This window comes from Centropristis striata, chromosome 5, assembly GCF_030273125.1.
Source record: "Centropristis striata isolate RG_2023a ecotype Rhode Island chromosome 5, C.striata_1.0, whole genome shotgun sequence".
Lineage (NCBI taxonomy): Eukaryota > Metazoa > Chordata > Actinopteri > Perciformes > Serranidae > Centropristis > Centropristis striata.
In genome coordinates this window covers 17,591,002-17,711,492 of record NC_081521.1, presented here as the reverse complement: position 1 = coordinate 17,711,492, position 120,491 = coordinate 17,591,002, and the positions used below count along the sequence as shown (strand labels likewise).

The 120,491-nt window shown below is 37.8% G+C and overlaps 7 protein-coding genes, 1 long non-coding RNA gene and 1 pseudogene across 8 annotated transcripts; 7 read left to right on the top strand and 2 right to left on the bottom strand.

Annotated features, from left to right (window-relative positions):
* Positions 1–1,970: 1,970 nt before the first annotated feature.
* Positions 1,971–14,979, top strand: atp6ap1a (ATPase H+ transporting accessory protein 1a). Its single transcript, XM_059333761.1, has 11 exons — positions 1,971–2,132; positions 3,983–4,109; positions 4,688–4,762; positions 5,957–6,150; positions 6,887–6,927; positions 8,183–8,268; positions 8,346–8,480; positions 10,437–10,594; positions 11,692–11,742; positions 11,860–12,097; positions 13,045–14,979. The coding sequence occupies exons 1-11, from the start codon at positions 1,999–2,001 to the stop codon at positions 13,255–13,257; spliced, it is 1,452 nt and encodes a 483-aa protein (XP_059189744.1). The 5' UTR covers positions 1,971–1,998; the 3' UTR covers positions 13,258–14,979.
* A 2,635-nt stretch (positions 14,980–17,614) lies between these two features.
* On the bottom strand, positions 17,615–28,984 carry LOC131971246 (L-rhamnose-binding lectin CSL1-like). The gene is made up of 14 exons (XM_059332575.1): positions 28,903–28,984; positions 27,264–27,399; positions 26,945–27,054; positions 26,224–26,268; positions 25,983–26,115; positions 25,231–25,372; positions 21,137–21,206; positions 20,628–20,654; positions 20,467–20,529; positions 20,005–20,140; positions 19,686–19,795; positions 18,629–18,673; positions 18,388–18,520; positions 17,615–17,768 (listed from the first exon to the last, which is right to left on the bottom strand). Exons 1-14 carry the CDS (start codon positions 28,982–28,984, stop codon positions 17,615–17,617), a joined length of 1,386 nt encoding a protein of 461 aa, XP_059188558.1.
* An 832-nt stretch (positions 28,985–29,816) lies between these two features.
* On the top strand, positions 29,817–33,881 carry LOC131971242 (uncharacterized; annotated as a pseudogene).
* A 2,980-nt stretch (positions 33,882–36,861) lies between these two features.
* On the bottom strand, positions 36,862–39,136 carry LOC131971241 (galactose-specific lectin nattectin-like). Its single transcript, XM_059332568.1, has 6 exons — positions 39,080–39,136; positions 38,832–38,844; positions 38,147–38,247; positions 37,920–38,054; positions 37,574–37,685; positions 36,862–36,977 (listed from the first exon to the last, which is right to left on the bottom strand). The coding sequence occupies exons 1-6, from the start codon at positions 39,134–39,136 to the stop codon at positions 36,901–36,903; spliced, it is 495 nt and encodes a 164-aa protein (XP_059188551.1). The 3' UTR covers positions 36,862–36,900.
* A 7,273-nt stretch (positions 39,137–46,409) lies between these two features.
* LOC131972102 (galactose-specific lectin nattectin-like) lies at positions 46,410–53,521 on the top strand. Its single transcript, XM_059333864.1, has 5 exons — positions 46,410–46,426; positions 46,566–46,645; positions 52,244–52,378; positions 52,770–52,878; positions 53,085–53,521. Exons 2-5 carry the CDS (start codon positions 46,631–46,633, stop codon positions 53,147–53,149), a joined length of 324 nt encoding a protein of 107 aa, XP_059189847.1. The 5' UTR covers positions 46,410–46,426; positions 46,566–46,630; the 3' UTR covers positions 53,150–53,521.
* A 4,476-nt stretch (positions 53,522–57,997) lies between these two features.
* Positions 57,998–60,131, top strand: LOC131972100 (galactose-specific lectin nattectin-like). Its single transcript, XM_059333862.1, has 7 exons — positions 57,998–58,031; positions 58,363–58,428; positions 58,561–58,579; positions 58,916–59,022; positions 59,354–59,488; positions 59,628–59,739; positions 59,921–60,131. The coding sequence occupies exons 2-7, from the start codon at positions 58,363–58,365 to the stop codon at positions 59,989–59,991; spliced, it is 510 nt and encodes a 169-aa protein (XP_059189845.1). The 5' UTR covers positions 57,998–58,031; the 3' UTR covers positions 59,992–60,131.
* A 4,048-nt stretch (positions 60,132–64,179) lies between these two features.
* LOC131971240 (type-2 ice-structuring protein-like) lies at positions 64,180–65,699 on the top strand. The gene is made up of 6 exons (XM_059332567.1): positions 64,180–64,250; positions 64,356–64,406; positions 64,820–64,885; positions 65,212–65,242; positions 65,363–65,442; positions 65,556–65,699. Exons 3-6 carry the CDS (start codon positions 64,820–64,822, stop codon positions 65,697–65,699), a joined length of 321 nt encoding a protein of 106 aa, XP_059188550.1. The 5' UTR covers positions 64,180–64,250; positions 64,356–64,406.
* A 22,562-nt stretch (positions 65,700–88,261) lies between these two features.
* Positions 88,262–88,993, top strand: LOC131972103 (uncharacterized). The gene is made up of 3 exons (XR_009394434.1): positions 88,262–88,340; positions 88,435–88,485; positions 88,935–88,993. It is a non-coding gene; the product is annotated as an uncharacterized LOC131972103 (long non-coding RNA).
* Positions 88,994–97,166: 8,173 nt separating this feature from the next.
* LOC131972101 (galactose-specific lectin nattectin-like) lies at positions 97,167–103,233 on the top strand. The gene is made up of 6 exons (XM_059333863.1): positions 97,167–97,228; positions 98,498–98,528; positions 98,676–98,761; positions 100,571–100,705; positions 101,549–101,657; positions 102,904–103,233. Exons 2-6 carry the CDS (start codon positions 98,498–98,500, stop codon positions 102,972–102,974), a joined length of 432 nt encoding a protein of 143 aa, XP_059189846.1. The 5' UTR covers positions 97,167–97,228; the 3' UTR covers positions 102,975–103,233.
* The last annotated feature ends 17,258 nt before the right edge of the window (positions 103,234–120,491 follow it).

Sequence of the window (120,491 nt, the reverse complement as noted above, 5' to 3'; positions counted from 1 at the left end):
TATTCTTCTTCCCAAATGATCGCATATTTCACTGCCTGAACATACCCCAAAACTCATGAAACTTTAAATATAAGTCACACCTGGTGAAAAATTTTATAATCTATTGTCATCCTGAATTTCCACCACTAGGTGGCGCTATAATAAAGGAAAACGCATTTAGGCTAATAACTCCCACATACTTTATCGCACATTCAAAAATCTTATATCCACGCGTTCACTGAGTTGTGCTGAATCTCGTGATATAAGCCACTCCCATTTTCGCCTACCGTTTTTTTTCGCAAATTCGCGAAATGTCGCAAACCTACTTTTTTGAACTCCTCCTAGGCAATTTCATCGTTTTGCACCAAACTTTGCACACAGCATCTATGGACCCTCATGACAAAAAGTTATTAAAAGAATTTTGATTACCCAAAGAATACTCAAGTTATTAAATAACAACTTCCTGCAGGTGGCGCTATTTTCAACACAAAACACGAAATGTTGCATATCTCCTCATTGGTGTGTCTGAATGACATGAAACTCAGGTTACTACTTCCCCATGAGCCCCTGAGGCTCTGTGCAAAATTTTGGCTGATGACCACTAGGTGGCGCTCTATAAATTTAAGTATTTTATATCTACACATCGGTTAGTCAGATTTACACCAAACTTGGTATACTTATTGTCAATGCCCTCCTGAGGATAACCCTTCAAGGTTTTATTGATCGGCCCCTAGGTGGCGCTCTGGCGGCAGTTTATTTTAATAAGTGCCACTGTGCCCAGACCATAAGACTTAAGGCAATGAAATTCATAGGGGTGGTATAGACTGGCCCCTGTAATGCACAAACCCCGACGGCAGCATGCCCCGACACGCGTGTACTGCGAGGGCCCGTTCAGTACTGCGCGCAGTCCTAGTTATTATTATTATTATTATTATTATTATGCAATACATACACATGTAGTGATGTAGATGAATAATTTGTAATCTAATTCTCTAAAGAGAATCAGCACTGTTCTGCATGGTTTACAGCTGTTATCAGGCATGCAGAGTAAATGATTGTTAGGGAAGTTTGATTGTGATTTTTACCATCTTATGTTTTTGTTTTGTGACGTCCATGCAGCTTTAAATGAGTCATACAACATCACCGTGTGCCCTGCAGCTGTTCCTCAGTCCTACGCTCAGATGAAGTTTGAAAATAATTTCTGAGAACTGTAGATAGATTTCAGATGTTAGATGAAGTTAGACTTTCTAAGGTGTTCTTTAGATCCTTTCAACCTCTGAATGTTTCCCCATTACAGATGTATGTATCTTATTTTATCACAGAGAGGAAAGGCCGTGGCTCAGTGATCTGAGGTTATTTTATAAATGTATTGCCTTACTGTGATTGCCTCTTTCCTACTGTATGTGAATGCCAATAAATAAACAACTTTTCTAAGTTTTAATTGTGTATTGTGAAATTGAATGTGATAATTTGTTGATCATTTTTGACATAAATTCAATTGAAAATAATAAGTCATTAGTTTTAGATTGTTTTTTTGGTCTTCACACAGGATTGGAATGGGACAGGAAGATGTTTTGTTTTCTGAATTTCTATGGGGGTCAATTCTTTTAATTTTCTCTTTTATGTTTGTACTATAAAAAAGACATGTTTGGTCTTTACACAGGATTGGGCCAGGACAGGAGTTTTTATTTTCTGGGGGAATGGGATGGGACAGGGAAAAAAGAGAACCCTATACTAAAAGGTTAATTTCTTAATATAAAGACAGAAATGGCCCTTCAGAAATGTGAAGAAAAAGCTATTTTTAGTCTCAACACAGGCCAGGAATTTTTTCTGTTTCTGTGTTTCGCGCCTGGGACTGCACAGGAGCGTTTTATTGGTGGTGATGTGTTGGTACCATAGACGGTATACGGGGACAGCAATCTCACCGTGATGCTGCGGAGGAGCGTCATCTTCATCCCCGCCGTCACATCACGTGATGACATCAGCTGACGTCACCACCTGCTGTCAAAGATTCCAAAGATGGCGACGACAGGGATGCTTCACCTCCGGCGCATCTCCGCGGTGTCTCTGGCCGTGTGTCTCGGCTTTTTGAACGCGTTAAACATGGCGAGCTGCGATGAGCAGGTGCCGCTCATAATGTGGACCAGCGAGGGGTGAGTGATGCCGGACGAGTTCATGGTTTTATCGCCTCACAGACGCGGTTGAGCGGCTCTGAGTCGTTAGCTAGTCGTTAATAACCGTTAGCTGAGGGTCGGGACCAAGCTGAGCTGGCCTCGGTCAGTCTCCGGGATCATGTCTTTAAAACATATAAACTGGTTTCAGCGTTTATAAATAATTAAAATAAACAAGTGTAACATGAGAATCTGCTGTCCTCCTCCAGAATGTCAAGTGCCGTATCACCTGTCATTTGCCGTTTGCCAACGATCATTATATATTTAATAATAATACAGAAAATGTGTGTGTGTGTAATAGTAAACATTTTTTGAGACGCTAAATTTTAGGTTTTCATTCAATGTAAGCCATAATCATTGTAATCAGAAGAAATGTAATCAATTAAGACATGAAATGTGTCATTCTGTGTAATGGATCTATATAATGTGTTATTTCCACTTTTTTTAATTGAATACTGACAAACTATTATATAATATTCTAATTTATTGAGATGCACCTGTATAGAAAATGTTTTCAAATTCTTGTTTATTTTTAATACCTGGTACAACTAAAGGTACATTTGTTTGGACAAAAATAATGATAACAACAAAAATAGCTGTTAAGAATTTAATTTAAGAGCCTAGACATCTATGCTTTTATTGATAATGATTTTGATTATTATCAAGAAAACAATTTTTGTTATCATTATATTTATCCAAACAAATGTACCTTTAGTTGTACCAGGCATTAAAAGAAAATTGAAGAAAAAGGCTGGTCCAATAATTATATATATATATATATATATATATATGTATATATATATATATTCGTGTGTGTGTATGTTTAATTATTATTATTATTGTTATTATTATTGTTATTATTTAAATTTTACTATTTATGCCAGGAACATTCCAGACCAAAAATGCCATGACTGAAGGCTACAAAAACATAGAAAAATAATAGTAAAATAAAATAAAAATGACTCCATATGAATCCAGAAAAAAATATCATATTGAGTTTATTTTTTTATTTTTTTCCCCGGGATTTTTATTGGACTCAATTTTGCTGTTTATGCTGGGACTGGGATGGGACAGGGAAAAAAGTCAGTGATAGCAGGCAATAATAACAATAATACTATTTTGTTAATAATAACAAAAACAACAAAAAAAATTTAATGTAATTCTAAAAATATATATGTGTATATTCTAAACTGGGATCTAGGAGCTGAAGCTCATTCCAAAAGTAAAGGGATCCCTGGCCATTTTTTGTGTTTTAGATATTTTATTTTAATTTTATACCCTTAAGTAAAGGGATTTTTGTTATTAACATGGGATTGGAAGAAGACAGGATTTTTTTTTAAATATAATAATATATATATATATATATATATTTGCAGAGTCATATAGGTGCAAAATCAATATAGAAAAGATCTATTTTATCTCAGCCCAACAATTTGTTATTTAATTTTATACCCTTTAGTAAAGGTATTTTTGGTCTTAATACGGGATTGGAATTGGACAGGAATTTCTTTTGTATATATATATTATAAAAATAATAATTTATATTTTCAGAGTCATATCTACTCTAACATCTGTTTAGAATGTGATGCATTGGTTTATATTAAACTGACACAAAAAATATCCAATAAATCTCCCCTCTGTATAGCTGTTACATTAAATTGCCTATTTAACCATTTAAGCAGCAAATATTTATAATACTGCTGCTGCTACTTTTACTTTTAAAGATATTGAAGGTATGTCCTGCACATGTATTTTGTTTTATTTTGACATGATTGTATGGGTGTTTCGACTGCGATATATGATCTAAACTTGCTGCTGTGACTCTCCTCCAGGACCTCTCTGCCCAGTCAGTCCCCTCCCACGGCGGGTCACATCGTCGGGCAGCAGCAGCTGGCCTCGTACCTGGAGAAAGCACTGAATGTGGGTCCAAGAAATGTAGTGCTGTTCCTTCAGGACAAGGTACAAACACACACACACGCACAAATATCTAAAAGGCTTTATTTGAATCTGTTTCTTACGAGAATACATGATAGTCAGTTAACTTGGCTGCCAAATATCATTATACCTATATATATATATATATATATATATATATATATATATATATATATATTATTATTATTTTTTTTTTTATTTATTTATTTATTTATTTATTTTTTTTTCATTATTTGGTCTCTAAAATATAAGAAAAAGTTTTAAAAAGTTTCCCACATATCCTAGAAAATGAGAATATTAAAGAGACTAGTTTTCCAGTCCTGGAAACACCTGGAAATGTTCAAATGTTTCCAAAACTTGAATTTATTTATGACTGGCGCCAAATGTCAACAAGGCCGCCGCATATTGATTTTATATTATTATTTTTTACAATTTAAAGTGATCTTATTTTACTGTAGGGTACATAAAAAGTATGACACTTGAATATTACAATCTTTTTTTCCCCTCAATATATTGCTGCTATTAAAAAATACTACATTTTGGTTGTAATTGTTGTTTCCTTTTGACTTATTTGAAATTATCTCTCCTTGTGTCCACCTCAGATGAGCATCGAGGACTTCACCATGTATGGAGGAGCTTTTGGAAACAAGCAGGACAGTGTTTTCCCCAACCTGGAGGTAAGATGATGAGTTTGACTGTGTAAATCAGTTGAATGTTTTCAGTCCTGAATTATTATGTTTTTATTCTCAATCTCTATTCATCCTGTTGATGAGACATTTAATGTTACTGTCCCAAGGTAACATTAAAGGAAACTATCGCTTCACCCGCTGAACCCCAACAGGCTGTTTCAGTGCATTTTGTGTCATTGTATTTCACTGCAATATATAAAATCTCTATAAATCTATAAATTCTGCAGCTCTATGGAATCAGCACAATCATGGTTAGAAGTGGGAAAAACTCAAACATGTCTTTGTGCAGAATAACACAGTGAGAATAACAGAAATCAGAAAAAATAAAATTTCTCTGATAATTTTTTTTTTTAAATGGAATTTATATATAAACACTTTTCCAAGTGTCAGAAATATTGGGGAAAATCAGTTTTCTCCACATATTGTACATATTGAAGTATTGTCATGTTTCCAGCCTCCCCTGTCCTCTCCTCTCTGCTCTGTGTAAACAGCCTCTCCTGTCCTCTCCTCTCTGCTCTGTGTAAACAGATTTTCAGTGAATATTTGTCACGTGACCGTTGGTCTCAGCAAAATCAATCATGTCTTCAGTGTCTCTGAGGAGCAGAATTTAATGTTTTTAACAGGATCCGGTTATGTAGAATTAAGTGATTTTGGCAAAAATATCACAATTTTTAAGCTTTGTTTCGGTCATTTTTTCTAAAGGAAAATTTCGTTACCGATGATCTCTTCAACAACTGTCGGAGAGTTCTAACTCAGACCATAATATCCCTTTTTACAGTTTCTTTCTACGATAAACTGTATTTATGTCAATTACGTTACGAAAACAAATGTTCACTAAACTTTATAAAAGCCTTCAGGATAACAGTTTATTGTTGGCTGTTTTAAATGACACATGTAGAACAAAATGATTCTGACAGAAATATCAACATTTCAAGCTGTTTTAGTTACTTTTTTCTGATGTGTTCAAGGAATCTCAAATTCTGATCATAATGCCTGATTAAAAACAGGTTTTTTTTTCTCTGATAAATGGTGAATTTTTGGCAATTTTTTTAAAGAAAACACTTTTCAGAGGGTTAAACAAAGAACAGACTAACAGGTCTTTTTGGTTCACTTATAAAAACTCTGTTGCAGGTTATTAAATGTTTTTTGCACTGACAGATGTTTGTCTCTGGTGTTCCTTAGGGCGCTCTGATGTCCTCGTCCTCCCCTCTGGTGCTGCCTGCTGTGTCCTGGCCGGCCTCCAATGCAGTGATTGGTCAGCTACAGGATCAATTAGAAACGTCCCCTCTGTACATGGACCCCGAGACGCTCAGTCAGCTGAGACTCAACGCCTCCTCGCCGGCCCTGCTGGTGTTCAGGCTGCCGTACGGCGTCGGGTAGGTTCACCAGACACCGGGCTGCAAACTTTAGACGCTGGAAAACATATTCTGGTGTAGGAACCATCATGGGGACTGTTCGTAGTCTCACAAGCTTTTAATCAGCTATTTAATTAAGGTTTTCAGATGAAAAGTATGATTATTTATATATGAATTTCTTATATGATCCAAAAATTTTATGATTTAAATTTTATCCATCAAAATATGTACACAATCTTCTTTCCGCAAATTATTTTTATTTTTATTTATTATATTCAAATCCTGGGCCACATCTGAATTATAGTAATTTTTTGTTCATGTATGTAAGTTAATTATTGAAAATATTGAAAACTTTTGCTTTAAAAAAACAGTCACACAATAACAAACTAATTAACCAATCAAGGCTGCTGTTATCCAAAAATTCCCGTGTTCTGCAAGCAAAAATCTCGGTTTTTATTTTTAACATATTGCACAATAATATCTTCATAAACATTAACAGATTTGATGACAACACAATTACTTTTATTGTGGAAATATGAGACTAAAAACATTCATAAAGAGAGGTGTTGTGTCGCTGTTTTCTGCTGCATTTAAAGCCCTGAAGCTTTGAATCTTTCAGCTCAAATGTATAAAGAAAAGAGGAATAAATCCAGTGTTTACAGTCTGGTGTTACAGTTTCAGGGTTGCCAGTCATTTCCCTCTCTTCTTTCTTCTTTTCGTCTTTATCTCATCGTTGCCTCATCTCTTTCTCCTGCAGGGCGGATCTGATGTCTGCAAAAGAGATTCTCAGTGGAAACGGTGAGTCTGTCTCACCACTCTGACCCCAGCATAATATTCACACCATTTTCACACTCATCAAACCATTCGGTGAGCTCTGTCTATTCATCTTTTTCTCTAATTTGTATCTTCTGTTAACAGTCCAATTGAAATATGTAAGATAAAAATCATCAGTCACAGCCGAATCGTCTTTTTCGTGTATGTATATCGTGCTATATTTTTATTTATCTGATTCATTTTGGTGCAATACTGTTTGGAAAAACTTGTCTAATACTGACTTAGACACACAAAACTAATCTAATTTTCACGCCTGTATAAAGTGTTTTATTTTATTTATGTCATGCCGTCTTATCTTACAACCCAGATTCCAAAGAAATCGGGGCGCTGTAAAAAACATCTATGAAAATATATTGTGTATAATGTGAATAAATACAAAACAAAAGTTTATCAGTTTGAACAGGTCACGTCTAGTTTCTGCAATTCTGCTTGTTCAGCATATGGATAAAACACAACCACAGCTGCATCAGTTCTAAAACACAAAAGGGTTTTGGATTACATTTTAGAGATTTAAGCCCTGAGAGGTTAAATATATTGTTTTGTACAGTTTTAGTTCAATAAATGTCACAAAGGGTTTAATAAATTATCACATTATTTTTTATTTGCTAAGCCGACCTGATGGCTCATCTAATCTTACCATTCTTTACCTTCATCTGAAACCTAAACGTTTCCATTTGTGCATGAAAAAGTACGATGCATCAACTTAAATATATTTACAGTCATGGAAAAAAATATTAGACCATTTTTTTCTTCAATTTCTCGTTCATTTTAATGCCCAGTACAACTAAAGGTACATTTGTTCCATCAAATATGATGGTAACAACAAAAATACGTCAAAAGAGTTTGATTTAAGAGCTGATATCTAGACATTTTCAATGGTTTTCTTGATAATTACCAAAATCATTATCCAGAAAACCATGGAAAATAGCTCTTAAATTAAACTCTCATCAGCTATTTTTGTTGTTTTCATTATATTTGTCCAAACAAATGTACCTTTAGTTGTACCAGGCATTAAATGAACAAGAAAATGAAGAAAACAATGGTCTAATATTTTTTTTCCATGACTGTACATACAAGTAAAATAGTCATAATGTCAGACTGTATAAAACAAATAACTCATAATAGACCTAACAGACTGTCACATTGTTTTTAATATTAAAAGCGTTCAGTGTTTCCTGTGATATTTTGCCTCACCAATAGACGACATGTTGTTTTTCAGACGAGGTGATCGGTCAGGTGTTGAGCACCATGAAGACGCAGTCTGTCCCGTACACGGCCATCTACACGGCCCTGCAGCCCTCCAGGGTGAGTCCCTGTCACTGTCCACCACGTGTCCATCGCCTGTTGTTCTGGACTCACCGTCTGTCCTCGTCTCCCCACAGGAGGCGGCATCTCTGTCCATGGAGGCGGGGCTGGGGGGAGGACGCTCCCTCCTGCAGGCCAGAGGATACAAAGAGAGGGAGAGGCAGCGCAAGGTCAAGGAGAAGCCCAAGGTCTACAGTCCAGTGGAGTTCAAGGTGGAGTCACTCAGCTTTTATTCTCACTGGTGCTGTGTTCCAATACCCATACTTCCATGAGTACACTATCCGCACTTTCTAAGTACGCAGATTTCAGCAGGTGAGTGTTGTTCCAAATCTAATACTCCGTGGTGCACTTACCGGAAATTGCGCTCGCGACAGCCGCCGCGGCTCGTCACCCGCGAAAAACTTCCCGATTTGAACGGCGAAAAAATGACCCTTTGTGTTGTTTAATCTTTACTTCTACAATTCGGCAATATGGCTGCATCGTTACCTACTCCTCCTGAGGCAATGCTCCGCTGTTATTTCGGCCGCCATTACAAACATTTTTTTCGAGCTGAGCGGCTCTGCCTGGCTCCGCCTCTTCCACTACGTAGACAAGATGGCGGCCGTTGAGTGCGTATAGTGTACATCATTCCACACTCAGCGTTTTGACCGTTATGAGGGCAACATCCGGGTCCTTTAGGTACACTTCTTTTCGCCACGATCGGAATCGGAACACCCTGTGTACTCAAACTAAGTATAGTAAGTACGGGAAGTATGGGTATTGGAATACAGCATGGATGTTTCTGTTCAGACATGAAATATGTCTGGAGATATCATGTTTACTCTCTTAGTCGCGTTTCTATCAAGTAATTTCTCTCAGCATTTTGAAGATTCTCATGAGAAAAGCTTGATGTAAATGCGCACAAAGATTTTTAAGGACACATTTGTGTCCTTAAAAACATCCAAAAAAATGGACACATTTCGCCAGTAGCGCTGCTTCTGCCCTCTCCTGTCGCTCAGCCTGCTCTCTGTGGGAGTTAGTTGTTGTTTTTTTTCTTTTTTCCAAAATATTTTTATTGAAAAATACAATAAGAAATTTCCAATTACAGGAATACAATTATCATTTTCTTATTTTTATACACATATGTACATGTAAACAGTCACATATACACATACACAAACGAAAATGAACAAAAACACTATATAAAATTGTAGAAGAAAAAGAATTAAATTAAATTACAGAGTGCAGATTTCCAGTGTAACAATTCTCTGTGGGAGTTAGTTGACGCATTATAACGCTGACTTTTTGTGCTTTTTAAGTAATACTGTAAATCTTTGACAGGCAGTAGGAATTTGCAAAAAAATCTCCATAATAGCTGTTTATATATTATTTATAATATGTAATAACACAATATTTATCAATTTCTGTTAACAGAGCCCGAGAGTCTTTTTTTTTTTTTATTCTTGAGATTTAAAAATCCATTGCTGTGGAAAAGGTTGTACTCCTCAGTCCGTTTATCATGATTGTTTCTGGGAAAATATATCGTCCTAAAAAGTTATTGTGACAGGCCTACTCGCTTGAGGTGTTTTTGTCTTTTTCCAAAAATCGTTAATGCTCTAAACAGGAGATGGAAACTTTTTCTGAATACGTTCTGATGAAGCAAACATTTAATTTCATGACGGATCAGCTGTTTCCTCTGACATGAAAGAACTTAGAAGTTGAATCTAATTCTCTGATCAGCAACCTCTTTCTCTTGTTGTTTTTTTATCTTCTTCTTCTCCTGTTTACTGACCGATTAGCCTACAGCAACACATTACATTTACATTTAGTCATTTAGCAGCAGATGTTGTTATCCAAAGCGACTTACAGAAAAGGGAAACAATCAAGGTATGGTGCGATAATATTATATGATATTTCTACAAACAAGTATTTCAGCTTTCAGATGTTTCAGATGTTTATTGTTGACCTGCTATCTCTCCCTAAAACGGTCCATCTCTCCACGGTCACTCAACTGAAAATAGAATTGGAGGGTGTTAGAGATGTTGGAAAGAAGTGAGAAAGTATTCTGAGAAACACATCGTTGTTTTTTTTGCTTTCCTGGGATTTGTGAACAATAACAATTACATGCAATAATGTCAGCTTCATCCTCTTAATTCTTATTTTATTGACCCCTCTTTCTCTCTCTGCAGAAGGACGATAAAACCTGCATCCTCCTGTGGGCTAAAGGCCTGACGGTGAGCATCCTGCGCGGCGGGCGATGGGAGGAGCATGACCTGACTCCATCCACCTTCGGGGAGGGGGTCACTCCGGCCGTCAGCGGGTCCAGCTGTGACAGAACCAAAGCCAGGTATTCCTCTTTTTTGTGTGCAGTGTCTGATTAAAAAAAACTCATTTTTTCTTTCCTTACATGCAAGAATGTCGCCTTCCTAAGACAGCTATACAAATATGATACATTAATATTATTAACCTTTCGTTGAGCTAAATATTTAATCAATATTAGTCCTGATAATAAGTACCAAATATTCATTTATAACCCCTTAATCCTTTGACACCCAACAAGCCGTTTCAGGTATTTTTTTTCCTGTTTTTACATTCTCCTCACTGTGTCCTTGTATTTCACTGCAATATATACAATCTCTATAAATCTATAAGTCCTGCAGCTCTATGGAATCAGCACAATCATGGCTAGAAGTGGGAACAACTCAAACATGTCTTTGTGCAGAATAACACAGTTAGAATGATAGAAATCAGAAAAAGTGGTATTCCTCTGATGAATATTTTTTTTTTTTAATTGGAATAAAATGTAACTTATATATACAACACTTTTTCCAAGTGCTCACAACTGTCCTGGATTTAGTAAAACCAGTTTTCTCTACATATGTTCTCCACATGTCTCCAGCCTCTCCTGTCCTCTCCTCTCTGCTCTGTGTAAACAGCCTCTCCTGTCCTCTCCTCTCTGCTCTGTGTAAACAGATTTTCAGTGAATATTTTTCACGTGACCGTTGGTCTCAGCAGAATCAATCATGTCTTCACAGTGTCTCTGAGGAGCAGAATTTAATGTTTTTAACAGGATAAAATGCTTTATTTTTGGACACGTTTTGAATGAGACTTGTAGAAAAAGTAATTTTGACAGAAATTTCACAATTTTAAGCTTCATTTTCGTTACTTTTTCTAATAGAAATGTTACCACAACCAACGATCTATTCAAGGACTGTTGGGAAGTTCAAACGTTGATGATAACTTTTGTTTTTTATGTTAAACTGAGTATTTTTAGCAACAAGAAAATATACTTTTCAACCCACTGGCCTGTTGAGGGTTAAATGCCAGTTTGTTTACATAATGCCACTATTGTTTGTCTTTTATGGAAAAAACAACAAAAAACTCCACAAGAATGCACACACTTTGTCTCTCTTTACACAGTGTTTTATTTGTGGTTCTCTGCAGGTTGGTTCTTGACTATAATAACGTGCTCGGACACGTCAGCTTCAAACTGATGTGAGTCTGCACATCACACACACAACACAGACACTATATCTGTCATTTCTGTTGAAGCCTGAAACACACTGGATCAGTGTAACCTTCAGTAATGGAGTCAACTCTCTGTGTTTCCAGCTTTGCTATGAGCCAGCGTCACTACAAGGTGTCTGCCCGCCGCTGGTTCACTCTGGACGCCGTGGAGCTGGAGTACGACGGGACCAAAGCCACGTTTAACGGTAGCAGACACATCTACGCCCCCGCTGAGTACTCCTACCGCTGTGAGTCCGTCACCAACTTCCGCTGGCCCCTGCTCGTCCCACGCTCGACTAAAGACCCGGCCAATCAGTGGAGGGTCTCTTTTCAAGACTTTCAGGTAACAAACTCTTTTAGTGCTTAATTACTGTATTCTCTGCTGCAATATGGACTTAGTTCATAATATCTGGACATAGTGGAGTAGGATAACTGTGTCTGACCTTGATAACTCCCGTTGTGGTTCCTGCAGGTTTGTTTATTTAATAATGTCAGCAACATTTGATCCAATATGATGTTTGACTAACAGGTGTTAGTCCTATTATAAGCCCTGGGTGCAGCACCTCAGCATGTTTTCACAGAGAACAGAAATAAAACACCATTTCAGCTCTCTGCTTTTATTTATTATGGTAAATGGACCTGCACTTATATAGCGCTTTTCTAGTCGCTTTGCGACCACTCAAAGCGCTTTACACTACAGACTGTGCTCATTCACCCTTTCACACACACATTCATACTGGTGGCAGAGGCCTAAACGGTCCCATCTGCCACCATTGGGAATTCATGCTTCATGGGAGCAATTTTGGGGTTCAGTATCTTGCTCAAGGATACTTCGGCATGTAGGCTGCGACGGTCAGGGATCGATCCACCAACCCTTCGGTTGGGGGCCAACCGACTCTACCGACTGAGTCACAGCCGCCCCGGCTAGATATTTAAATATTTTTTGCACATTCCTGTGTGAATATTCTTCAGAATTAAAAGTTCATGGCTCTTTGAAAGGGTGTGCTAGCATTGTGATCCTATTATATTATCATTATATCAGCAGCATAAATAATATGTGTGATGATGTGACAATGATTGTAACCATAAACTCATTATGAGAATGTTTACTGAGGTCAGAAATTAAGTGAGAAGTAGGCTCATTTTCTCATGTGACTTCTTTTTGCAACCAGTGGAGTCGGCCCCCCGCTGGCTGTTAGAAAGAATGCAGGCATTGGCTTCAGTTTTCATACTGAGGTTGCTGCCCGGTCCAAACCCTCACCTGATTTTTTTTAACCTGTCTCTGCACAGATCCAGGGCTTTAACGTGAGCGGCGGTGATGATTTCTCGTATGCCAGTGACTGCGCAGGCTTCTTCTCTCCTGGTATCTGGATGGGTCTGATGACCAGCCTTCTCATGGTCCTGGTGCTCACATACGGTCTGCACATGATCATGCAGCTCCGCACCATGGACCGCTTCGATGACCCCAAGGGCCCGGCTATCTCAGTGCCCCAAACAGAGTAACTCACCTGACTTCTTTACGTTCCATCTTTCCTCCTTTCTGCCCCTCAGACACTTATCTCCCTGCAATGCTTCCACTCCCACCCTGTACATTCCCCTCCCTGATCATCTGTAGTTGGGCATTATACAGGACTAGTTAGTGGTGTTGTCAGAATAAGGGTTTAGTCATCACTGCGTATGTGTCGGTTTATACTTAAAATATGCATCCTGAGACTGACAATCTCATTTGTCAGGTAGTCCCAGCTTGTGCTTCCCATGTATTAGTGTCACATTTTAGTCAAAGTGGGAAGAATGGTGGTTTAGCAACATTTGAAGCTGTTTTAAAGGTATTTCCAGAATGCTCAAAGTCTCATCCAACTTAAAATATTCGCCTGCTGCACAGAAAGAAATGGTAGTCAAAAGTATCTCTAAGATACTTTTTGCTACACAGATTTGGTGCACCACATTAAGACAGCATCACCTTGAGGAACAGCAGAGAAAAATCCATGCTGTGATTTGGTTTCATAAACTTTTGTCAGTTTAGTATTTTGTGTATGGCAGAACTTGTGTTGTGTTGCCTGCTGAGAAAGCCCCTTGTTTTTATTCTAGTGTCTCAGCCAGCCATCCTCTGAATGCTGTAGGTCTCTAGTTTGTGGTTGCAAAGTTTCATGAGGCTGTGATTATCCTAGAGGTCACAGCAGCTCATTTTATACACTGAGCTCAAGTTTCACTCACTAACATCATCACACATGAAGAACATTGGGCTCATTGAATCCCCAAGAGTCTCAGCTTCCCAGTCAGACCCCATTTATGCAGCTCACACACTGTTTAGGGACCCCAGGATGTACAAATATGCAAAACATAACATTTATTTTTCCATTCAACTGCATGTTATCAGCATAAAGTGGGCATGTCTGTAAAAGCAAAACTTGTGGGTACCCATAGAACCCATTTTCATTTAGATATCTTGAGGTCAAAGGTTAAGAATTTGTCATTTTCCCCCTTGCTAAAATTTAGTGTTAAAACAGTTTGTTACAGCTTTTTTTTATCATGATGGCTAGAAGTGTCTCTGAATTCTGGAAATACCTTTAGGTTATTGTTACACCACTTTGTGTGTTTTTCAAACATAATGCTAATACATGAGAGACAAGCTGGAGCTTTTTTCAGGTGGATAAATGACCCCCATGAAAGGGATACAATTGTACATATCGGGCAAAAAGTAACTTATGAAAAATGAATTATGAAATGCTATTTATTGGTGAAACTAATTTGTGTATGTGCGTGTTGACAATATGTTTGTGTCTGAGTAGACAAATGAAGAACTTGCATTTTATGTGTGAATGATCGATTATCTTCTGCCTACAGTTAACTCTAGTATTCTCGATCAAAGGGACGATTCAGATAATCTTGTTTAGTTTGAACGGACCACAAATGTACAGCATTACAGTCAGACATTTCCAGTTGTTTGTGAATAATTTTCATGGTTTTCCTCCCAGAACATGAGCTAAAGTAACCGTTTATTTTTGAACAATGATGTTTTTCTGTCATGATTAACATAAACATGATACTTATTTTTCAAGACAAGCTTTCTGCAACTGATGTGCACTGAAATATGTTCAATGTGAATTTATTATTTTGCTGTTAATTTATTTTGAGTTTTGTAGTTAATATCAATGATGTAAGGTTCTGAATGTGGTCTGTGTTGTGCTGCTGCTGTGACCCCAATAAAACATCTGTGGAAATTAAGGTGGTCTTTTACTTTTCTTTAAAAAAAAAAAAGTCATACTATAGCATGTCGATTTTTAAAATTTTAAAATGCTTAAATGTAATTAATTTATAGTCTGTTGATGCAATTATATTATATTATATATATATAGATATATAGATATATATAAGCAAAGTGTACGTTTTTATATTGCCTATAAATGTAAAAGATGTCCTTATTATGGTCTGTTGATAAATGTAAATGTTATAGGATGTTATCTATCCAAAGATGACAAACACCAGTTTCTTTTTTAAACATATTTATTGGTATTCAGGTTGGACATACAGTAGTGTTCAAAATAATAACAGTCCAATGTGACTAACCAGATTAATCCAGGTTTTTAGTATATTTTTTATTGCTACATGGCAAACAAGGTACCAGTAGGTGCAGTAAATTCTCAGAAAACCAACAAGGCCCAGCATTAAGGCTGGGCAATTAGTTGAAAGGGGTGTGTTAAAAAAAATAGCAGTGTGGCATTCAATCAGTGAGGTCATCAATTTTGTGAAAAAACAGGTGTGAATCAGGTGGCCTCTATTTAAGGATGAAGCCAGTACTTGTTGAACATGCATTTCTCTTTGAAAGCCTGAGGAAAATGGGTCGTTCAAGACGTTGTTCAGAAGAACAGCGTACTTTGATTAAAACAGTTGATTGGAGAGGGAAAAACTTATAAAGAGGTGCAAACAATTATAGGCTGTTCAGCTAAAATGATCTCCAATGCTTTAATTGACATCAAAAATGCTGTTTCTGAAGCAAAACCAAGAAATGTAAATGAATTGTGGAATGTTGTTAGAGAATCTTGGAGTGGAATAACAGCTGAAAGGTGCCACAAGTTGATTGACTCCATGCCACACAGATGTGAAGCACAGCAAAAAACTGTGGTCATACAACTAAATATTAGTTTAGTGATTCACAGGATTGCTAAATCCTAGAAACAAAAAAGTTTGCACAAAATAGTTTTGAGTTTGTAAAGTCAACGGCAGACACTGCTATTTTTTTGAGCACACCCCTTTCAACTAATTGCCAAATTGCACAGCCTTAAGAGCTGCATATCACGAATGCTTTCTGAGAATCTACTGCACCTACTGGTACCTTGTTTGCCATGTAGCACTAAAAAAATATACAAAAAAACAGATTAATCTAGTTAGTCACATTAGACTGCTATTATATTGAACACTACTGTATAACAGTTCAGAGATACATGATCACAAAACATGAACATAAAATAGTCACAGTAACACATGACGACCCTCCACTATCTTATTAAAAGAAAAAATGGTAAATGGACCTGCACTTATATAGCGCTTTTCTAGTCGCTTTGCGACCACTCAAATAACTTTACACTACAGACTGCACTCATTCACCTGTTCACACACATTCATACTGGTGGCAGAGGCTACCCTAAACGTTGCCACCTGCCACCATTGGGAATTCATTCACACACCGATGAACGCAGCATCGGGAGCAATTTGGGGTTCAGTATCTTGCTCAAGGATAATTCGACATGTAGGCTGCCATGGACAGGGATCGAACCACCGACCACACATTGTCACAATGTTAAAATGTCCTTATTATGGTCTGTTGATACATATTAATGCACAATTTTTGCAAAAATTACAAAACACCATATTATGGGATGCCACATTTTGAAGAAATAAAAAAGTCATACATACTCGTCAAAAAAATACTAAAAATGTCCTTATTGTCTGTTGATATAGATTATAGCACAATATATCCAAAAATGACAGAAAAACAGCATATTACAGGATGTCAAACATTTGAAGAAATAAAAAGTCGTACTTTAGTAAGTCAAAATTTTTCAAGAAAAAGTCATAACATTTTTAAATGCCCTGAAATACTCATAATGGTGTCATTCTACTCTGTTGATAGATGTAGTAGTATGTTTTTTTTTCAGAAATGACATAAAAAAATGAAAAAAAAAGAAAGAAAGAAAGAAAGAAAGAAAGAAAGAAAGAAAGAAACATTTAAAAATCTAAAAATTTAAAAATGTTTTGATCAATTTCATTGGTTAAACTTCACAATTCCATTTAAAACTTGCAAAACCTTTCCACAACTTTTCAAGTACCCAAAAATAAAACCTCCACTATTGAATGGCTGCAGTTCAGTTTAACAATGTGGTCAAATAAGTCAGAAGGCCTGTGAAGGAGTGTTTTAAAAAAAAAATGTATGTACGTTTGTGATATTCAATATAAACTGTGACACGTAACGTATAACGTGGAATCTTATTTACGGGAGAATAGTGTGACAATTCATTTCCGTACACAACACAAAACTTTCAGGGTTTTTATTAATTCAATGACACTTCCAGGCCCTTGAAATGAAGAAATTCCAGGATTTTTCCAGGATTTCCAAGAACGTGGGTTTTTCTTGCGATTTAAACATGTTTACACAGGATCTTCAAAAGAAAAGATAATATGTGTGTTAGACAGAAATTAAAGTTTGAGTTAAACAAGTTAATACCCTATTAAAATGACTTACTAATTATTTAATAATCTTAATTCATGAATGAAAACAGTTTAGTTTTCAAATAGAATTTTAGCTTCATAGAATAGCTGGATGCTTTTGAATTTACATCTAAATTGTAGGATTATTTCTGTTTTATTGCAGTACAGTTTTAATGTCTTCAGTAGAGTGAAACAGATACTCACACAGGCAGGTGTAAGCCAACTCCAGGTACTTGTAAGTGCCGACGCAGGGGTCTCCAAACACTGAGTTCCTCGCTCTGACAACACAGCTGTTTTTTCCATTACAGCTGTGGAATCAAATTAATAACAGTTAATACAGGTTTAGATGAGCACCAAGGTTTATGTCTGGGCATTGGTATATGTACACTTAGTAAAATATCAGAATCTACTGGAGTATTTTTGTTGCATCCAACTTTAAACTTAATTATGATCTTTGCACACACAACAGCAAAGTTTATAAAATGTGATGTTTTAGTTTAAATTAAACAGTTTCTATAAGTACAGCTGAAATGATTAGTTGATTTATCAATTGGTCAATTGAAAACATAACATTAAATATTACATTTTAGTTGTTTCATGCAAAAGTATTTCATGGTTCCAGATTCTCAAATGTGAAGATTTGCTGCTCTTAATTTAATTATTTTTTATTTATTTATTTATTATTAAATATTTTTTATTGTTAAAACAAATTATAAATTATAAGTTTAATTTTTGTTAAGTCTTTTCCTGATTATGCTTAGTTTTAATAAAGTAACAATGTCAATGCAGGACTTTCACACAAATTAAATTGTGGTATAAGTTATTTTATGTGGCTCTGAATACTTCTTCTGTTATTAAACTGCAGCTAAGTTTATTACTGATTACAATTTTGACCAATTGATATCAACAGAGAGTGGGCGTCTGTACCTTTCAGCCACTTTGCTGGTGGGACCTGAGCAGTCGACATTTTGGAGCTGAGAGGCCGGACGCTGGTCAGAGCAGGTGGTGCGGTCACTGCGTCCATAATGAGCTCCATACAGAAATATAACCTGCCCCACGTCTGAGGAAAAACAGGAGAGAGAGTTAACTGATTTCAAGAGGCAGGAGACAAAATGGATTAAGATAAAAAATATAATATTCTAAAAAATAATCATAATGGTAATCTTACCACAATTGAGGTATGCCTGACTGTTCTCACATGTAACAAGGTGAACTGCAAAAGCAACAAAAAATTAGATTAGACATCAAAGTGTTTGCTCACACAGTGGTGAACTGCTGAAGGTGACCTCAGTGCTAACACACCATTCAGCTGGTTAATACAAACTGCCAATCCCAAAAACAACATACAAGTGTCATATAAAGCTTCCATACCTATTTTGGTCATTTAATACAGATTATAGTAAAAAATGTCCAAAATTTTATGGATATCCAAACTTTGATGAAAAAAAACTACAGAATTTTGTAAACAAAAAAAAGTGTCAATTTTTAAAATGCCTAACGATGCAAAAAAATGCCATATTGTGGTTTGTTGATGTTACAGCAAAAATGACAGAAAAACATCATATTATAGGGCGTCCAAAATTTGAAGTAAAAAAAGTGTTGATTTTTTAAATGCCTAAAATTTCCCTATTATGGTCTGTTGATACATATTATAGCATAGTATGTCAATAAATGTCAGAAAAACACCAAATTATAGGATCTCAAAAACTTGAAGAAAAACAAAAAAGTCAAGCCATAGTATATTGATTTGTGTGAACAACAAAAAAACAACAACATTTTAAAATGCATAAAAATGCAAAAAAAATTGTCCTGTTATGGTCTGTTGATACATATTAAAGCATAATATCTCAATAAAGGACAGAAAAACACCATATTATAGGATGTCCAAAACATGTAAAGTGATGTAATTTTCTGTTTAATCCCCCCTGGCTGGCAGGATTATACATCATTTAATTCAATAAAGCTATCTGGGTGAGCAGGTTGGCTTGGTCACTCGTAAAAAAAATGTTTGTACCATTGACTCTTGTCTTATAACAGCCATTTATTTTGTTTTTACAAAACAATTAATATTCCAGAAGAGGAGGTTAGTTTAAAGTTTAAATCATCGATCGCCACACTTCTAATAAAATAAAGTGGTTGTGGTGGTTTAAATTCTGTTGTGAGGGAGCGGTTAGAGTAATTTGCAGCTTTGTTTCACATTAACGTCATGCAGACGTTTGACTCACTTGCTGGGAAGCAAGTGTAGTTGGTGTCCACATATTTAAAGGTGCCATAGCAGGGATCAGAAGTACGGACGACCTTTGTGGCCAGTTCACACACTTTCTTTCCATCACACCTACAGGAAACAGAAAGATTTATAAAGTAAGATCTTTTTTGTGTGTTATCTGATGAGACATTTCATCAGCTTCCTGCTGGACATGTTAAGATGTTTGCATGTGCAGTGGCACACCTGTAGGGAACTTCTCTTACAAAACTACCGTAGATTAAATACAAGTTTTATTTTGAACCATCATTACTGACTTCAGAGATAGTATGTACGTGTACCTTTTCTTGAGGACGCCTGTGGTGCCCTGCTGAGAGCACTTGGTGTTGGAAAGTTGTTGTGCAGGTCTTCCTTCACTGCAGGTTTTAGTGTCTGTACGTCCATACAGAGCTGCCTGCACGCTGATCACTCCACTGTCTGTTACACAGAGCAGCTTTATTTATTACAGCAGAAATATGTCACACACATTTGGTGCCAAATTCTACAAATTGACAATTGATCAAAAATAGCCATAAAATCACTCCAAAATCCCACATGAAGGAAACAAGACCACAAGAACAGCAGGAAAAAATCCATACTGTGATTTGGTTTCAAAAACTTTTGACATTTTGGAGTTTTTAATATTTTCGGTGATGGGTGGAGAGCACTTCTGTTCTTTAAACTGCTGAGAAACCCCCTTAATGTCACTTTAGTGTGGAAAGCCATTTACTTTAAATCTTTGAAGCTAAAACTTGAGTTCTTACCACAGTTTAGACGTTGGACACTGATGCCATCGTCACAAGTGACAACTCTCTCTGTGGAAACATCTAAAAAAACACACATGAAGGTATGAGTTGAAAGCATATACAGTATGTGTATCAAAAAAGTGTAAACATTGAGATCCTACATTGAGTCGATTATTTACCTGCTATCAAACAGATCGCTGCCAGCACTGAAAAAGACATGTCACAGTGTTAAGGCAAATATGCATGTGAAACTGATTGTCATCGGGTCAGGGTCAGAGTAAGAGTCAGGGTAAGGGTAAGGGTAAAAGTAAAGTTAAGGGTAAGGGTCGGGGGGTAAAGTTTAGGGTAAAAGGAAGGGTCAGGGTAAGAGTCAGGATAATACATTTTTTTGTTGTTCCAGTCCAAACGGTTAATGTTTAAACTTTACACTGTGTTCCAAATTCTTAATAATCTGTGTTGTACCTACACAATTTATGATATCCCCATCAGACTCAGCTGTACTTATTGTTTGCTGCTAAACTAACATGGTGAACATGGTAAACATTACACCTGCTAAACATCAGCAAGTTTACTTTGCCATTGATATAAAAGTAGTTGTCTTCTTCAAAACAAAAGTAGAAAACTTTTAAAGAATGACTAAATATAAACAGTAATTATCTCTCCAGGTATCAGTGGACAGTGTACTCACGCAGTGTGCAGCTGAGTGTGAGGCGGAGCATGGCGTCAGCAGCAGCAGGCAGTGGACGGACGGACTGAGGCTGGGCTGGATTCCTGGCTATTTATACTGTCGGATCAAGAATTGTGTTTGTTTTAAATGAGGTACAATAGTTTGATTGTGACACAGCTGGCTCCTGTTCCTTCCAATAAATGCTGTAAACTGTAATTCAGTGACCTACTGGGTGCAGCAGACTGTGATAAAGATAATGAATGAAAGGAGTTTACAGAGTGCATTACTCATGCTGGACCTCTCCCACTGTAAACAATAAAGAGTTATGGCTTCTTTTAACATCCAGTTTCCTTAAAGGAAAAACTGGATAATGAGTTAATCCCTATTTGTTAGGACATCTAATATTTTTACCTTTTTGAACTAGAAATCCATTACTCAACTCCAGATTGTACCTGGGACATGCCTACATAACTCCTGTTTCAGACTCCTCCAGTATGTTTTATTAGGATTTCCAGTATGTATATTTTAGGATTTTAGTGATTTACCATTAAGGCTTTTCATGGCCTCTCTACCTGCTAACGCCCCAAAGGCTCTGGAACAATCTGGTGAGTCAGTGACTCATGTTTAAACATACTCTTATCTGAGAGCATATCCTGATTTAACCTGAGTTTTAACTTTTTTTTTTTGTGATTAACATTTTTTATTTTCCATTTTCATTGTACAACAATAAAATAAAAATAAAAAATATATATCTACACCCCATTGTTATTTTCCATTTTCATTGTACAACAATCAAATAAAAATAAAATATATATATATACACCCCATTGTACAACAATAAAATAAAAATAAAAAATATATATCTACACCCCATTGTTATTTTCCATTTTCATTGTACAACAATCAAATAAAAAAAAAAATATATATATACACCCCATTGTACAACAATAAAATAAAAATAAAAAATATATATCTACACCCCATTGTTATTTTCCATTTTCATTGTACAACAATCAAATAAAAAAAAAATATACATTGTACAACAATAAAATAAAACAAAACACACAACAACAACAACAACCAAACACCATCACCATCACTGCTAATCCTTTTCTGGTTACAATCATCTCTCACAATCATCTCAGTTACTTAATTAGAAAAAAAAATAATAATAATAATTCGAAAAAACAAAACAACAACTAACGTCTCTCCACTATATAACCCCCTTCAGGGCCCTTTTAGATAGCGTACATATTTACCCCATTTTGCTTCATATAGATCCAGTCTACCCAGTTGTTTACATGACACAGCCCATTCTCTCAGAGAGGGCACACCCTCCGTCTTCCATCCCCTGACAAGTATTTGTCTGCCTATCATAATACTAGTTTGGACAAGGCTTTTAATATGTTTATCCTGTCCTGTCAAAACTGAATGATCACTGAAAACAAATAATCTTGGACTAAATGGAATTTGCCTCTCTGTAATCTCATATAGATTATCAGAAATACTGGTCCTAAAATGGGCCCACTACCAAGAGTCTGAATCAACATAGAATAATAGACAGCTGCCTCATGTCCTTTTCCATAACTCTTTAAAATGTTTTCTAAGAAGTCTGCATTGTGGGGAGTCAATGCATTGGGCCCAAAAAACCCCCATAACATGTGGCGGAGTTGCAGGTACCTAAAAAAGTGGGAAGTAGGGATACTGAACCGCTGCACCAGCTCCCCAAAAGATCTTAAAGAGCCATTACAGTACAGATCTCCAAGTGTGACCACACCCCTCTCCTGCCATATCTTCCAATAAATCGGGAATTTACCAATACGTAATTTAGGATTTAACCAGATACTTGAAGAAGAATTTAGAAAGGGGTCAAATTTAAACATTCGAGCAACCTTAGTCCAGATTAATTTAAGATGAGAGATTACCGGGTGTGTTTTTGCTTTTTTACATAATTTAGTAGACAAAACTTGCATAGGTGACAAAGGGGCCACTACAGCATGTTCTATACAATACCACGGGGGGGCCCTCTCCGGAGGAAGGGACCAATGGGGGCGAACCCTGCCTGGTTCCTCTCCCCAACATAAAATAATCTGATATAAGACCATTGGTCTGCACTGCTGCTTCTGGGTGTTTATATAATACATGAATCCATTTTATAAAAGTACTACCAAATCCAAACTCTTTTAAGATTTTAAATAAATATCCCCATTCAACCATATCAAAAGCCTTTTTGGCATCTAGAGAAATTGCAGCGACTGGGGACTGGGCATCAGCCACTGACCACATGACATCAATAAGGCGTCTAATATTGTCTGATGAGCTACGACCACGAATAAATCCCACTGGTCAGTGTGGATCAGTGATGTATCCACAGTAATGCTTTCTGAGAATCTACTGCACCTACTGGTACCTTGTTTGCCATGTAGCAATAAAAAAAATATACAAAAAAACAGATTAATCTGGTTAGTCACATTAGACTGCTATTATATTGAACACTACTGTATAACAGTTCAGAGATACATGATCACAAAACATGAACATAAAATAGTCACAGTAACACATGACGACCCTCCACTATCTTATTAAAAGAAAAAATGGTAAATGGACCTGCACTTATATAGCGCTTTTCCAGTCGCTTTGCGACCACTCAAATAACTTTACACTACAGACTGCACTCATTCACCTGTTCACACACATTCATACTGGTGGCAGAGGCTATCCTAAACGTTGCCACCTGCCACCATTGGGAATTCATTCACTCACCGATGAACGCAGCATCGGGAGCAATCTGGGGTTCAGTATCTTGCTCAAGGATAATTCGACATGTAGGCTGCCATGGACAGGGATCGAACCACCGACCACACATTGTCACAATGTTAAAATGTCCTTATTATGGTCTGTTGATACATATTAATGCACAATTTTTGCAAAAATGACAAAACACCATATTATGGGATGTCACATTTTGAAGAAATAAAAAAGTCATACATACTCGTCAAAAAAAATACTAAAAATGTCCTTATTGTCTGTTGATATAGATTATAGCACAATATATACAAAAATGACAGAAAAACAGCATATTACAGGATGTCAAACATTTGAAGAAATAAAAAGTCGTACTTTAGTAAGTCAAAATTTTTCAAGAAAAAGTCATAACATTTTTAAATGCCCTGAAATACTCATAATGGTGTCATTCTACTCTGTTGATAGATGTAGTAGTATGTTTTTTTCAGAAATGACATACAATACATACAATATTATGTCAATTTTTGGTAAAAAAAAAAAAAAAAAAAAAAGAAAGAAAGAAAGAAACATTTAAAAATCCCTAAAATGTGTCTGTTAATACACATTATAGCATAAAATGTCCAAAAATGACAGAAAAGTGCTTTTGCAACGTACAGTGGTGCCCCCTGCTGGATTCTTGACAGATTGCAGGCTGAAGGCACTTTACAGGGAAGTTGCAGCCTGATCTATCCGGGTTTCCTTTATAATCCATGTTTTGATCAATTTCATTGGTTAAATTTCACAATTCCATTTAAAACTTGCAAAACCTTTCCACAACTTTTCAAGTACCCAAAAATAAAACCTCCACTATTGAATGGCTGCAGTTCAGTTTAACAATGTGGTCAAATAAGTCAGAAGGCTTGTGAAGGAGTGTTTTTAAAAAAAATGTATGTACGTTTGTGATATTCAATATAAAATGTGACACGTAACGTATAACGTGGAATTTTATTCACGGGAGAATAGTGTGACAATTCATTTCCGTACACAACACAAAACTTTCAGGGTTTTTATTAATTCAATGACACTTCCAGGCCCTTGAAATGAAGAAATTCCAGGATTTTTACAGGATTTCCAAGAACGTGGGTTTTTCCTGCGATTTAAACATGTTCTAAACAGGATCTTCAAAAGAAAAGATAATATGTGAGTTAGACAGAAATTAAAGTTTGAGTTAAACAAGTTAATACCCTATTAAAATGACTTATTAATTATTTAATCGTAATTCATGAATGAAAACAGTTTAGTTTTCAAATAGAATTTTAGCTTCATAGAATTGTTGGATGCTTTTGAATTTACATCTAAATTGTAGGATTATTTCTGTTTTATTGCAGTACAGTTTTAATGTCTTCAGTAGAGTGAAACAGATACTCACACAGGCAGGTGTAAGCCAACTCCAGGTACTTGTAAGTGCCGACGCAGGGGTCTCCAAACACTGAGTTCCTCGCTCTGACAACACAGCTGTTTTTTCCATTACAGCTGTGGAATCAAATTAATAACAGTTAATACAGGTTTAGATGAGCACCAAGGTTTATGTCTGGGCATTGGTATATGTACACTTAGTAAAATATCAGAATCTACTGGAGTATTTTTGTTGCGTCCAACTTTAAACTTAATTATGATCTTTGCACACACAACAGCAAAGTTTATAAAATATGATGTTTTAGTTTAACTTAAACAGATTCTATAAGTACAGCTGAAATGATAAGTTGATTTATCAATTAGTCAATTGAAAACATAACATTAAATATTACATTTTAGTTGTTTCATGCAAAAGTATTTCATGGCTCCAGATTCTCAAATGTGAAGATTTGCTGCTCTTAATTTAATTATTATTTATTTATTATTAAATATTTTTTATTGTTAAAACAAATTATAAATTATTAGTTTAATTTTTATTAATCTTTTCCTGATTATGCTTAGTTTTAATAAAGCAACAATGTCAATGCAGGACTTTCACACGAATTAAATTGTGGTATAAGTTATTTTATGTGGCTCTGAATACTTCTTCTGTTATTAAACTGCAGCAAAGTTTATTACTGATTACAATTTTGACCAATTGATATCAACAGAGAGTGGGCGTCTGTACCTTTCAGCCACTTTGCTGGTGGGACCTGAGCAGTCGACATTTTGGAGCTGAGAGGCCGGACGCTGGTCAGAGCAGGTGGTGCGGTCACTGCGTCCATAATGAGCTCCATACAGAAATATAACCTGCCCCACGTCTGAGGAAAAATAGGAGAGAGAGTTAACTGATTTCAAGAGGCAGGAGACAAAATGGATTAAGATAAAAAATATAATATTCTAAAAAATAATCATAATGGTAATCTTACCACAATTGAGGTATGCCTGACTGTTCTCACATGTAACAAGGTGAACTGCAAAAGCAACAAAAAATTAGATTAGACATCAAAGTGTTTGCTCACACAGTGGTGAACTGCTGAAGGTGACCTCAGTGCTAACACACCATTCAGCTGGTTTATACAAACTGCCAATCCCAAAAACAACATATAAGTGTCATATAAAGTTTCCGTACCTATTTTGGTCATTTAATACAGATTATAGTAAAAAATGTCCAAAATTGTATGGATATCCAAATTTTGATGAAAAAAACAACAGAATTTTGTAAACAAAAAAAGTGTCCATTTTTAAAATGCCTAAAAATGCAAAAAAATGCCCTATTGTGGTTTGTTGATGTTACAGCAAAAAATGTACAAAAATGACAGAAAAACATCATATTATAGGGCATCCAAAATTAGTAAAAAAAAGTGTTGATTTTTTAAATGCCTAAAATTCTGTTGATACATATTATAGCATAATATGTCAATAAATGTCAGAAAAACACCAAATTATAGGATCTCAAAAACTTGAAGAAAAACAAAAAAGTCAAGCTATAGTATATTGATTTGTGTGAACAACAAAATAACATAAAACATAAAACAACATAAAAATGCAAAAAAAATTTGCCCTGTTATGGTCTGTTGATACATTTAGAGCTTTTAGAGTAATTTGCAGCTTTGTTTCACATTAACGTCATGCAGACGTGTGACTCACTTGCTGGGAAGCAGGCGTAGTTGGTGTCCACATATTTAAAGGTGCCATAGCAGGGATCAGAAGTACGGACGACCTTTGTGGCCAGTTCACACACTTTCTTTCCATCACACCTACAGGAAACAGAAAGATTTATAAAGTAAGATCTTTTTTGTGTGTTATCTGATGAGACATTTCATCAGCTTCCTGCTGGACATGTTAAGATGTTTGCATGTGCAGTGGCACACCTGTAGGGAACTTCTCTTACAAAACTACCGTAGATTAAATACAAGTTTTATTTTGAACCATCATTACTGACTTCAGAGATAGTATGTACGTGTACCTTTTCTTGAGGACGCCTGTGGTGCCCTGCTGAGAGCACTTGGTGTTGGAAAGTTGTTTTGCAGGTCTTCCTTCACTGCAGGTTTTAGTGTCTGTACGTCCATACAGAGCTGCCTGCACACTTATCACTCCACTGTCTGTTACACAGAGCAGCTTTATTTATTAAAGCAGAAATATGTCACACACATTTGGTGCCAAATTCTAAAAATTCACAAAAGTGAAAAAGTAGCTAATTTCAAAAAGCTTATTTTGTTACGAGGCTAATGCTGGGCTTACACCAAACGATTTTCCCAGTCCCAGACTAAAAACTGTCAAATTTTTTTCATTTTTTTTTCATGTCAGAAAAACAGAAATCCTTTTTCAGCTTTGTGAGGGGGCATTTTGTGGCGTCTTCTCCTCTTTTTTTTTTCCAACACAAACCACTGCACACACAAACATTGCATGGTATGTAAAAAAAAAAAATGCTAAAGGAAATCTAGTTGTAGTCTTGTAAAAAGTGACCCTGCAAGATTCACAGTCTTTGTAGAATCTCAGGCTGGGACTAAAAACTCTAAACACTTGTCTTTAGATGTGAGCTGATAGTCTTGCAGGAGTCTTTCCAAATATTTTCAAAGTCTTCTGGTGTATAGGTAGCATAAGTTTAAACCCATTTAACAATTCTAATCTGTTAACAAGGTGTCCTGTATTGCATTTAACTTGTTCAGCCCATATTTCCTGAACAAATGAAAGTCACAACTTTGATATATGTTATAAAGATGCAAACAAAAAGGCAAATGGTTATTTGTTTTTATTTATTATTGATTTAGTCTTATTTTGTTACTTAAAAACAAATCAGATTTTTTTTTTCCATTGTTAAACAGCACTATTAATGTCACATTTTTGATATATGTTGTGGAGATGCAAAGAAAAAGGCAAATTTGTGTTTCTGTAAGCAGAAAATGTGTCTATTTTTTTATTTTATTTTAAAATAAGAAATATCATAAACATAAATACCATAACCCCCCCAATGTATTGTATATGTCACATCACAGATCTTTGACATTTAGGGGTAGATTTTTTTTTAAAAAAACAACATAAATGTGTTCTATGTGGTCCACTTGGTCTGTGATATATCCCCATTAATTTTCCTTTAAGGATAACTGGGCCTGGGTTCTTAGGGGGTAAACTTTACACTGTGTTCCAAATTCTTAATAATCTGTGTTGTACCTACACAATTTATGATATCCACATCAGCCTCAGCTGTACTTAGTGTTTGCTGCTAAACTAACATGGTGAACATGGTAAACATTACACCTGGTTTGGATTGGACGGGTTAAAGGTGGAGGCAGGCGGTGGCTACGGGTCAGTTCTCTTGGGGCATGGCAGGGCCTCGGATGGAGGCAGGTGAGAAGGACTCTTTCAAACAAAACAAAAATAAAAATATAATAATAATAATAATAATAAAAACAAATAAACCCACTCCTCAGCGGGCAGACCTCCTCCCATTGGTCTGGAAGTTGCCCACACTAGGAAGTGCCACAGCAAGATTGGCAACGGGCCAGCAGCTGCCTCCAGGTTCGGCTGCGGCCCAAGGCACAATTAAAAAAAAAAAAAAAAAAAGGAGCTCTTGTTCTGTCTTCCCTCCCACTGGGGCGCCCGACTATGCCCCCTGGCCTGCCCCCCTGATGCTCTGGTCTGGCCTCGCCCCCTCGCTGTGACGTATGTTGTTGTCGTGGTCGTCATTGTCATGATGTGTTGGTTTATGTTGAGTTGATTATGTGTATGATCTTGCACTGTATTATTGTGTAAGATGTTGTGCTGCATGACATCAAGCTATATTGTGTGGTGATGTCTCCCGTCCCCCTGTGTTATTATAATATATATTGTTTATTTCTTTTATTTTCTCTTTTTCTTTCCTCTTCCCTCTCTTCTTGCGTGAGTGCTTCTTGCTTTGTTTGCCTATTTATTTTCATTGTATTATATATATATGTGAGCCATGTTATATATATTTATATAAAATATAAAGAGAAAAAGAGAAAATTTTGTACATTTAGAAGTAAAATGCATCAATCTTCTGCACTTTGAGAGCTAAATGAGAGCAAACACCTCATATAACATTTTTCACAGTCGGGAGATATTGTATTATATAATCTTTATTATCCTACTGTGTCATTTTTAATTGCTGTAAATGTCTATGTTGTATTTAAGGCATCTTATTTTGACAGTCTTTTTGTAAACTCTGTGGTCGATTCTGTTAAACACTGTGCTCTTATTTTGAAAGCTGTACGTGATTAGCATCAGGAAGTAATTGGTCACAGATTAGCTTTTTGCTATTAAAGCAACTTTAATTGTTAGCTAATTTTAGCTAATGATACCAAACGGCATAATGCAGCAGTGTGTTTGGACCTGACGGCCTGGACAGGTTGATAGTATATAGTTGGGCTCGTGCACACGCATACGGAGAGATCATGTAGGGACAGGACTGATACAGACAGGTAGGTAGGGACGTTTCTCTGTTTTGAAGTGGAAAAGTGGGGAGGGCAGATTGGTAAATTCAGTTGGTGTCATTGTGTGAATGCGCAAGTATGTCTTGGAGGAGGGCGGAGAGATGGCGTCGGAGTTTAGACTGACTGACCGGTGACAAACACTCTGCTGAGGCAACAACTACACAACACAAAATAACTTTATATTATGAATTATGTAAAGATACTTTCAGTAGCTGGAAATGTGACGTTAGCGCAGCACATGAGACTCTGGTGGGACAGATTAGAGACTGGCAGGCCGCCAGACTGTAGGAAATTCATGGGAAACCCTGGATTGTATGAAAGAGAGGAAAAAAAACTGAACCAGCAAACATGAATGGAAACACTGCTGTTAAAATACTATATTTTTTAAAAAAAATCAGCCTTGCAAATGTTTTATGAGGAAGGAAAAGCACTTGACCTCATGTGGTGAGTTATCAGTGACTGTAACTACAACTTTTCTCTCACACACACAAACTGAACACAATTCATCGTGCCACTATGCAGGTAATATCTTAAGTATATGGACAGGAGTGTCCCCTCTGAAATATATCTGGATGTTAACCAGGAGAGTAGATGCATTAGTTGGACAAACACAGTAACAAAGCAATGACTCTGTGTCTCAGGGTTCAGTTTGACATGTGAAACTGTTTTTGGGCAACACTAGACTAGAGGTCTTCATTCTGACTTGATCTAAAGTAGTCCTAGTCTTTGCCTCTCATGTATCAGCACATGGATTTAGTAAGAATATGTAAAAATGCAGTTTGGAGAAATTATAGAACTTAGTGGATAAAACAAGATGCAAGTAATCCTTCCAAAAGCTGCACACACTATAATTCAGAAAGTGTTTTTAATGTCTTCCAGAGAAAGAGTTGCTGTCAAAAATATGTACATTGACGTCCCCCAGCAAAAACACAGATAATGTAATAATATATCAAACAAATATTCCCATTCATATTATATTATCAATGTATTCTATTCGATTATCTATTTATTTATTAGATATTTCTCATTTCATGTTTGTTAAGAATAAACAAAGACATTGAATTTTCCCATCTAAAAATACTCTTTACATGCTATAATACAATTTGTTCTGTAGATGGTTAATTAGAGGTCTTCTTTCTAGCTTGGGGTCAAATTGTCCCAGTTTGTTTCTCATTGATCAGCAGGGCTGGGCTATTTATTTTCCCAAGAGACACTGGAAGATTGCAGAGAGCAACAGAGTGCCGAATATAGCAGTAAAAATATATTTAGTAAGTAACCAAATGTCAAATTGATCAAAATGTTCATCCTTTAGATTATTTAACATACTTAACATTTAACATTATCCCATATAGTATATAACTCTCTTCAGATCTTGTGGATGAAGTGTTTTCTACTATTTCTTCTATTTCTATCCATTTCTATTGAAGCATATATATCACACACAGACTCATGTCGCCTTGCATCGCTGCAGGCAAATGTTCAGGACTTCACTTCTGTCTATATTCTGTGAGTAGCGCTTGGAAAAGTAAACTGCTCCCTTGAACAAACCTCTCAGGGGTGTTTGATTAAGATGACTCTGGTTAATTTCCTGAACATGATGGGTAAAAACACGGAGAGATGATCATCATGATTAAATAGGCCTGCAGCAGTCTTTCACTCATCAGCATAACATCAATTTCCAGCACAAATGCTTAGCAATGATGTGCTGTGGATGGGGGCAGCAGTAAAAAAAACATTTTTTTTATCCTTAACCACTTATCATAATTAGGGTCGTAGGGAGGAAGCCAGAGGAACTCATGCTGACACAAGGAGAACATGCAAACTCCACACAGAAGAGCCCCAAGCTGATTTCTAACCCTTGACACCCTTACTGTGAGGTTAAAGTGCTAACCACTACACCACTGTGTGGCCCAAAAACACCTGCTAAAGCCCCAAGGCTCTGGAACAATCTGCTGAGTCAGTGACTCATGCTTAAACATACTTTTATCTGTGAGCATTTCCTGATTTAACCTGAGTTAATATTTTAACTGTCTTTATTTCCTTTAAATTTAGTTCCCCCCCCCCCACTGTACTGTTTTTTTATCGGTTTTCTTTTAATGTAATGATTTTATTACAGCAAGTTCAGTTTGAGAGTCTCCTCTGGCGAGATGACATCTGACTGGCACCAGCTGGAAGTTGGCATAATCACTGGGTGCACAATCTCAGTGACCCTATTTGCGCTGGCAATGAACATGCTGGTCAAGGCAGCTGAACCAGAATGTAGAGGTCCCCTCAGCAAGTCTGGAGTAAGGCAACCTCCCATCAGAGCCTTCATGGATGACCTAACGGTGACAACAACAGCTGTACCAGGAGCCAGGTGGATCCTCCAGGGGTTGGAGCGCATCATGGCGTGGGCTCGCATGAGCTTCAAACCGGCAAAGTCCCGGTCTTTGGTTCTGAAGAAGGGGAAAGTGACAGATAGATTCCGCTTCAGCCTGGGACTACATCAGATCCCATCAGTCACTGAGAGGCCAGTGAAGAGCCTCGGAAAGGTCTTCACCTGCAGTCTGAAGGATGCAGATTCCATCAAGGCAACCAGTGCTGACCTGGAGGGCTGGTTAAGGACAGTGGACAAGTCTGGGCTCCCTGGAAGATTCAAGGCCTGGGTCTACCAGCATGGGATCCTCCCAAGAATCCTCTGGCCTCTCCTCATCTACGAGGTCCCAATGACAGTGGTGGAAGGTTTTGAACAGAAGGTGAGCAGTTATCTGCGAAGATGGCTGGGATTGCCACGCAGCCTAAGCAGCATTGGGCTATATGGGAACACCAACAAGCTCAGGCTCCCCTTCAGTTCAGTCAGAGAAGAGTTCATTGTGGCACGGGCACGGGAACATCTGCAGTACTCTGGATCCAGAGATGCCAAAGTGTCCGGGGCAGGGATTATTGTGAGGACAGGGAGAAAGTGGAGGGCAGTCGATGCGGTCCAGCAAGCAGAGTCGCGACTGAAGCACAAGGCCATCCTGGGAACAGTGGCACAAGGCACTGGGGAGCCAACCAGCAACCAGATTCGACCGAGCCAGCGGAAGAGAGAGGCAGAGGTTGGTGCAGGAGGAGGTGCGAGCTTCAGTCGAGGAGGAGCGAACCAGCAGAGCAGTGGCCATGCGGCAGCAGGGCGCCTGGATGAAGTGGGAGCAGGCGATGGAGCGGAGTGTCACCTGGAAGGACATCTGGCAGTGGAATCCCCAGAGGATCAAATTCTTGGTCCAGGGGGTTTACGATGTCCTCCCAAGCCCATCCAACCTGTGCATATGGGGCAAAATAGAAACACCTGCATGCCCCCTGTGTTCCAAAACAGGGACACTGGAACACATCCTGAGCAGCTGCTCCAAGGCGCTGGGGGAGGGCCGGTATCGTTGGAGGCACGACCAGGTCCTCAAAACCATCGCTGAAGCAATCAGCAAGGGGATCAAGGGAAGCCGATACACCCAAGCCACAGCCAAGGCCATCCGCTTTGTCAGCGAAGGACAAAGGCCCGAAAAAACACCACAGAACGGCTCTACGGGTTTGCTCTCCACGGCCCGAGACTGGGTGATGACAGTAGACCTGCAGAAGCAGCTGAAAATTCCATCACACATCACCCAGTCCAGATTGAGACCAGACATCATCTTGACCTCAGAGGCCACCAAGCAACTCTTATTGCTGGAGCTGACGGTTCCCTGGGAGGAGAGGATGGAGGAGGCCCAGGAAAGAAAGAGGGAGAAGTACCAGGAGCTGGTGGAGGATTGCCGGAGGAACGGGTGGAAGACCAGGTGTATGCCAGTGGAGGTGGGCTGCCGGGGGTTTGCCAGCCACTCCCTGAGCAAAGCCTACGGCACACTAGGCATAACGGGTGTCAACCGTAGAAGGGCCATAGGCAACAATGTGGAGGCAGCAGAAAAAGCCTCCAGATGGCTCTGGTTAAAAAGGGGAGAGCAGTGGTTGTAGTGGGTGTAGCATGCCACTTGGACACAGGCCGAGATTTGATCACCTCGGTCGGGTCGCCTTGAGGAGGGTGTCTGTTGCAAGACCCGAAACACCCAGTGAGTCTAGGATCCAACACTGATGATGTGTCCAAGGCTGTGCATCAGTAGATGTATTGTTAACTTTTTGTTTATTTGCTGTGTGTGAAGCACTTTGTAACTTTGCTTTTGATTCAGAACACCCCATGCTTAGGAGCACTGGGCAGCACATTTCTGCATCCAGGGTGCCTTGCTCAAGGGCACTTCAGTCCTTGACATGTCAGTCCTAGGATCCGAACCAGCAGGGGATTCAAGCCCGACTCTATAACCTTTTGGCCACGGCCTCCAAGGGAAGAAAAGACTATTCTTTACCCTCACAACTATCTTATGGGTTCACACACACACACACACACACACACACACACACACACACACACACACACTTTTTTTTCTCCTTTGCAGGCCTACACTGTAAATGATCTTAGTTTAGACTTTGTAAACTTCCATACTCTTTGCTTTATTTTGTTTGTTTAGAATAAATACCTTTTTGGAATATACAAATTCCTTCAACCACTACCAAATATGAATATGGTAATTTGATTATAAATATTAAGTTAATTATTAATCAGTGTTCCAAATTGATAGTTTAGTAACTTTATGTGACCGATTCAGGTGAATTGTCTCTTTTCTCTGTTTTACAGAGTGGTGCCCCATCTCGAGGTGACATAGAGTAAATCAAGTCATATAAATTATTATAATTAATAATTATTATAATTATTAATAATTCTGATAGCCAAACTTACCACACTTTTGAACCGTGAGACCCATACAGGTGTTGCTCAGGTTCATCCTCACATATTTGATATCCTTATGGGAGGGATAGCATTTATGATAAAGCCTTTATTACATTTTTGATGCTCCGGCGTGAGGCATCCTAAAGCTGTAAGAGATAAATCCCTACTTTAATATTTCCCCGTGCAATTTATCATTCATCTATAAAAGAGGCATTCTAAAATCCCTACATATAAGATTGAATGAATACTTAGGATATGTCGGTATAGTGTTGCTCAGTTTGCAGTTAGATCAAACTGAACAAATCGGTCTTCTTTGTTGCCATTTTATAAAATAGATTTTTCAGTAATGTGAGCAGCTCAGTGAGGCTGTGCACAGTGATGCTTTGTGTTTCTGCCTTTAGCTACAGTAAAGACAGGAAAGAACACTGAACCAGCAAAAATGAATGGAAACAGTGCTGTTAAAATACTATATTTAAAAAAAGTCAGCCTTGCAAATGTTTTATGAGGAAGGAAAAGCACTTGACCTCATGTGGTGAGTTATCAGTGACTGTAACTACAACTTTTGATTGTGCAAGAAAAGCCTCACAGAGCTTCCTTAATATTTATCTTGACTTCCTTGAACACTTACAAGGAACAAGGATGTGACCCCGATTAACTGTGACTGTACAGGTTGATGCAGCTGAGCTGGTTCATATCAACCCATACATATCGTCTCTCACTCTCTCTCTCACACACACACACACACACACACACACACACACACACACACACGCCTATCTTTCTGACTTGATCTAAAGTAGTCCTAGTCTTTGCCTCTCATGTATCAGCACATGGATTTAGTAAGAATATGTAAAAATGCAGTTTGGAGAAATTATAGAACTTAGTGGATAAAACAAGATGCAAGTAATCCTACCAAAAGCTGCACACACTATAATTCAGAAGGTCACAGTGTTAAATGTTTTTAATGCCTTCCAGAGAAAGAATTACTGTCAGAAATATCTACATTGACGACAAACACAGATAGAATATGAATGAGAATATTTGTTGGATATATTATTACACTATTAAATATCAAATCATGATCTACTATAGAAAGGTAATGAAAGAAAATTAATCAAGGCTAAGGTATCATATTGACTTGTTGTAATTTACAGGATTATAAATTATCAGACAAAAATCCAGGTAACGTTTATTATTTTTGAGATATTTTCCATTTCATGTTTGTTTAAAATAAACAAACACATTGAATTTTCCCATCTAAAAATACTAAATGCTATTTGTTCTGTAGATGGTGACACATTAATTACAGGTCTTCTTTCTAGCTTGGGGTCAAATTGTCCCAGTTTGTGTTTCTCATTGATCAGCACTGGAGCAGGGCTGGGCTATTCATTTTCCCAAAAGATACTGGAAGGTTGCAGAGAGCAATATTCATTTCATCACTTTTTAAAATGCAGTAAACTATGTGGTTTTGAGCTGGTAAGAATACATGTTATGATAAGACTATGTTAATGTGAAGTAAGTCAAATATAGCAGTAAAAATATAGTTAAAATGCCCTTCAGGCTGTATCCTCTGTCTTTTACGCCTTTTCCATCCCAGCTTCCAGCCAAAGCCACGAGATGAGGTAATAACAAAAGTATTAACAATTTAAGTGAGACAACATAACACAACACAAGTGCTCAGTATCTAATCGCCAGAAATAGAGAAATCTCCAAAATGTCTAGAACAAGTTGCCCCAAAACTATTTGAAACCAAATAATACAGCAGATTTTACTATGCTGTTCTTCAGGGTCTTTATGAAACCTTTGACCATTTTTATTGTCAAATTTTGCACCAAACCAGTGCAACAAATGGTATCAACCCCAAAGACTTTTTCCTTTCACAGGCCACAGTGATCTCAGTTTTAAAGCTACCTGTAAGATAGTATCATATGAAATGAGTGCAGTCAATTGGTCCCAACCATGCCACGTTCTGTTGTTAGAAAGGGGGAGGAGTTTTTGAAATGTAAAATGTGAAGGCAAATCACAGCATGGCTTCTTGTGTTCTTTGTGTCTTTATGTGCTATTTTACCCTTTTACACTTCAATCATTAAATTTATATTACAGACTGTTACAGATGAATGACAACAACAACTTGACACACAGTGCTGAGCTGCTAATCTGTCAGCTTTCAGATGATGGACACCACTTCTCTGTTGCATCTACTGTCCACTTGCGACGTTGAGCTTTGATAAAGAGGCGAGACTGATTGCTGAACATGCTTTATCTGTTTATTGAATTAACTGTATGCATCACTGATGTCAATACATCTTCAAGCACTGATGTCATCGAGGCTTGACATCCTGGTAGAAGTGACATCATGTCTTAGGATGTGACATCATGTCTTAGGATGTGACATCCTGCTCAGGCATGCCACAAACAAAACCTCTCTTCAAATTGCAAGGTACATCGTTGGTTGCACCTAGATTTTAAAAGGAAAGGAACAAGCAAACAATTAGCACAGCAGAGGATAAGAATGGTATTTATCGGTTGATGTCACACTGATTTTCTTGATTGATTTATTGGTGGATAAAATGTCAGAATTTATCAGTTTCATAAAGTCCAATTTGACAAATTAAACTACAAGCAACAAACTCTGAAACTCTATAGAGGCCTCTGCTGCTCTCAATCAATGTATAACTTAAAAATAGAAAATAAAAAATGAATTTTCCCTTTGTGGGACCAATAACAGAATCTTAAAGGAACGTAGCGATTTATCGGTCTGGCATTAATAACAAAACATCATATAGTCATTGCAAGGTCATATTTCAGATTATATCAGGCGATCCTTTGTTCATCCAAATGTCAAATTGATCAAAATGTTCATCCTTAAGGTTATTTAACATATTTAACACTTAACATTATCCCACATAGTATATAACTTATATCAGGCGATCATTTGTAAACATAACTTATCCTAAATTAAAATGAATAAAAAATAAATATTGAGAATTTATTTCTATATCGCTTCTAAAGAAGAATTGCATGCAGAAGGGAAACAGATAATAAAATAAATACCGTTGTAGTTCAACTCCATGCAGTGTTCCTTGGCGCCGGCATTGTCAGGTTGGTTAGCGCCCCAGCCTGTGAAGGCAAACACGGAGCCATCACTCCAAAGCCACACTCCCTCCTGGAAGAGAGTTTTAGGGGTGAATTAAATTCAATCCAATTATAGAACTCATATTTTACTCCCAGTGGCATCTCCTTCTCCATCTTACTCCTTCATTTCAATTTCACATCTTTACTGTATTGTATTAAAGAACAGCAAAACTCTTTTATGAAACAATAATCCACAAACGGTGATTGAACAGTATGCTCATTTGGTCAGACACTCATTAATGCCACTGCCATACTAAAAACTCACGTTTGTTGTGTCATGTGCTCCAACCCAAACTCGCTCATCCTTGTTAGTAGCTGTTTTCACTATCTGTCTGATGAAATTGTAGATGGCTTCATTACGGAAAGATGCCAGATTCGCACCTTGGTCGAGGCAGGTAGTCTAACAAGAGGGACAAAGTGAAAAGAACACAGAAGTGAGAGTTGGTTTGACGTGTGCCTCATGAATATTGGTTGGAAGTTACAGTAGAGTACCTCTGCTTCAGTCCAGGTCTTTGGGGAGTTGGTGAACAGGTAACATTTGTCTTCAAACTTCGTCCAACCAGAAGGGCATCCCTTACAGGGCTCACAGTCATCTACAACAGATTGTAGATGGTTACAAAAAAATAATACAATAATGTATTAATCTGGCTGGCGGAGCAGTGTGTTACCCCCCACTGCTCCTAAGCATGGTGTGTTCACTGGTGTGTAAAAAGGATGGGATAAATGCAGAGGCTGAATTTTCCCCATTGTGGGACTAATAAGGAATCTTAAATCTTAAACCACAGGCAACCAGCTGAAAGTCACCAGTTAACACAGACTCAGCCCCACTCAAAATCGTTATAATCATCTAGACTGTTGTACGCTTTCATTTGGCTTGCAGAGACACATAAGTAACTTTAGGAGGTCTGAAAGACCCTGAATGAACAGGAGTGATGAAAGCAAATAAAACCTGTTTCAGTGTATTATTGTTTTAGTTTTATAAACATATCATTTAACTGAATATGAAAGTCTGTGGATTTTATAAATTAACAGCCACAAAGCTGTGTTTGTCTGCTCCATATAGCAGCGATCTTAGAAAAACCCAATCTATTTAAAAATAAAAATAAAAACCTTGAACCCACAAAGTGCCAGCGACTAAATAATGAGCATCCACCTCCCGACTCTGAGAAGAACTGACCTTGACACTGTGCCTGTGAACATAAAGAAAACATTATTAGCACCGACATGATTTTCTATCTTTGGTGTGTATTATTAACCACCTTACTCACTACTGTATATTGCTCTGATAGTTATTGTGGAGGCAAAATATGAAAATGATGAAAATGTAAAGAACATGATGCTGGTCTCCAAGACTAGGGCTTAAAGTTTCAGAGTTATAACAACAAATCATTTCTAAAATAAATGTTTAGTGTGAATGTTACTTACATTTGCTGCGATCCACAGTCCACAGAGGACCACAATGAAATAAAGGCTTGATGCCATCTGAGTAAACACACAGTGCATGAATAAATGCAAAATGTGAATTTAAATTAGAGTTGAAATTACAATTTCAATAATTATTATTACAGCAATGTCGTTTTGGAAGATAAGATAAACATTTTAAAGGGTTGCATGTCTTACAGAAACAAAGCATTGTTAAGCACTTGTCATGAAAATTAGATTTTCAGTTTAAGTGAATACAAAAATATCTTTTCTGAAGCTATGAAGAAAAACAGCTGATGCTCTGATGAATGAGAGCCTTACCTTGTTCTGATGATCAGGTGAGGTTGCACTTGCAGCAGAAGCAGGTAGCAGGGTGACTGTGAGAGGGAAACCCACAGTTTATATACCCTCTCTGGGTGTTTTGACGCAGACACCTGCAACGTGTCTTTCTTTGATCACAGTATACTGTTTAATTATGATTATTAATAATGACTGATCTATTTGCTCAGACCTGAGGAAAAAAGAATGCAAAATATGAACTCCCTGCCCTTTTAACCGTCAGCTACAGAATGTGCTATAGAAATCTGAAGAAGAGTTGTATTTCAGTTAAAGCTATTAAATGTGTTGCATTGTGCTTTTGTCCAAGCTGTTGTGGAGAAATTATTTTATAACTAAAAACCTCTTTTGCCCAAACTATGTCTGTTATTTTGATGTTTGTTATTCAACATTTTTTCACATTTTTGAGTAAATCAACCTGCTCTGTAGGATAAATTGCCATTTTGTGCCAACATTTCCCAGGGTATGAGACCCATTGATCAGAATCTAAAAGCTCAAATGAAAAGAGCACCAAAACCTTAAGGTTCCCATATTTCTCCAGGTGGAGTTCTACAAAAAGGAATGAATGCATCCTTTATACAATGCTGCACATTTGGTTTACTGGTTTACTGAGAGACCATCACTTCCCAACTCTCTTGTATAGTTATTTAACATATTTAACACTTAACATTATTATACAGTATATAACTCGGGTCTTGCAGACGAGGTGTTTTCTACTATTTAAATCCATTTCTATTGAAGCATATATATCACACACAGACTCATGCCGCCCTGTATCGCTGCAGGCAAATCTTCAAAAAAAAATAAAGTTCATATTTGCAGGTTTGACTGCTGCTAAGAAAACCATAATATACTCATGGCTAAATCGCTTTAGAGACATTGCTCTTTTAGAAAGGTCACTGGCTGTCATACACTAAGTGCGAGCATCTTCAGTGCAGGCCTGGGACACTCTTATTGGTTGTCTTTCTGACATAACATTACTTGCTCACATATAAGGTGTTACTGTGAATTGTACTGTCTTTATGTATCTGTATTGTCTACATTCCCCCTTTTTTCTTTTCTTTTTTTTCTCTCTTATTAAAATCTTTAATGGCAAGGCAATGGCGTTATGTTCATAATGTAATGTAATATTTAAAGTGTTCAATAAAAAGTTTGTCACAAAAAAAAAAGTTCAGCACTTCACTGCTGTCTGGATTCTGTGAGTAGCGGTGGGAAAAGTAAACTGCTCCCTTGAACAAACCTCTCAGGGGTGTTTGATTAAGATGACTCTGGTTAATTTCCTGAACATGATGGGTAAAAACACGGAGAGATGATCATCATGATTAAATAGGCCTGCAGCAGTCTTTCACTCATCAGCATAACATCAATTTCCTGCACGAACACTTGGCAATGATCTGCTGTGGACGGTGGCAGCAGCAAAAAAACATTATTTATCCTTAACCACTTATCAGGGAGGCACAGGGCTGACACATAGAGACAATCATTCATGCTCTCATTCACACCTACGGCAATTTAGAGCCCCTAATTAACATAACTGACACGGGGAGAACATGCAAACTCCACACAGAAGAGCCCCAAGCTGATTTCCAACCAGTGACACCCTTACTGTGAGGTTAAAGTGCTAACCACTACACCACTGTGTGGCCCAAAAACACCAATTTTATTTTGCAGAACATTGGATTTGCTGGCTTAATGATGCCTCACATAGTTAGCTTGTTTAGTGTTATTGCATGACTTTGGTGAATCCAAACTAAGCTTTGAAAACACCAAAGTCAGACAACAACACAAGCTAACTGAAATGTTCAAACTATAGCATACACTTAAACTGACATTGATGGTACTTTAAGAATATTTTCACCACTTCACTACTGCCGTCGCCGGACTGCCCATTACGATGAGGATAACAACACTCCTTTGACAAAACAGTAATTTAACGGTGGTCTACTGCTGCCACCATCGGTGAGTCAAACGATATTACTGTTTGATAAGTTTGGTGGCTTTGAGGAGGGCATATATGACAGCTTCACTTCCCCGAAATGCTGTACATTTTCATTCACGTAAATTCAAATCCACAAATGAACCAGATTACACATGTGGCAAGATCTCAACATGAGTTTGTATTGTTACAACAAAGTCTAATAATGCTGAAAAAGACAAACAGTCATCATGCTGTTTTGGCTACACGGTGGTGCTATAAATCTCTATGTGTCCTGTGATAGTCTGGAGACCTGTCCAGGGTGTACCCCACCTACCACCTCTTGGCCAGTGTTAGCTGGGATCTACTCTAGCCCCCTGTGCCCCAGGTTCAAATAAGCGGTTATGGATAATAAATGAAATGACAAATTAATGAATGAACATGCTATTTTGCTGAGAGCTTAATGAGCATTGTGCCAACCGTACCTAAAGACTTCAGCATCACTAGTCCAAAGATTACAGCTCCAATAGAGCTAATGCAATAGGACTGAACTTCCTATTCTTTAGCATTAAGTTAAATTATCTTTAACTTTTCTTAATGGTCAACTAAATAAATGGGATTCCTAGAGTAAAAGTGGAAGTCGAAGTTAGAGTTCTGCCGACTCAGACAACGGAAAAAAGCGAACGTCAATCTACTCGAAATGAGCCTAACAGTGCAGGATGACAGCGGTGAGAGGTCCTGGCAACAGGTCCTGACAGCTGAGTACATTCTTTTGAACATGCAGTTCACTCATATGGAAGAACTGTTAAGGAGTTTAATTAGTCCAACTTTTCGGATCTGGACAATTCACCCAAAGTTGCCTAAAAAGCAATTGTTCATAATCTGTACTGTCCACGTTTGTTTTAAAGCTAACACACACACACACACACACACACACACACACACGCACACACACACACACACAAACTAGAGAGCACTGTACTTTTACACTGCTAAAAATGCATGGCCTAGATTCACACACATGCTTGGAAGGAATTAACAATGACTAATTAACAATTCCCGTATGTTACGCCTAAACCCGGAACAAGCATCTTGTCTAACAGGTTTTTCTGTTTTTAAAGTTAAAGTAATTGATCGTGCCAATGCTCGATTGCTGACTGGGCAAAGTAATCGAGTGCCCCAGGGTCACAGGAATCTCCTGGTCAGTGTGACTTCTTGTTTTATTGTGGTACCTTTTTGTTGCTGTTTTTGATTAACTGCTTTATTAATTCGGCTCTACATAGCTCCTAATTTTGGACTTACATGGTGCATATACCCAAACAAATATGTGCACGCCCAACCACACTACACCCACACTCCCCGGCCATAGTAATTATGAATGATGCTGAGCCAGAGTATAAAGCACAATAGCTGCACTTAGGGTGGGATGGAGAGGTGGTGGGTGGGTCACACAGACCCTGGACTTTCACCCAGGAGAACAGTGTCCTTGTCCCATGTGAAAACAAAAGTAAATGAAGTGATTGAAACATCTATTAACTAATAACGCCTAACCAGGAACTTTTTACCTTCACCTCAGAGAAGTTTTAGTTTTATTGCCTTAATTCAACAAAACAGCAGCCTTTTATTACAACAGTGAACCTGAAGTCTATGTACAATGATGTGTGTGCTATTTTAAGAAGCGCTCCGCTCTGTACCAGCTCATGTGGGTTGTTTTGGTGCTGACAGACGACCTCTTCTGTCGTTTGAGTTGGAGATCTTGTTGACTGTTTTATTAAACATGTCCTTCATATTCTTTCTTATTGTTGATTTGTGACTCCAAAAGACATCAATTTCACTGCAAAAAAAGGGTGTCTAAAAACAAGATAAAAACACTAAATCTGAGGGAAATTATCTTGCTGCATGGACAGATAATTTCACTTGATAAGTGAAATGTTGTATGCTTAAAATAAGAAATTAACTCTTGAAACAAGATAAATTAAAGCTATGAAAGCGATGAACTGGCCCAAGCAGAGTGCACTGCAAATTATTTGTTTCTTACCAAGATAAAAGAAACTTTAGATTTAGAAGTGATAGATAATTTATCTTGTTTTAAGAGTTAATTTCTTATTTTAAGCGTTCAACATGATTATTTATCGATTTAACAATCTTATTTTAAGAAATCTTGTCAAGTGAAATTATCTGTCCATGCAGCAAGATAATTTCCCTCAGATTTAGTGTTTTTATCTTGTTTTTAGACACACCTTTTTTGCAGAGTTGTGAGATTTAGTGCTTTCCTAAACACTGACACACACACAGATGCACATAAGATCACATTGACTTGAAGCCTCACTGCTGATAATTTGGCCTTGTGGCAACCTTTTCTCTTTTTGTACACCCCATGTGACTAATACGAGCTCTTGAATGCAGCATTAGTTACTTAGTTTTGAATTTTGGTCTAAAGGTTTCTGATGTCAGTAGTTATGTTTGATGCTAAGATTTCTGTTTGCTCTTTGAAAATGCACCTTGGATATTTCTTGATGCCACAGATAGGTAGGGTGCTCATCAAGGAAGTGACAAATAATTTAAAAGAACATTTCCCAGTATGTAAATGTTGTTGATCTAACTTGCCAAGGGAGTGACAAAAAACTAAGCCTTTAATTGGAGTTTGGATTTAAAGACCATTCCTTTGTATGCCAAACCCCATCGCTGCATTCCTTTTGCATTTGCATCTTGTCTTCTAGCTTTTTGCATTTTTAAACAGTTTTTTGTTGTTGTTTAAACTGTAATTTTTTTTAAAGTTTCATTTTGTTTCCAACTGTCACAGTTGTTCCTGATACAGATCTGTACAGGTTGGTGTACTTGGAGATAAGATGATAGATACTGATACTGCTGATACTGATGGATGGAACAAACTAAAACACATGTCCCCATCATTCAGACAAGCAAGACAATAAGAAAGCCAGTATGTTTCTGTGTTGCTTTACAGTTCTTACAGAATCTACTGATGTTGTCACGATACTAAAGTTGTGACTTTGATAACATATCCTGCCTAAATATCTCCTTACCAATACTAAAACTGTACCACCTCAAAATCCTAAAACATCACGAAAAGTAATGGAAAAAAAGGTGATATGGAACTTAATGTTTTCTTAATAATTGAAAATGTAGAAAAGTATTAATTAAGAACCTATTCGGTGTGCAGCATGCCTCTGTACTTGAGTTTATGTGATTATTTGATGGATAGTATAAAGTAACCAGATATCACTTACTTTGTTCATAAAAATGCTTCTTTGAGGGGGTAAAACAGTGACCCCGCCAAAGCATTAGAGACAGTGCAGATGGAGAGTGGACTGCAGCACGTTAACCACAACAAAACCCACAAAATGAAAATAATGTCAGATAAAATTCTGTGTAAAGGTGATTTAAAAAAATCTACTCAAATTGAGAGACATCAAATTGCTGTGTTGTGTCTAAGTAGTGTTTGTGAAGATAGTGAGACCCGACGGACTGTTTCTCCTCTGTCCAGTTCAAATAACAAGAAACACAGACAAATAAACCTCAACAAATGCTCTTTGAAATACTATGTTTTTGCCGAATTATAGGAAATGTTTCGACAGATTCAATAAAAGGTTTGAACCTAAAAGCTAAGCAAAACTTGGTATAAAGCCAATGTCTAACTGAAAATGAAAGCAGCCATCAGATCCACACCCTAATGAAGGTCTAATGCAAATGCCAAAATATTTTTATTTGTTCCTTTGTTGTCATGGGAGAAACACCCATGTCCAACTATTTTAAGGTTGACCAATGGGAAAAGAATCTAGGTCAATTCATACGAACAAGTATAAATATGGGTAAACCTTTTGGAAATCAAACTCGGCCTTTGACTACATCAGATATCACAACAGCAAAGGTAAGGGTAAGGGTTAACTACTATTTTACTAAATGTAATGTGACAATTACAGCTTAAGTCATTTAATCAATTAGTTTAGTTATGTCATCACAAACTGAATATCTTCTAAAGGAAAAAAAAATATTTGCAGACCTAATGACAACATTTTATGTTCGGTATTCTTCTCCTAATATTTACAACTTATATGTTGCATGTTTGCTACATATCAAGATGCTTTTGTAAACATTTTAATAAAAAATTTAACATTCTTAACCAAAGCGACTACAGGGTACAGGGTAACTAATACCTACAAGTATAAGTAAAATAAATAAATGATGTGTTGTTTTTTACAGATGGCTTTTGGTTTTCGCTTGGCTTTCTTCCTCTGTGTGACTGCTGGAGTGTTGATTTCAGGAACTGTAAGTAACATTTTCTATGGTTCTTACAATTACACTTGTCAAAAACTAGCTGGTAACTTATAACAAACGCTTTATAATAATTGAAACTTTAAGCCATTTTATAATTGCAAGTACATTTTAAAAATCTCACTTTAAAAAAAAAATTCAATATTGAAAATAAGCAAATCCACGATATGATAACCATCAATATTATGCCATAGAGTACCACAATACCATTGTTGCAACCCTACTGTTCACATTAGGAACACTCAATGAATATAACATAAACCAAAACGTACCATTCATGTAATTAAATCAAATATTACTACATAAACGTGATCTATTCATCCATTGAATGCATAAATGGTATTTGGTTTATGTTAGAAATACTGGACTCAACTGGATGGAAATTAAATTCTTAACTAAGATGAGTAAACCTGACAAAAGGACTGCATTGGCTCTGACAAGAAATGTCACAAAAAAATGAATGCATGGTGTTACGAGGCAAAGACAGGTCAAACATGAGGCAGAGTAGTAAAGGGGAATGAAAAACCCTAAAACATCCACAGTATTGAGCCAAAGGAACTTAGACTGATGCAAATGCTAAAAGTTGTTGGACATGAAGTTGTTCAAAGCTACAGCTTAGTGCCAATTCACAATTAATCAGTCAGAGCTCCAAACAATGCTACAATAGAGCCATCACACTAACAAAACTCCAACAAACTTGTTTAAGATAATGCACGCTGCAACGCAAAAACTAAAGAGTGCAAATTCTACGCTGATTTCATGAATGTTTGTGTTTTTTCAGTGGTCCGCTTCTCCGAAAAGATACGGTAGGTTGGTAGCTGTGGTTTATTTATGCTTGAATGTTGTTTGTAAGAGAAAGACATTGACAATTTTTTTTTTTTTTTTAAAGATTATAGTCATATCCCAATTCCATTATGTCTGTTTGGCATAACAACTGTGTTGCAGGCTGCCCTTCTGGTTGGAGCCGTTATGGATCACGCTGTTTCGTCGTTCAGCCACTTTCAAGGACCATGGCTGATGCTGAGGTAATAAGTTAATCACTCTTTATTGGACTACAGGTTATTCATGATCATGTTTTTTTTTTTTTTTTTTTTAAACATAGGTTTATTGCACATTTTGCTAATTTACAAACGGTGAACAACATAGAACAAGAAGGCACATACAAGAAAAAATAATAACAATAATGATAGCAATAATTATGATTAAAAAATAAATAAATAAATAAAATAAATAAAAATAAATAAATAAATAACTGGGGGAAAAGAGAGAGAGAGAGAGAGAGAGAGAGAGAGAGAGAGAGAGAGAGAGAGAAAGGGAGGGGGGCTTTATAACCACAAAATAAATAAATGAAAAAATAAGTAAATAAATATATACATACTTATATCTATACACACACACAGATACATATACATGTCCGTAAAGCTCTAAATGTGTATGCTAAATCAAGATAAAATAAAAAGATAAATAAATCTTCAGTTCAGCTCATCATTCCAGCCATCTACTTCAATATCATTTTTCTCAAGGAAATTACAGAAAACCTTCCAGATTTTCCAAAACTTGTCAAGCTTGTTTTTCGAGGTGTAGCTTATTTTTTCTAAAGCCAAGTAGAAAGACATCCCTGTTAGCCACTGTGAAGTAGTACAAGGTGTATCCCTTTTCCATGCGCAGGCTATACATCTTTTAGCTTCCAGAAAACAAATATTGAGTAAGGATTGTTCATTTTTGGAGGTCACAAAATTGTCCGGGTAAATATTCAGTAAACATAATTTTGGTTTGAGAGGTATTTCTTTTTCGATGATTCGACTGGCCAGGTTCAACACTTTTCTCCAAAAAGAAAGTATAAGAGGGCATTCCCACATGCAATGGAATAAAGAACCTATTTGTTGCTTGCATTTAATGCAAGTATCTGGAATATTTGGGTTGAAAAGGTGCAGCTTACTTGGGGTTATATACTGTCTGCTTATCCATTTGTATTGTAATAATTTAGAGTTTGTATTCACTGTTTGAGTTTGAGCTGTTAAACAAGCTCTACCCCATTCTTCCTCTGTTAGATTTTCTTGCACATCGGATCTCCGTGATTGTAATATGTTTTGTGATGACTCTTTGGATTTACTTACAAACAAGTTGTAAAGAAAGGACATCTGCCCCTTGGAGTCTGAAAATCTCATTGAAAAATCTTCAAGAGTAGATAGGTGGGGAAGTTTCAACCTATTACATTGCCTAGACAGTATGAAACTTCTCAATTGAAGATATTTAAAGAAGTGTTTTGAGGGCATTTCATACCTGGCCTTAAGTTCTTCGAAAGACATGAAAGTATGATTGTCTTTAAAGAGGTCAGCTATTTTAGCTACGCCTCGAGTTGACCAGATTTTAAACCCGCTGTCTGCTCTTCCAGGCTGAAACTCGTCATTACCAAAGATAGGAGAAAACTGTGATAACTTGGAAGTCTCTCCCAAGTATTCCAAAGCACTGTGCCAAATCATTACTGTATTTTTGAGGAAGGGGTTTTTGGTCTGTTTGACTAATTTGTTTTTGTTGGCTGAATATAAATACAAATTCAAAGGAATATTAATTGAGTGAGATTCTAATGAAACCCAGGCTGGGGGATGGTCCTTCACAAAATAAAATATTCCTGCTCTGATTTGAGCTGCCCAGTAATACCACATAAGATTTGGCAGCTGTAGTCCACCTCTATCGTATGGTAGATATAACAATGTAAGCCTAAGCCTGGGATGCCTGTTGTTCCAAATGAAAGAGGAGAAGAGCTTTTCAAGTGACCGGAAAAAAGAAAGTGGGGGAGCAAGTGGAATAGATTGGAAGAGATACAAATACTTGGGTAAAATTGACATTTTCAAAGCATTGATGCGCCCGATCATAGACATAGGTAATCTCGTCCACCTGTTTATGAGCTCTGTAACTCTATCTGTTAAGGGATTGTAGTTCACTGGGACAATTTTGTCAATGGTAGGAGTGATCATCACACCCAATTACACAAAGCCTTTCAATGAAACCATAAAAGAAGTATGAATTGGAGGGTTGATTCTCTCATTTTCATTCATAAATAATATTACTGATTTGGTGATATTTATTTTGTAACCTGCAAAGACCCCAAAAGTGTTTGTGAGAGAAAGTAAAGTAGGTAGGGTCTGTTTCAGGTTAGAACAAAACAGAATTACATCATCTGCATATAAAGCTATGCGATGTTCAATATCTCCTATCTTTATTCCATTCAGGTTGGTGCTTTTTCGAATCGCCATAGCAAGTGGCTCGATAGCAAGGGTAAATAACAGGGGCGACAGGGGACAACCCTGTCTTGTCCCCCGGTGTAGTTCAAAAGGTGTTGAAAATAATCCGTTTGTTAAAACTACGGCCTGTGGAGCAGCATAAAGAAGTCGAATCCAGTCAAGAAATGTACCCCCTATACCAAACCTTTGCAGAGTCTCGAATAAATACAGCCACTCCACCCTGTCAAAGGCCTTCTCGGCATCCAATGACAGAATGGCAGTGTCCGTACAGCCAGATTTGTTAAACACTATATTAAGTACTCTACGGATATTGTGAAAGCCCTGCCTTCCCTGCACAAAGCCATTCTGGTCAGAGTGAATTATTTCCAGCAAACTCAGTTCAAGCCATCTAGCCAATACTTTACAAAGAATTTTGAGATCATTATTAAGCAATGAAATTGGTCTGTAAGATCCACAGAGAGTGGGTGTCTTCCCTGGCTTCAACAACAAAGTAATTACCGCTGTATTGAGAGAAGGAGGAAGGGATCCGCTAACTAAAGACTCACGATACATATCAAGCAAAGGTGGTAATAGTTTAGTTCTAAAGGTTTTATATATCTCGATGGGAATCCCGTCCGGACCAGGGGTTTTCCCCGCCTTCATGCTACATATAGCCGCAGACAATTCTTCGGCCACTAGGTCTAGCTCTAGAGCAGCCTGAGAGTCTTGCTTTAAGGGGAAAAAGTCTAATAAATCAAGAAAATCCTTTTGTTTTTGAAAAGCTGAGGTTGAATAATCCGAACGGTATAAATTTTCATAGAAGCTTGAAAAAGTCGTATTAATTTCTTTAGGGTCACTAGTTACCAAGCCTTCATCTGTTTGTATTGCATTTATTGGCCTTTCAGTTTCCATCTGTTTAATACACCAAGCTAGGAGCTTACTAGCTTTCTCACCCTGTTCATAATAGGACTGCTTCAGTTTCATCAAGTTTTTAGTTGCCTTATTTGTAGATAAAACATTATATTTAGCTCTTAGCTCATTAAGTTCCACAAATAAGTGTTGAGAAGGATTTGCAAAGTAGTTTGTTTCAGTATCCTTTATCTTTTTTTCCAGTTGTTCCATCTCCAATCTAAATTGCTTGTGTTTAAAGCTTGTGAAGCTAATCATCTGGCCCCTCAAAAAGGCCTTAAAAGCCTCCCAACGTATAGCAGCTGATGTCTGATTTGTATTAATTTCAAAATAATAATCAATTTGTGTTCCAATAAACTCTATACATTTTGGGTCCCTAAGCCAAAATGCCTGGAGACGCCACCTTGGGGAGTAATTCAAAGATTGGGGCATGTTCAGGATAAATGAAACCGAAGCATGATCTGAAATTATAATGCTATCATACCAGGATCGTGAGATTGTAGATACCAAGGAGGCAGAAACCAAATAATAATTGATTCTGGAGAATGTCTGACATGTACTGGAGTAACAAGAGAAAGTTAGTTGGTCAGGATGGTTCTCTTTCCAAATGTCAATCAAATTAAATTCTTTCATATACTGTAGCTCCTTTCTTGTCTGATTATGGGAAACATCGATTCCAGTAGATCTATCCATTCCAGGCTGTAGAGCGCAATTAAAGTCCCCACCTATGATAAAGTTGCCAGGTAAAGTGGCCAAGGACAAAAACAGGTGTCTAAAAAAAGACGGATTATCTTCATTGGGCCCATATATATTAACCAGATTTAATCAAACTGAGAGAATTTCACACTGAATAATGAGGTATCTGCCTAATCGATCTTAATCCACACTAATAAGGTGAAAAGGCACAGAATTGTGTATCAATGTAATTACTCCACGTGAGTGTGAACTGAAAGAAGCTGAGAATACTCGACCAGGCCACCTCCTCCTCACTTTGATTACATCTTCAGGGGTCAAATGCGTCTCCTGAATAAAAATTAAACATGGAATGACTGAAAACTAAAGACAAAAGATAGTAAATAAATGAAGTGAAAAATATGTGCCTTATAACACTATGAACATAACTGAGTGTACATCCCCAACTGAGATACACCCATCCCTCCCACAATACACACATCCAAACCATGGAGCCTAACTGGTCCGCCTGCGTCCACAGCGCAGCGAGGAACAGCATGCCCAACAACCGTAGCAGAGCTCCACATGAGATATTATTGATACAAGTAAAACTACGTTTATAGCAACCAAACAGCTATTTGCACGATTTAAACAGTGTTTAAATTAGCTCCCTGGGAAGTCAGAGAGCGTAGTTCAGTGACTTAAACAAACATACCAGCCATACAATCAGGTCTCAGGTAGTCTCTTTTTCCGCGGGTCCCAGGACACAGTCCTTCAATCCACGCACAAAGTCCTTTGCTCCCGCTGCGGTATCAAAGGTGTGTCGTCTCCCCTTAACAGTCACCAGAAGTTTAGCCTGATGAATTATCCCATAGCGCAGAGTCGGGATGGAGAGGGAAGCCAGCTCTTTTTTCACCGAGTCAAAGATTTTCCTCCGTCTGACCAGATCGGCAGAAACGTCGGGGAAAAACATGACTCTCTGGTTGTCGTAGAATATTTCCCCCTTGCTCCTGGCAGCCTTCATGACCCAAGACTTGTCCGCGTAGTTTAGGAACTTCATTATTACCACTCTGGGACGCACACCAGAGCGGCCGCCTGCCTCAGCCTCGTTAGCGCCGGCTCCGCCGATTCTATGCGCCCTCTCTATCAGTACGGGTCGTGGAAAATTATGTTCACCTAGCATTTCAGGGATCCACCTTTCTAGACAGGCACACATGTCAGACCCTTCTACCTTCTCTGGGAGACCGACCAGTCGAAGATTCGAGCGGCGGGCTCGGTTTTCCAGGTCATCCACTTTTGAGACTAGCTCTTCGATAGCCGCTTTCATGGTGTCGGTCTGAGTTTTCAATGATGCTACATCGTCTTGATTGGTGCTAATTCTGTCCTCCGCTTCAGTGACACGTGCTGACACTGCCTTTAGATCACTCACGCCGTCAAACCTCAGTACAAATTCTCCTTTCATTGCGCTAATGGCGTTAAGAATTGGGCTAGCCGCCACATCTGAGTCGCCACTGCTAGCATTAGTATCTGCCATTCCCGGATCACCCGTAGCTTCTGCTTTAGATGATTTCTGAGTTTTTGCAGCATATTTCGGAGGCATTAGGGCTGGTTGTTCTTGATTCCGCACAAGTTGTGACAATTCACAGGTCCTACACTGGCTATTTGGTTAGATTATTCTCTGAATTTTCATGGGAGCTCCGTCACACGTGTGTTCAGCACAGCGCCATAACCGGAAGTCCTCATGATCATGTTTGTTTTTCTTTCCTCTCCTACATCTTATCTTCCATATTCATTCTGTATATCGTTCTCCTCCATCAGCGCTACTGCGGCTATTTTGGCGGAAACCTGGCTTCAGTTCACAGCCTCTGGGAATACAATTTCCTCAGGCATCTGATGTACCAGAGGTTTCACAGAACTGTTCGTTTTTGGATCGGGCTGTTTGATGCAATTCAGGTGAGACAATGCCAGACTATTAGAGTGCTAGTACAATCAATGGTAAATGGACTGCACTTATATAGCGCTTTACACTACACACTACGCACATTCACCCGTTCACACACACATTCATACTGGTGGCCGAGGCTAACAGGGAACACTGGTGCCACCTGCCACCATTGGGAATTCATTCACACACCTATGAAAGCAGCATCGGGAACAATTGTTGGGCCCAAACCTAAAAATGCTTGATTACCTTTGGGTTTTAACTGTGTCCGTGGAATGGACCGGCTGGACTTTCCCCCCATTCATTAAAGCCAATAATACATTTTCAAAATAAACCCTATTTCCACTACAAAATCAGTAATTTGCAATAAGTGGAGTTGTTAAAATTAGCTTTCTCTTTCAGGAGAGAAGTTGGATGTGGACTGATGGATCGAGGGTTCGCTTCACGTACTGGAGTAGGGGGGAGCCTAACAACAGAAGGAATGAAGACTGCACCGAGGGGAACTGGAAAGGTACAAATTAGATTTTTTTGCCTTCCTGATGGTATTTATAACTGAAAAGAATATGGACACATGGAAAAAAAAGTGTGGGCAAATTATGTGTTGTATTAACACTTGTATTTATAGGCTTGTCCTGAGTTAAAAATAAACATCACATTAAACATATTTATATGCACTTTTTTATGCTGTTGTACTGAGCGATTCTTTTCTTCATACAGGACGCTACTGGAATGATGTACGTTGTCACTACAGGAGGCCTTATGTTTGTGCCAGGAGAATTTGATGGCTCCTGTTATCTTCCATCACATTAACCAGCACAATATGATGTTTTCACTTTCTCTTTGATGGCATGAAATTCTAATGAACTTGCTTATAATGATTCACTTCCAAACCATGAGTATCATCAGTAAATACTGATATCACTCTCCTGATTATTCATTCTGAATATCATGTCATAATCACTGAATGATTGAGAAATCAAAACATAATTATTTCTTATGATTTTTTTTCCATTAACTGTCATATATTAACACAATATGGGTGAGTAGAAATAATCGTGAAACAAACTACACTGCATTAAAAATAATCAAATAGCATACTGTGTTCCTGGTGTGTAATCTTTCTCCATTTTTCTGAGTTTGTGAAAATAATCATAGAGAGTCTAGTAAATGAATGAGGAAGTATAAATTATATGCAATATATATATATATATATATATTGCAGTGAAGTCCTATTATATATATATATATATATATATATATATATATATATATATATATATATATATATATATAATAGGACTTCACTGAGTCCTGGTATAAATGGTTCACTGAGATTATTAATCAGAACTATCATACATTCATCCATTTAAAGATACTAAACTTCCAGGTGCAGCTTGGGTAAATCACCTAATTAATTAATTAATTAATTAATTAAATTTAAATCATTACTTATCAACACACTAATTACATTTATACACTGTGAAAATATATTTTAGAGGATTTATAAATATAATAACGTACAACCAATTAAAAAGATTGTTTAAAGTATTTAAAAACTGGGACTTCCGGTTTGGCAACGTAGGAGAGAGACGTAGGGCGAAGACACTCCTGATCAACTCTCTTATTGACCTAAATAATCAAAGTTTTACACACATATTAAGCGTTGCACCGGTGTAAACTTACTTATAAACTACGTCAAGTAATACACTTGTATAGTTGCTGAACCCTCACGACGGCGAAATGGAAACCAGACACAGCATAGCTAGCAACAATGGTGGCTCCGAAAAACCTGGCGACAGTAAGCACGGAGATTCTTTCTTCATGTCTGATGAAGAACCTGATTCTATTCCTTAAGTTGGAAAAGATAAAGTATTGCATTAGAGCAGGGGTGTCAAACTCTGGCCCGCGGGCCAAATTTGGCCCGCAGTGTAATTTTATTTGGCCCGCGAGGCAATACCAAATTATTATATTATTATTGTAAATTAATGACATTGATGTGTTTTTTATTTGAAATTTGATTTTGCATGTCTGCACTATTTAGTTATATATTGTATGTTTATAAGCGTTGCTGGTTCCATATTTAATGTTAAAGCAAAACATGTTTGGTATATATTAAAAGGTTTATTTGTTCAATGTTGGCCCGCGATTTTATTCAAGTTTTAAATTTTGGCCCATTGTGTATTTGAGTTTGACACCCCTGCATTAGACGGTCGACCCAAAAATTCTATGAAGCATGGGCCCCTCTATTATCTTATTTTGAGAAACTTACAGCCCTCCCACAAGATTAAAAATTAAAAGAAGGCAAATAGCCTATTTGTACTGTCTTGATGTCCACTTTTTCTCTTATTGATTTATTTTTTATTTGCTTTTTATTTTTATTTAATTTATTTTAGTTTATCTTTATTTATTTTGTATTGCAGTGTTATTTTAACCTTGTATATATTTTCATGCCTGTAACTTTGTTCATATAACATTTGAGGTGTGCTTCTCACTCACGAGTTTATTTTCATTATTTGACAGCATGGTGGGGATAGGTGAGGGGGGGGAAAGAAAATAAGAAAAATGATGTATGTTGAATATCGGTGATCAAATACAAGTAGCTAACTATAACTAATCATAATTTAATCGTATATAAAAAAAAAGAGTTATCCATAACCTTAGGACACAGCTGTCTCACCTTATTGCCTGTCTCACCCTACGTTTTTTTCTGCTTAATCAAGCCTTCTTTTATTTTAATTGATGAAATAACATTGCTATTGGTGTGTTTTAACCATAGCATATCATCTTCATAGCTCTTCTACGGGGTGGAGGGCAGGGGGGAGGAGTTAATAACGAACATAACTGTAAACAACTCTTAATCACAAAGGTCTTAAGATGGTACTGACCAAATTTGAAGTTGATTGGGTTAAATCTCTAGGAGGAGTTTGTTAAAAAATGGCGCCTGGAAATGGTCCTAGACACCCAAAAATTGCTAATTCAATTAACAATGGCTAACTTCCTGTTGTTTTTACGGTATGGGTCCAAGAGGCTTTTTGGTGCGTCTCAGAATGTTACATCTGCCTCCCAAATATTGTTTCTCTAACTTAAACCTACTGAGGGGGCTAAGTTAAAAACTGCACCTTAGAGCAGGACATCACAGAGTAAAACTACTACTTCCTGGTGCCATCAGGGGACGCCTTAACTATGTGTCAATATTGACATTTGGATATGTTCAGGGCTGGACTCTGATCACACATGAGAAATTGGGTACAGATTGGATCATTTTTGCTCAAGTAATAACAACTTCCTTTTTATGGCGAAACACCACATTTCACAGCCATGCCATGCCCACATACTTTACTTTACTTTACTTTATAAAAAAACTGAAACTTAAGGTCTAAGAGGAGTTCTTTAAAGCAGTAGTTCTCAACCTTTTCGAGTCGCGACCCCCAATTTGACATGCATGTTGTCCGCGACCCCCGCTCACTGAACAGAATCTCACACGCACAGTTCAGATCATACAAGCTCAGTTGATATAACAAATTTTGGACAAATAATGAAGCACAAAATGAGCCAAAAAGAAACAAAATGACCAAAAAAGACACAAATTGACCACAAAATGATAAAAATAAGACACAAAATGACCAAAAAAGACAGAAAATGACAAAAAAAAGACACAAATTGACCACAAAAAGCAAACAAAATGAACAAAAAAACCACAAATTGACCAGAAAATTATCAAAATAAGACACAAAATGACCAGAAAAGACACAAAATGACCAAAAAAGACACAAAATGGCCAGAAAAGACACAAAATGACCAAAAAAGACATTAAATGACCAAAGAACTAAAACACATTGACACATGAACACTTTTACACAGTGGAGACAGAGCTGACTTCCAAAATGATTTGTCGACCCCCAGAAATCATCTCGCGACCCCAATTGGGGCCATCCAAACAGATGGACAGTTAGAAGCGACCAAACTCCTCCACGTTTTCCCTATTTAAATACAGCTACACGAGTAGTTAAACGACCAAGTATGGCGACACAAAATAAAACGTGTCGCTTTTCTAAGCGGATAAAAAGGATAACTATAATGTATGGCGGAATAGCACTTGGGAGCACTTCGACTCGGCGCAGTAATATCATCACTCCTGAAAAATCTTCTCCCCCTCCCTCTCCCTCTCCCTCTCACTTACGCTCCCTCTCACTTCCGTCAACAGTAGTAGTAGTTCGAGCAGAGCTGACGAAGTATCAGGTTGTAGGAAGATATTTGTGAACAATCATGGTTATAACGTGCATCGTAAAGGGTTGCGATAACAAGCAGAAGGTATATAGTGCCGTCATGTTTCACAGAATTCCAACTCACCACAAAGAGAGGGAGGGGGAGAAGATTTTTCAGGAGTGATGATATTACTGCGCCGAGTCGAAGTGCTCCCAAGTGCTATTCCGCCATACATTATAGTTATCCTTTTTATCCGCTTAGAAAAGCGCCACGTTTTATTTTGTGTCGCCATACTTGGTCGTTTAACTACTCGTGTAGCTGTATTTAAATACGGAAAACGTGGAGGAGTTTGGTCGCTTCTAACTGTCCATCTGTTTGGATCCTAATGAATGAACTGGGCTAAGCTAAGTGCTAGCCAAGTGGCGCCGCGCGCCAGGGCGATTGAGTGCACGCATTGAGACGCAAGAGGTCGGTATCAACTCGTCTTACTTGACCGAATAACATGTTTTAATATGAAAAAACGGTGGAGTGTTCCTTTAAATGTCTAAATTTTAAAGTGTGTGAGAATGAGAAAGCCTCCAAAAAGCTAATTTATTTTGCCGCAATAATTATAATTCAATTCCAATAGGGTCCTTGCCAACCCTCGTGATTGGTGCTGTGTGTTGTTGTTTTTTTGCATTTGGATAACTCTTAGCAACTTTGAAAATATAAAATAAATAAAATAAAATGGCCCATCAAAACTATGCTGTGAAATGAATGTTTATCCACTCTGTAAGAAGACTGGCAAAGGTGACTAACTCTCAGTTCTGAATTATAATGTTTGAAATGAGAACTATAAGTCAGTTTAGCTATTTAAAGTCCATTGCTGCATTGCTCCAGTGTTTTAAAGCGTAAATAATAAAGTTGAAAGGAGAGCTTGTGAAACTGTGATTATCAGTCATTCCATTTGTGATAACTACGACAGAAAAACATCCCTGGCGTTGCCAGAAGCATCAGAGTAGCTGTTACTAGAAACTGTTCGGAAAAGTTGTGTGACTGAAACACGTAACTTCGAGCCTGGCAAGATGGATGTGCTATTTTGTGATCCTTGCGTGATCTCGTTATTGCAAAAACGCAGAAGACATTTTAAAAAATGAATACATAATATATATAAATGATAATATTGTTTGTCTACAGCAAACATCCATGCACATGCTGTAGCTGATACCTTGAGGCAGAGAATCAATATTTTATAACTTTGTTTAAAGAACATTCTGGTTTTTCCTCAGGTCTGAGCTAATAGATCACTCATTATTAATAATGATAATTAAACAGTATGCTGTGATCAAAGAAAGACACGTTGCAGGTGTCTGCGTCAAAACACCCAGCGAGGGTATATAAACTGTGGGTTTCCCTCTCACAGTCACCCTGCTACCTGCTTCTGCTGCAAGTGCAACCTCACCTGATCATCAGAACAAGGTAAGGCTCTCATTCATCAGAGCATCAGCTGTTTTTCTTCATAGCTTCAGAAAATATTTTTTTGTATTCACTTAAACTGAAAATCTAATTTTCATGACAAGTTATTAACAATGCTTTGTTTCTGTAAGAAAATAGATTTCATCTGTAAATTCTGTCATAAGTTTTAACTACAGGGGAAAATACCCTTTTCATTGAAAGTGAAATTTTCAAATCAATCTAATCAGAATTTTTTTGATTGCCGTTTTAAGTAGGAAACTTCATTTTACATTCAGGCGATGTATAAACTCATCTGTGGTGCATTATTTTAATAATATACTGTGTGTTTACACAGATGGCTTCAAGCCTTTATTTCATTGTGGTCCTCTGTTTGACCAGTGGATTGTGGATTGAAGGAAATGTAAGTAACAGGCACACTAAAACATATTTTCTTCAGTGTTACATCGAAAAGTAAACAAAAATAAATAATTTTTAAATTTACAAGAGACAAATACAAGATGAGGTCAATACTAAAAATAATCTATCTCCACAGGCACAAGATGAAAACTCAGGTTGGTAATTTTTGGTCAAATTGGTGGAGGTGAAACACTGCAACTGGCACGCTGTGACTGCATTTCATGTTCTGAAGATTGCTTGTGGCTCAACAGTTCTATTTGTTAGGCTGCCCTTAGAGATTGTGCTGAGGAACAACACGCTTCCTTCTTGAGAAAGCATGCCACATTTTGTAAAAGTGTTCTTAAACTGCTAAATTGTTTATGCCTGTGTTCTTATAATGATGAATCCAATTTCCTCATGAGTTGAAAGGGTAGAAATGGGTATAAAACAATCACACTCTAGAGCATTGCTTTGGACCATTGGAGGCTTTATGCATGCTTCTAATCATCTAGATGATGCTCAAGATGACTGCTGCAAATCCTGCCCTGAAGGTTGGACTCAGTTTGGCCAAAAGTGCTACATGTTCCACTTTAATCCTAAAACCTGGGGTGAGGCAGAGGTACGTTTTTAAACAATCCCAGCTATATCTGACACTATGCTCTAAACCAACTGCAATCACTCAATAGCCGATGTTCTCAAAAGTAAGTCTTTATATCATTAAGAATTAAAACCTGTTCAAATACCTGCAATGCTCACATTAAATTTCTGAAACTACAACTGTTTTGGTCTTTAATACACATGATTTTGTGTGGACTTAAATCATTGAAATATATAAATGTATAGTAAGTGCCAATGGTAAGTAAACCCTTCCTGGCCTTTTTGCTCTCCATCCTCATCTAACTAATTTCCTCTGTATTATTCTTCCTCACTTATTCTGTCTCCATCATCAGCGTTTCTGCACTACTATGGGTGGAAACCTGGCTTCCCTCCACAGCGATGAAGTGCATGACTTCCTCATGGAGACGATCACGAGAATGACTGGCACAAAAACAAACACTTGGGTTGGAGCCTATGATGCAACACAGGTGAGTGGACCTTTTTGGCTAAAAGCAATTTTTGAAAAGGGGAAACACAATTCCACACAACTGACATAAATTGAACCAATTTTTTATGAATTAAGATAAAGGCTTTGTAAAAAAAAACTAACACAAAAACTCCTTTTAGGAGGGTGTGTGGCTGTGGAGTGATGGTTCCAAGTTTGAATACAAAGCCTGGTCAGCTGTGGAGCCCAATAACTGGGCTGGAAAAGAACACTGCATGGAGATGAACTTCATGGGTACGTTTAAAAAAAAAAAAAAAAGTTTTATACTTATATTTGAAGCAAGGGATTCAAATAGTTTTGGAAACTGCTGGAAACTTTTAGTTAGTTAATTCAGAAAGGAAAAACAATGTCAATGTGAGGACTTTAACTTCTGACACACTATTGTTTCTTCTTCTTTTTTAATCCCTACCTACAGGAAAAGACTATGTCAATGATGCGGGCTGTGACAAGAAGAAATCATTTGTCTGTGCCAGAGACATGTGGTAAAATGATTGGTTCATCTGCTAAGTTGGTGGCATATTCCTACTGATGATGTCACTTCTACCAGGATGTCGAGCCTCGACAACATCTCTGCTAGAAGATCTATTGACAGTTCAGATTTAATTTCAATATAATCAATAAACATAAATCCTGTTCAGCAATCTGCCTCACCTCTTTATTTATGTATGTATCATTGGCTGACATGTGGGTATATTTATGCTGACAAACATACGATTAGCTGTAAAATTGAAAAGCAGTTAAGCAAGTATGAACATTACACACAAGCATGTTCCCCTTTTTACAGTGTAGACATCTCATCTCTATTGTCCACTAAATCATCTATCATCAAGAATTTGAATCTCACTGCTAGATCATTACGTAACCACACAGGGACAGTTTTCCTCTTGACATAAATCCTCCCCATATTAACACACACCTAGTCCACATTCCAGTAAAACACAAGTGGAAATAATATATGTGCCAGCTTTACTGCCATGAAAAGAATCACATAAAATGTTTTTCTTTTCACCACATGATTGATTTTGACTGAGCAACGAAGCAACAAGTTTGGGGAAAGATGTGGTAATGAGTTCTGTAGCAGTTAAGAAATCTGCATAAAGCAGTGGCTTTATGGCTTTTTAAAAATGCAGAGCTTAATGAAAATGAATCTAATGAAAGTGAAATAACGAATCCATATAAGAGAATTGCCCTATAATCATAATATTTGACATTGTTGAGATATCTTTCTATGCTATTACATTGTGTGTAAAATATAATTAAACCTCAGAAGAAGAATTCTGCTTAAGTAACGTCCAACCATTGTAAGTAATTGTGTTCACATTCTGAAACAAATCCAAAAGCAAAAATAACATAATATCCTTTCCCGTGTTTCCCTTACATTCAACCACTAATGCTACCTATACACCAGAAGACTTTGAAAAGATTTGGAAAGACTCCTGCAAGACTATCAGCTCACACCTGCTCACATCTAAAGACAAGTGTTTAGAGTTTTTAGTCCCAGCCTAGGCTCAGACTGAGATTCTACAAAGACTGTGAATCTTGCAGGATCACTATTTACAAGACTACAACTAGATTTTCTTTAGCTTTTTTTTTTTTTACCATGCAATATTTGTGTGTGCAGTGGTTTGTGTTGAAAAAAGAAAAAGAAAAGAAGACGCCACAAAATGCCCCTCACAAAGCTGAAAAGGGGTTTCTGTTTTTCTGACATGAAAAGTTAAAATTAAAAAAGTAAAATAGATATAAGGAAGAATAAAGGAAAGGAAACTGTAGAAAAGAATTCATGATATACATTTATGTCCTATTTAATTATTTGTTTAATTGAATAATTATACTTATCAGCTCTATCAACTTTCATTTAGTTAATCACACATTCATCATCAATTATTTATTACTTATTTATGTATACATTTATTTATACATTTTAACTGGGTCTGCTTACTGTTCTTTTTACTAAGAAACAGCGCCCCCAAAATCCCGCTTGTGGCCATAAATATAATACATCTCTATATTTGTATTTAGGATTGAGTTTTCTGACATTATTGTGATGTTACTTTTTCCTGTCGAAGTGGTTTTTCTGCCGGTCTGGACCCGCTCATCTATTGGTTGTTGATTGTGTTACGTCACTGCGACTTGCGATAATATCAAACACGTTTGATATGATCGCAAACCCAAGATTAGGAAAAGACTGATAAGAAACAGCGCCGATTACTACCTTACACTTAACGATCGGGATGACGGGAGCGCGCTGTGACTCCAGTAAGACTCCTAGATTTACTAAAGACTTTCAGTTTTTAGTCTGGGACTGTGAAAATCGTTTGGTGTAAACCCAGCATAAGTCAGTTAAACAGACAAATTTCACCAATCTGCCTGTCAAACAGGGAATGGCCAGTGGGTTCTTTCCTTTTTGCTTCACTACCCTGAAATCCTATTTAGTTTCTTTTCCTCCGCTAAGTAATATACAATGTTGTCATGAATCATGCAGTTAACAGTTAGCAGTTTGTTTCCTTGTGGCAGGAGGGAAGTCTCCTTTACCAATGTTGTGAGCAGTGTTCCCCCTACCATTATATTAGGGAGCTGTCAACGTGCACAAGATCGATGCATTTTATTTAAAAATGTACAAAATTTTCTCCCAGGGGGGCATGCACGTTGGAAAATATGTTTGAAAATATTTTTAGGGATATTATTAAAGTTAAAAAAATAAAAATAATAAAAATAAATAAATAAATAATATAATATAAATGCATTCCCTGAACAGAACACAGTATGAATACAGAATGTAGCTTGTTTTTCATGTGCAGCTGTATGCTAAACAGAGAAAACACTTATTATCATTAGTAGAATGTTGAGTTTGGTCATGTGCTTGCAAAATAAATTTATGTTTTTCGGCCGGGCAGCTTCATGTGTTCAAGTGCGACCTAGAAAAATGATTAGTTGCACTCTTAAAAATTTTGGTCGCACTCTGGAGCCCTGTTTACTCAGACCCAGAGCTTGATTTTTTAGCTTGGTCTAATACATTTGTTAAGCACTGTATATATCTATATATATATTACTAATTTTTGGGACAACTCAGAAAATACTGATAGTTCACAATTAGTTTAGCTGCAACAATATGCACATGCATTCAAGATGATAGCTAGAATCTGACTCCATGACAGCCTAGGAAACAAAAACAAGCAGCTAAAGTTTGCATGTTTGGAATTCCTCTTAAGGCGGATGTTATCAGTCGTACTTTCCCACAGAAATAAGGTTGTTTTTAAAAAAAAAACACTCATCAAAAAATGCGGAACACTTCCCCATCACTGTGTTTCCTTGTTCAGGCTGTAAAAGAAAAATGTCCCATCTTATCTTATGTCCTTCTTATTCAATGACAAAACAAAGCCTTGAACATTTTTTTCGAATACATAAATTAATCAAATAAAGTTGCGTATGGAAGAAAGCACACAACCAAGGCCTAAATTTCTGAACTTAAATAGTTTCACAAATTCACAGCAATGTCTTGTAATGATCAACCAACATTTAACCCACAATTATTTGCAGAAAGCAATAAAAAACATTTTAATACATTTTTTTAACAATTTTGTTCTCAAATGAATTTTTTGTTTATAGTGAGGAAAGTTTTCCTCTCAAAGCTGCTGCTCTACATCAGAAGGACCAACTTCTGCCTTCAGGATAACACACACTGCATGCTCACTCCAAAATGCCATAATGTACACACTTATGAATGAATGATGTATGAATGTCAGTGGAACCAGGCTAGAAAAAACACCAGAACCCATAAGGATTAGTGCGAATTAACATTGGTGTGTCAACGTTAACAAAGTCAAGAACGCCATCTGAATAGCAACTGAGACAATAGTTAACATTTTGTAACATCAGCTGGTGAAAGGCGCAGCACTGTACATTTTACAAATCAAGCAGTTCATTTCACCCTCTGAAATTCTGAGTGCTGTTTCTAAGTAACAGTTGCCATTACCTGCAGCAGTGAAAAGGTTACGAGGCAGCTTTAGCGTCTATGGTGACAAGGTCAGTGATGTCGTGAACATGGATTCAGCCCACAATACTGGATTGAACACTAAATTCATAAAATTCACTAAGTTATATAAACCTCACCAATTGGATGCTCTTTTCAAAGTCTGACCTGGGGAGGGCCAGGTTAATAAATGTAAATATGGGTTGGAACAAGTAGAGAGAGGAGAAGCAGAGGAGACACAAAACAGGAAAGAACGAGGAGAGGAGAAACAGCAAGAGAACACAAATAACAGCAACTTAAGCATCCCTTAAGTTGGAGGAGAGCAACAAAAAGCAATCCAAGGAAAGAAAAGGACAGTAAGGCCTGGGGTTAAGCTCACAAGTTCTATGGTGCGTAGATGCCACACTGGACCTGTACCACTCTTTCTCTCGGTGCTAAACCAGTTTAGTTTCAGAGTGTAAAAACAAGGAACTATTAACACTGTTAACACACTCACATGTCATGTTAAGTACCATTTGCCACACTGATTAGATTAGATTAGTCTGATTAGATCTGTCACCTTCCTATTGACACGAAACGAAGAATGGGGAAACTGAACTTAAAAAACTCAACTTGCTTAATGTTTAATCCATGTAGGGAGGCCCCATGTTCTCTGAGATGCTGACGGCATATTCAGGTTCCAGAGCCAAAAATGAGAAAATGAGAAGATATATAAAGGCTGACTGGTCTCTGTCTATTGTCTCTTCAACTGCTCTGCCTCTCAACACTTCAAAAGGTAATACTTCAGAGGTTTCCTAACTATTCTAGTTTTAAAGGTATACATCATTCACAGGTATTTTAATCATCTGCTTGTCTATGTATAATTAATGATTTTTCACAGACAAACTCCAGTTCACTCATCCTCTCCGCATCAGGCATTGCTAAGGCAAAGGTAATATTTCATAGAAAGACTACTGTCAAATATTTGTTATGCTTCTTTATCTAGACGTAATATTTAGCCTATGTTCCAGTGGACTCTTGTTGTTTATTAAATATACAGTACTGTGCAAAAGTTAAGTGGAGGCAGGTGGAAAAACAATGCTGAGAAGAATTGATGCTGGTTTGAAGGCGGTCACACCAAATATTGATTTGATTTACATTTTGTTAATTGGTAAAAAAAATTATATATTCACACCTGCCTAAAACTTTTGCTCATACCGTATATTAATGCCAGACATAAATGTTGCCTTTTAAACATTTTAACTCTTAATCAGAGCAACTTACAGTGTAACAGAATAAATAACAGAATATACTTAATTAACTACAAGCACACATTAATATATCCTGTTTAATGCTTTCCCACAGATGAAATCACGTTTTCACTTGGCTTTCTGCCTCTGTTTGATCAGTGGACTGTTGATTTCAGAAACCGTAAGAAGAACTTTCAGTTCTATAAGATGTTGCTTAAAACTAGCAGGACACTAGTCTGTCCTATATGTCACATTGTTAGCCTACTGGTCTGTTTAGATTGCTAAAGAGAAATAACAATGTGTGTTTTAGACATGACAAGAAATGTTATATAAAAACATGTGGATGATCAATGAGAGTAGTAGAGTGGTAAATTTGACAAAAAAAACTCCACACGATACCAACAATGGTATCGTCACTTTCAATTAAGATTAAGATAATGCATGCTAAAATGATAAAGAGTGAAAAGCTCATGCTGATTTCATGAATGTTTTCTTTTATGTTCACAGTGGTCTACAAACGTGGAAAAACGCAGCGCAGGTTGGTAGTGGAGATTTTTATATTCATGCTTAGATACACCATCACAATTTGGGGTCTTATCAGACAAAAAAAGAAACATGATATTGCCATAATCTGTCTCACAAAACAACTGTGTCCCAGGCTGTCATGGGGGTTGGAGACGTTATGGCGCTCGATGTTTCCTTCGTGTGGGCTTTGCAGCTAAAATGGATGAGGCAGAGGTAACTAGTTAATAACTGTTTCTTGACCTGCAGGTTATTCATGATCATGTTTGTTAGTCTCCTACTACATTTCATTATTCATATTGATTTTGTACCTCGGTCTCCCCCATCAGCGCCACTGCATTGATCATGGTGGACACCTGGCCTCAATCCACAGCTACGGTGAACAGCAGTTTGTTAGCAGTCTGGCTGGTGGACGTTCCTGGATTGGGTTGCATGACTTAATATTGGTAAGAAACTGTAAACCAACCTTGTAAATCAATGATGAGTAACTACTTGCTATGAAGAACATACATATGCACTCACCAACTTACATCACCTTAGCTGCTCAAGATTACTCATTTTTACAAAAATGTCCAAATTTCCACAAGTGGAAACTAAGATAGCTCAACTGGACGCTTTTATCACTTAATGAAGTTACTGTTGATGAAGTTTTGATGCATGAATTAACAGCATATAAATACAGTAAACTGTTACAGTGCTAGTTTGATTTAAAGCCACGGTGTACATCATAGTAAATAGTACTGTGGTATATAATAAATAGAATGTACAGTATACATGTAATACATCATTCAGACTACACAGTGGTATAGTGGTTAGCACTTTCACCTTACAGCAAGAGCCTCTGTGTGGAGTCAGCATGTTCTCCACGTGTCAGAGTGGGTTCTCTCCCAACCTCCAAAGACGAAGAGAAGCTCCAGCGATGTATAAAAATAGTTAGATACTGACCAGCTGGACTTGTACCCACTCATTAGAGCCAATAATGCGTTTTCAAATAATGAAAGGAATTTATGAGAAATCAGGTTTCTCTCCCAGGAGGGGTGGTGGCAGTGGACTGATGGATCAAGAGTCGACTTCACATTCTGGGCTCATGGGGAGCCGAACAATAGAAGAAATGAAGACTGCACCGAGATAAACTTCAGAAGTATAAATGTTATTTCTTGACTTCTTGATGCTATTTTAAATCTAGAATAAACACAAATACTTGAAAAAAACTTGCTGATATGTGTGTTGTATTTCTATTACCGTTCATATGCTTGTTTTGATTTTCCTGAAGAATAAAAATCACATTATTGACTCTTTAATGCACTCTTATCTTTTCTTCTTACAGGACAGCTTTGGAATGACGAGGGTTGTGGAGACAAGAGGCCTTTCGTTTGTGCCAGGAGAATCTGATGCCTCCCACCATCTGTCAGATGAACCATACCGAGACCACTTCAACTATGATGACGTTACTTTCTCTTTGATGATACACTGATAGTAGCGAACTTAATCTAATGATTCACTTTGTAATTTAATCCTTCCAACTGAATAAATACCAATATCACTCTCCTGATAATTAATAATAATTAATAATAATAATAATCATTAAAGGGGCTGAAAGAAATGTATGAGGGGGAAAAAACTGTTCTTATGATTTTTTTTTCATTTACTGTCATATATTAACAATTAATTAATTAACAATCAATGTGAAAGCAATCTACAGCAAAATAAATATTAAAGCATAAAGCGTGTGTGTCTTTGATATGAAATCCCAAGATATTCTACCTGTTTGACAGACAGACAGACAGACAGACAGACATGTAGACTCAGATATTTCATCAGAACTGTAATGCAACGCATGAGAAGTAAACAATCAGTCCCCAAAACCATTTTTTAATGACCTTTACCTCCAACTGCAGCTCAGGTAAATAAAGGCTCAAAATGTCAAAACAGAACACTTGTCATGAGTGTTAACACGGGAGTCCATTAATGGAGATGCACAATATATGTTTGGCTAATTTGCTGCTTAGTAAAATTAACTTGTTATTGTTTACTGATTTAGACACAGATATAAAGAGAAAGAGATATACACACAAGAGATGTTTTTTTAAATTTCACAATAGATGTGCATTAACAATTGTATTGACAGCAGTAAAATATTCAATAATCATCAAATAGCCAATAGCCACTAAAAAAAACCACTGTGGATCTCTAATACCAAAGTGATTTTAGCTCCTGGTATTGATCATCTGTAAATTTAAACAAGAGCCATACATCAGCTATTAATAACTTTATAAAGATTAAAAACCACCTCTAAAAATGAGAAAGCTTGTTTAACACTAAAACGTTATTGTTATTTATTTGTCAAACAACAACGTGAATTCACCATTTTATAGCCAGATTTGATCCGGCTCACTGGGCTTCTCTGAGAAGTCAGAAATTAATCAAGCAGAACATTGAACCACTAAAACTGATTTTTCTGTTCAGGAATACAAGTAAATAACTATTATTTGACATCTTAATCAAGAAATAATAATGTCCTTGTGTGTTTGGTCACTTTGGGGTGAAGGAAATAAGATGGAACGAAGAATTTTCTTCTTGTTTTTTCTCTGCATTAAGTGCAAATGCCATTTTTCTAAAAGCAGCCTTTTTAAAAACAAAAACAAATATTAACCATAAATGGAAGTTGAAATCTGTAAATTAATACAATGGGACATTAAAGGTTTTTTTCCTTTCCTTTTTTTTTTTTTTTTTACAATATTATTCAATTGCTTAATGGTCTTGAGTGTTAAATTACAGTGAATTCTATGTAAAAACAAAATAATATAGAAATTAAGGAAACTGTTCTTACAGTAAAACTTTAAATTTAATGGAAAAATGTTAAAAACAAATCGAAACAATTGTAAAACCTCTTGCAGCAAACACGTATAGTCGTTCATTAATTATCCTTAACCGCTTAAACGCACTCGGGTCTCAGGGGGCTGGAGCCGATCCCAGCTGACATTGGGCGAGAGGCGGGGTAAACCCTGGACAGGTCTCCAGACTATCACAAGGCTGACACATAGAGACAGACAACCATTCACCCTCTCATACACTCCTATGGGCAATTTAGAGTCGCCAATTAAACCTAAGCTGTACTATGTTTTAAACTTAAAGTGAACAATCTCACACAGTGTAACTGTGTCTAAGCTCACATGGGGATAATAAAGGCTGACAACAAGTAAAGTGTGCATGAGGAGTAGTAATACAAGGAGAGAGGGGGAGGAGTCTCTCTGTGGTATCTGAGACTGGACGTCTCCATGGTATGGAATGAAAAAAATAAAGATAAATAAAAAGTTATATTGCTTAGATTTATTCCATTATTTTACAATTCCTACTTGTTTTTTTCACATTAATTTCAAATGCCATAAAAAAAGCAAACTACTACCATTTTTATCAACTATTAACCATAAAATAGAAGTTGAAATCTGTAAATTAATTATATATATATATATATATACACACACACATATATATATATATATATATATATATACACACACACACACATATATATATATATATATATATATATATATATATATATATACATATATATAATATGGCATGCCGTTCAGGAAGTTAATCTTTGAATATATTGAATGAATTCCTGAATATATGGAATGAAACTTTGAATATATTGAATGAATTCTTGAATATATGGAATGAAACTTATGGAATATATGGAATGAACCTTGAATATATGGAATGAAACTTTGAATATATTGAATGAACCTTGAATATATGGAATGAAACTTTGAATATATTGAATGAATTCTCGAATATATGGAATGAACCTTGAATATATATAATGAAACTTGACTGACGTCATCAAGGCACTGCCATCTTGTATTTTGCTGCCGCAATAAGTGAGCATGAGTCAGTCTGGGAACCTTGTGGCAGCAACACTGACCAATGAGGACATTATCAACTTATTGTCAAGTGCTTGTATGGGCCACAATCCTCCCGATAGTACCCGTGCCCAATACAGTTCTCCTGACGAAGAAGTTCGCTCCCTTTTTAATCTTTTTAATTAGTTCCTCACTCATTAATATGACGGCGGACAGACAGGAAAATAAAAGTCCCGTCAAAATAAAAGTAGCGTGCTAACTTATTATCAAGCACAATAAAGAAAAGAAAAAAAACACTTATCATCATGCACTAGTATAGGCTATTCTCTTTCTACACCCAGGCATGGTTCACATTTATTTTAGTCAGTTTAGTCATACATAATTATTATTGATTATTAATAATCATAACTAATGCCATGGAAGCTATCGCTATGAAAGAGTTTGTTTACTTAACTTTTTTTTCAATATAAATGAAGTAGGACATCAAAAGATCCCCTTTGATTAGATAGGCTAAAGCACACTCAGAACATTGTCATATCATTTAATTACAGCAATAGGCGGCGGGTGAGCCTGACGTTTGGGAAAGCTATCTGACCACGTTAAACAGAGCAACGGGTCGCCGGTGATGCTGAACGCTTCTGAAGTACTTTTACGTTGTTTATCTCATCACCATGGCAACGCAGCAGCTGCATCATAATAAATCCCTGGAATATGGGGGAAGCTTGCTCGCGATCGCAGCTCCTTTGATGAGAAGGTGTACAGAGCACAAAGCTCAGAGCCGGACAATAACCGGACAATAAGACCAGTTAACTCCGACCGGGGCAAAAGGTTTTGTTGAGCCAGAACATGAACACAGAGCCTGGTTGAGTCTCCTCCGATCAACTTTTTATGTAATAACTGCGCCAGCCTGTGGCTAAACATCAGCACTGAAGCGATAACTTCACAAATTCTCATTTTCAATTAATATTAACAGTAACACTATTATTATGATTTGAAGCCGTGTCAGTTTTGACTGTGCGTGATGGGGACCTCTGCTTGTGACTTTATAGATGCTCTTTATTTAGGCAGGGAACGTAATTCAAGTGGAAGTTTATTTTAATCAAGTGAAACTATAAGAGCTGGTTCTTTGGGAGAACGTGTTACATAATTAGGCTATTATTATTTTAGTGTGTGAATGCACATTGTGCTAGTGACAACGCGTTGCCATGGTGATTAGATAAACAACGTAAAAGTACTTCAGAAGCGATCAGCAGCACCGGCGACCCGTTGCTCTGTATAATATGTGGTCAGATAGGCTTCCCAAACGTCAGGCTCACCCGCCGCCTATTGCTGTAATTAAATGATATGACAATGTTCTGAGTGTGCTTTAGCCTATCTAATCAAAGGGAATCTTTTGATGTCCTACTTCATTTATATTGATAAAAAAAAAAGTTAAGTAAACAAACTCTTTCATAGCGATAGCTTCCATGGCATTAGTTATGATTATAATTAATCAATAATAATTATGTATGACAAAACTGACTGACTAAAATAAATGTGAACCATGCCTGGGTGTAGAAAGAGAACAGTAGCCTATACCAGGGGTTCCCAAACTTTTCCATGCCAAGGCCCCCCAAATAGCATTAGCTTCTGGCCGGGGACCCCCAAACCCACCGACAATGCTACAAAAAAACAAGTCCTCCACGGCAGGGCTGTTGGTCTTCTCCTTTGGTCTTTTTGTTATCAAAAACCTGTCCATTTTGCGCTAGCTAGCTACACGCTAGCTTGAGGAGCAGAGCAGCTTGATAACAACGGTCTACACAGATTATGATGTCGTCATGCCGAATTTGCAGCTGAACTTGAGAATCCGACGATTACGGCAGTTTACGTATTGTACGGTTCAGGACAAATGGTTATTAAAAAAATAAAATAAAAAAATAAAAAATATTTTTTTTTTTTTTTTTCTCATCTTCCCTCCAATTTTCTGAGGCCCCCCTAGCGCCCCCTGGCGGCCCCCCAGGGGGCCGCGGCCCCCACTTTGAAAACCACTGGCCTATACTAGTGCATGATGATAACTGTTTTTTTCTTTTCTTTATTGTGCTTGATAATAAGTTAGCACGCTACTTTTATTTTGACGGGACTTTTATTTTCCCGTCTGTCCGCCGTCATATTAATGAGTGAGGAACTAATTAAAAAGATTAAAAAGGGAGCAAACTTCTTCGTCAGGAGAACTGTATTGGGCACGGGTACTATCGGTAGGATTGTGGCCCATACAAGCACTTGACAATAAGTTGATAATGTCCTCATTGGTCAGTGTTGCTGCCACAAGGTTCCCAGACTGACTCATGCTCACTTATTGCGGCAGCAAAATACAAGATGGCAGTGCCTTGATGACGTCAGTCAAGTTTCATTATATATATTCAAGGTTCATTCCATATATTCGAGAATTCATTCAATATATTCAAAGTTTCATTCCATATATTCAAGGTTTATTCAATATATTCAAAGTTTCATTCCATATATTCAAGGTTCATTCCATATATTCAAGGTTCATTCCATATATTCAAGAATTCATTCAATATATTCAAAGTTTCATTCCATATATTCAAGAATTCATTATATATATTCAAGGTTCATTCCATATATTCAAGAATTCATTCAATATATTCAAAGATTAATTTCCTGAACGGCATGCCATAATATATATATATATATATATATATATATATATATATATATATATATATATAATTAACTTGTCTGGAATCGACAAGTTATTTTAAATAAAGTTATAAATAGATAATTGAACAAGTTTGCAAGATTTTTCCTCCTCTTGGTGAAAACTGCCTGTATTACTTAAATTCAACTTCTGCCTTCAGATTAACACACACTGAATGCTCGCTCCAAAATGCCATAATGTACACACTTATGAATGAATGACGTATGAATGTAAGTGGAACCAGGCTAGAAAAAACACCAGAACCTATAAGGATTAGTGCGAATAAATATTGGTGTGTCAACGCTAACAAAGTCAAGAACGCCATCTGAATAGCAACTGAGACAATAGTTGACATTTTGTAACATCAGCTGGTGAAAGGCGCAGCACTGTACATTTTACAAATCAAGCAGTTCATTTCACCCTCTGAAATTCTGAGTGCTGTTTCTAAGTTGCCATAACAGTTGCCATTACCTGCAGCAGTGAAAAGGTTACGAGGCAGCTTCAGTGTCTATAGTGACAAAGTTCAGCCCACAATACTGGATGAACACTAAATTCATAAACAAATATAAATATTGGTTGGAACAAGTAGAGAGCGTAGAAGCAGAAGAGACACAAAACAGGAAAGAATAAAGCTTGGAGACAACAGAAAGGGGAGCCAGAAAAAGACATGTTCACTGAGAGAGGAGAAACAGCAAGAGAACACAAATTACAGCAACTTAAGCATCCCTGAAGTTGGAGGAGAGCAACAAAAAGCAATCCAAGGAAAGACAAAGGACAATAAGGCCTGGGGTTAAGCTCACAAGTTGTATTCAGGAAAAGGGTGCAAAGGTGCCTCACTGGACCTGCTAAAACTATGCTCTGGCTGTATGTGACTAGAAAGTCTTTAATGTGTAGGTACATACAGTACCACTCTTTGTCTAGGTGCTACACCAGTTTAGTGCCAGAGTGGCAAAACAAGGAACTATTAACACACTCACAAGTCATGTGAAGTAACATTTGCCAGACAGAAAAATATTTGTTGATCTGATTAGATTTGACAACTTCCTATTGATGCACAAATCAAAGAATGGGGAAAAACTAAACTTAAAAAACTCAACTTGCTTAATTAAATGTACATGTAGGGAAGTCCCATGTTCTTTGGGATGCTGACGACATATTCAGGTTCTCTTCATCTGCTCTGCCTCTCAACACTTCAAAAGGTAAGCTAAGAAAAATTCTAGTTAATGATCTGCCTATACTCTATGTATGATGGATAATACGAGTAAAAAGATTTGAATTAATGATTTTTCACAGATATAATCCAGTTCGCTCATCCTCTTTGCATCAGACATTACTACGGCAAAGGTAATATTTCATGGATAGACTACTTTTAATATTAATTTCATGAAACAATTACTGCTGTAATGTTAAAACAATAGCCCTAATGACAATGTCAAATGTTTGTTATGTTTCTTTATGTAGTCATAATATTTAGCCTATGTTCCAGTGGACTCTTGTTGTTTATTAAATATTAAGTACTGTGCAAAAGTTAAGTGGAGGCAGGTGGAAAACAATGCTGAGAAGAACTGATGCTGGTTTGAAGATGGTCACACCAAATATTGATTTGATTTACATTTTATTCTATTGACTAAAACTTTTGCTCATACTGTATATCAATGCCAGACAAAAATGTTGCCTTTTAAACATTTTAACTCTTAACCAGAGCAACTTACAGTGTAACAGAATTAATAACAGAATATACTTAATTAACTACAAGCACACATTAATATATCCTGTTTAATGCTTTCCCACAGATGGAATCACGTTTTCACTTGGCTTTCTGACAGACAGACAGACAAAAGACTCCAGACTAACAGGCCTCGCATCTTCACTTCCGGCTTCCGCCTACGTGCTGTTCACGGAAGGCTTCGTTTAAACTGACTCCTTTTTCTCGATTTTACCCTGTTTTAAGCCTTCTTTTTACCGTGCAGTTCACCAGATTGCATGTGTTAAACCATAACCTTTAAACGGGTAAATGATCTCTGCCATCGGGCGAGGATTTCTAGAGATTCCACTAGTTTTCCTGACCTGCTCTGCCCCCCGCCTCACTTGACACCGTGGGAAAAACCTGTCAGCTGTCAGTCTTCAACCAACTGTGTCTGAATCTCCCTCCAAAAACCGGAATCTACTGAGCCGATCTCACCGCAGCGGGCCTGACTCAGGCCCCTGCCGTTAAGTTTCCTATCCAGCTTACCTTATCCACTTTCCGAGTTGATTTCTCCGCTTTTCGGGCTCCTACACGGAGCCCTGGCGTGTAAGTCCCCGCTCCGGCGCCCTGCACTCTTCAGCAACGTTCCTGCCAAACTCCACCACTGTCTGTCTGTCCGCGTCTTGCTGGCTGTGTGTTTCTTTCTGTTTTCAGCTCCAATCATAGCTCCGTCTGAAACAATGGAAAGAGCCGAGGCCGTGGAGCTGAAGTCCGAACTCAGGTCCATACATCGGCTCATTGAGGAACTCCTCCAGCGGCAATCGGACCTGTGTTCTCGGCTGGCGCGCCTCGAGCCCCCGGTCGACCAGCCGCCTTGGTCCGCTGCTTCATCCGCTCCTCCTCCTGATGTCCTCGACCCGTCTTCACCTCAGTCCCCCACCTGGACCACGGTAGTAAAAGGCACCAAGCGTCTCTCTTTTCCCCTCTACGACCCGCCTGATGCCGACATCCTGTTCAGTAACTTTTTCACCCCGCTCGCCGAGCCGGAGACGCCGGATCCCGCCCCCCCTCAGCTGGCTCACACAATGTCCATGGCCCAGCCTGCATCGAGGAAGCGCCATGCACCTGTCCCTTCCTCCTCTCCCTCGGGCTCCCCTTCCCCGACGGCCCCCGGCGGCAAATGACCTCGTTTGTCACCTGCTGACTCGGAGCCCTCCGTGTCAGCACCGGGGTCTCCTGCTCCCTTACGAAAGTCACCTGTTGCTGTGCAGGTTTCAGACCCGGTGCGCAATTACGCAGCCTCGTCAACCGCGACCAGCTCACTTCCTATTGGTCAACACCTGAAATGATTACAATGATAACCTCCATACAGACCGCCCAGAGATCTTAATTGTAGGTGATTCCATTGTCAGATTTGTAAAGCTCCCCGGTAAATGGTAAATGGTAAATGGACCTGCACTTATATAGGGCTTTTCTAGTCGCTTTGCGACCACTCAAAGCGCTTTACCGGTGCAATTACCTATTGTCTCTCTGGAGGTAAAACGACTGATTTTATTGAACTGATCCCAACTCTCCTGGACATTCACCCCTCTGTTCACACCATAATTTCGCACTCTGGCACAAATGACGTCATGTCCAGGCACTCTACCAAACTTCACTATGACCTTGAGTCTCTTGCCACAACAGTTGAAAGCCTGGGAAGGAGGTTTATTCTATCCGGTCCCACCCCCACCTTATCAAAAAGCTCTGAGCGTTTTAGCCGTCTTTTTAGTTTACACCGATGGATGGAAAATTTTACAACTGCTACTGGGTTTGGTTTTATCAGTCATTTCGACTCCTTTTGGACTAGGTGGGACCTGTTCAGGCATGATGGACTGCATCTTAACAGGAAAGGAACTGGTATTCTGACCCAAAACCTCATCAACTTCATTTCTTTTAACACCAACTGATGGTCCTTCCAGCAGGACCCTACCCAGACCACTGGCTCCATCCCACATAGCCTTGTCTCTGTCGATGTGGGTCCTGCTGAAGCTGATGCTGATGCTGAAGCTGATGCTGTTTTTATGACAACAAACATACACACTGCTGCTCTGCCTTATCCCATTCCTGTCCATACTACCAACAGACTCCTTCCCACTCCAGCCATCAGAGGCAGAAATAACTCTGTGCTAACTAGCCTAGCTGAGGCATCCAACAATAATCCCGGTGAAAGCAACGTTGCCATGGGGCTGCTTAATGTCCGCTCACTTTCTGGCAAAGGGCAGCTCATCCTCGATTTAGTTAAAGACCATAAACTTGACTTTCTCTGCTTGACTGAGACGTGGCAGCAGCCTAATGATCACAATGAACTTAACCTGTGTATCCCACCAGGCTTTATGTATACCTGCCAAGCTCGTGCCTCTGGACGCGGGGGAGGTCTGGCAATACTATATAAAGATGAATACAAGGTTTCCTCTCTCCCTGCCACCTCTCACACATCATTTGAATTGACTGCATTAAAAATCCACGGAACCACACCCACTATTTTAGCTGCCATTTACCGTCCACCTAAAAATAATTCTGGTTTTATAAATGAATTCTCTGACTTTGTTGCCACTTTGTCCTCTCTGTCACCCAATATCATATTGCTAGGGGACTTCAATATTCACATGGACAACATAGACAGCTCTCTCACAAAAGACTTCACATCCTGCCTGAACAGCTTTGGTCTACATCAGTTTGTCAACACTCCCACCCACTCAAGAGGACATATTCTGGATCTCATCTGTTGCACTGGCATATCACCACTGAAACATATAATATCAGACTTTCCCCTGTCAGATCACAAGCTTGTATCATTTACCATTAAACTACCGTTATCCAAAATAAGAACACCACGCTATATAACATTCAGAAACGTCAAGAGCATAAATCCATCAACTTTCTCTGCTGCAGTAAATTCCCTCCCAAGCACCGTCCACTTAACCACACCCGAGGATCTGATATTCCACTATAACTATGAACTTAACAACCTCCTGGATACACTGGCGCCACTAAAAACACGGTCTGTCACCTTCACACGCTCTGCACCCTGGTACACCCCACAACTCCGTAAACTCAAAACTGAAGGACGCCGACTAGAACGCCTCGCAAGAAAATCCGGCCTCACTGTTCACCATAACATGTACCACAACCATCTCCTCAGATATAAAGATGCCATTGCCAAGGCCAAAACAGATTACTACACCTCTGTCATCGGGACTGCTGAAGGAAACACACGCACTCTGTTCACCACACTCAACAATATGCTACGGCCCCCAGACACTCTTGCCTCTCACATGTACTCTACTACCCTCTGCAATAAATATATGGACTTTTTCAATGACAAAATTGTCAGCATTCATAAACAACTACCTCCTCCATGCACACGCACCGACTGCATCAACTGCTTCTCCCCTGCTCCACCTTTCATACCCCCATTATCCAATTTTGATCTCCCAACCCCCACAGAATTAACCACCATCATACAGAAATCCAAGTCCTCCACCTGTAGTCTTGACCCCCTGCCTACTAATCTGGTTAAACTCTGTCTCCCTTCTCTTTTCCCACTCATTACTGACATCATACACTCCTCCCTCTCCTCTGGCTTCATTCCGGCCCCCCTCAAAACAGCAATAATCACTCCAATACTCAAAAAACCTGGCCTGGACCCCAATGACCTTAATAATTTCAGACCAATATCACACCTTCCCTTTCTGTCCAAAATTCTAGAGAAAGTTGTTGCTACACAGGTTCATAATCATCTCACCCACAATTCCCTCTATGAAAAGTTTCAATCTGGTTTCCGTCCTCATCACAGCACTGAAACAGCCCTGGCAAAGATCACCAATGACCTTCTCACAGCAGCAGATTCCGGACATCTCTCCATACTCATCCTCCTTGACCTCACTGCAGCTTTTGATACAATCTCACATAGAATCCTCCTCAACCGCCTAAACTCCATTGGTCTTACTCTCACCACTCTCTCCTGGTTCACCTCCTACCTCTCCGGTCGCACACAGATGGTACAGCTCAGGAATCACAAATCCCAACCCTCCCCAGTCACTTGTGGTGTACCACAGGGCTCTGTCCTTGGCCCCCTTCTTTTCATCATCTATCTACTCCCTCTCGGCAATATCTTCAGACATCACGGACTCAATTTTCATTGTTTTGCAGACGACACCCAGCTATATCTCTCCTGCAATCCTGGCTCCACACTTCCTCCACCCCCCCTCCTTGACTGTCTGCAAGAAGTTAACACCTGGTTCTCCCACAACTTTCTTAAATTCAACGGAAATAAAACAGAACTCCTTTTGGTTGGCAGTAAATCCACATTATCCAAAACCAACAGTTTCTCACTGCATATTGATGATAGCACCCCGATCCATCCCTCCCCTCAGGTCAAAAGTCTGGGCGTCATCCTGGATAGCACCCTCTCCTTCACTGCCCATATCAATAACATCACCCGGTCTGCATACTTTCATCTTCGCAACATCAATCGCCTTCGCCCATCTCTCTCCCATAATAGCACCTCCATACTGGTCAACGCCCTTGTCACATCCCGACTCGATTATTGTAATGCTCTTCTTCATGGTCTGCCACAAAAATCCCTCCATAAACTGCAATTAGTCCAAAACTCGGCCGCACGCATAATCTCCAGAAGTTCATCCACGCAGCACATCACTCCCGTCCTCAAACACCTTCATTGGCTCCCGATCCACCTCCGTATTGACTTCAAGATCCTGCTCCTCACATTCAAAGCCCTCCACAACCTTGCACCATCATACCTCACTGAGCTCCTCCAAACCTACACACCCTGCCGTACACTCAGGACCTCCTCTGCTTCACTCCTCTCCACCCCTTCCGCCCATTTAGCCACAATGGGACTACGATCTTTTAGCTGCTCTGCCCCCCGACTCTGGAACAAACTCCCTCAGTACATCCGCTCTCTAACAACACTGTCAACTTTCAAATCACATCTCAAAACACACCTGTTCAGACTAGCCTATCCCTAAAATATTCATCATTTTTAAATTACAATTTTTCTCTGTATTGTTTCAGTGTTGTTTATTGTTTATTATTACTGTCATTGTTGTCTTTATTGTTGTAATTTGTAATTGTTTCATTGTTGTTTATTATTACTGCCATTGCTGTTTTATTATTATTGTTTTGTTTTTAATTGTTTATTGTAAGGTGACCTTGAGAGTCCTGAAAGGCGCCTATAAATAAAATGCATTATTATTATTATTATTATTATTATTATTATTATTATTATTATTATTATTAATAAAAAAACCCACTGTGGATCTCTAATACCAAAGTGATTTTAGCTCCTGGTATTGATCATCTGTAAATTTAAACAAGAGCCATACATCAGCTATTAATAACTTTATAAAGATTAAAAACCACCTCTAAAAATGAGAAAGCTTGTTTAACACTAAAACGTTATTGTTATTTATTTGTCAAACAACAATATGAATTCACCATTTTATAGCCAGATTTGATCCGGCTCACTGGGCTTCTCTGAGAAGTCAGAAATTAATCAAGCAGAACATTGAACCACTAAAACTGATTTTTCTGTTTAGGAATACAAGTAAATAACTATTATTTGACATCTTAGTCAAGAAATAATAATGTCCTTGTGTGTTTGGTCACTTTGGGGTGAAGGAAATAAGATGGAACGAAGAATTTTCTTCTTGTTTTTTCTCTGCATTAAGTGCAAATGCCTTTTTTTTTTAAAGCAGCCTTATTAAAAAACAAACAAATATTAACCATAAAATGGAAGTTGAAATCTGTAAATTAATACAATGGGACATGGACAGGTTTTTTTCCTTTCCTTTTTTTTTTTAATGTATTATTCAATTGATTAATGGTCTTGAGTGTTAAATTACATTGAATTATCTGTTAATATATACATATATATATAAATTAAGGAAACTGTTCTCACAGTAAAACTTTAAATTTAATGGAAAAAAATTAAAAACAAATCGAAACAATTCTCTCTCAGCAAACAAATCCGTGTATTATTCGTTCTTTCCATTTTCAATTGGCAATCAAAAATCAAATAATGAAAAATTTACTGGATATTTTGTTATTTGTTTTTTATTATAACACAAAAACGAACAAAATGCTTGTTTTTTCATATTTCAATATTAGGCTCAGATCAAAAATACGAAACGGAAAAACGGGCACCAGGAATTAATTTGATTTTAATATTTAATTGGTCGGGTTTACGTGACCCGGAAGTTTGACTGCGTCAAGTGAGCCGTCATTCGCTTCTCTATAGTCAAACCAGCCGTCCCTACATAATGTAGTGCGCCCTTATTGTGATATTTACGGTAAATTCACTGAAACTGCTCAGAGCAAGCTGGCATGAAGGATAAACACTTTATTGTCATTCTTTCTCACTTTTTTTTTTGTCACAGTAAAGAAGCTGTCCAGATCAAACGCATTATAAAGAAATACTGGGACATCATTGAGAGTGACCCCTCTCTAAAAGGGGTTTTCCCTGAACCGCCGGGTATCAGCTTGTTAGAAAAATTGCATGAGGAAACCTTGAAAATTGATAATCTGTCATCGACAGAAAAAATCTGTCACCAACAGAAAAAACCTCACCATTTTTCTGCGCATTCGTTGATGGGAAATGAAGAGCTGGAGACGTCCAAGTTTCTCAGTTTAACAAAAGTTTTTTTACAATACGTCAAAAAATGTGCACTTTACAGAGATCTCCGGGTTCAAAATTAACTCATGTCCCTGAATACAAACAGACGTGTTTCAGTTCGTGAAGTCTGAACCACGACTCCCTCCCTGGAACCCATTAAAAATCTAACATTTGTTTACAAAACATGCTGGTCGATTTCTTCCAGGAAGTTCCGCCTTCTTGATCCGCTCATTCGCCAGTTTTAATGCATACAACGGCACGTCATGCCACCTGGTTGCTTGCTGCCGAAACCAGGCCTTGCCCTGACCTACTAACAAACTTGTTAGCATCAGGCCTCAGGCAATATTATGAATTAAATGTAACTATGTTACAAGTTGAGTTAATAACAACTTAAAAGGAAGTGCCTGTCAATTAGAAACAGACAAAATTCTCTTGATTTAGAATTACATACACATAAAGATTATATTTAATATGATCAAAATAAGTAGAATACTTCTCAAACATTTTTATATTTAAAGTTACTTAAACAACTGCCTCAAAATCAAGGACACATTTATGTTGAATACATTTTATCAAATATATTAAGTAAAACAAAGTGACTACAGAACAAGTCAATTAATCACCTTTGACTTTGTAAAAATAAAATACAATAAAAACTGAGCAGGTAAAATTTTAACCAAAATAGAAACTGGCAAAGCTGTTTTACTGGACATGAATATTTCATTAGATTGTGCGGGTGTCCCAATTATTTTGTACTTATTACAGATCTGGAATAGTACTTTTTAAATATGTAGTGAAAAAACTTATAACCCTCTGAAACAGAGTTTCAACATTCTTACAGAAATCACTCACACAGACATGCTCAAAACAACTTCTGGGGGAAGGTCAAGACAGAAACAGTCTTTTAAACTTTTAGCAGTGGTATAAGGATTATCCATACCCTTATTTAAATGGAAAAACAAACAAACAAAAACAAAACACTTTTACAAGTACTGCATTAAAATTTGTACTAACAGTAAATTTAAGATGTATCTCCAGCAAAAGGAATTTAAAGTAAGACTTATATTGCAAGACTTATATTTTTAAAAGAAAAATATCCAAATTTTGAGTACAAGCAGGGTAGTGACTGGCCTTGACTAGTGTGTGGATACTTCCAACTATATTTTTATATGTATAAAACATAGTAATGTAGTATTTAAACTTATTATCACCATTATTAACCTACACCACCACCACGCAGCACCCATTTTTCATCTCACACACCTGTTTTCATCCCTATATTGTGTGAAGGCATGCTCTTTAAATTTGACTTTGAAGTGTTTAATGTTTGAACATTGTTTTAATTCTTCACACATCCCATTCCAAATTTTTACCCCACTGAATGAAATGCAGAACCTTTTTCTATGATATATATGTTCAGATAAATTACTTTGCCACACATGCTGAGTCACAGATTGTATTGGACGCATTGCCCCGTGTTATGAACCAGACTGAGAAGCTTCTACAACATTTATAAGAAATGTTGCACTCAGACACTTGGAGTTAACTCAGTTCAGCACACAGTTTTAAATACAATCTTGACAGAGTCATCATTACATTACATGTCATTTAGCAGACGCTTTTGTCCAAAGCGACTTACAATAAGTGCATTCAACCTGATGGTACTAGACATAGACCATAGGAATCGAGTAAGTACATAACTTTAAGAGCTAACTGTCATTGCTAAGGAGTGCTATATGTTAAAGAAGAAAAGAAGAGAAAAGAATAAGAAATTTATTTATTTATTTATTTTTTTTTTTTAAATATATATATCTGTTAGGTGACCATGACTTAACCGAGGTATTGTTGGAAGAGATAGGTCTTCAGCCTGCGGCGGAAGATGTACAGGCTGTCTGAGGTCCTGATGTCGGTGGGGAGCTCGTTCCACCATTTGGGAGCCAAGACAGAGAAAAGTCTGGAAGTGGTTTTGAGGCGAGTTGACCCACGCAAGGTGGGAGTCGCCAGCTGTTTGGCTGATGCAGAGCGGAGAGGACGGGCAGGAGTGTAGAGTTTGTCATCAATGGGTGAGTGTCATCAATAGTTTAAAACCAACCACCCACAATCCCCACAGACAATTCTCAGAGTAGACACACCAGACGTGTAATCTTTAAATTCACTCTATAAGAAAAGACCCAGCCCATACATTTCAACCCTTCATTAATCACTCTGATTGATTATTATATAAACACACATGTTATTAAAACTTCTTGATTAGAACAGTCTTAATTAAAACATTTTGATTGGAATAATATTGATTGGAGAAATACAGCGAGACACTTTGCCTCCTGATTTTTGGCCGGATTTTCTAAAAAGAAAATCCCCCTTTAATCAACACAGAGAACCGTATTCTCTGTCTTCAGGCTGGATTAAAATCACATAATCCACCTTTTCTGCAATTTATACAGCGGATTCCAAACGCGGATCCCTGTTTTAGGCAAGACATCGCCGGTCTTCCTTTACAACAATAGGCCTTACAGCGGGACCGTTATCCCCTGTCTTCGAGCTGGACAGTCGTATGTCCCCTCTTTCTTCTATTTTTATTTTATTTTATTTTAATTTTTTAATTAAAATAAAACATTTTTATTTGTTTTATTTATTTTTTTATTATTTTTATTTTTTTATAAGTCAATAAATCTTCTTGACGTATTGTATTTCTAACTATGACATCTGTTTTCTATTGACAACAACTCAATTTTGCAATTAGGCCAATTTGCACCGATTTTAGTAAAAAGGTTTGTGCTCACCTTCCTTGATAAGGGTACCCTGCTTTTGTCAACAAAGTCTGGATGTCAGTTGTATCAGCAAGAATTCAGGCTGTTATCTATTTCCAAAGAGAATTACAGGTTAAATTTCAGATCAAGCATATATAAAAAAATAATTTTAATACTCACGTCCTCCAGCTTCCACTCCCCATCACGTCGGGGTCACCATTTGTTAGAAAAATTGCATGAGGAAACCTTGAAAATTGATAATCTGTCATCGACAGAAAAAATCTGTCACCAACAGAAAAAACCTCACCATTTTTCTGCGCATTCGTTGATGGGAAATGAAGAGCTGGAGACGTCCAAGTTTCTCAGTTTAACAAAAGTTTTTTTACAATACGTCAAAAAATGTGCACTTTACAGAGATCTCCGGGTTCAAAATTAACTTATGTCCCTGAATACAAACAGACGTGTTTCAGTTCGTGAAGTCTGAACCACGACTCCCTCCCTGGAACCCATTAAAAATCTAACATTTGTTTACAAAACATGCTGGTCGATTTCTTCCAGGAAGTTCCGCCTTCTTGATCCGCTCATTCGCCAGTTTTAATGCATACAACGGCACGTCATGCCACCTGGTTGCTTGCTGCCGAAACCAGGCCTTGCCCTGACCTACTAACAAACTTGTTAGCACAAACATTTTTCCTTTTTATGACTTACAGAGATTCTCACACGGGATTTTCATTCGGCCTTCTGTGGTCTCCCCTCTCCAGACACACATACACACACACACACACACACTCACAAATGCACATACACACACAGCAAAAACTGTGCACCAATATATCTGGATGTCATTCTTTGTGATTTATAGAATCTTAATCAGTTTAAGCAAATGGAATATATTAAAGTAATTAAAATAATCATAGTTTTCTACATCAATATTAACACACAAACACAATCAATGTATCAAATCATATTGTCTGACTTAATATAAATGTATAGAGATATTTATTACAGTCAAGGTTTGACCTTTGATAGTGACCTGCGCCACTCACAGAGAACAGAGACAGAGAAGCAGAAATAAAGCATAAAATAATTTACCAATATAGAAAATAATCAATTATTTTAACAAGCTTCAGAAGGGCCAAAGGGCAACTTTCGTTGTGGTAACTGTAAATGTTGTGAAAATATGGTAAAAACGGACACTTTTAAGGATGTTTTCAGCAACAAAATCTATTCTTGATTCTTCTCTACGAGTATCAGGGATTGAGGTTATCAGTGTCGATGCAAGGGGTGGGGACAGAGTCAGGCGCCTCAAGCAGAGAGAGGCGCACTGGATTCATGTCCTTAAGGCCACCAGCTTTCCTGGCCTCAATGAGGATTTTGACCTTTCATCCTTTCTCTGATGAAGACATTTTTGTGGTATAATGATTGGATTTTTTTGTTGTATAATGATTGGACTTCTTCCTTTGGGTTTCTATATTTGCTTTGCTATATTTGCATTTATATTTATATTGCTCCTCTATTCTGTGTCATTACTTTTTAGGCCAGTTTTTGGTTTGTTTTGTTTTGTTTTGGGGAGGGGAGGTTTTCTCTATATATTTAGTTGGATTATTCTTTGTATGGTTTCCATTTTGTCACCCATGACTTATGTTATACTGCTACACTTTTTATCTTAATAATAGTCAAGTGGTTTTGTCTGATTGTTCAGGAAGCAGAAATTCTTGATGCTTCTGCCGGGGCCCCCTGTAGGCCTGGAGGAGCACTGCATAGACCTGAGGAGCCACAGCTGAACTAAATCCCCCTATAATTACATGTGTTCTTTTGTCTTTTGTCTCCATACACCCTGAGGCAGGCGCAAGCCGACACGCATTGGTGTTTTTAGATGTAACCCATGTAAAATAAAGGGTTTTTAACTTTTGTCAATCCACCAGAGTGCCAGCATTTTCTTCTTTTAAGTTCACTGTTTACCCATTGCAAGAGGACCGGTGCATTTAGGGACACCAGCAGCGCTCCTGTTATTCTGTTTTTTGTGGAAGTTCACCCACATTGCTGTGCGAATTGTTTCTCGAGGCCACGTGTGCACTCAACCCCCATTGTTGGATGTGTGTATTTCACCTGGGTAGTATGTGGCAGCCATCTTGCGCGTACACACCCAAAAGGAGGGGGAGCTCGCAAGCTCCCCACTCTCTCCACCCCTCCTCTCTCTCTCCCTCCCTGTCTCTACACACGCACACACACACACACACACACACACACACATGCGCAAGCATGTGTGTCCTGTAACTATTTTTCCCGAAGCATCATGACTTTATGTTCTGATGTTATTGTAGCATGTTTGTGTACTCAAAATAAAGAATAATTTTTAGAGTATGTTATTTTTGTATGCGACAAGACTTTTGTAGAATCTGACCTTTCTGTCCTAATAAAATGATAAAACTCAATGAATGATACAAGACTTTATTTGGTATAATGAGCATCATATGGAGGCCGTTGCCTTTCATACAAGCCATTTCTGAATCCAGTTGATCAACTACAACTCAAGTTATTATTTGTTGTTCCAACTTGGATAAGCGACAAGACTTTTGTCAGGGACTGAATGTTTTAAACTTAAAGTGAATAATCTCACTCAGTGTAACTGTGTCTAAGCTCACATGGGGATAATAAAGGCTGACAAAAACATTCTCCTCTACTAAGTGGGTTTAAAACAGGATGACACAAAAATAAATTAAAACAAACAACAAGTAAAGTACGCATGTACCATGAGGAGTAGTAATACAAGGAGAGAGGGGGAGGAGTCTCTCTGTGGTATCTGAGACTGGATGTCTCCATGGTACCTCATTCACACAGACAGTAACTACGGATAACTTTGGTTCGTTAAAGCAGAATTTGCCTTGTTTGAAAAAATAATATGCTTGTGTGTTGAGTCACTTTGGTGTGAAGGAAATAAGATGGAATGAAAAAAATAAAGATAAATAAAAAGTTATATTGCTTAGATTTATTACATTATTTTACAATTTATTCTTGGTTTTTTTTTCACATTAATTGCAAATGCCATAAAAAAAGCAAACTACTACAATTTTTTTTACAACTATCAACCATAAAATGGAAGTTGAAATCTGTAAATGTATATATATATATACATATATATATATATATATATATATATATATATATATATATATATATATATATATATAATATTATATTATATATTCCTTCTCTCTACATGTCTCTCGGTTGGTGTAAACTGCCTGTATTACTTAGATTATAGAAATAATTTTGTGGTGCATTAGTGCAAATTTGATGAAATTGAGTTAGGAGAAAAGAAGAAAAGCTTGAAATTGCTGACCACCAGTGGATGATCTGTGCTCTGTTGCCCTTGTAACTACAGCAGACAGTAATGTTAAGGTGCAGTGAACCCATCCTCTGTGACTCAGTCACATCACTGCAACAAGGTGAGGACATGAATGCCCACCAGAGGGGCGTCCCTCTCTACCTTTAAAAAACTCCTGAAGACCCAGCTCTTCAGAGAGTACCTTCTCTCCTAGCACCACACGACAAATCTACTCCTTAAAGAATCGTCTCTAGCACTTATTACTGCACTAACGCCTCTTATCACACGATACCTTGATTGTTTCCCTTTTCTGTAAGTCACTTTGGATAAAAGCGTCTGCTAAATGACTAAATGTAAATGTAATGTAAATGAATGACTTCTGAACTAAGATGGCGAAACGCACTTTTGTAGTTCTTTGACTGTGTGGAAGTTTGATGATGAATAAAAACCCTAAAATGACAGTCTTCTAGGTCAAATCTGAGGTCGGGCCGTTTGTTATGCCACCCCATCCTCCAGAAGGTTGAATATTTGCCCATAACTGGAGACTCCCGGGACAACTCAGAAAATTCTGATTCGGGTTCAACCCAACTACTTGTATGATTCTCATAGTAAATGATTAGTTTAGTTGCAACAATATGCACATGCATTCAAGATGATAGCTAGAATCTGACTCCATGACAGCCTAGGAAAGGAAACAAGCAGTTAAAGTTTGCATGTTTGTAATTCCTCTTAAGGCGGATGTTAGATGTCTTACTTTCCCTTCAAAGCTCAGGGAAAGCACCTAGTATCAGATTGCTTCATTGTTTTCTCTCATCAGAAAAAACACTTCCCCATCACTGTGTTTCCTTGTTTAGACAGTAGAAGAAAAATGTCCCATCTTATCTTATGTCCTTCCTATTCAATGACAAAACAAAGCCATGAAAAGTTTTTTTCCAAAAATGAATTCATCAAATTAAGTTGCACATGGACTAAAGCACACGACCAACTTCTGCCTTCAGGATAACACACACTGCATGCTAGCTCCAAAATGCCATGATGTACACACTTATGAATGAATGACGTAAGTGGAACCAGGCTAGAAAAAACACCAGAACCCATAAGGATTAGTGTGAATAAATATTGGTGTGTCAACGTTAACAAAGTCAAGAACGCCATCTGAATAGCAACTGAGACAATAGTTGACATTTTGCAACATCAGCTGGTGAAAGGCGCAGCACTGTACATTTTACAAGTCAAGCAGTTCATTTCACCCTCTGAAATTCTGAGTGCTGTTTCTAAGTAACAGTTGCCATTACCTGCAGCAGTGAAAAGGTTACGAGGCAGCTTCAGCGTCTATGGTGACAAGGTCAGTGATGTCGTGAACATGGATTCAGCCCACAATACTGGATGAACACTAAATTCATAAATAAATATAAATATGGGCTGGAACAAGTAGAGAGAGTAGAAGCAGAAGAGACACAAAACAGGAAAGAATAAAGCTTGGAGACAACAGAAAGGGGAGCCAGAGAAAGACATGTTCACTGAGAGAGGAGAAACAGCAAGAGAACACAAATTACAGCAACTTAAGCATCCCTTAAGTTGGAAGAGAGCAACAAAAAGCAATCCAAGGAAAGAAAAGGACAATAAGGCCTGGTATTGAGCTCACAAGTTGTACTCAGGAAAAGGGTGCAAAGGTATCTCACTGGACCTGCTTAAACTATGCTCTGGCTGTATGTGACTAGAAAGTCTTTAATGTGTAGGTACATACAGTACCGCTCTTTGTCTAGGTGCTACACCAGTTTAGTGGCAGAGTGGCAAAAACAAGGAACTATTAACACACTCACAAGTCATGTGAAGTAACATTTGCCAGACAGAAAAATATTTGTTGATCTGATTAAATTGGCCACCATCCTATTGATGCACAAAACTAAGAATGGGGAAACTGAACTTAAAAAACTCAACTTGCTTAATTAATGTCCATGTAGGGAGACCCCATGTTCTTTGGAATGCTGACGACATATTCAGGTTCCAGAGCCAAAGATGACAAAATGAGAAGATATATAACGGCTGACTGGTCTCTGTCTATTGTCTCTTCATCTGCTCTGCCTCTCAACACTTCAAAAGGTAAGCTAAGAAAAATTCTAGTTAATGATCTGCCTATACTCTATGTATGATGGATAATACGAGTAAAAAGATTTGAATTAATGATTTTTCACAGACAAAGTCCAGTTCACTCATCCTCTCTGTATCAGACATTACTACGGCAAAGGTAATATTTCATGGATAGACTACTTTTAATATTAATTTCATGAAACAATTACTGCTGTAATGTTAAAACAATAGCCCTAATGACAATGTCAAATGTTTGTTATGTTTCTTTATCTAGTCATAATATTTAGCCTATGTTCCAGTGGACTCTTGTTGTTTATTAAATATAAAGTACTGTGCAAAAGTTAAGTGGAGGCAGGTGGAAAACAATGCTGAGAAGAATTGATGCTGGTTTGAAGGTGGTCACACCAAATATTGATTTGATTGACATTTTCTTCTGTTGACTAAAACTTTTGCTCATACTGTATATCAATGCCAGACAAAAATGTTGCCTTTTAAACATTTTAACTCTTAACCAGAGCAACTTACAGTGTAACAGAATTAATAACAGAATATACTTAATTAACTACAAGCACACATTAATATATCCTGTTTAATGCTTTCCCACAGATAGAATCACGTTTTCACTTGGCTTTCTGCCTCTGTTTGATCAGTGGACTGTTGATTTCAGAAACCGTAAGAAAAACTTTCAGTTCTATAAGATGTTGCTTAAAACTAGCAGGACACTAGTCTGTCCTATATGTCACATTGTTAGCCTACTGGTCTGTTTAGATTCCAAAAGAGAAATAACACTGTGTGTTTTAGACATGACAAGAAATGTTATATAAAAACATGTGGATGATCAATGAGAGTAGTAGAGTGGTAAATGTGACAACAAAAAAAAAACATCTACTGTATTGAGCCAGCAGAACTTTCAACAAATGCTACAAAGCTACAGCTCAGTGCCGGTTCGCAATTAATGTGTGACTGAGCTCCACACGTTGCCAACAATGGTATCGTCACTTTCAATTAATATTAAGATAATGCATGCTAAAATGATAAGGAGTGAAAAGCTCATGCTGATTTCATGAATGTTTTCGTTTATGTTCACAGTGGTCTACAGACGTGGAAAAACGCAGCGCAGGTTGGTAGTGAAGACTTTTATATTAATGCTTAGATACACCATCACAATTTGGGGTCTTATCAGACAAAAAAAGAAACATGATATTGCCATAATCTGTCTCACATAACAACTGTGTCCCAGGCTGTCCTTGGGGTTGGAGACATTATGGCGCTCGATGTTTCCGTCGAGTGGGCACAAGATGTCCCTGGACTTCTGCAGAGGTAACTAGTTAATAACTCCTTGACCTGCAGGTTATTCATGATCATGTTCGTTAGTCTCCTACTACATTTCATCCTTCATATTGATTTTGTACCTCGGTCTCCCCCATCAGCGCTACTGCGTTAGACGTGGTGGACACCTGGCCTCAATCCACAGCTACGGTGAACTGTGGTTCGTTTGCAGTCTGGCTCGTGGACGCACCTGGATTGGGTTGAATGACAGAAGATGGGTGAGAAACTGTAAACCAACCTTGTTCATCAATGATGAGTAACTACTTGCTATGAAGAACATAAATATGCACTCACCAAATGATATCTCCTTAGCCACTCAAGATTACTCTTTTTTTTTTAAATGTCCAAATTTCCACAAGTGGAAACTAAGATAGCTCAACTGGACGCTTTTATCACTTAATGAAGTTACTGTTGATGAAGTTTTGATGCATGAATTAACAGCATATAAATACAGTAAACTGTTACAGTGCTAGTTTGATTTAAAGCCACGGTGTACATCATAGTAAATAGTACTGTGGTATATAATAAATAGAATGTACAGTATACATGTAATACATCATCCTGACTATACGGTGGTATAGTGGTTAGCACTTTCACCTTACAGCAAGAGGGTCTGTGTGGAGTCAGCATGTTCTCCACGTGTCAGAGTGGGTTCTCTCCCAACCTCCAAAGACATGCAGCTTACATTTAACTGTTGACTCAAAATTGTTCTACACTTTGTTTTTTAGGAATTTCTTTAAGATTAAACCTTCAACAAACAAGAATGGTTTAAATGCATGTGACCTAAAATGGTAAAAGCTAGTATGAGAGGAAAAGAAAAACCAAACAAGTAGAGAAGCTCCAGCGATGTATTAAAATAGTTAGATACCGACCAGCTGGACTTGTACCCACTCATTAGAGCCAATAATGCGTTTTCAAACAATGAAAGGAGTTTTTGAGAAATCAGGTTTCTCTCCCAGGAGGGGTGGTGGCAGTGGACTGATGGATCAAGAGTCGACTTCACATTGTGGGCTCGTCGGGGGCTGAACAATAGAAGAAATGAAGACTGCAACGAGATAAACTTCAGAGGTACAAATGTTATTTCTTGACTTCCTGAGGCTATTTTACATTTAGAATAAACACAAATATTTGAAAAAACGTGCTGATATGTGTGTTGTATTTCTATTACCATTCATATGCTTATTTTGATTTGCCTAAACATAAAAATCACATTATTGACTCTTTAATGCACTCTTATCTTTTCTTCTTACAGGATGGCGTTGGAATGACCAGGGTTGTGGATCGTGGAGGCCTTTCGTTTGTGCCAGGAGAATCTGATGCCTCCCACCATCTGTCAGATGAACCATACTGAGACCACTTCAACTATGATGACGTTACTTTCTCTTTGATGATACACTGATAGTAGCGAACTTAATCTAATGATTCACTTTGTAATTTAATCCTTCCAACTGAATAAATAGCAATATCACTCTCCTGATAATTAATTTTTAATAGTTTAACAACCTGTTACATAATCATTAAAGGGGCTGAAAGAAATGTATGAGGGGGAAAAACAGTTCTTATGATTTTTTTTAATTTACTGCCATATATTAACAATTAATTAATTAACAATCAATGTGAAAGCAATCTACAGCAAAGTAAATATTAAAGCATAAAGCATGTGTGTCTTTGATATGAAATCCCAACATATTCTACCTGTTTGACAGACAGACAGACAGACAGACAGACAGACAGACAGACAGACAGACATGTAGACTCAGATATTTCATCAGAACTGTAATGCAATGCATGAAAAGTAAACAATCAGTTCCCAAAACCATTTTTAATTACCTTTACCTTCAACTGCAGCTCAGGTAAATAAAGGCTCAAAATGTTAAAACAGAACACTTGTCATGAGTGTTAACACGGGAGTCCATTAATGGAGATGCACAATATATGTTTGGCTAATTTGCTGCTTGGTAAAATTAACTTGTTATTGTTTACTGATTTAGACACAGAGATAAAGAGAAAGAGATATGCACACAAGAGATGTTTTTTTTTTTAATTTCACAATAGATGTGCATTATCAATTGTATTGACAGCAGTAAAATATTCAATAATCATCAAATAGCCAATAGCCACTAAAAAAACCCACTGTGGATCTCTAATACCAAAGTGATTTTAGCTCCTGGTATTGATCATCTGTAAATTTAAACAAGAGCCATACATCAGCTATTAATAACTTTATAAAGATTAAAAACCACCTCTAAAAATGAGAAAGCTTGTTTAACACTAAAACTTTATTGTTATTTATTTGTCAAACAACAATGTGAATTCACCATTTTACAGCCAGATTTGATCCGGCTCACTGGGCTTCTCTGAGAAGTCAGAAATTAATCAAGCAGAACATTGAACCACTAAAACTGATTTTAACTGATTTTGCAATTGCTTAATGGTCTTGAGTGTTGAATTTCAGTGAATTCTATGTAAAAACAAAATAAAATAGAAATTAAGGAAACTGTTCTTACAGTAAAACTTTAAATCTAATGGAAAAATGTTAAAAACAAATCGAAACAATTGTAAAACCTCTTGCAGCAAACACGTATAGTCGTTCATTAATTATCCTTAACCGCTTAAACGCACTCGGGTCTCAGGGGGCTGGAGCCGATCCCAGCTGACATTGGGCGAGAGGCGGGGTAAACCCTGGACAGGTCTCCAGACTATCACAAGGCTGACACATAGAGACAGACAACCATTAACGCTCTCATACACTCCTATGGGCAATTTAGAGTCGCCAATTAAACCTAAGCTGTACTATGTTTTAAACTTAAAGTGGATAATCTCACACAGTGTAACTGTGTCTAAGCTCACATGGGGATAATAAAGGCTGACAACAAGTAAAGTGTGCATGAGGAGTAGTAATACAAGGAGAGAGGGGGAGGAGTCTCTCTGTGGTATCTGAGACTGGACGTCTCCATGGTAACTCATTCACACAGACAGTAATTACAGATAACTTTGGTTCCTTAAAGCAGAATTTGCCTTGCTTGAAATAATAATATGCTTGTGTGTTGAGTCACTTTGGGGTGAAGGAAATAAGACGGAATGAAAAAAATAAAGATAAATAAAAAGTTATATTGCTTAGATTTATTACATTATTTTACAATGTATTCTTGTTTTTTTTTCACATTAATTGCAAATGCCATAAAAAAAGCAAACTACTACCATTTTTTTTCAACTATTAACCATAAAATAGAAGTTGAAATCTGTAAATTCATGAATTTTATATATATATATATATATATATATATATATATAAACGGATAGTTTACTAATGTTTAATCATCATTTATAAACCGTATATAGACAATTTAGAATGGTAAAGACATAATTTATTAATGTTTAACTAACTACATCATTTATAAATGACAAATAGATGGTATATTAATGTAAGGTTATAGTTACTTAACCATTACCAAAAATTAAATTATAATTAATAGTTCATTAATAGTTTTAGTTGCACTCATTTTAACATTTTAACACCATATTAGACTTATATTACACCATATAAGTATGTTAATGATTTTAAAATGATTCATATACCTTTAAGAAATTGGTTTTGGAAATTGGAAAAAGATTAAACGATTAAATATGTATAGCACCACTGAATGGTTAATAATTGGTCTATAAACCATCTATAAACATTATTTAGTTGGTTATTGTAAAGTGTTACCAGTTATTTTAATAAAGTAATAAATAGATAATTGAACAAGTTTGCAAGATTTTTCCTCCTCTTGGTGAAAACTGCCTGTATTACTAAAATTTAAAAAATAATTTTGTGGTGCATTAGTGCAAATTAGATGTAATTGAGTTAGGAGTGCAAAACTATAAAAAGCCAAATTAGGGAAAAGAAAGAAAAGCTTGAAATTGCTGACGACCAGTGGATGATCTGTGCTCTGTTGCCCTTGTAACTACAGCAGACAGTAATGTTAAGGTGCAGTGAACCCATCCTCTGTGACTCAGTCACATCACTGCAACAAGGTGAGGACATGAATGCCCACCAGAGGGGCGTCCCTCTCTACCTTTAAAAAACTCCTGAAGACCCAGCTCTTCAGAGAGTACCTTCTCTCCTAGCACCACACGACAAATCTACTCCTTAAAGAATCGTCTCTAGCACTTATTACTGCACTAACGCCTCTTATCACACTATACCTTGATTGTTTCCCTTTTCTGTAAGTCACTTTGGATAAAAGCGTCTGCTAAATGACTAAATGTAAATGAATGACTTCTGAACTAAGATGGCGAAATGCACTTTTGTAGTTCTTTGACTGTGTGGAAGTTTGATGATGAATAAAAACCCTAAAATGTCAGTCTTCTAGGTCAAATCTGAGGTCAGGCTGTTTGTTACGCCACCCCATCCTCCAGAAGGTTGAATATTTGCCCATAACTGGAGACTCCCGGGACAACTCAGAAAATACTGATTCGGGTTCAACCCAACTACTTGTGATTCTCATAGCTCACGATTAGTTTAGCTGCAACAATATGCACATGCATTCAAGATGATAGTTAGAATCTGACTCCATGACAGCCTAGGAAAGGAAACAAGCAGCTAAAGTTTGCATGTTTGTAATTCCTCTTAAGGTGGATGTTATCAGTCTTACTTTCCATTCAAAGCTCAGGGAAATCACCTAGTATCAGATTGCTTCATTGTTTTCTCTCATCAGAAAAACACTTCCCCATCACTGTGTTTCCTTGTTTAGACTGTAGAAGAAAAATGTCCCATCTTATCTTATGTCCTTCTTATTCAATGACAAAACAAAGCCATGAAAAGTTTTTTTTCCAAAAATGAATTAATCAGATAAAGTTGCCAATGGACTAAAGCACACGACCAAGGCCTACATTTCTGAATTTAAATCATTTCGCAACAAATTCACAGCAATTTCTCATAATGTTCAAACATTTTAACCACAATTATTTGCAGAAAGCAATTAAAAACATTTTAATGCGGTTTTTAACAATTTTGTTTTCAAATGAATGTTTTGTTTACAGTGAGGAAAGTTTTCCTCTCAAAGCTGCTGCTCTACATCAGAAGGACCAACTTCTGCCTTCAGGATAACACACACTGCATGCTCGCTCCAAAATGCCATAATGTACACACTTATGAATTAATGATGTATGAACGTAAGTGGAACCAGGCTAGAAAAAACACCAGAACCCATAAGGATTAGTGTGAATAAATATTGGTGTGTCAACGTTAACAAAGTCAAGAACGCCATCTGAATAGCAACTGAGACAATAGTTGACATTTTGTAACATCAGCTGGTGAAAGGCGCAGCACTGTACATTTTACAAATCAAGCAGTTCATTTCACCCTCTGAAATTCTGAGTGCTGTTTCTAAGTAACAGTTGCCATTACCTGCACCAGTGAAAAGGTTACGAGGCAGCTTCAGCGTCTATGGTGACAAGGTCAGTGATGTCGTGAACATGGATTCAGCCCACAATATTGGATGAACACTAAATTCATAAAATTCACCAATCTAATACTCTTTTCGAACCCTGACCTGGGGAGGGCCAGATAAATAAATATAAATATAAATGAAGAATAAAGCTTGGAGACAACAGAAAGGGGAGCCAGAGAAAGACATGTTCACTGAGAGAGGAGAAACAGCAAGAGAACACAAATTACAGCAACTTAAGCATCCCTTAAGTTGGAGGAGAGCAACAAAAAGCAATCCAAGGAAAGACAAAGGACAGTAAGGCCTGGGGCTAAGCTCACAAGTTGTATTCAGGAAAAGGGTGCAAAGGTATCTCACTGGACCTGCCAAAACTATGCTCTGGCTGTATGTGACTAGAAAGTCTTTAATGTGTAGGTACATACAGTACCACTCTTTGTCACGGTGCTACACCAGTTTAGTGGCAGAGTGGCAAAAACAAGGAACTATTAACACACTCACAAGTCATGTGAAGTAACATTTTCCAGACAGAAAAATATTTGTTGATCTAAATTTGCCACCATCCTATTGATGCACAAAACTAAGAATGGGGAAACTGAACTTTAAATAAAAAAAAATCTTATCATCCTTGTAGGGAGGGGCAAGCTTCTCTGAGATGCTGATGACATGTTTCACATTCCAGAGCCAAAGAAAGATATATAAAGGCTGACTGGTCTCTGTCTATTGTCTCTTCATCTGCTCTGCCTCTCAACACTTCAAAAGGTAATACTTCAGAAGTTTTTACTACCTAGCTAAAGAATATTCTAGTTTTAAAGGTTTTTGTATACTACTAATATATATTTTGATGATGTGCCAATACTCTATGTATGCATCCAGGGCTCCGGAGTGCAACCAATTTGGTAGCACATGCAACCAAAATTTTTAAGTTTTAAGTAATTTAGTAGTAATTTTTCTAGGTTGCACTGGTGCACCTGACACTGCTGGGTGAAAACATACATTTATTTCGCAGGCATCTCTCTGTGAACTCACCCACTCATGGGGTGTCTCTAAAAGCATCCCTGCTTCCCTCACTTGCATCGTTCACTTGCGTCTTAGTCCCATCCACCGGGGACGCATGGAGAGACGCAGGGAAATGAAGCCAGGAGAGAGGAAACAATTTAAGAGACATGAGACGTCCTTCCCTCCGAAGGGTCACGTGTCACGTCGGCTTTAACAGCTGTAACATGCACTAATAATAAGAGTTTTATCTGTTTAACAAACACCTGCACATGAATAACAACCTGCATTCTGTATTTATATGTGAACTGTGTCCTGCTCAGGGGCACGAGAATGCGTTTATATTATATTATTTTTGATTATTATTTGCGTCTGTATATAGACGATCCTGGTGATAAATTCATTATTTAATATACCAGAACATGATTATTTCCGCTGAACACCGACCAATGTTTTATCAGGTTAGATGATTAAGGGAAAATGTAAATGATGTCACTCAGATCAAACCTACGCTCAGGAATGATCAGCCTCATGTGGGACTGAATGGAAATGAAAAACGATATAAAAGAGTTTCTTGCTGACAGACAGACTCTTTACTGTCTTTTTAAGCTTCTAGAAAGATTTTTCTTTTCACTTTATTATAAATGTAGAAAGATGTTTGTTGTCTTTTTGTTGTTTCATTTTGCTTCTTGTTTTAGTTTAAAATGTTCAATTTGAGCTCAGTGAAGCACTTTAAACACTTTTTTAAATTTATATATAATTGTGCTTTTAGTGAGAGCAGTTCAATGAAATAAAGACAAGCATTTATCTATCCCTTATTTTTGTTTAAAAATCATTCACATTATATGAAAGTTATGGAGAGCGATAAAAAGGTGACCTTATAGCATTAAAGGTGACAAAATGAAAAATTTGGGTGCACCTAAAAGAAAAAGTTAGGCGCACCAGAGAAACCAATGCAAAATGTTAGTCTGGAGCCCTGGCATCATCTAAGGGATTTATTTTATTTTTTAAATCTCTTCATGAGTCTGGAAGGGTTCTGGAAAATATGAATAAAAACATTTGAATGTATTTATTTCACAGATGGCATCATCACTTGCCTTGGTTTTCATCCTCTCTGTGACCTGCTGCCTGTTCATTGCAGGAACTGTAAGTGACATTTTACCTTTTTTCTTTTCTTTGGTTGTGACAAGACGCTAGTTTAAGTCACCTTGTAAACAGTTATTCCTTCAGTTGGCTATTTGGCTTGTCCAATAAACAATGTACCTTTAAGATATGTTTTTCACATGTATACTATGTATGTATACTACTATATGTAATACTCTGTCCACGGGAGTGGACAAATGAACAAAATGCTTGCTTTGCTTGCAAATGTATGTTTACTATTTTTTGCAACAATCCAAAAGAATGACAAATAATGACCAGAATAAACTCTGCGTGCAGGTACTGCATGCTCAAAAAATATGTTGAAACTTGAAAACATAACATGGCAAGCTCAGGCCCAACAAGAAACAACAGATGAATGTAATGAGCTGAATGTAACATTACTTACATCATCATACTAAGGTTTACTGAGGTTCCCGCTTTAAGCAGCTCAACACCAAATGATTGACCTCATGCATCACAACAACAGATATGTTGTATCAGAATCAGAATTCTTTGGCATTCATACATTACATCAAATGCAATGCAGGTACATGTACAATGTACAACAGGTACATTGGTCAGTTAGATTTTTCATCACTCAAAGATCAATCCCTGGATCCTTACACTTAAATAATCTCACAGTGTAATTGTATCTAACCTCATCTAACACACATGACAGAACAAAACGTAGGTATGTTTGTTATATACAGTTTAAAAGGTTTTATTAATAACTCAATGTTGACTTTCAACTTCATATAGGACACCTGTCCCCTGCGTTGAAGACCTGTCTTTTTTTTTTTTACCCATCCTGCCTACTTAAGCAGTCGTAGTCTTTCCAGTTTTGCTCCAGCCATATTTTCTACGGCCACTGTAGGTTGCCAACTAACAATGAACGTAAATATGGGTGCCCAGTTTACTACAAAACAAAAAAAGCTAGAAACTCATCAATGAGACTCAGATCATTAGCACAATGTATAATTATTCTACAGATAGTTAATTTATTAATGCATAGACTAATTATTTCTCCCCCCAAAAGAATAAGAAAGAAAGATGAAAGAAAACTGAGTGCTCCAGAAATATTTCATCACAATTTGTTGTTTGGGAGTAGCTGATGTGTTATCTTAAGAAGCCAGAAAATGTCCAGTGAATAATGAGTACAGATTACACATAATTAGTTTTGTCACTATGCCTAATGTACAAATCAGGGGAAGTGCTGAGGTAAATGCTGAAAAATTCTCATTAACAACTAATTAACTGTGTTCATGTTTGCAGATGGCAGCCCCTGCTGAGACAGAGGATCAAAGTAAATAAGATCAGTATTGGATTGTGGATGTGGAAAGATGTGTTCAACGTTTCAAAGATGGCTGCAACGTTTGCCTGTCCACATAATTTGTGAGGTGTTCTCATATTATTTGTGTAAGCTCTTTCTAACACAATGATTGCGTTACAGGTATTCGCTGCCCCCCTCATTGGACTGGGTTTGGCTCTCGCTGTTTCAGATTCTTCTGGAGGACTTTGGCGTGGGTTGATGCGGAGGTACTTGACTTTTAGTCATAAATATGATGTTTAGTTTAGTTTAGTTTAGTTTAGAATGCACAAGGGCTTAGATTTTATTCATTTTTTAAAATGTATCCATTTTTTGTATCTCAAGGAATCATTGCAGGCAGGCCCTCATTTTCAATTTCTTTGAGAGCATAGAGAAAAAAACACACAATGAAAGAACCAACAGCAACAGACGGAACAACATTGAAAACATTTAAAAGGTTACATTAAAAATTGGTGTAATTGGTTATCATACTTTTTTGAAAGAAAGCTTATTTGAAAGAAATACATGAAGGCCATTTTTGTGGGGTCCCGCAGGGCTCTGTGCTTGGCCCGCTTCTTTTTTCCCTGTATCTACTGCCACTTGGGTCCATTCTCAGAAAACATGGAATTTCTTTTCATTGTTATGCAGATGACAGTCAAATCTATGTCCCCCTCAAAAAAGATGACTCGTACTGTATTGACTCACTCCTAAGGTGCCTACATGACATCAAAGCCTGGATGTCCTCAAACTTCCTGAGTTTTAATGAAAAAAAGACCGAAGTCATGGTCTTTGGTGCCTCTTCTGCAAAACCCCCCCTGGTTGATCTGGGTTCTTTGGCACAACATCATAAGCCAATTGTGAGTAACCTGGGGATTAAAGTGGACGCTAATCTTAAATTTGACAACCAGATAAAAGCTGTGGTGAAGTCCAGTTTCTTCCAGCTACGGCAGCTGGCAAAAATAAAACCACTCCTGCAAGCACGGCACTTTGAGACAGTAATCCATGCCTTCGTGACCACTCGGCTGGATTACTGTAACGCACTTTATATGGGGGTTAGTGGGTCCTCCATTGCCCGCCTTCAACTGGTACAAAATGCTGCTGCATGTCTTTTAACTGGCACAAGAAAGTATGAGCACATTTCACCTGTTTTAGCTTCACTGCACTGGCTGCCCGTTCATTTTAGGATTCATTTTAAAATTATTTTATTTGCTTTTAAAGCTTTAAATGGTCTTGCTCCTCCTTACCTCTCTGAGCTGCTGCACCCCTACTCTCCTACCCGCTCTCTCAGGTCAGCTGACCAGCTTCTCCTGAGAGTGCCAAGAGCTAGGCTGAAGCTCAGAGGGGAACGAGCTTTTGCCATCGCAGCTCCAAAACTGTGGAATGAATTGCTGCTGCACATCAGACAGGCCTCCTCACTGTCTCATTTTAAATCTCTTCTTAAAACCCACCTCTTCTCGTTGGCTTTTAACACCACGTAGAGTGTTGATTTTATGTTGATTTTATGTTGATTTTATGATTTTATGATTTTTTGTTTTTATTGTATTCATGCATATTTTATTTTGTGCGGGCAGTACATTTTACATTTTATTTTATTTATTTTTATCCCATTTTAATTTATTGCATCTTACTGATCTATTGTTTACTACATCTCTTTGTATTGTGTTATGTATTTATTGTTTGTGCAGCACTTTGGAAACCTTGTGTTTGCTAAAATTGTGCTATATAAATAAAGGGGATTTTTATATTCAATTATGACTTGTAAGTTGTTGCAGCACTTTATGGGTTGATACCATTTGTTACAAACATTTGGTGCTTAGTTTAAGCTTCAGTTTGTGTTGCTGTTGAACTGTATTGCATTATATTACCAGGCATTTCAATGTTATTGTCCACTCAATTTATAATCAAAGGAAGACTAAATAACAGAAACATGTCTGTATAATGCAATGTGAAATGTCTTGCGCTATGCATCCATCATACTGAAACTCTTACGTCCTCCGTCTCATTCTAATGTCTTGCTTTCTTACTCCATCTCCCGTTAGAAACATTGCATTTCTGTTGGCGGGAATCTGGCCTCGGTCCACAATGCTGATGAAAATGCATTCCTCAGAGACCATATTGAAACAGTGTCTGGTGCCCGCAGACATACCTGGATTGGGGGCAGCGATGGAGAGAGGGTAAGATACAAAGAGACTGGATCTGATGCAGTCGTCCCTTTTACTACTAAAACTAATGAGAGTAACCTGTGGCTGCACTTTGAGTTAGTCCAATATAGGAAATAGGTTTTTCACTTTCTTTCCAAGAGTTGGAGAAGACTGGGCCATATCATATATATATTATGTAGATATTTAAACTCAAAATCACTTGAATGCAATGAAATATTCAATGCATTAATGAAAACTACACAGCTCCTAAAACAAGTCTGTACCACTTAAAAATGGTCTTTGTGTCAGAGAAAATACAATATCAGAGTAAATTGGTGAATCTGGCAAAGTCTCCTACACCACTAATACAAGCCACTTAAGAATAAATGGCTGCGTACCAGTGGTTCTTACATGACGCCCTTTTGAGCCCTCTCTAAAGAAAAAAAAATAATAGAAAAAAGAAAAGAAAAGCACTACAGGTAAGAGGGAAAATATGTATTTTTGATGTTGGGGCCAACTGTCCCTGTAAATACAGAGCTGGAGCCAAGAGATTATTAGTCTAAAAGACTAATTAAAAAAAATATTGCAGGGGCCCTATGAAATCCATTTTGTTTTTTCAAGATTCCATTTGAAATGTTTCCCAAATTCCTTGTTTTCCATTTAAAATTTTCAAAATTGTGTTTTTTGTTGCGTTGTTTCCTAAACATCCTAGTATGTATGTGCAGAACAATGTAATCCAACATAAAGTATTACAGGATACTTTTGAAGAGCATACAGAGAACCAGTGGGTTGTTGCATTGATATATTTGAATTCATATTATTGGCATGCATTGTTATTTTGTTATATGTTATATTGCATATAACTCTCTCCTCCAGGAGGGACAGTGGCTGTGGAGTGATGGCACACCTTTTGACTATGCGCGCTGGAGTATTGGGGAGCCCAACAACTATGGATATGAACACTGCGTTGAGATGAACTGGGGAGGTACAAATATTATTAGAAATAATGGACACAATCATGCCAACGAAATTATACCTATTCTTCAATTGGTCAATGGGAGAAAAAAAAACCTACAGATTATCTAACTAAATCAGCCATAATGATCTGAGTGCACTCTACCTGGTAGTGTTATGTTTCCAAGTGTTTTCCAGAGGCCATCTTACTTTTTAATCCTTTGCAATGAGAGCACTGCATATTTACACAATGCTACAAACTCCAGCAGCATGGCAAGATGCTGAGCATCAACTCTGCATTGAGCGCTGAGCTCTGCATGTTTGGTTATTATTTCTAGTCGCCAAGAGTACAAAAAAAGAAAAAAAGAAATTCAACTTTGGGTAATATTAAAACACTGCCACTTGTCACTGTCACCAAGCCGTCCGATCTGGAGGAGGGGCAGGACAAATACCACAAAGACAAACCGTCACACACAGTGCTGAAAAACAACAACAAAGTAATTGATATTGCTGACCACATAGAAAAAGAGTTCTCTTTACTGTATTCATTCTCTAGCTATGGCTTAAAATGTATTTTATGAGGTAACAGTGACCTTGACCCTTGAACTTCATAATAAGGATAAGGATAAGGATAAGGATTTCATCTTTGAGTCTAAGTGGACATTTGTGCCAAATTTGAAGAAATTACATTAAGGCGTTGTGAATTTCATTCAAATAATTGGGACGGATGGAAGGAAAGATAACCAAAGTACACAATCCAAGCTGGGCTTTTTCAATAGAGCACTTAGTGTTTTTAGCCAGGAAAAATGTCCTGACTTAAAGGTATCTGCCCCAGTAGTTGTCTTAATTAGATTTGTCTAGGTAATAAGCATTCAGAGGATTTACACATTCATTCATTACCATTAACCGCAATCGGGTCGCGGGGGGCTGGAGCCTATCCCAGCTGTCATAGGGCGAGACCAGAGGATGACACATAGAGACAGACAATCACACTCTCATTCACACCTATGGGCAATTTAGAGTCACCAATTAAACCTAAGTGCATGTTTTTTGGACTGTGGGAGGAAGCCGGAGTACCCGGTGAGAACCCACGCTGACACGGGAAGAACATGAAAACTCCACACAGAAGAGCCGCAGGCGGGAGGCAAACCGGCGACCCTCTAGTTGTGAGGCGAGAGTGCTAACCACTACACCACCGTGTAGCCAGGATGCAAATGCAACCTTAAAATGGCTTCTGCTGTCTGGCTTAATGATTTGTTTTCAACTGTTCCCTACAGGAAACTACTGGAACGACAACCGATGTTATCATCACAAACATTTTGTTTGTGTCAGGCCTCAATCACAATGATACAACTTCCACAATGAAACTCCACTGACTCTGCAATGAAGGACCTCATTAACATCAATGTTCGCTCTTCTGACAGTTTAAACTTCATTTAAAACTTCTGAATCAGTAAAATATTTCTTTATTAATCTGACAGCTTTGATCGAAGTGGGAAGAAGCTAAATATAATCCCTTGATTAACTTTATCTATTTTCATATACATCTTTTCATTTTCTTATTTGTTTTGCCAATTGAAAACTTTTGATATTGTGCAATTAACAAGCTAATCAGAAATATAAACATTTTCATTGACAGCACATTTTTGTCTGGTCTCAAGTCCTTTTTCCTTCTTGTTTTCACATTTCAAGAAAAGTTAAGGCAGTTAACCTCTTACACGGTCAAAGAGAGAAATATAAATTTGAATCAGTCATCCAGGCCTTACTCCTGGCCTTCAAAAAGATAAATGCCATAATCTATAAAATTATATACATATCATATCACAGAAAGTTGATATTTTAATAAAATATGTTGTAAAGTTTTCCATTGACGCCTGTAGCACATAAAAGCCCCACTCTGGGGGTTTCTAAACTGAACTCAATAATTAGTTACCTTTTCAGAGGTTCTTTGGATGTTTATAGGTTAGGTGGACAAAGGAAATTAGAAGAGTTGGGGAGGGAGGTGCAGTTTTATTTAAAATGTCCTTCGTATTCTTTGTTATTATTGATTCAAGTGACTCCAAAAGACATCAATGTGTGCGATTTAGTGTTTCCCTAAACACTGACACACACACACACACACACACACACATGCACATAAAGCTTCACTGCTGATAAATGCATTTGTGCCAACCTTTTTTGTCTAAAAAGATTTTTTTAACTCCATGACACTAATACAAGCACTTGAATGTAGCATTAGTCATCTCCCCCAGAATTACATTGTAGAAAATCTCAAATTCCACGGTGGACTTTTAAAAACTTTTAAAACAAATTTTTAGACTAGTTTATTTGCAAAAACCTTAACATTTCTTAAAGCAAAACTGCAGAAAAATGTGAGATTTCAGAACTTAATTTAGTTATTCATGTATGTATTGGATTGTTTATGTTAATTCAACTATACCCATTTAATATTTATGAAATATCTAAAGATAGCAAGATGTGCACTGCACGTATATCCAATGAGCAATCCCCACTGACTTTGATTTCCGTCGTGTTTAGTGAAGTGTTTTCTGCATACAGCTGTTAAGCTTGAACAAATATTCAGCTGTATATGTTTTTTGAACGTATTAACCACATGCTAATTAGTCAATCAAGGGTTCTGGTGTGTCTGTGAGCTTCATTCTGCAGCTGACTGTCAGCAGGACAGAAGCTGGCTGAACTGTCATTCTGCCTCTGTCTAAACAACATGTCTGTTTTCACTTTTTCATGACCTACATAACATACACTCAGAGGTTACTTTATGAAGAACAAGACAAACAAAATAGATTACAGCTTCTGGCTTGTATGGTAATACTTGTTCTTCCTGCATATGCTTGATTCCACAGATGTCGATGTAACTTGCCAAGGGTGTGACTTAACCAAAGCATTTAATGGGTGTTACAAAAACAAGGGATATAAAGAACATTTCCTTGTTGGCATGCATCTTATCTTTCAGCTTTTTGTATTTGCTTCCTCCTCTGGTGTCTCACCTGAGTGAGAGAAGTTTTCAACCCTTTATCGGGCAAAGAAACAGATTTTGTAACTTCAGCTGACATCCAAAATGGGGTCCCCCTGCTCTCTGTGAGGTTGTAGAACCACATGGATTTTTTTCCAGCCAACTCAGTGAAGATCAGGCCACTCACATATAGACATCATGGCATCTGACCAATCAGTATAATAATGCTAATAATAATAATAATAATTAATTATCCGTAACCATTTATCCGCACCCACGGGGGGCTGGAGCCGATCCTAGCTGCCATTGGGTGAGAAGCGGGGTACAGGTCGCCAGACTATCGCAGGGCTGACATACTGAGACAGACAACCACGCTCTCATTCACACCTACAGCCAATTTAGAGTCACCAATTAAACCTTAGTGCATGTTTCTGGACTGTTGGAGGAAGCCGGAGTACCTGGAGAGAACCCACGGTGACATGGGGAGAACATGAAAACTCCATACAGAAGAGCTGCAGGCCGGAGTCGAACCGCTGACCCTCTTGCTGTGAGGCATTATGTAGCCCATAATAATAATAGTTATTATAATATTAATACTGATATTAACTCAATTGACCTTGATTTGTAACTTAAAAATACAACATTTTTGAAAGAAGTCACAAAAGTAAAAGTCTTGTAATATCCTCCAATAACACTTGGTTGGGTTTAAATTTTCTTTTTTTTTTTTTTCCCAATTTCTTTATTGAGTTTTTGCAGACAGTACAGAATAAAATCTCAGTTACACATTGTGTTGGAAAGCGTCTGCCTTAGAGTGAAGTACTAAAATAAAAGAGAACAAGACAAAAAGAGAACCCCAACATGAATCCCACTATCCCTCCCAACAACCCACGTCAGATGTAATCACAACTAAATTATTACACAACATACAGCAACATAAGTAAATACTGAAGTATGGTTAAGACAAAAAAAAAATAAAATAAAATAAAATAAAATAAACAAAAAAAACAACAAACAAAAAAAAACAAACAAAAAAAAAAACAACAACAACAAAAAAAAAAAAAAAAATGGGGGGGGGGGCACTCTCTCTTTCCAAGAATTAAGAAGCGTCCTCGGCATCATCAGGAGTCACAATAAGACTGTTGCTAATATAGGCCAGCAGTGGGTCCCAAGTTTTATGGAATGCTGTCAGAGATCCCTTCTGTGAGAACCTTAACTTCTCTAACTTTAGACATTGTAAAATTTCCCGTATCCAACTGTTATGGGTCGGTGGAGAAACATGCTTCCATTTGAGTAGAATGGCACGCCTGGCCAGCAGGGTGGTAAAGGCCATGACACGCTGTACAGAAACAGGGAGATTCTTAGACAGAGGAAGACCAAAAAAAGCAGTCAGGGAATTTGGTTCTAAATTTACATTGAAAGCCTGTTTGAGAGTTTGGAATATACTGGACCAAAAGTTGGTCAACCTCGGACATGACCAGAACATGTGCACATGGTCGGCTGGGGACTGTTAACAACGGTTACAGGCATCACTGTGACTTGGATATATTTTTGCCAATTTAGCGTTGGTGAAATGGGCTCTGTGAAGCACCTTCCACTGTAATAGAGCGTGCCTGGCACAAATAGACGAAGTATGGGTCAGTTTTAAAATGTCTCTCCACTGGATATCAGTAATGTCTATCCCCAAATCCTTCTCCCATGCATTTTTTAGCAATATAGTGAGGACTGGGCTCAGAAGTGCAATCTTATTATAAATAACAGATATCAGTCGCTTTTGTCGCAGGTCGAGAGACAGCAATTGGTCTATTTCAGCTTCGGGGGGGCGGTTTGGGAAATGTGGGAACTGCTTTTGGATAAAATGTCTCATTTGAAGATACCGAAAAAAATGGCTATTAGGCAGGTTGTATCTATCTGACAGAGATGCAAAGGATGTGAAAACACCGTCTTCATACAGGTCCCTAAGTGTTCTGAGGCCCTTATCCGACCAAATGCGAAATGTAGGGTCCGAGCGGGAAGGGAAAAATGCATAATTATTCAAAACTGGGGCAAGAGTCGAAGCCCTATGAAAACCGTACTGCTTTCTGAACTGGATCCAAATTTTAATTGTATTGGTGACCACCGGATTAGGTGAAACATCACGGGCACTTATGGGAAGCTGTGAACAGATCGTCGAATGTAGAGAACAAGAAGAAGATGATATCTCAGTGTGAGCCCAGGGTGGACAGGTGTCTGCACCTTCCCCATGGAGCCAGTATATAAGTTTATTAATGTTGCAGGCCCAAAAATAGTAGCGAAAGTTTGGCAATGCTAGCCCTCCTTCAGGTTTAGGAAGTTGAAGAATGTTTTTCTTAACACGGGCTGGTTTATTCTGCCAAATAAAAGTGTTAAGTTGTTGGTCAAGATTAACAAAAAATGATTTATTAAGACAAATTGGAATGTGTTGAAAAAGATAAAGAAATTTTGGAAGAACTACCATCTTAATGAGATTAACTCGGCCTGCAAGAGACAGGGGGAGGGCAGGGTTTAAATTTTCAATTTCTAAGTATTCCAATGAGTGCCCAATAAAGAGCTATACTATAATTTTTCTCTGCATTTGTGTCTTGAAGAGTCATTTTGTTTCCAACTCTGACAGTTGTTCCTGATACAGATCTAGATACTACTGATACTGAGATGGAACTACAGCAAGTCAAACAAAACAAAAACCACAAAATGATAATAAATTCAAATTGAATTCTGTGAGAAGTTGATAAAAAAAAGTTGGAAGACACCAAAGGAACTGTAGAAAGTGCTGTGTCGACCTGAACTGCAGGTTTGACTGCGCTGACAGCAGTTAAAACACACGTGCTAAAAACAGCAGGGACCCTCACCACTGGTGCTGACTCTGAGCCCTCATGACCCTGCAGCACATCAACCCAGTAACCGGAGTACTAGGTTGGGTTCTGAAGCACTGTGGAGGGAAGCTGACTGCGGTGCTCACGGACCTTTTTAACACCTCCCTGCTTCAGGCCTCCGCCCCCACATGCCTCAAGACAGCCACAATTATCCCTGTGATAAAAAACAATCAGCCATCAGGTATTGACTATCGGCCAGTGGCACTGACACCGGTGGTGATGAAGTGCTTTGAACGTCATCCTCTCTGTTACCTGCGGTCTGTTCACTGCAGGAACTGTAAGTAACATTTTACAAAAGATTCCTCTTTTCTTTTCTTTAGTTGATTGTGACAAAATGTTAGTTTTTGTTACAGATTTTTTTTAAACAGTTATTTTTCAATTTTTTTTTTCACACTCTCATTAACATGGGAGTGGACACGTGCCAGCTTTATGCAAATGTATGTTTAATATTATTGCAAAAATCAGCAAAATAATCAGCAGTGGGATTTTCTCACCAATAAAATTCTTTGCATCTCCACTCCTTAAATAATCCAAAGCAGCTACACTTAACACTTTATTAATACTGCAATAATAACCAATAGTTCGTTGCATTTATCCATAACACATAACATGGTACTGCTTTGGCAATGGCTATGAACGGCCCCATCTTAAATCTTCTTGTAATCATTTTAATGTTCCACAATAGTAAGAGTTGTGTTTCGATGATTATTTTACATGTTTGTTATTCACTTTTTAAAATAATAATGGCAATTACTGAACAGAATAAACCAAAAAAATATGTTGAAAGCATAACATGGCAAACTCAGGCCCAACAAGAAACAACAGATGAATGTAATGAGCTGAATGTAACATTACTTACATCATCATACTAACACCATGCAAGGTTTACTGAGGTTCCCACTTTAAGCAGCTCAACACCAAATGATTGACCTCATGCATCACAACAACGGACACGTATCAGAATCAGAATTCTTTGTCATTCATACATTACATCAAATGCAATGCAGGTACATGTACAATGTACAACAGGTACATTGGTCAGTTAAATTTTCCATCACTCAAAGATCAATCCCTGGATCCTTACACTTAAATAATCTCACAGTGTAATTGTATCTAACCTCATCTAACACACATGACATAGAACAAAATTTAGGTATGTTTGTTACATACAGTTTAAAAGGTTTTATTAATAACTTGGGACACCTGTCCCCTGCGTTGAAGACTTTTTTTGACCCATACTGCCTACTCAAGCAGTTGTCATCTTTCCAGTTTTGCTCCTGCCATATTTTTCTTCGGCCACTGTAGGTGTAGATCAGCACAATATATAATTATTCTACAGGTAGTTGACTTATTAATGCATACACTTCCTATTTCTCCCCCCAAAAGAATAAGAAAGAAAGATGAAAGAAAACTGAGTGCTCCAGAAATATTTCATCACAATTTGTAGTTTGGGAGTAGCTGATGTGTTATATTAAGAAGCCAGAAAATTTCCAGTGAATAATGAGTACAGATTACACATAATTAGTTTGGCACTATGCCTAATGTACAAATCAGGGGAAGTGCTGAGGTAAATGCTGAAAAATTCTAAATCACAGCTAATTAACTGTGTTCATGTTTGCAGATGGCAGCCCCTGCTGAGACAAAGGATCAAAGCAAATAACATCAGTATTGGACCTCACTTGTGGATGTGGAAAGATGTGTTCAACTGTTCAAAGATGGCTGCAACGTTTGACTGTCCACATAATTTGTCAGGTGTTCTCATATTATTTGTGTAAGCTCTTTCTAACACAATGATTGCGTTACAGGTATTTGCTGCCCCCCTGGTTGGACTGTGTTTGGCTCTCGCTGTTTCATGTTCTTCTGGAAGACTTTGCCGTGGGTTGCTGCAGAGGTACTTGACTTTTAGTCATAAATATTACATTTTGTTTCGGTGAGGCGCCTATTAAAATGTTAAAGTTTAAAGTGTACAAGAGCTTAGATTTTATTGATTTTTTTTTTTATTCATTCATTTTTATATCTCAAGGAATCATTGCAGGAAGGCCCTCATTTTTAATGATGTTGAGAGCATAGAGAAAAAAACTGCTTATTTGAAATAAATATATGAAGGCCATTTTTATATTCAATTATGTTTCATAAGTTGTTGCAGCACTTTATGGGTTGATACCATTTGTTACAAACATTTGGTGCTTAATTTAGGCTGCAGTTTGTGTTGATGTTGAACTATATTGCATTATATTAACAGGCATTTCTATTTTAATGTCCACTAAATTTACAAGTAAAGGAGGACTAAATAACAGAAACATGTCTGTAAAATGCATTGTCCCTTTATCTTGCACTATGTATCCATCATACTGAAACTCTTACGCCCTCCGTCTCATTCTAATGTCTTGCTTTCTTACTCCATCTCCCGTTAGAAACATTGCATTTCTGTTGGCGGGAATCTGGCCTCGGTCCACAATGCTGATGAAAATGCATTCCTCAGAGACCATATTGAAAGAGTGTCTGGTGCCCGCAGACCTGGATTGGGGGCAGCGATGGAGAGAGGGTAAGATACAAAGAGACTGGATCTGATGCAGTCGTCTAGCCTGGGTATACCCATACTGCCTTGCGCGCTCGATTTCATTTCGAACTGCGAAAGGGTCTGGTGTCCATGGCCGATTCTTAGCCCTGTTTTAGGGATCCAATCACAGAACGGGGAGGGACGGCAAGACGATGACGCGTACTAATGGACAGACGGAAGCTTGTAGTTTTCTTACGGATCCAACATGGCTGCAGCAGATGCGAAGCTCTCTTTCGATCTAGCTGTAGACAGTGTTCTAGATAGATTATTTTAAAAGAAGAACAATGTCGACTTTACAATCCTGTTTCACCACAAAAAAGCAGGGGGACAGCGCAGCCGGCAAGAGACCCACAGCAGCTTGTCTATTGCCCATAAAATCAGTGGATGTGTGTGGCTGAATGACATGAGGGGGAAATAAGGCATAAAATTAAAGAATCTTGCAGAAAGCGAGAACTGGAGAAGCAAAGCAGCAAGCAACATTCTCTCTCTCTCTCTCTCTCTCACACACACACACACAAACACACACACACACACACACACACCAACACTGCCGGTAGACTGTGAGCTGAAACTACAGAGCAGCCAGAGCCACAACATGCTGCAGAAAAACGTTGCAGAAGCAGAATTAAGCATTTTAGTCCCAAAGTAGAGATAGGCTAGTCTGGTTATGTAAACATCAGTCGTCTTCTTGCTCGATGCTTCCTCAAATTTCTGTCGCTCTACATACGTCATCTGTTATAACTGATACGATTGGCTAAGAGCTACGTACAGACGCTTATGACAGACATTCGTAGTGCCCGATATTCGGCTCTGGAGGTTCGTAAACCAAGCCTCCTCTACGGAAAAATGAATATAGGGTATCCAGACTATATCTCATTTGTGATATAGTCTGGTGTTAGCCAGGCTAGCAGTCGTCCCTTTTACTACTAAAACTAATGAGAGTAACCTGTGGCTGCACTTGGAGTTAGTCCAGTATAGGAAATAGGTTTTTTCACTTTCTTTCCAAGAGTTGGAGAAGACTGGGCCATATCATATATATATTATGTAGATATTTAAACTCAAAATCACTTGAATGCAATGAAATATTCAATGCATTCTTTGTGTCAGAGAAAATACAACATCAGAGTAAATTGGTAAATCTGGCAAAGTTTCCTACACCACTAATGCAAGCCACTTAAGAATAAATGGCTGCGTACCAGTGGTTCTTACATGACGCCCTTTTGAGCCCTCTCTAAAGAAAAAAAGAGAATAGAAAAAAGAAAAGAAAAGCACTACAGGTAAGAGGGAAAATATGTATTTTTGATGTTGGGGTCAACTGTCCCTGTAAATACAGAGCTGGAGCCAAGAGATTATTAGTCTAAAAGTAGATTCAAACATTATTGCAGGGGCCCTATGAAATCCATTTTATTTTTTCAAGATTCCATTTTAAATTTGTGATTGTGATTTTTGTTGCGTTGTTTCTTAAACATCCTAGTATGTATGTGCAGAACAATGTAATCCAACATAAAGTATTACAGGATACTTTTAAAGAGCATACACAGAACCAGTGGGTTGTTGCATTGATATATTTGAATTCATATTATTGGCATGCATTGTTATTTTGTTATATGTTATATTGCATAACACTCTCTCTTCCAGGAGGGACAGTGGCTGTGGAGTGATGGCACACCTTTTGACTATGTGCGCTGGAGTATCGGGGAGCCCAACAACGTTAGATCTGAACACTGCGTTGAGATGAACTGGGGAGGTACAAATATTATTAGAAATAATGGACACAAGCATGCCCCAATATCGAACCAACGAAATTATACCTATTCTTCAATCAAATGATTGGTCAATGGGAGAAAAAAAACCCTACAGATTATCTAACTAAATCAGCCATAATGACCTGAGTGCACTCTACCTGGTAGTGTTATGTTTCCACCAAAGTGTTTTCCAGAGGCCATCTTACTTTTTAATCCTTTGCAAAAAAAACACTGCTTATTTACACAATGCTACAAACTCCAGCAGCATGGCAAGATGCTGAGCATCTATTCTGCATTGAGCGCTGAGCTCTGCATGTTTGGTTATTATTTCTAGTTGCCAAGAGTATATATAAAAATTCATAAAAAAAATTCAACTTTGGGTAATATTAAAACACTGCCACTTGTCACTGTCACTAAGCCGTCCGATCTGGAGGAGGGGCAGGACAAATACCACAAAGACAAACCGTCACACACAGTGCTGAAAAACAACAATAAAGTAATTGATATTGCTGACCACATAGAAAAAGAGTTCTCTTTACTGTATTCATTCTCTAGCTACGGCTTAAAAATGTATTTTATGAGGTAACAGTGACCTTGACCCTTGAACTTCATAATCTAAGGATTTCATCTTTGAGTCTAAGTGGACATTTATGCCAAATTTGAAGAAATTACATTAAGGCGTTGCGAATTTCATTTAAATAATTGTTATGGATGGAAGGAAAGATAACCAAAGTACACAATCCAAGCTGGGCTTTTTCAATAGAGCACTTAGTGTTTTTAGCCGGTAAAAATGTTCTGGAGGACACAGCCTGAATAAAATAACACAAGCAACTGACTTAAAGGTATCTGCCCCAGTAGTGGTCTTAATTAGATTTGCCTAGGTAATAAGCATTCAGAGGATTTACACAGTGACATTTAAATGCAATCTTATCTATTAGGGAAGTCAAAAATATGGAAAACACTTGGCTTCTGCTGTCTGGCTTAATGATTTGTTTTTAACTGTTCCCTACAGGAAACTACTGGAACGACAGCCAATGTGGTCATCACAAACATTTTGTTTGTGTCAGGCCTCAATCACAATGATACAACTTCCACAATGAAATTCCACTGACTCTGCAATGAAGGACCTCATTGACATCAATGTTCGCTCTTCTGACAGTTTAAACTTCATTTAAAACTTCTGAATCAGTAAAATATTTCTTTATTAATCTGACAGCTTTGATTGAAGTGGGAAGAAGCTAAATATAATCAATTGATTAACTTTATGTATTGTCATATCCATCTTTTCATTTTCTTCTTTGTTTTGCCAATTGAAAACTTTTGATATTGTGTAATTAACAAGCTAATCAGAAATATACATTTTCATTGACAGCACATTTTTGTCTGGTCTCAAGTCCTTTTTCCTTCTTGTTTTCACATTTCAAGAAAAGTTAAGGCAGTTAACCTCTCAGACGGTCAAAGAGAGAAATATACATTTTAATCAGTCATCCAGGCCTTACTCCTGGCCTTCAAAAAGATAAATGCCATAATCTCTAAAATTATATACATATCATATCACAGAAAGTTGATATTTTAATAAATTATGTTGTAAAGTTTTCCATTGATGCCTGTAGCACATAAAAGCTAAACTGAACTCAATAATTAGTTACCTTGCTATTAGCTTGCATATTTTCAGAGGTTCTTTGGATGTTAATAGGTTAGGTGGGAAATAAAGGAAATAAGGAGTTGGGAGGGAGGTGCAGTTTATTAAAAATGTCCTTCATATACTTTATTATTATTGATTCAAGTGACTCCAAAGACATCAATGTGTGTGATTTAGTGCTTCCCTAAACACTGACACACACATATGCACATAAAAACACATCGACCTGAAGCCTCACTGCTGATCAGTCCAAAAGCAGGTCTGTTTCATTCAAAGCTGGAGCTCCGATTGAAGCATCTTGTCCACTCATACTGCAACAACGGCAGCGGTGGGCTCCAAACGGGGAATGGTGACAGGCTTCAGGGGAGCCACTCTGCATTTGCCAAATAGGAAGGCAACATGAACGCTCTTATCCATGCTGTGCATCCTCAGGTAAGTAGCCGTGCTATATCCGTTCTCGCTCGCATCTGCGAAGTGATGCAATTGGGCGCTGACAGTCCTCCCAAATCCTTCAGGCTTCACACATCTGGGGATCTTGAAATATGGCACCTTCTCAAGATCTGTCAGCCATTTGTTCCACTTCTGCTGGGAAGCTGGAGGTATTAGATCGTCCCAATCACACTTCGTCCTGCATAACTCCTGCAACAGCAGCTTGGCGGGGAGTACTAGAGGTGCCAGGAATCCCAATGGATTGTAGAACTGAACTGATGATGGATAGCATGCCTCACTTGGTTAGCAGCTTCTCCTTGACTTTCAGCTTGAATTTGAAAGTGTCCGTCTCGATACACAACTGCAAACCCATAGCTCTGTCCAACGGCAGCTTATCTCTGTCCAGATCAAGTTCATGCAGGTTCTTGGACTTGAGATCCTCTGGGATGCTTTGAAGCACTTCGACTGTTACTGATCCATTGAGCAAGGGTGAAACCTCCTTTGCTGCAAAGTAGGTTGTCGTGTAATTTACTGGTCCAAGTTGTAGGTCAAATAGCTCATAAATTAGTTTTTAAAGGAGTCCAATTGGAAAAAAATTACTTCTCTATCTTTAACAATTATTCAAAAGCCCAGTTGGAAAACAGCTCAGAAAAACTCTCTAACAGGTCTCAAAAATCTTCAAGCAGGAGTCCAAGATGTTGTGACACACTTTATTATCGATAAAAAGTGGAGAGAACAAATATAATACACACAAGGTGCAGTCCATAAGCTCTCTAACTCGAAATGACACTTACATGAGGTTTTATAGAGAAATCACACACATCTGTCCATCCCATCATAAATATTTATTATGACCTTTCCTCCAATAAAATTTGTTGATTCTTTAGATTTCTCCTCCTAGGGGCTGCTCCAAATCCTCCAGATATATTCTTATTTCTCACTCATCTCTGTCTGTCATACACAGCCTTTTTTATTTTTCATTTCTCACTTATTATATGCTACTGTTTTTTTAGCACTTGTTAATGCTGCTTCTTGCCCAGCTGGGTAACCTTGCTTCTTATTCTTATTCTTGCTTCTCTCTTATTCTTACCAGCACTCTAATGAACATCTCTGGCGAAAGATCACAGGTGTTTTTTCTGGCACAAACTTAACATTCTTCTCTAGGCCTTATTTTACTTCTCCTCTCTTCCAGTACTTCTCCATCTTTCAGTTAAATCTCTGCAGCATTTTGATTATACATATAACATCATATAGATCACTCAGGGTTACATTATTTAATCACACTTTGTCATACAAATAGCTACGTAGTCCCTCTAGAGACCCTCATAAAGAGATACTAGCTAACTCTCACCACATTATTTACTCTACAAGGTCATCCATATAGAAGTTTCAGTTGACCGTTTCGATCACTTCTGTTGTTGGCCTGGTTGTCTTCAGCGGTCTTTCTAAGAGCAAGGCAGGCAACACTGGGTGATGAAACCGCTCCAAATAAATGGACAGTCATGTGATGCTCTACAAGATCTTGCTTCAGGTTACCTTGAGGCCACCATAAGAATCTTAAGTAGTCCCGGTGTTCCTCTGCCACCTTAACCTGGTGGAACATAGCCTTTATGTCCGCCATTATGGCCTGTCTGAACCTCATAAGAACTCCAACTAACAAGCTGGTGAAGTTCGGTCCTTGCAAGAGCTGACTGAGCGAGACTCCTTTGTACTCTGCTCCACAGTCAAACATCACTTGTAGTTTTCCCTTCCATGGATGGTACACGCCGTGGTGCGGGATATACCACACATTTGCTGTTGGCGTTTTGAGCTGATGCTGCGGCACTTCTTCTACGTAGCCATTGCTAATGACATCAGCAAGACTGTACCCCTCATGAAAGCTTAGGTCTTTCTGAAGTCTCCTTTTCAGACCACGAACACATTGCATGGCAACACAGGTTGTTTGGCATCAAAACATCTTTTCCTTTGAAAGGAAGTTGAAACGTGTAGTGTCCGGTCTGAAGCTGAGCAGAGCTTTCCATTATCTCCACAAACTTCTTTTCTTCCCCTGACATTTCCTCCTGTTCTGCAGAAGCTCGCTCATTGAAGTTGTGGTTGTACTAGTTGGTTAACAGTTCTTCAATTCTGTCAATGCCGATTCTGTTGGCATAAACTGAAGGGTGGTCACACACAGTCGCTACTTCCCCTTAACGGACCATTTATTACCCACCCCAGTAGGGTTCTGATCGCATAGGGTCCATCTTCTTCACCTTTACAACTGTTAATTACCTCCCAAGGCTCCATCAACTTGGAGGCGTTTGTGCCAATTAACAGGTCAACATCAGTGTTTATGTGAGGAATCTTTACATCCTCTAAATAAGGCCATTTTCTGAGCTCCCTTGCTCTTGCATTATGTTGGCTGTGGAGACAGGCATCTCTTTCTGGGTACACACTTTGGGAAGTGGATAGAAGCACTCACCAGAAAATCCTGAAATCTTCAGATTGTCAACAACTGAGCTTTCTACTGCGTTATTATGGCCCAAGGTGCAGATATGGATCTAAAATGTGCGTCCTTCCATGTTCAATTTGTCAAGGAGCTTCCTGGTGCAGAAGGTTCCTGTACTCCCTGGGTCCAGAAAAGCATGAGTTTCAATAACCTTGTTTCCCTTTGAGCACTTCACCTTAACAGGCAAAATGGGAAGAATTCCATTGCAGTGGCCAGTAAGACCACAAGCGGAGGATGTTCTACAGCTGTCAGAAGCTTTTCGTGTTCATGTGCACTTTTTGCAAGTGATGCGCCTGTCGCAATTCTTGCTCAAGTGTCCTGTGCACAAGCAACTGAAACACAGACCGTTCTCCTTTAGATAGTCCAGTTTCTCCCTGTGTCTTTCTTGGTCTACATGACCACCAGCATCACAATACAGGCAGGAAATAGAATCAGTCTTGGTAAAGGATGTCACTTTGTTCTGAATCCTTTCCTTCTTGTCACCATCTGGTTTGCTGTATCCATCCTCATTCTTGTGAGCGTCTGCTTTGCATCCATCCTCATTGACCACCTGAATTGCAAAGCTGTTTCTTCTCAGCTGTGGTTTCACCTGTGACGGTTTCACCTGTAACTTGCTAGCTTTTGTAGCTCCTTTGATGACAGGTGAAGTGTCCTGTATGTCACCAAAGACTGGATCTGAAGTAATTCTGACTTGGTGCTCGATGAAGTTCACAATGTCTGAGAATCGTGCTCTTTGACTAGTTTTCTCCAGTATCTCACATGCCTTTGCTCTCCACTTGTCTCAGAGTTTGTACAGAAGCTTCTGAATCTTGATGTTTGCTGGCATGTTAAGTTCCTCCAAGTACTGAAGAACATCCATAGCGTTGGAACACTCACGAAGGAAAAGTCCGTAAGCTTTGAGCGCTTTGGTGTTTATCTTGAACTCATTTCCAAAGTGCTCTTTGAGCAACTCCTTGGCAACAGCAAATCCTTAATCTGCAGTCATATGAAGGCAGCTGCGTACAATATCCCTTGGCTGCCCCCTAGTGAATTGTTCAAGATCGTACAAACAGTCTCCTTTACAGTTGGTCTTTGCTTCCACACAGTGTTCAAACACCTTCATAAATGTGTTGAACTGCAGAGAACTTATCTCCATCATAAGTTGGAATTTCTCGGCGCGGCAGCAGTTGTGACGTTTGCATTTGAACAATGAGAGCTGTTATGTCATTCTGTTGTTGCTGCAGATTGTAGAGACCTGCTGTCTGATTTTGGTCTTGCAAACACTTGTTGGCCTAGAGTCGGTTGAAAGCTTGGACTGAAGGTTGCCTTTGATTGTAACTGAGGGGGTTGAGAGCCTTGACTGACAGTTGGCTTTGGTTGTGATGCAAGAAGAGTGTTTTTTCTCCCCAAATTTGGCATGATAGTTGACGTTACCAAATGGTGAAGCATTGCTTTGCAGTGGTAGAGATGCACGCTGCTGTGAGGGCGGAGGCACAAATATTGAGGCCTGTGGATTGAGAGAGGTGAGCGGGAGCTTAGATCTAGCCCTTTTCCTGACATAGGAAGCCATTCCATCTGATTGCCTTGAATGGACGCTGCTACCTCCTTGTAGCACTGCTAGCTTAGCAGAAGTGGCAGCTATCTCAGTGTCCAGCTCAAGCTGTTCCTTTTTTCTCTTCAAGATGAGCTCCTGCTCCTCCAATGCATGCTTAACCTTTAAAGCAGCAGCTCGAACAAAGAGCGCGGCCTGTTCTGCCTCTGCATTGTGTCTGGCTGAAGAAGTGGAGGATCTGCTACTAACAGCACGTTTGAAATGCTGTCTTGAGGTCGAATCTGATCCTCCTCTTCCTCATCCTTTCCAACAGCAGCTCCATTTCCATTTTGCTGGCATCAACCTTTCCATTTCCAGCATTGACAACAACAGTTTGATAATCATCCCTTTCATGTTCCTTTAAAGTGTTGTCAACAACCGTGTTTGTTTCTGTTCATTTTCACTTTGGACAGTTTGAGTTTGAGATTGCTCAGTTTGAGATTGCCCAGTTTGAGTTTCAGCTTGACCCGGCAAATCATCATCATCATCATCATCACCACCCACTTTGGTAACTGGACAAGCTTTAGTGTCAGACAACCATTGTTTTTGTACCCACAATACAGGGTTTTTTGAGGAGTTTTTCCCTGGCCGATGTGAGGGTCTAAGGACAGAGGATGTCGTACCATGTACAGTCTGTAAAGCCCTTTGAGGCAAATCTGTGATTTGTGATTTTGGGCTATATCAATAAAATTGACTTGAAAAAAATTGACAATAAACTCAATTGATATTCAACATTTTAGCTTGGAACCATATTTCCTGTTTGTTTGCTTCATCAGCAGGCAATAAATCCAATAAAGATGTATGCACCTGCTGTATTTTGTCACACAACCCATTGAACTTGTTAAATTCATTTTCAACCTCATTTACATGCTCTTCATCACCAATCAATTTAGCAATATATTATTTTACTTTAGACAGTTTACCAAATTCAGACTCTTTCCTTTTCTAAAATGCTTATTTTTTTCAACCAAGCTTTGGATGTTAATTTAACCACACATTTTTCAGTTACAGATTTTGCCCCTGCACCCACACCAAGCTCAGTCTCAAGTCCTTGTTGGCCTTTTTCCTCTTCGGCCATAATAGCAACGTAACGTGAATTGGCTTATTAATTAAGAAGCCCGCATATGACTTTTTGTTGCGCTACAACTCGTCTCGACGCGCAAAATTATTTTTAGACGGTTGCGAGTCTGCTGTCAATGCATTGGGTTTACATGAATGTGTGCACACAAATTACCATGGCCATTCATAATATAAGCGCTGATCAACACATACCCCAATCGAGCATTGGCCAGCTTTGATGAATGGTATCCCGGTGCGATGATGCTGGTATTCGGCTGGCCTTGACCTCACATACGTGGTTTCCAAACGAACACATAAATCCACAATGTAACAGGTCCACGTCCTCTTGATGAACGGTAATCCAAATCGAAGAAGTTTTCGACCTAAATGTACTGACTAAGTCCTAATCGAAGTCTAATACTGGTTGCCAATACAGAGGATTTAAGTTTAGACGTGCGCCTGGTGTGCTCTGAACATAGCAAAACGGAAAGTCCAGTAATTTTTACAAATATCTCGCAGGTTTACTTGCCTTGCATATATCATACAGTAACTCCTAATACATGTAACGAAAACAACAAACCGAATTGCTCCTTACATCAAAAACCACATAGGCATATACTAGGCACAGTCAAAAACTGTGTCTTAGTGTCCCACCTGAGTGAGAGAAGTGTTTAACCCTTTATCGGGCCATATTTGTAACTTCAGCGGACATACAAAATGGGTTCCCCGCTCTCTGTGAGGTTGTAGAACCGCATGGATTTTTTTCCAGCTAATCAGCGAAGACCAGGCCTCATTTCAGATAGACACCATGGCATCTGACCAATCAGTATAATAATAATAATAATAATAATAATAATAATAATAATAATAATAATAATAATATTTACTCAATTGGCCTTGATTTGCAACTAAAAAATAAAATATTTTGAGAAAAATGTCATCCAATAACACTTGGTTGGGTTTAAATTTTCAGTTTCTAAGTATTCCAATGAGTGCCCTATAAAGGGCTACATTATAATTTCTCTCTGCATTTAAATCTGGGAGTGATTTTGTTTCCAACTCTTACAGTTGTTCCTGAAACAGATCTCTACAGGTTGGTGGATTTGTAGATAAGATGATACTGATACTGCTGATGCTGATAAATGGAACTACAGCAAGTCAAACAAAACAAAACCCACAAAATGATAATAAATTAAAATTAAATTCTGTGTGAAGTTGATCAAAGTAAAGATGTAAGACACCGAAGGAACTGTAGAAAGTGCTGTGTTGTGGTGTTTGTGAGAATAGTGTCATTCGATGGACTGCTTATCCTTTTCGGGTGAGAAAAACGGATAAATAACACCTAAACACATGCTCTTTGGTGTCTTATGTGTTTGCCGAATTATAGGAAATGTTTTGATAAATACAAGACAAGCCTTATACTGAGTTTTTAATTAATTACAGGTCTTACCTTTGGATGGGCTTCTTTCTTCACTGATTTATGAAGTTCCGAAAGTCTGTTGAACTTGTCAAG

What these genes read in the sequence shown, in the direction of transcription:
- LOC131972100 (XM_059333862.1), top strand. Translation starts at nt 58,363, where the DNA reads ATGGCTTCAAGCCTTTATTTCATTGTGGTCCTCTGTTTGACCAGTGGA. An exon ending in GAGCCTATGATGCAACACAG is followed by an intron (nt 59,489 to 59,627) that starts GTGAGTGGACCT and finishes AACTCCTTTTAG; the next exon opens with GAGGGTGTGTGGCTGTGGAG. An exon ending in CATGGAGATGAACTTCATGG is followed by an intron (nt 59,740 to 59,920) that starts GTACGTTTAAAA and finishes CCCTACCTACAG; the next exon opens with GAAAAGACTATGTCAATGAT.
- LOC131971240 (XM_059332567.1), top strand. Translation starts at nt 64,820, where the DNA reads ATGAAATCACGTTTTCACTTGGCTTTCTGCCTCTGTTTGATCAGTGGA. An exon ending in GACTGTTGATTTCAGAAACC is followed by an intron (nt 64,886 to 65,211) that starts GTAAGAAGAACT and finishes TTATGTTCACAG; the next exon opens with TGGTCTACAAACGTGGAAAA. An exon ending in CTAAAATGGATGAGGCAGAG is followed by an intron (nt 65,443 to 65,555) that starts GTAACTAGTTAA and finishes CTCCCCCATCAG; the next exon opens with CGCCACTGCATTGATCATGG.
- LOC131971241 (XM_059332568.1), bottom strand. Translation starts at nt 39,136, where the DNA reads ATGGCATCAAGCCTTTATTTCATTGTGGTCCTCTGTGGACTGTGGATC. An exon ending in GAGCACATGACACAACAAAC is followed by an intron (nt 37,686 to 37,919) that starts GTGAGTTTTTAG and finishes ACTCTCTTCCAG; the next exon opens with GAGGGAGTGTGGCTTTGGAG. An exon ending in CATGGAGTTGAACTACAACG is followed by an intron (nt 36,978 to 37,573) that starts GTATTTATTTTA and finishes TTTAAAATCTAG; the next exon opens with GTGCAACCAACGATGTACCT.
- LOC131972102 (XM_059333864.1), top strand. An exon ending in GGCTGTTTGATGCAATTCAG is followed by an intron (nt 52,379 to 52,769) that starts GTGAGACAATGC and finishes TTTCTCTTTCAG; the next exon opens with GAGAGAAGTTGGATGTGGAC. An exon ending in CACCGAGGGGAACTGGAAAG is followed by an intron (nt 52,879 to 53,084) that starts GTACAAATTAGA and finishes TTCTTCATACAG; the next exon opens with GACGCTACTGGAATGATGTA.
- LOC131972101 (XM_059333863.1), top strand. Translation starts at nt 98,498, where the DNA reads ATGGCAGCCCCTGCTGAGACAGAGGATCAAA. An exon ending in GGGGCAGCGATGGAGAGAGG is followed by an intron (nt 100,706 to 101,548) that starts GTAAGATACAAA and finishes TCTCTCCTCCAG; the next exon opens with GAGGGACAGTGGCTGTGGAG. An exon ending in CGTTGAGATGAACTGGGGAG is followed by an intron (nt 101,658 to 102,903) that starts GTACAAATATTA and finishes TGTTCCCTACAG; the next exon opens with GAAACTACTGGAACGACAAC.
- LOC131971246 (XM_059332575.1), bottom strand. Translation starts at nt 28,984, where the DNA reads ATGACGACCACGACAACAACATACGTCACAGCGAGGGGGCGAGGCCAG. An exon ending in GGGGCAGGCCAGGGGGCATA is followed by an intron (nt 27,400 to 28,902) that starts GTCGGGCGCCCC and finishes TCTGTGTAACAG; the next exon opens with ACAGTGGAGTGATAAGTGTG. An exon ending in TCAGGCATACCTCAATTGTG is followed by an intron (nt 26,116 to 26,223) that starts GTAAGATTACCA and finishes ATTTTTCCTCAG; the next exon opens with ACGTGGGGCAGGTTATATTT.
- atp6ap1a (XM_059333761.1), top strand. Translation starts at nt 1,999, where the DNA reads ATGGCGACGACAGGGATGCTTCACCTCCGGCGCATCTCCGCGGTGTCT. An exon ending in AGGCTGCCGTACGGCGTCGG is followed by an intron (nt 6,151 to 6,886) that starts GTAGGTTCACCA and finishes TTTCTCCTGCAG; the next exon opens with GGCGGATCTGATGTCTGCAA. An exon ending in CACGTCAGCTTCAAACTGAT is followed by an intron (nt 11,743 to 11,859) that starts GTGAGTCTGCAC and finishes CTGTGTTTCCAG; the next exon opens with CTTTGCTATGAGCCAGCGTC.